The 106,194-nt window shown below is 33.8% G+C and overlaps 9 protein-coding genes, 4 non-coding genes and 1 pseudogene across 21 annotated transcripts; 3 read left to right on the forward strand and 11 right to left on the reverse strand.

Annotated features, from left to right (window-relative positions):
• Positions 1–1,101: 1,101 nt before the first annotated feature.
• LOC105162172 (peroxidase 25-like) lies at positions 1,102–3,543 on the reverse strand (annotated as a pseudogene). Its single transcript, XR_016065446.1, has 4 exons — positions 3,320–3,543; positions 3,042–3,221; positions 2,726–2,888; positions 1,102–2,394 (listed from the first exon to the last, which is right to left on the reverse strand). The product of XR_016065446.1 is annotated as a peroxidase 25-like (transcript).
• Positions 3,544–6,036: 2,493 nt separating this feature from the next.
• LOC105162091 (RNA-binding (RRM/RBD/RNP motifs) family protein) lies at positions 6,037–16,091 on the reverse strand. Its single transcript, XM_011080017.3, has 9 exons — positions 15,917–16,091; positions 11,737–11,835; positions 11,112–11,548; positions 9,494–9,560; positions 9,361–9,414; positions 7,886–7,954; positions 7,713–7,778; positions 7,557–7,625; positions 6,037–6,293 (listed from the first exon to the last, which is right to left on the reverse strand). The coding sequence occupies exons 1-9, from the start codon at positions 16,025–16,027 to the stop codon at positions 6,210–6,212; spliced, it is 1,056 nt and encodes a 351-aa protein (XP_011078319.1). The 5' UTR covers positions 16,028–16,091; the 3' UTR covers positions 6,037–6,209.
• A 6,602-nt stretch (positions 16,092–22,693) lies between these two features.
• On the reverse strand, positions 22,694–25,002 carry LOC105162090 (SPX domain-containing protein 1). The gene is made up of 3 exons (XM_011080015.3): positions 24,473–25,002; positions 23,637–23,763; positions 22,694–23,244 (listed from the first exon to the last, which is right to left on the reverse strand). Exons 1-3 carry the CDS (start codon positions 24,761–24,763, stop codon positions 22,811–22,813), a joined length of 852 nt encoding a protein of 283 aa, XP_011078317.1. The 5' UTR covers positions 24,764–25,002; the 3' UTR covers positions 22,694–22,810.
• Positions 25,003–36,827: 11,825 nt separating this feature from the next.
• On the reverse strand, positions 36,828–42,144 carry LOC105162089 (proline-rich receptor-like protein kinase PERK15). The gene is made up of 8 exons (XM_011080014.3): positions 41,209–42,144; positions 39,676–40,248; positions 38,643–38,729; positions 38,482–38,552; positions 38,160–38,236; positions 37,851–37,998; positions 37,511–37,672; positions 36,828–37,328 (listed from the first exon to the last, which is right to left on the reverse strand). Exons 1-8 carry the CDS (start codon positions 41,843–41,845, stop codon positions 36,984–36,986), a joined length of 2,100 nt encoding a protein of 699 aa, XP_011078316.2. The 5' UTR covers positions 41,846–42,144; the 3' UTR covers positions 36,828–36,983.
• A 6,651-nt stretch (positions 42,145–48,795) lies between these two features.
• Positions 48,796–58,294, reverse strand: LOC105162087 (uncharacterized). 7 transcript variants are annotated; one of them, XM_088880777.1, is made up of 8 exons: positions 57,972–58,294; positions 56,341–56,466; positions 54,708–56,091; positions 53,896–54,265; positions 52,239–52,700; positions 51,700–51,885; positions 50,469–50,780; positions 48,796–48,986 (listed from the first exon to the last, which is right to left on the reverse strand). In XM_088880777.1, exons 5-7 carry the CDS (start codon positions 52,653–52,655, stop codon positions 50,502–50,504), a joined length of 882 nt encoding a protein of 293 aa, XP_088736903.1. In that variant the 5' UTR covers positions 52,656–52,700; positions 53,896–54,265; positions 54,708–56,091; positions 56,341–56,466; positions 57,972–58,294; the 3' UTR covers positions 48,796–48,986; positions 50,469–50,501. The 7 variants fall into 7 exon arrangements, with proteins under 7 accessions (XP_088736903.1, XP_088736904.1, XP_088736906.1 ...); XM_088880778.1 differs by lacking the exon at positions 57,972–58,294 and adding an exon at positions 57,285–57,965; XM_088880780.1 differs by lacking the exon at positions 56,341–56,466.
• On the reverse strand, positions 56,223–56,306 carry LOC148788165 (small nucleolar RNA SNORD25). Its single transcript, XR_016065657.1, has one exon. It is a non-coding gene; the product is annotated as a small nucleolar RNA SNORD25 (small nucleolar RNA).
• LOC148788166 (small nucleolar RNA snoR1) lies at positions 56,831–56,928 on the reverse strand. Its single transcript, XR_016065670.1, has one exon. It is a non-coding gene; the product is annotated as a small nucleolar RNA snoR1 (small nucleolar RNA).
• On the reverse strand, positions 57,694–57,786 carry LOC148788167 (small nucleolar RNA snR60/Z15/Z230/Z193/J17). Its single transcript, XR_016065669.1, has one exon. It is a non-coding gene; the product is annotated as a small nucleolar RNA snR60/Z15/Z230/Z193/J17 (small nucleolar RNA).
• LOC148788168 (small nucleolar RNA Z43) lies at positions 58,166–58,262 on the reverse strand. The gene has a single exon (XR_016065668.1). It is a non-coding gene; the product is annotated as a small nucleolar RNA Z43 (small nucleolar RNA).
• A 1,697-nt stretch (positions 58,295–59,991) lies between the features above and the next one.
• On the forward strand, positions 59,992–63,475 carry LOC105162086 (rop guanine nucleotide exchange factor 9). Its single transcript, XM_011080011.3, has 7 exons — positions 59,992–60,624; positions 60,998–61,114; positions 61,266–61,420; positions 61,503–61,577; positions 61,662–61,928; positions 62,016–62,336; positions 62,424–63,475. Exons 1-7 carry the CDS (start codon positions 60,363–60,365, stop codon positions 62,868–62,870), a joined length of 1,644 nt encoding a protein of 547 aa, XP_011078313.1. The 5' UTR covers positions 59,992–60,362; the 3' UTR covers positions 62,871–63,475.
• Positions 63,476–65,806: 2,331 nt separating this feature from the next.
• Positions 65,807–72,424, forward strand: ASP2 (aspartate aminotransferase 2). The gene is made up of 12 exons (XM_011080010.3): positions 65,807–66,028; positions 66,355–66,426; positions 66,577–66,638; positions 66,716–66,799; positions 67,415–67,514; positions 67,604–67,724; positions 67,995–68,158; positions 68,324–68,461; positions 68,990–69,111; positions 69,249–69,343; positions 70,939–71,059; positions 72,161–72,424. Exons 1-12 carry the CDS (start codon positions 65,972–65,974, stop codon positions 72,243–72,245), a joined length of 1,221 nt encoding a protein of 406 aa, XP_011078312.1. The 5' UTR covers positions 65,807–65,971; the 3' UTR covers positions 72,246–72,424.
• A 370-nt stretch (positions 72,425–72,794) lies between these two features.
• Positions 72,795–75,739, reverse strand: LOC105162084 (putative protein ABIL1). 2 transcript variants are annotated; one of them, XM_088880575.1, is made up of 8 exons: positions 75,298–75,739; positions 75,128–75,210; positions 74,209–74,356; positions 74,001–74,100; positions 73,860–73,896; positions 73,374–73,528; positions 73,224–73,288; positions 72,795–73,174 (listed from the first exon to the last, which is right to left on the reverse strand). In XM_088880575.1, the coding sequence occupies exons 1-8, from the start codon at positions 75,379–75,381 to the stop codon at positions 73,058–73,060; spliced, it is 789 nt and encodes a 262-aa protein (XP_088736701.1). In that variant the 5' UTR covers positions 75,382–75,739; the 3' UTR covers positions 72,795–73,057. The 2 variants fall into 2 exon arrangements, with proteins under 2 accessions (XP_088736701.1, XP_011078311.1); XM_011080009.3 differs by having other exon boundaries at positions 72,795–73,156; positions 75,298–75,589.
• Positions 75,740–79,242: 3,503 nt separating this feature from the next.
• AIM1 (Enoyl-CoA hydratase/isomerase family) lies at positions 79,243–89,825 on the forward strand. The gene is made up of 18 exons (XM_011080007.3): positions 79,243–79,586; positions 79,664–79,735; positions 80,330–80,392; positions 80,491–80,547; positions 80,649–80,716; positions 80,822–80,903; positions 81,017–81,072; positions 82,257–82,559; positions 82,961–83,047; positions 84,647–84,821; positions 85,019–85,140; positions 85,857–86,020; positions 86,773–87,027; positions 87,225–87,346; positions 87,433–87,554; positions 87,682–87,830; positions 88,361–88,499; positions 89,478–89,825. Exons 1-18 carry the CDS (start codon positions 79,493–79,495, stop codon positions 89,520–89,522), a joined length of 2,175 nt encoding a protein of 724 aa, XP_011078309.1. The 5' UTR covers positions 79,243–79,492; the 3' UTR covers positions 89,523–89,825.
• Positions 89,826–90,700: 875 nt separating this feature from the next.
• On the reverse strand, positions 90,701–103,148 carry LOC105162171 (protein tesmin/TSO1-like CXC 5). Its single transcript, XM_011080139.3, has 8 exons — positions 102,375–103,148; positions 101,245–101,355; positions 100,190–100,367; positions 98,703–99,059; positions 97,367–97,470; positions 97,197–97,291; positions 92,396–92,812; positions 90,701–91,162 (listed from the first exon to the last, which is right to left on the reverse strand). Exons 1-8 carry the CDS (start codon positions 102,704–102,706, stop codon positions 90,906–90,908), a joined length of 1,851 nt encoding a protein of 616 aa, XP_011078441.2. The 5' UTR covers positions 102,707–103,148; the 3' UTR covers positions 90,701–90,905.
• Positions 103,149–106,194: the final 3,046 nt, after the last annotated feature.

Here is a 106,194-nt window from a genome sequence, read left to right on the forward strand (position 1 = left end):
TCAAATTATCATTAGCTTGGAGTTGTTTGCGAGAACATTCTGAAGTATTGAATATGCAGAATATTGCAAATGAACAAATTATCCCCTTATAAAAAAAATAAATAGTGATTTACCTCTCTATATTTTTTAAAATACAATAGTTTACCTTCTTATGTTTTTTGAAATGAAGTAATCTACCTCCCAGTATAAGGAGGTAAATTGCTTCATTTTAATAAGTATATGAAGATAAATTGTTATATTTTTTTATAAAAGGATAATACACTTATTTTCAATATCACATGGGGTAAATTATTATTCATCCTTTTTTAATGTGTGGTATTGCAACATCACAAGCTCAAAGCAATAATAAATAATGTGTTCTATTTCTTTCTCTTTATTAGAAAAGAAAAGGAAAAGATGAACATTCTATTAGTCATGGAATACTTATTTCTAACTTTTCTTGGATATACCAATTAAAATTTGAAGCAAAATACCATTGAATAAAATTTAGGGATTTGAAATTTTGAGCACCAATGATTTTAGATAGGAACGTACCCGAGACATAAATTCTTGAACAATTTTTCAGTTGTCTATTGTAAGTTTATTAATCTCAATATTTTGAATATAGGTCTTGACATTTTCATAAAAATGTGTATTTTTGTTGATGATATATATATTAGATGACCATCAAAATATGGCTCTTTTGTTTGAATAGGTGACCAAAAATTAATTGAATTGTCAATTATTCATTAATTTTTATCAAAGTAATATATTAATGAATAAAGTAAGTATCTATCAATAGCTTAAGTGTTTGTTATGCTTACAACTAACAGTGAACGATGTTTCAACGTCACAAACAAATACCTACAAATTAAATGGTTAAACCTATGGTGCCGGGTTGCACATGGGTTGGTAGGTGTGAAACTAACTTTTGATGGTCGATTTGAAATATTCCAAGTCAATGACTTTTCGAGCATTTTGCTTTTATTAAGGAGGACCGCTTTTAATTTCCAAGATAGGCAAAATTACAAAATTAGTCTTGTATGCATGGGGAGTGACAAAATTGGCTCTGTAATTAGAAGACTGCTAATTTTAGTTCTTTATGTTTTAAATTTATAGCAATTTTGGTCTTTCCAGCCAAAAGTGGCAGAAAATTAACAACCTAAATTGAGGTTTAGAGTTTCGGCATCCAAAAGGACATTAATTACAGAGTCAGCGTACTAAATAGATGCTGGCGTGGTAAATAACAGTTAACCACCACCTCCTCACTACTAGTTGCCGAAAATTTTCTCCGATGAGTCTCCAACAATGTGCACCATCACCGAACTCGTTATCCTTCCAGTCCTACAACATGTACTCCAATCAGAATTCAAACGCAGTTTTGCCTTAAAATCTAGATCTATTTCCTCTCTCTCAATTCGCAGACATCCGACCTACCCACTGCTCGAGACCACCACCACCAATAGACTCCCCATCCTCCAGCGAGTCGATTGCAACCAGGCCTATCCATTTTCGTCCACTATCTAGCTAATTCTCTTTGTTTTCATTTCCGTCATTTTTTTGTCGCTCTCTACCACTATTTTTCCATCATATCCCCACCGCTAGCAAGTATCTCGCTTGCAGACCACCACTCATTTTTCACCTCCACTCTATTCAGTTTCCATCAACGGCACCATCCACGATATGGCCTCCCATCAATTGACTTCTCGTGTTTCTTCTTTGTTTGCCACATCTACATCATGTAGGATGCTGACAGTATGCCAAAACCCTAAACCCCTAATTGATTTGTTAATTTCTGACCAAAAGGACAAAAATTGCTACAAATTTAAAAAATTAAAATCATCAGTTCCATAATTTCAGGGCTAATCTTGTCACCCTCGGAACTAAATTTGCAATTTTGCCTTCCGGGATATAAATATACATTACAGTGCACATCATCCTTGTCAATGGCATTGATGGGTAGAGAGGCATATATAGACACAATACTTTGACGTCAATTGAACTTGGAGCATATCTTTCTGATCTCGCCTTGCGCACCAGTCTTCACCTCAATGCTACTCATTTTGATCATAGCTTTCCGAAACTCAAAATCAAACCGAAACCCAAGCAAGCCTCTTACATTTCCGGCATATTTATCAACAATCCGACTTGTGGAGGAGTCGCCCCAAAGCCTCTGGTCCGACTCAAGAATGCCATTTCCATCCCTCACATTCTTGAAGAAGCTTACGTCGAACTTCAACGGGCTGTCTTTGTCGAGATCAACCCTTTTTGAACCGTCACGATCTTTAGGACAGAGGGATTGTAACTGGGATAGAAATGCTTGGTTTATGCTTGGATCCGCATTTCCAGTTGCAGTGAAGTTGTAGAGACGATATCGAAAGAAAAGACAGTCTGTCTGGCCTATGGTATGTGCTCCTGCGTATATGTCCCATTATTTTACAACAAAACATATTTTAGTCCCACAAATTCAAAAAAATTATAATTTACGGATCGTTAACTATTTTTGTTAAATTGCAACTTAAAGAACGCATGTGTATTACACGTACTCCTTCCGTTAACAATTTAACAGAAATGGTTAAGGATCTGTAAATTCTAAATTTTTTGAATTTGTGAGACTAAATCTGTTACGTCGTAGAACCAAAATAAAAATAAGATAAATTATGGGACGTAACTTGTAATTTTCCTAACATGGACCATAGTTAATTTCTATTATACTTGCGAAAGTAACTAAAGTAATTTTGTTTACCAACTAGGGTGACAAGATCATGGTCATTAAGGCCTTTAGCAGCAAATTTCTGCCTCTGGATGGCAACGGAGTCCAAAGGGCTAGGTAAGGTGGAGGCTTCAGAAGACGAAGAAATCCGACCATCTCTTCTGCCGATAGGCACTCCCCAACTTGGACCGCCGCTCTGGAGGCATACAAGTATCAAATGAAAGAATCAGTATGGCCCGAACGTAACGGAAGCATGAAAATAAGCATAAGAACTCAAACCACCGTATACAAATATACGTTACACAGGTACATAACACATACGAATCATGGAAAACAACTGGTCAAATACCAAATCGACAGCATCCCGAGCAGCCAGCGCCAGTATGTCAGCACACGAGACGACACCAACGCACGTCGCCTCAAGCTGCGATTTCGCATCATCAATCACTTGGAACCCTCTTAGTCCGAGATTAGACAGTGCTTTTCTTTCAGCCGAAGCTGTGTCTATCAAAACCGAGCCATCGCAGCCCTGTGCATGAAGTAGAGATCAAACCATTCGTTATTTATAGATCAAAAGGTAGAAGGAGCTAACATTTCAAGAAAGTCTTTGTTTGATTGAAATTTTACTTGAACAAAACAATCATGAAAATGGAGCCTAAGCAAGGCAGCAGCCAGTGTGGGTCTTTGTTGAAATGGGCTTCTACTGTTGATCGTACGATGGACTCTGCATTTGGACATGAAGAAGACTAGAAACCTGTCTTAAGTGCTCCCTGCCCTAAGGAAGGAAATGTCATCAAATTCATGACCACTAGAGAAAATAAGATTTGAGCTTCCATTGCTAGAGATGTGAGTTAAGTGTTACGGATTCTGGCCAATGTTATATATATGAAGTTCACGGAAAATTTTTGTCGAGATCAGATTTGATACACTTATTTTGTGATTGGTCTTTTTTCTTAAAATATATATCAATCACACAATAAATATATTGTACTTATCGTACAATTGATTTATATTTAGCCAAAGTAAAGTCCGATGCTCGAACTTTTTTTAAAGATTAGATATGTTGTTTGCACAATTATCGAGTAATTGGGATTAACTTAGTGGAGCATAGACGTGTGGGACATTAGTGGTCATTGCTTTGCTTTGTATTGCTTTTTGTGCATGGGATTAGTGGTGCATTTTGTAGCTTATCCGTACTCTTTTACTACTTTTGTATATTTTTACCGGCCGTTGATTCTTACGTGCATATAATAAATAATTTCTTATAATTTAAAATATATTATAGAAATAAGATATAATTATATAAACCAAACACATCACATTTTAAAAATAAAGAAATAAAACACAAGCAATGTAAGGATATTATCAACATAATAAAAAAAATTAATATTGTGGTGTCACAAATCATTATTTTTAATAAAAAATATATTTGTTTTTTATATTAGTACACATTATTCGATTTTTAAAAAAATAACAATCATGTTTTTCAAAAATATAATTAACCGTGTACACACTTCTTTATTTCCTTTCTAACTGTTTTTATCTTTTACCTTTTTGGAACAATTTGCCTTTGCATCAAATATTTCTCACGATTCGCGTTTGCTTTTTGTTTCATTCGAATTTGTTCAATTACTTTGCTTTTTTTTAAAGAAAAAGAAAGAGAAAAAAGACAACTTAGGGGCAATAATTGTATGAATTTAATTACTAGTGAATTATTGATTTATAAACCTCTTTCGGTTAGTTTTGTGAAAAAAATAATATTGCATTTTTGTTTGGCGGAAGTGTAAGATAATGTAAGTCATGTGCATTTTAATATTTAAATTATACAACTTGTAATGGCCCTTCATATTCCTTGGTTAATGCTCAAGTTAGTGGATATCTTATGGTCATAAATTTGTATGGTTTTTTCTTTAACATCCCCTTCCCACTACATCACCATATTCATGCCTATTTTTTAATATTGAAAAGGATTTTGAGGAGTGTGAGAGCTATAGTAAAGTCAAGATCATGAAAAGCTACATTCAAGTGTAAAACAGCTTGGAGGCGCTGAAAGTCCGAATCAGGGATTTGAGCGGTGGAGAAAGAGATGGAAATGAAAGTACTAAATGATACAGTATATAATTAAGATTGATGTTTTTTGTATTCCAACTAAGAAGAGGTCCCGAAAATTAGGGAAAGAAGAGGAATGTTTGTGCAAATTTGTTCTCTGTTTATTTCCTATCTTCAGCCCTCCATTTTAACAAACAGTTGTTATTGGACGAGTACTAATTTATCTATCAAAGCAATTCTATTCCATTACATATCAAGTGAAGCGAATTGGTATATTTCTTTTTTTTGGCCTAACACAATATTTCCTTCCTATCATTCCTATCAATATTTCAGCTTTAAACTTGAATATATTCCTATCATTCCTATCGATATTTTAGTGTAAAACTTGAAAATAAACATACATACATGTTTCCTCTTCACATACATTTGGTTCCCAAGAAAGCAATTCATTGAGAGGGGGAAGTCCGAATCCAGAAAGAAATTAGTTCAAATATATCTAATTCAACAATTTCAGCTCTAATTTGTATTACACAAACTATCATTAATGCCCTTAATCAATATTTTCTTTTTTCTTTTTTTTTTTTTTGATCAAATCGTTTTTCCCCTTCCTTCTCACGCCCACTCCACCAAACCAAGTCAAATACCACCCGCCCGCCGGCCCTTGCCACTGCCTAATACCTACTCACAGCCAGGCGACACCTCTGGCCACTCACCCACCATCAACAAACCAGCTTCACCTACAATTCCTCAACTCAGCCATATTTCTTATCTTTCTCCTTCCAGTGTCGTGCTTCTTCCCCATCTCTGGTGATCAGAGAAGGTAAGAAAATAGCTCAGAGGAGAGTTTGACATGGGGAGGAGGGGGAAGATAGAATATGAGCCATATTGCTAAGGCGCCTCAAGTACACGAGACAATCAAGTTAAGATGGGCTGCCAGGGCAATGACATGATTTAAAGAGCTTTGTGCTGCCTTTTGCAGTAGCCACAGATCTTCCATTATCATAGGCCAATTTGGAAATCAAACGGTCATTGACCTATATATGTTCCTACATGACGAATCTCACCACACCAAAAGACATGAAGCCGAAAGCCAACCGACACGGTTGACAGTTTACATGTTGGGGGTTGAGGAATTGGGGAGACATTTAAAGATACCGTGTAACAGAAGCAAATGTAACTTCAAAAACGGTAATGTTCTTGTTTTGCAACATCAAGTGTGAGAATATGTTCTACCCTTTGACACTTGTTCACCTTTGACTTTATCCTTTCTGAGAAGGAGAAAGAAGGTATGGATCTGATAAAAGGAGGACCAATATGGTAAAAATTGATTCACAAACACATATTTTTCAATTGTAATTTTCTGCATATGTAAGCTTAACAACAAGAAGGTACGTCTTGAATAAAAGGAAAGAAAAACAAGAGGGGACTAATAGGTAACGTTACAATGGCAGAAACTTCCAACATTATGTCAAGCTCTCCCATTTGTCAGTATCCCATCACTTATGCCTCCACCATCATTTCCCAGCTCAATCATGGTAGAATCTACCAGCCACTGCAACAAAAAAGTTTTAGTATCTAATTATATAACCCTCTGAAGGGTTAGGAGGTTATATAAGAGGTATACTTATGATCCTTCTTATATCTTTTTCCTTGAACAAATTCCAACAAGAACTGAAATTTGTTTCTCTGAAGAACAACATAGTTTCATCAAAAGACATCCAAGTAGAGGTTGCTTCTTTTAAATTTATAATGCTCTAATATCATAATGATCAAATAGAACGATTTAACACATTCTTCAGCCACTCCCTATCCACCCCACTGCACATCTCCACACATTACACAGAACTGAGCCACAGGAGGTGCATTTCCAGATAGCAAAACCACTCTCTCACTTTCTCACCCCTACTCTGACCTCCTAAGCTAGACACCTTTTTCCACAATTCTGAAGTCACATACAACTGTCCCAAACTTTTCTAGCAATTGCTTCCTCTCTGCATTTAACATCTTATTCAAGTTTTCCTACAATTTTCTGGAAGCATATTTTTGTCATTTCCATCCAGGAATCCTGCATCAGCTGCTAAAAGCCCCACGCTAACAGTCACAATGGAGACGGTTCTCATCTCTAGGCATTTCTTTTGCAGGGTTGGTGAAACAATTGCAACTTAAAATTTTCACATCTCAAACTTTTATTTGGTTAAGTATTCAACAATATATTTTCATATAAGAATTATGTAATTGATGAAAAAGGAGAGGAACAACTTCTTTTGCTCTTCTAACAGTAACATGTAGTGAAAAAAGTTTAATCATAAAACGGTAGGCCCATAGTTGTTAAAGGCGCATGATGCGAAGGTGCTTTGGAGCCATGGCACAAAAAAGGGTCCAAAGCCATGCCACCCAGAGCAAGGTGCGTATTTGCATAAATAATTTATATTTTATACCATTAATATTTTTACCAAAATCAGCATGTTCAAGATTAGGTTTTAATTTGATAGCCAAAAGGTTAAAGAAAAAAGCAAATTTCTTAATGTTCAGCCTTTAAGCCCAGCATTTTAAGGCTTGGCTTCATCCAGGTGCGCCTGGCACCAGAAAAAAAGCAACCTGGTGCGTGCCAGGTGAAAGCACCGCGCCATTTTTTGAAAATGGCGCAGGGCTCTCGCCTTTTGCACCATGTGGCATAGTGCACCATTTATAACTATGGGTAAGCACTTAGAAAGAACTATATAGTAGTATATATCAGAGACTAAAAACCAGCTTAGAATTGCCTACAGAAACAGGTAGACAGTAAATGAAAACACAGATTCTTGAACAGGCTAACCTGGAGTTCTTGTTCCGATTTTTTGGATCTCTCATCATAGTCTCTTATTTGCAGATAACATTTATGTAACTGCACAGGTCACAACATTCGGAGTGAACAATTGCCAAATTTAAGGATTTCTACTTTGAAAGGTGATAGTAACATATAATACAGTACCTTGGCTAATTGTATGTGTCGATGAGAAGTAAGCTTTTTAGCTGAGATTAATGAATCCTCCAATTTCTAAGATCACAAAATTATTCTTAGAGAAGGAAAGCAGAAATAACAATGCAGATGGACACTATATTAGAAAACTCTCAATATGCAATCTTATCCGTGAGATGAAATACCTGGTATTTTTCCTGTAATTTAGAAACAACTTCTTGTTTGTCTGCAACCAATTCTTCCATCCGAGATATCTGATCAAGAAGTAAAATATTATTTTCTATAACCATCTGGACTGTGACTAAAGGTTCCCAAACAACAGGAATAGATGACCCACCAACCAGTCAGAATTTTCTTTTGATGAAGTTCCCTATTACCATAGATACCAATAAGTAGACACAAAAAATTGCCTCCCAGAAATTAATGCCTCCTACAACTATATATTAGAGGTAACAAAGTTCATCCTTCCTTCATAATTTCACAGGTAACATGAAAATGCATGGTAATGTTATGTATGCATTGATGGTGTTTCTGAGTAAAGCAAAGGTTGATAGTATTTAGAAAGGAAAGGAATATTTAGAAGTTTGTTTTCTGTAACTCCAAGCAACTAATACTGAAATTCGTGACATTAGTATGACGTTCTAATCGTGAATATGCTTTCATCTTTCTTCCTTATGAGTAAAAAGGCAGGGAGGAGTGAGAAATCATTCTCCAGCATAACCATAAGAATTCCGCATACTGCTGAATGTTGTAGCAACAAGCACGGGAGGTTACTTGGTCAAATTTGTGGACCAAGCCATCAATGTCACCAAGTCCACCTATCCCACACCCCTGACCACACTGCACATGCCATCCCCCACAGGCGCTACTGCAACACCTGTATTCCAACAATCCCTCTTTGTTTCTCCTTCTGTCTATGGCTTAAAACTACCTTCACCCATGCCACCCCCTCTGTCTTTGTTCCACAAATAGCACTGTCACCACAGAACAGCTTCTCAAGCTTATCCATTCCCCTCTGCTCTTGCTGCAATCAATGTCCTCTGCCAAACAACTACATAATCCCTCCACCATAACAAGACAAGTTTGACATTGAAAAATGTCTAGGACAAAGATATATGAAAGTCAAAGGGAATACATTTTTCCTTTTTCATTATTTCCTTTGCCTAAATAGACGAGTCATAGAGAATGTAGAGGAGCAACAAATTAACTCATGACTCCAAGAAAATTTATATCCTGCAGGGTGCAGACTGCTGTCAAGTTTCCAAAACGCACCACATAATTATAGAGGTATCTTCTCAAATATTAATCAAGTATACTGTATTCGAGCATTCTATCCCAGAGGTGTCAATAATTTAACAAGAAAAACTTTTAAAATTTAAAACGGATATTTAGTGAATCTGGTCTCAGTTTTCTTATTAGAATAGTAAAGACATTGGGTCAGAATCCAAGGCGAGACTGGGAAAGGAGGGTCACAGCAACCCAGTCTGAAAAACCTGTCTGCGTTTAGGCGAAACCTGAGTTTACAGGGTGAAATCTTTCACATCTTCCATTAGTCTACATTCAAACAAACTCTCCTAACTTTTAGAGCCTGAGCTACAGCACAGCCTGAAGCATGCTACAGCATATTGTTTAGTTTTGACTCCAAAAATAAAATGCCTACCTCTTTACGAAGTTCTTCAAGCTTTTGACTTGAAACTGCTAATTTGCTTTCACCCTGTTGATGCAGACAAGAAAAAAGTTTTGTAGTCAAACAGAGGTACACATATACATCTAAGAAAAAACAAGAGAGCTACCTGATCCTGGTCATCATTGAATGACTCCAACGAAAGCTCTCTGCTCCCACCTTCGTCAAATCTGGACCTGCTCAGGCATATACAGCTCTTCGCAATTAAATAAACAAGAAAGCATAACTAAATGCAGCAACTACAAGTTGAAGTTATAGAACTAACTCCACAAGTATTGTCAACAAGAGTAGCTACACCATAGCTGGTCACCGTTACTACCAAATTACACTGCTGATATAATCAATCCTCCAACTAGTAAAGCAAGTCGGGCGACTCAGGCGTTATATGCATCAAGGTCACAGATAAACAATGACAACTCAAAACCTAACATTAGGTGATATCTAAAACATCTTCAGGGCTTAAGTAATTTGTATGGTATTACTGGGAGTAACAATTTACTTTCACACTAAGAACCTTGAATGTAATGGGAATCATATAAACCCACCAACTGTCAGCAAAATGATTCTCCTACGCAACAAAAATGACAGAAAAACAGGGTTGAAGATATTATCAGCACGACCATACCATCTCAACCTAGGTGTAGGGTCAGGTGCCCAAAACATGTAATGTCTGCTGTAATTCAGCTAGACAAAAATACTCTGGGATGGGTTTTCCATATTAGCTAAGCCAATGACCTAAAGATTAGAGATCCAATCTAGACAAGCATATTTCAGTTTTTAATTTACTTTACGTGGTGCACAGAGAGAATCAAAGAATCTAATCAGCACATTGCACAACTAAGAGAAAGAAAAAGAACAAGAAAGAAAGAAAAAGGTGAACATAAATTAGCAATTAATCTTCCTTGGTACTCAGCACGTAACACAAGAAAAATTAAACTGTAACAGTAATCACTGTCTTCCGTTATCATTTTCTCATTGTCAATACACTCTTGCAGCTCTGGGCTCCTGACATTCTCCAAAAATGCTAACCAAGTACAACGGTGGGGAAGGCGCAGCAATCTTCATATCACGGTGCTGACATTTTGACAGGATTCCTTTCTGGTATCCCGCCAGATGATTAGACATCATCCTCCCTCCCCCCCCCCCCCTTTTTTTCTATAGATGAGACTGTGAACAAGTGCTTTTACCAATAAACATTACAAAAACAAAAAACTCAGTTGCTATTTTCTTTCATCTCACATCAGCGGATTTTGCTCGAAGGCATTTAGATAAATACAAGTGTGACTTGATGGCTTTTGCATCTTTGATCTTTGACATTTGACAACAATACAAAAGGGTGCAAGTGTTCAGTTGATGGCTTTTGCATCTTTGACATTTGCAACAATATAAAGAGTGTTGTCTTCAAGAACTTTGGTGGTGCATTGACACAAGCCCTCTAAATTAGAGATACATCGACTGTCTATGTCCATAACTAAGCAATTTGCACTAGAAATCACTGCTGAATACAAATACACAGAAACAAAACAGCTTGATCAACTTTCTTTAGAGGGAAGAGCAGAAAAAGAAGATGTAGATAACTTCATGCCAGAAATTTTTGCAACACTAGCAATATTATTCATTACTAGCATCTTGTGAAGATTCCAGAACAGCCATAGGATATCATGAATTAAATAGAAATTTCCTGCAGTGCTTAACATCAGTAATAAGTATAAAGCCCAGGGTAATACCTATTCAGTAAGTGGAGCTGTTGATGTTTATCCTTATCTCCACTTTTATGATGACTGTTGTTCCTCTGTTGCTCGATTTGTTTATCACTGTCTCTTTCCCATTCACGCTCACGCTTTCTCCCATGCTCCTGCTCAACATCATCCAGATGTCTATTATAATACCGAAACCTATCTGCATCCACGTATCGATCCCTTGTACGATCATGACCACGTCTACGTTCATGACCTCTCTCTCTGTTTTGGTCATGGTCCTGAGGCCTTTCCCAGTGTCCCTCCTGATGGCGTTGCCTATCATAACTATCATCTCTTCCTCGATCTCTACCACTCTCACCATCAATACTCCTCTCCAAGTCATGTCGAGAACTCTCCTGGTTAAAGTTAGGTCTTCCACCCCTAGTTCTCACTTCATTCACCTTAACGACTCGTCCATCAATGGTCTGAATTGAAGCATTATTTTGTCAAATATTTTGAAGTTTCAAAGTTCAAAGTTATACAACAAAATAAAGGAAAGAAATCTATCTCCATAGGAGTGTGAACAAAAACACATGTAAGTATGATACCACTGATCAGGTAGACATAAGACACATAGAGAGAGAGAGAGAGAGAGAGAGAGAGCATTGAGCACCTTGCCATCCATTTCTTTGATGGCTTGCATTGCTGATCTAGGATTAGCAAATGTGACAAATCCATAGCATTTTCCCCCAACCGAACGGTCATTGATTATCTGGGAATCAGATTTAACACCTTTTACTTACTTAATATTCCATGGAATAAAGTTAATACAGAGGTACAGGATGAGACAACTTGCAAAAGATATAAATAAACTCTAGAAAAGTACCAAATAAAGATACCAAAAAAAAGAAATAATGCAACATGTTTACTGCAATAATGGTAATAAAACTGATCCAGACAATAAATGTGCCAGAAAAAGCACAGAGAGAACTTTATCGTTACTAAATTACTTGTGTCTCCGGCCTTCTCATTAAATGCCTAGCTTCTAAGTACATAGGTACAATGGATTTACAATCTTTATTGTTAATCCATGATTTTATGCATTTAAAGAATAACCTATATTGTCATGATTAAGATAAATTCTTCTTACAGTACAGAAGATTTTAATGCAGAATCTTTCTACATTTCCATACAAAGTCTAGTAATGCTTCTAGAATATTAAGGAGTAGGAGAGATAGAGTACTACAAACTGGGATGTCAAGAAAGCCTGACATAATGTAAAATGAGGGTTTCAGATGGACACTCTGAGTGTGAAGTGTCACAAGAGAATTTAGAGGACCAACCAAACTCTGTTTCTTATCATGTAGACCTAGCTATGGTGAATGGGCACCTAGTCAAGTTTCTCTCTACCACATCCACATGAGGACAGGATTAATATAACTCTCCTTTTCCCTTATTCTTGTAGAGAAGTGACTAGGCTGACTGGTGAACAGGGTTAAAGCTGTGTGGGATTTTTATGTAGAAACATCGAAATTAGGCATTTATTATTAGTTTATGTTACCCTATTTGCTGTTATCTTATGAAACTTAAATCTGGCACATCAAGATGCCTGCTAGTCATCTTACAGTCCGTCTTGGCAGTAAAGATTAATTTGATTAAAAGTGGATGTTTGCAATGGGCAAAGCAAAAGATTATAATTAGTGGCCTCAAATATAAGATGCACGCGTGCAACTTTACATAAAATGTTTCAGGGACATCCTCAAAGTAGCAAGTCACAAGCACAAGGACACGACTCTGTTCTATTGATATGCAAATAAATAGCTATCAGCATTAAGTAAACACATATAAAATGCTTAGATGTCATAAATCTTCTGTTTCTAATCTCCAATCTATTTTCTGCCACCATTTGAAATCCCAGAATCTGCTAGATTGGAGGTATAGATCAGGTAAATGTGAGATACATTCAAGAATCATCTGGTTATTATGGAACAATGTCTGTGACTCAATACAGGGTCAACAAATGTGTATTACAAGTTTGGATGACTTCAACAAAGCATTGTTAGGCAAACAGCCCTGGCAACTTTTCAAATAAGTAAATCATGGACATAAAAATCCTCCATATCTGATAATGAGAAGGGAGAACAAAATTTTAAAGATTTATATTACATAGGATGTCTGGAGGAGTGTTAGACCAGCACAAGAAGACATAACAAATTGGTGTATGTCATAAAGGCGAAGTTTGTAACTGACATTTAGTTTCTATATAAGAATCTTAAAGACTCGTACAACACTCTTTTGGCAAATATGATAATACAAAAAGTATAGATTGTGACATCACAAGATTAAACAAAACACAGGTATACCATGAGATCCAACTGGTCAGAGTACTCTGTGATTGGAAGTCAAATAGTGGTTGGTGTGTTGGAAAGCAGGGAGAGAACATGACGCACAGTGGAGAAAGAAAGAAGACTAATAATTGTTTGTTACATCTTACTATCAAGCTCAAAGAAATGTAAGTTGCAGTTTTTAACATGGAAGGAAGCTCGAGGCAGCACCTAAATAGGAGGTAACTTAAGGAGAGCAAATTCTAGGAGATGAGAAAACCACAAATTGGATGCTGGTAGAGTTTAGTAAATAGAGATTTTGAAGTCTGTGGTTGTCTTTTGTAGTCTTCACCGCACAGTGCCACAAGCAGCACAAAGTTGGGAAAGAGAAGAACTAAAGGGCCTTCCAGAGGAAGAGAAGCACATTCAGATGCTAAAAAGGAAACTTAAGCCCATTACTCAATCCACCTTGCTACCAGTATTTTTCACTTCTCTATACATATCCAGAATGCTCCAAACTTGGAATTTTCATCTTTCAAACTCCATAATAGAGCATTAGTTCAGCAGATATTTTATCATAACACATTAGACTTGGTTTAACAACTATCTAACTAGATGCCCATAGATGTATAAACGACTGGATCAATTATATTTTGTTGCTAAGACATTCTAGTCTATAAAATCTACTTGAGCAGCAAATATTATCAAGGGTAGATGGGCATGGAGCAGCTAATTAGGTTTTCGTTAATGTCTCCTTCAAAAACTAGAAACAATCCCCAAATATAAACTCCCTTCTCTTACAACAAATGAACCCACTTTTTCATAAAAACTCTTACCTTATTTCAAGGAACTACTGATTTTTCTTGTTCCACATTTACCTCACAGCCGTAGACTAATAAACACTGCATCGTCATCATTCACATACCCTCTCCCACTTAATAATGAAACCAAAAAATCATTCACATACTTAGGCACACACATGAGTTTGCAAAGTAGCTTGAGTTTACGCAATAAAAATTAGGGATAAGTACCCAAATCAAGTATGGTCAAAGTATAGAAACTACCTTTATTATTTGCAGGATTAGTTGCCACATACAAAATCAGACTCTTCCCTCAATTTTCCAGCCCAAAAATCTGCGGTCATAACCCAAAAGAATGGTATTGGAATCCAATTTTGCACCTAAATTTATAGTCATTAGCTAGACCAACTTTTCAACCAAAATACCCTCCATTCAAGGGGGGTGGTTGTTCATATTACCAAATAACTCAGGGTCTCTATGTAATATTTCGCAAGATTTAAAATTCCAATTTAGACAATCTTCCACTCCAACCCCTATCATTAGCCACCCATCCTCAACTCCCCAACACCAGGTCACCGTGCACCCAATCATCTATCATAATCCTTCCACCAGAAACCTTCCCCTCTATCGTCATTCTACCACCCACCGCATCTCCACATCCAAGCATGACCTTAGTCCCACTCTTAACCCTCTAGCATCTATTCAACCCTCTCACCCAAATACGCAACACCTACGATCCTCAAATTCACCAACCCGAGCTGCCATCCTGCCAACCAACCAGATCCAACCCCTCGACCTCACACCCAAACCCCACACCCCGAATAGTGCCCAAGAGCTCCAGCCCGTTTCTCACCCATTGCTAAAGCTCCTGTATATATGGGTACATGTATGTCCTTAATATACACATATATATTCTTTTAGCTTTTCATTAGTTCTATAATATATATACATATGTATAACATACAGATGTTCTTTTCCTTTTTCTTTCGGCATTGGTTCTCAAATTTATCTTCAAAAAGTAGTTAAATGATAAAATGATCGAGAGATAATTCTATAATATTGTGTCTATTCCAATTTTTCCTTCTTGGGCTAGCTTCCGGGGTTTTAATCTTCATGCAGTATTCCCATTTACTTTTTTCTGCCGGCTACTCCTGAAAAGGAGTGTCATTGTAATTAAGTTAACAATAAGGATGGTTTCTAGTGACCAGAATTGAGGGATTGTGTAGGTAATTATCCCATAAAGATATTTGTGGATGGTGTTTTCCCGAGTCTCAGATTCACTATCATCCCAGAGTCCATGAACTATCCAGCTTCCAGGTCACCTGGAAAATATTTTTGCTACTGACTTGCTCATTAAACCCAAGAAACTATTATACCTACTAAGGATACATATTACCGTAGCTTCAATGAGAGAATAAACTTCCACAAGGTACAAATGAGAATTCGTAGACAGAAACATGGGATTAGATTTCATAAAAGAACAAAAAAGAAAAAAGAAACGAAGAGAAAGCACAATTTAGATTTCAGGTAAAAAAAACAAAAGAATAGAGAAATAAAAAACCAGAAGCAAAGTTGAGAGGCGTAGTCTCCGTAGTCTCAAATCTTCAAACTCAATAAGGCATTAAATTAACAACTTGGAATTGGAAGGCATGAAACCATGAACCCCACAAAATACACATCCATGTGTGTAAGCCGAAGAGAAATAGGTGAAAATCAGAGGAGAAGAAACCTTGACGGCAAGAACAGCGCCGTATATGTCGAATACTCTGCGAAGGTTCTCCTCGGTGATGTCGTACGGGAGGCCGCCCACGTATATGGAGCTGTTGTCGTCGATTGTCATTGTCTCCTCTCACCAAAGCAAGAATTACACGACAGTTGCGCCCAATTTATTACTAGTGATATAGTCTCAATTAACGCCCCTCTTCTTTTCGTATTTTATTTTTCAACCCCCACACTATTTCCTAGCATACAGAATGACACCATATAGAAATCACGTCTAAGGGTGGCAGTGGGAGTTAGGGGCGAGTTGGGTTGGACCCAAGACTAGTCCCGCCAACTCTGGCAAGGACCAGGTACAAAACTCGCAAGGGACGGTTTGACCAAGTTAGTTGCTCCTTTTTCTGTTTAATGTTATATATTGTAATAAGATATGAAGTAATTGATCTCTTAATTTATCTATCTATTTATTTAGCAATTGTTGTATCGTCTGCATTCAGAAAAAAAAAATAGAGAAATTGACAACCAAATAAATTCAAATGCACTTTTGTAAGATAAGTTAGAGGATTCTACTGCAGTATTATTTCGTGCTGCAGCTAATTATGTTACACAGAACTCTAAAACATTTGTACATTTAAAAAAAACTCCAACTTTGTAACAGGTATGAAGAATCCCCAATATGACAATAACGCAATATTTCAACTTATAAATGAAACAACAGCAGTAACATAGGTAATCCAACCAAGTTGCTAACATCACCAACTACTAAGAAATTGGTTATATATAATTGGTACAAGACTGCATCTCGGAATGAGTATGCAAGAACTCGAGACCTGCCCCAACTCCGAGCAAGTCCTATTTTTAAGACTTGCTACCCAACACGGGGTTCGAGTCGGGGACTTGGATGGACTCCAAGCCTAATCGCATTAGGATATAAATCAAGTGATCTATCTAATAGATGAATCAAATTCACAAATTTCAAGAGCATGTCTAAGTACTTCAAAGACATGTTTGATACATTCTAAGGTCCCGTCAAAATTATTTTTTTACGCAACGTAATATTCTTTGGCAATATATATGGATGCATTCAAAAAATGCACGGGTCCAATGGATTTGGGTTATGCTCAAAGCTTAGGCCAAAGCGAATGCAAATCCTGAAGGGATGACCTGCAAAAAAGGCGTTAGCACTCTGACATCTAAATTAGTATCAGATTTAGGAGAAAAATAATCGTACAAAATAAAATGTAATGAGAAATCGTGATAGAGTAAGCAATTTCATGAGAGAAATCGTGCTAAGAGTGCAATTCGATTGCTAAAGCAAGAATAGAGAGTGGTTTTTCAAATTCTAGAGGGTGTCCCTGTAGAGGGATTGAATATGTCCTTGTTAGTGGATTGAAGGTGTCCCTGTTGGGGGACTGAAGACGTCCCTGTTGGAGGATTGAAGCTATCCCTAGTGGGGCTTGAAGGTGTCCTCTTGAGAGGTGCTAAAATGAAATACTGAAATAAAAATAAGAATTTTGAAGTAAAATATGGCAAAAGTATGAGTTAAGAGTTGCAGCAAAATAGTAAGATAATTTTCAGCTTCTTGAAGTTTTGTCTGTTGGAGGGTTGTTGCCTGTATTTATAGAGAAAGAATCCCTCTTCATAGTGACTCTGTTTGTGAGCTGCATTTCCGAAAAATAAGGCAAAAATATGAGAATAAGGCACGATCTTATCTCTTCTTGGACTTGAGCAACACGTCTTTAGTTGCGGGATGACTCCTTTTACATGAGGACTCCTACTTTTGCAAGGAGTCCAGCTTTTTGGGAGCGCTTCTCTTTTCCTAGGCTGGGCTTGAAAGGTGGGTTTGAAGTTCGATATGCCTTGTACCAGGCCGAATTGGGCTTCCCTTTTGGACTGAGCCTAGTGTACTGGGCTTCCCTCTTGGGTTGAGTCTAGTGTACTGGACTTTTCGTCTCTTTCTTCTTTTTAGGTCATTTGGGCCTCTTTAAGCCAATCTATTTCTATGCACATTATATATATATCCTAAAAATTATATACAATGAATTCTAACATAAAATAAAAAATTTCTAAAACTATTGGAAAATAAGTAAACAGCATCTAAAATTTTCTTCTCTCTTTAAAATACTTTATACTATTTTTATATAAATCTATTTGTACTACATATATGTGTTGCTAAATACATACATATTCATATACTAGTTGGATATGACACATTCAATGCATATGCTAATAATACTTAAGTAAGTATTATTTAATTAAAAAAATTATAGGAATAATAATAATATAAAAATAATTATGATAAAAAAATAAATATTTTAAAAAACATTTTTAGGAGAAAGAGAAAAAAGTATTGATAAAAATAACTAACTATTTGAACAAAAAATAATTTTTACCATTTATAGACAGCGGGGAAAATGTGAAAATTAGTGGACGGAAAAAAAAAAAAAACAGACTAAAAATAAGGGAGACGTCAAAGAGGTGTTTTCCCGTAATATATAGTAAGTATATAGATAAACAACTAAAATAACTACTATTTACTGTTAATTATCAAATTTTGTCTACTTTCCATGATGCGCTATAAATAGTAAATTTTGGTGGTGCTAGCTAACATGCGTATACAACTATTGAAATGATGTTAAAACTATATTATATATGTGGTCTGATTAATCATCAAATAATAATAAGAAATAATTAGCTTTTATTAAAACTTAAAACACCATAAAGGAAAGTTCACCATACTAATTTAAAATTAGAATCACATTAATTCAAGAGTGAATGGAGTAGGATACATCACATTTAGACAGAGGTCGGTAAAAATAAATATTAAGTAAATTAATATTAAATTAGATAAAAGATAATATATTAAAATGAAGCTTATAATTATAACAATTATTTCAAGCATTCAAACATAAACATAATGTTTGGTTCCAAATTTGCTTCATCTCTGAGATGGGCCAAAATATGGACAATATTTGTCTTGATTTGTTTTGGAAGTTTTAATAGTGTTTTGAAATGTTTTGAAACAGTATCTCATTTGTTTTTTGTCAAAATAAGTCTATATTAGTTATAGGTCCTACAACTAAAAAAATTATATACATACTCATACATATATATAAATATATATAAAAGAGACATGATTTGACAATAAATAGTAGTTTTTATCTCCTAGTAAACAACATCAAACATACCATACTTATTTTATATTATCTCCAAAAATAAATCCAAACATACACACTATCTCTAACGCATACTTATTTATCTTTGTTGTTCTCTCTATATTTCCACAAAACACATCAAAACAAGTTAAAAATAAAACCAAACATTGTGAAACAAACTCACTGGCTCTCAACTCAAATAGAGCAGTAATATTTGGTTAAAATAGTTGTTGATTTTTTTGGCCTAAGACCAATTTTTCTCGATAGGCCCAACCCACCACCTGATGTCCCAAAAGCCCGACCCACGACCTACCAACCTGACCCGACCTGACCCAGTCTCATTTAAAACCCCCAAATTGTTTCTTTCCTCCTTCATTGTATCAAGGCAGCAAAAAAAAAAGGTCCTCTCTCTCTCTCTCTCAAAATCGCGGCCGACTCTCTCTATCTCTCTTCTCTTGTTCTTTATTTTCTACCATTTTCAATGCTTTGGAAACACTCACCACCCAAATCTTCATCACTTTCCTTTTGGACCGAAAATGTGAGAGCCAAGAATGAGAAATTGACGAAGGAAATCGAGAACTTCTGATAAGTGGATCTGTGCCTTAGTGGCCATGGTTTCTTGGTGCAACTGGTGGTGGGTTATCGGCAATGAGGCTGTGTGCTTTGCCTTCCCGATCTAGCTCCCTGAGCTTTGATTATGTTATGGTCCTTTTGTGTTTCCACTTTAATTTTATATTACTGTTGATATAACTCTAATTGTTGTTATAGTTGAATGTGGTTGTATAATGTTCAGACTCATCACTTTGGAATGAAATCCCAACAATAATAATTTCATAATTATACCACGACACAATAAAATATCGACATATATATACATTGTTTGTTGTTGATCTTTTGTTATCGATGATATTTGATTCTGGTATAGAAATATTGACGACAGCTGGTATAGAATCTAGAGCATTTTGTAATTACATCCACCTTCAGAATAGATACTTCACCTTATTTTACATATGCATTAATTCATGTAATTACAATATTGTTATATTCATGTATCTTATTAACGCATACGTAAAATAAGATGAATTATCTTTTATAATTTTACTATTAATAATATTGTAAACTGCAATATTCACAACAGATAATTCACCTTATTTTATCGGGTAAATAGCAATTTATTCCCTTGTGATATTGAGAATGAGTACATTATCTCCCTATGAAAAAAATATGGCAATTTAACCCCTAATACTTTTTAGAATGAAGCAATTACCTCTTTATACAAGGAGGTAAATTGCTTCATTTTAAAAATTATAGGGGGGGAGGGGGTAAATTGTTGCATTTTAAAAAATATAGAGAGATAAATTACTATTTATTTTTTCATACGGAGATAATTTGCTTATTTACAATATCAAAAAGAAACTGCTTACATTTTTTCTTTATTTTATCTATGCATTAATTATAGAGGACAGTCTTAATTCTCAGTCAACAATATAGCATTAACACACATTAAGAATAATGGCAGTTTTGGGGTTCAGAAAAGTGGTTTGAGGTTTAGAGGGGTGGGATGGTAGGAAGTTAGTAAATTAATTAACTAACAAATAAATAAATTAAAAAATTAAATTAAATATTAAAAATGACAGACAAAACAATAGGAGACATCAAAAGAGGAGCTCTCCCATAATAAAAAGGTATAGATATATATATGTATGGGAAAATGTAACTTCTTCCTGTGATGTAGGGTATGTCTGCAACACACCTTTTTTAAAAAATTAGCAAAATACCCTCTGTCTTTTAGAATGGAGCAAGAAAACCCCTTATAAGGGTTGTTTTTTTATGATTTTTATGAATGAAATATTATTTTATATATAAGTATATACAATATATTATATATCATATATAATATAAGTAATATATATTTACTTAAAAATAATATATTATTATTATCATATATATATATAATTATACGTAATATCATATTTATTGATGTGGCTCAACTAGGGGCGATAGACAAGTCAAGCCTGCTCAAGAAGCTCTATTTGGAGCTCAACTCGAGCTTGAGCTTAAAGTATTTTGTTTGGCGCTTTTTATTTTTTTATTTTATATTTTAAATATTTTATATATTTAACTGTATAGTCAATATTATATCAACTTTATATTCAAAATTAATTATATATCATAATTATTAAGTAATATCACATATTTTAAATTTAGCTAATGATAAAACATGATTTTTTTTATTTATATATTTGATCTCTATACAAAAATAAGGTTAATCAACACGTTAGTAAATTTATTATTTATTACTATATATTTTTTATATTAATTATTGATTTTTAAATTATCTAATAGTTTAAGAAAATTAGAAATACATTTTTCTTAAAAATAATTTGAACTTGTCAATTTATGATAATAAATAAATGCTCTAATATAAATTTTATTTTAATTATAAATAAAAATATTAAAAAGCTCAAGCCGAGCTCGAAAACTTCTAATAAAAGCAAATGGTGGTGGAAGAGAGAGAGAGGAAGGAAGAAAGATACGCAGCGGGTGGTGGAAGACAAAGAGAGAACGGGTAAGTAGGGGCGAGTATTTTGTAACGAGGAGTAAACATATGTCATGTGTATTTTAAAAAAAATAATTTATTTTATAATATAAATTTTAAAAATTATATCTATACGATACCTATATATTTATTATTTTAAAATTTCAATCCAAATAAATTCTCATTTTTCGTACATATAAAACTAAGTTGGAAACATACAATCGAAGCATATTTTTCATTTTTCTCATGAAAACCATTAAAGTATTTTCATCCTATCAAAAATGTTGAAACTAAAACTAACAATAATAATAAAATCAAATGTTGATGGTTGAGATATTCTCGAAATTCTTGGGATGCTTTGTTAAGCATATATATTAGGTTAACGAAAGAAGATTTTATCTTGGATTTAATAGTTAAAAATGATTATTAACCTTCTACCGAAACAATAAGATAATTTAAAAGTATAAAACAGCAATTAATATTAAATATATATGATTAATTACAATAATAATCTAAATATGTTTATTTTCAAAATGTAAACAAAATAAATGTGCATAAAATTTAAAAATATACTCAGTAGATACATATAAAAATTTATAATTATTTGTTAAAATATATCAAGATTTTAAATTTTATTTACTAAAAGAAGCAATTGTGAATTGAACGATAAAAAGACATAAAAATAGCGGACAAAACTTTTCAATTCACAAAAATTGCAATGAATAGAGAATTGGTATCAAAATAAACCAATAAATTTCATATGCATTCTTTTACATAAAAAATCAATGAAAATGTCATATTATATACCTTACAACATTGAAACATATGAGACACTAATTGAATAAGACTCTATTTTTTTTTTTTACATATATTAACTTGATATTGTATTAAATATATATTTAAACATATAATCTATCATTTATATAAAAGAGAATATTAGAAATAGGAAAGTAAGCAGTAAAGTGTTGCATATATGATTCAAACTCGGAATGCGTACAACTCCAAAAATCTTTACACAAAAAGAATCATTTGCAGCATAATTGGATTGATCCAAAGTGCCTTTGAGATGAAATTTATGCATTTTACACCTGTGTTAGTATAGAAAACATGCATAGCAAATGCATGGGTTAAGACTTAAGAACACAAAAAGACCAGACCAAGTTACATAAGGGGAAAAACAAATGACCTGTTTCCCTCCGCAGTATTCTCGCTACTTAGCAACTTGTTCAAGAACAGGGATCTTATTCCAAGTATCCTCTAGCCCACTAATTTGCAGTGGTGGTAATGAAAAAGCACTAACAGTTGAACTTCCGCTGCGAATTTCTTTAAGAACTCGGAGTGCAGCCAAAGTGCTCTTCATGTAGAGGCTCTTCATGTATTCTATCTCCGCGAGCTCCTTGGATTCTTTGATCAGACCCTCATCGGTTGCAGAACTTGTAGAGGGTTCGATCCGGTCAGCTGCCTCAACAGAAGATGGGGCTTGATTCGCAGGGAACATCTGGTCGAGCATTCTCTCGCACTCTTTCACAAGCTTGTACAGCAGGTCAGTGGTAAAGAAAGGCTGTTGCAGGACCTTCTGAATGAAGGGCAGGCGAAGAAGAGCTCCTGTTCTTTTGTCATATTTCTTAAGTATTTTGACCAATCCTGTTCAGTAATAGCCCGAAACGTTAAGACACAAGAAACTACAACAGAACTGAAGTGTGTATTGAAACGGCAACAGAGACCAGTTTGGGCCTAAATTAGAAGTCAGCATTGTGTTCAGATTATGCGAAGCTCATGCATCTTATATTCATGAGTGACGTCTGTGACTCACTACACCTACTCTTTATCTCTAGAAATTAGCTACCGAGACAATATGCTCGAAACTCTGTGATCATGGAGGTTCAATTGAGGGGCTATCAAAGCAGAAACTCTGATCTAGTACTGCTTTTACAATAACAAAAGAATCATTTCTACAGTCCTAGTAGTAATTCACAGACACGAAAACGAAGCAATCAAAATATGAGCTCAGAGAAGAAAAGGAGTTGAATATTTACCGGTATAGTTAAGAGCACTGTAATTCTCCAACAAAACCATCTCCCCATGGAAGTCAACTATTTCTTTCCGGATCCTAATCATCTCATCTTTCCTATCTTTGGCCTTTGCCACTCTATCCTGCAATTCCTGTATACACAAATTGCACTGTCAAATGTTGAAATCTCCTACCTGTAAGTACTATATGCAGCAAGATTATTTAGTGGAGAAAAAGAATGCCGAGGCGAAACAATTATCTGCCAAACATCCACCGCATCTAAAAACTTATGCGTGAGAAAAGTCATTTAATATTAATATCTTAATGATGTGCAGCAAGAACTAGTTAATGCAGAGCATGAACTTTCCTAACTCAGAGGCATCTACAATCATATTGGTTCAAAGTGGGTCTACTTTTACCAAGATTGAAAGCATGGGTAAATCTAGCCCAGACCCAACTCGACCAAATCTGAATTAAATTAATTATAGGGCAAGTACAATACACTTGTCCGTCTCACATGGCAAGTGTAGTATTTTCCTGAGACATGGGGCAGCTCTATGATGTTGATTCCAATTTACCATTACAATAGGAATTACTCAATATCATGCAATCACCAAATTCATTAGTTTTACCCTCCACAGAAGTAAAGATTTGCTTAAAGTTTACAGCCACAAAATCAGCGGTATAACATTATCAAGTGACAAAACGAAGGAGACAAACAGAAAACCAATAAACAGAAAGAAAAGGTTAAATTAGAGACTAATAAACAAATCTAGCGAATCGGCAAGCAGATGAAGTTGGGAATTGGAAGGTTAAAATTCACTCCGATTAACAACCAATCATCGGGGAAGAATTAATTACCTTTAATCTGATGATGTACTCCTCCTCTTGCTCAACAAAGAAGGCATTGAATTTCTCAAGCTCATCCTCCAAAAGCTTGACGAAATCCACCTCTTCCGCCGTAATCGCCTCCCTCTCTCCGCCACCGTCATCCATTCTCCGCCTCTTCTGAGCCCTCTCCTCGTCACAGGGCTGCTGCTTCGGCTCAATGAGCTTGAGCCGCTTCTTCAACTCCTTGTACGACAAAAACTTGTCTCTCCATTCCGGCAACGTCTCCTCAATCTGATTGCTCAGACTCTTCCCAAACTTCATCTCAAGAAAATGAAAAACAAGAGAATTCAGCGGGATCGAAATCACGGGCTCACACCCAAAACTCCTCCAGGCCGGGGAAATGAGGGAAATCAGGGTGCGGGGGTTGATATATAAGGGAAAACGGAGAGCAGAGAATATGCGGAGGATTGAGGTGGGAATATTCGTTTGTCCGAAGAGGATATCTTGGTTATATTCCTCTAAAAGACGGCGACCTCTTGTAGTTTTTATTCCCACTTTTTGTGAAGGAGAGACCACGTGGCCCTTCAATCTCTGTTAAATACCAGTCTCTCTGTACTACCGACTGCGACATTACTGGGCTGGATTTACTGTGCTTAAATGTAATTATTTATTAAAAATTAGTGTAATTATCACAACCACTCTTTAAATTTGTCATAATTATAAATATCTTTTATTTTATTCAAAAAATTATCGGTACTTTCTCAATTTTAATAAATTTCTAACAATTAGCCCAATTTGCTAATTTTTCATTAGATCTTCATTTATTTCTTATGGTGAACTGATCAAAATACTCTTATAAACTAAAAATTATAATTTTATTTATTTATTATTTTTTATTTTTTATGAACTAATTGAATAATTTTTTTATAATTTTTTTAAAAAAATAATAAATAAATAAGGGTAAAGTTGACAACTCCAAATATTTATTCAATTATTACATAATTCATTAAATATCAAAAGAAATATTTATAATTTTTTAAACTGTAATGATATGTTATTCATAATTATGATAAATTTTAGAAAAATCGTTATAATTATCCTAAAAATTAAGGACCTTAAAGTAATTTTTGTATTCTTGTAATCAAAACCACCGCCATATTGCAGGGCAGGCTTTGAGCAAGTGTGTTGAAAGATTTCGTGAAAAGATCCAAGTTACAATTTTTTTATTAATCATCGTTATAGACAAATATAGATTTGATTAATACTTTATAATTACTTTTTAATTGTATTCCAGTCCCTAACGTTCCCTGTTTACTTTTTTTTTGGGGGGGGGGGGGGAGGGGGGAATTATAATAAAACTTTTGAAGTTATATATAATTATAAATATCTTGTCATTATTTAAAAAAGAGATAATTATATTTCCCTCTTTTGAGTTTTGATATAATTACAAGTAAATTTTCTGTAGTTTAAAAAATTATATTTAGCACCTCTGATGTTTGCTCTTGTCTAACAAATAAGTCTTCAGTTAGTTAAAATTCACTGAATTTATTGATATTCACAAAAAATAAAAAAATAAAAATTATATTTACCTTCGATTGACTTATTACTGACGTATAGCAGGTCAGACAAATCCTTTAATGATCAAATTACCTCATACGTCTTCATACATTAATACATGGGAGGAGGTATATCTTCACCACAAGGACATTTTGATCGGTTTACCATAAAAAATGAATGAAAAGCTAAACAAAGACTAATGGATCGAGCTAATTGTTAGATGACAGTTAAAACAGAGGAGTATCAATAATTTTTCAAACAACGAGCGAGAATTTATAATTAATCTAGATCTCAGGGAATCTCGTTGTAATGTACTCTTTTTTCAAAAGGAGATTTAAAAAGTTGGTTCGTTCACTCTTTTTTAACTCAAACTGGGGACTTAATGGGTGTTGGGGTCAGCTTATAAGGTTTTAAAACATCTTATAAGATGATTGAAAGTTTCTGAAACACTACAAAATATTTGATAATTTTTAGGAAAATAGTTTAAAAGTTCTACAATAAGATGTTACGAGTTTATAAACTCTTTAAAAAAAAACAGAGTTAACTTATTTATAAAACCTTAATAATTAAATACTTTGAACGTAATTACTAATTTATTATTACTAACATTTTATAAGCTTCATAATCTTATTTATTGCAGATATTTAATTAATTCCTTATAAGATGTATGAGCTCACAAGATCTTTTAAATAAGTTTAGCTAAACACCCTCTTATACGCTTCTCAAAATATCTTGTAAGATTTTTTAGAGTTTATAAGCTCTTGAAAATTGCTCGATAATTTTTTTTAAAAAATTAGCTTATAAAATCCTAAAATAAGATGTTTGGATCTTATATTATTTTTGTAAAAAAAAGTTAACTTTATTTTTTTAAAATCATCTTATAAGCTCTATATAATTAATATTTCATAAGATAAAAATATCTTCATTATTTTGGTTATATTTCAATTCGACATTCACATATTTTACACTATTTTTGAATTTTTATTTGGAGTTAAACTAATATATTATATGTACGAAAGTATTTTTAAAAAGTTGGATATCAAATATGTCAAGAAATAGCTGCTTACTTGATTTTAATGATATCATATCTTTTTTGGTTATTTTACTAATAAAAAGATATTATTATGCCAAACATCATAGCATCTTATAAGATTGAAAAGTATCTTATAAGTTTTAATATATTGTTTTGGTACCTTTTTGGTCCTATAACTTTAGGTCATTAGTGTTTTTGGTCCTGTAACTTACTCCATTCACACATTTAATCTTTTTTTGATAAATTTAATCCTGAACATCTAATATTTGATCCTTTTTTTAGAGTTTAGTCATGTGTTGATAATTTTGGTCTACAATAGATATCATATTTGGTCCTATAACTATAGGTCTTTAGGACTAAAATTATCAATAAAGAACTAAATTGTTCTTTTTTATTTCAAAGTCAAAATTGCAAAAAAGCCCTTGCATGTTAAAATTCAGTTAAAAACTTCACACTGTTTAAAAAATAGGAAAAAAAATCTTATCCATTTTATTAAATGTAGCTCATTTGCTCCTGTTCGTTGAATACACCTAACGGCATTAATTATTTACTAATTGACCGTAATGCCTTTGTTTATTATATATTATTTTATATTTTAATAACTGTTAGATCTTTTTTTAGTGTATAAAAGTAGTAGGATTTAATCAAGTAATCTCAACCATTAAATCTTAAATTAATAAAGGATTAAGGGTCTAAATTTAACAATTTTGAATATATATTATATGTATAACTATAAAATATTATTTTTTAAACAATAAAATTAATCCCCTCCCCTACGCCCTGCCTCCGAGATATTCTGACTTCTCCACACTTCCAATAGCACAGCCGAGAACATATTCAAACCTAACAATTTTCCACAAAATGGTGACGACACGTATAACTTGTATAGATCTTTATCTTTTTTCTAGTGGATACGATTCATCTGTTCGTAAAACTATTTACTCAATCTTAGAGTCTGCCCTAGGTGGCCGCCACTGTCATCTAGGTCATCTATGGACGATGTGGCCGTTGATCAGGGCGGTTCGTCTTCACCCATATTTGAAAAATATTAAAATATTTAAAATTTTATTTTTATATTTTTTGTACTAAGAATGCGATGAAACTAACTCTCCCATAATCCTCAAGGGCTAACATAAAAATGTGCTGGCCCGAAAAGGCCCAAGCAGTCCAAAAGGAGATTGCAAATCCTAGTGTAAAACAAAGCCTAAGGTGACTCTCAGGAGACTCAACTTGAGTAAGCCCAATACAAGTAGAGCCCCCAAGGAGTCCAGTAGTGCCGCCCCATAAAAAATGCAACCGACTAGAGCGAGGAATGCTCCAGGCACCAGCGGCATCTGAATGTATCCTGTTGAGGTATCAACATCCTTTTTTTTTTCTATTCCGCTATCCGATGCTTCCATTATCTCACATCTTAGTTTTATAATTTCAAAAAATACTCCATACACATTTCTCATATCACACAGAATTGCTCATATTTTTGCTTAATATATATATACAACTAGTTTTAGTAGGAAACAATTTAATGATGGGATTGAACTTCCCTCTTCCTGGTCTTGTGCAAATTATTGACTTCCGGTTTGGGATATCCCACAGGCAGATCCGAATCTCGTCTTTGGGTATCATCATTGGGAAGTCAGTCGCCCTACATCTTCTCCTTATTATAAGCCAACCCCCAAAGCATAGTACAGTACGCGGAAATTGGGGATATAAAACTGTCCACATATGTCATTTCACGCCCGTTACAAAAGGTCATAAGTAAAACCCGCATATTCCACAGGCATAATTATTATGCCTATCTTCTTCCACAATTTCTTTTCTATTAAAAATTGAAATACCACAATTCAGCTAATCAATGTCAATTGGCTTGGCTCCACCCAAAGCTGACAAGCGTCTGCCAAAGATTTTTTATTTATTTATTTTTAGTTTTTTAAATATTTATATACGAAAAAAATATAAACAACTCCTTTGTATTGTAAATGGGCAAATTATTCTCATATAAAATAAAGAATAATAAGTTACATTCCTATACTTTTTAAAATATAGCAATTTGCCCCATGTAATTTTTAAAACGAAGAAAATTTACCTCCTTAGACAGAGAGGTAAATTGGTTCATTTTAAAAAGGTATGGAGAGATAAATTGCTGCTTTTTATCAAAAAGAGGTGATCTGCTCATTTGTAATATTATAAGGGAATAAACTGCATTAAGCCCATTTATATACTTTTGAAATTCATGAATAGTCCTATTTTTCTGTTAACACTATGTAGTGTTATTATTAATATAGCTTGATCAAATAATTCAAGTTATCCATAGAAAGGGTTAAAACTTTGCATTTACTCAAAAAGGAAGCCATTGTCCTTCCAACTGTGAACTCAGAACCTCTGAAGATAACGCAATCTTCCAAAAAAATTGGGACTCTTCTCTTTTCCTTTTGCAATCATTATCATTTGTACTCTCTTCTCTAAATTTGAAATTTTGAATTTCACAAATTTTTGTGGAAAAAGGAGGGAATAACGATATTTTTTGTAGGAGTATTCTCTAGTTAGAGCGTGGCACCCAATCTTATTTCGGAAGCTTGGCAAGAACCGTCCTGCTGATGAGCATGAATTTCCTTCTATTTTTTGCAGGATATCTTATTTACTCCAACAGTCCAACTTTGCAACTTGCACCCCTGAAGTGGGGGAAGTGATGATGCCCCCTAAAATCAATGGGTCAAGCTCACAAGTTAGATCTACTAGTCCAGCCGATTAAGAGCCTAACTGGCTCACCATCCGGTTGGATAAGGCCACAAGCAGCACGGATAAAGCCCATCAATAGAGAAGAAAGGTCCACAGACTTACCTGCTGCTTTACTGAACTGGTAGGCCCCAGAGATAAACCCATGTCAATCGACAGCTTGGATGACATATATGCAGCTTGCCAACATATTGTATGCGTCATTTTAAAATATCTCCAGGTGGTTCCCTGTAAATTAGGCATAAATGAGCTGGAAAGTTTGTAAATAACCAATTCTCAAAAAATTAGGCAAATTTGGCAGGGTTTCATCGAGTTTACATACCTCAGTCAATACTTATCCAAATCACTAACGGTTTGTTGGGTATGATAGCGAACTCAAAGAGCTTTTCAATGTCGTATGACACTCAACAATCCCCCTCATATCCAACTTTGTAGAAGCCTGAAAATAGAGATTTATTGCAGATTTCTGGTAACATCAAACAACATCGCACTTATTCTCAAACTCTCACTTTCTTACACCATTATCTCTTGATTTTAGGATATTTCAAGCTTATATTTTGCAGTTCATAAGAATATATACACCTCATCACTAATTTATACCATTATTCTCACTTTATTTCAGATTTTCTCTTTTATTTCTTCTTAATCCGTTAGTGACTTGAGCATCGGAGTGCTAACCTCTATTGTGTAGGGCCAGTTCTTCGATAATATTAAAATTCTCTTGAAGATCCTTCTACCCTTGTGGTGTAGCCAAATTTCTGGTATACATAAAAAATAATATATTAGTATTCGTATTGCATGTATATATGTACATCGTTATCAATATAATATATATTGTACAAAGTTCTCGTTTTTAATTTAATTCAAGTAAAATAAGCATTTATAATGCATTAGATGAAATTATTAGGCAGTTTTTTGCATGTGTTAGGCAATGGCAATTTTTAATATATAGAAAAATATTACGAGCTTCACTAAAATAATTACATTAGTCTAATTATGCGGCACATATATTGCATGTCAGGGTAACAAATAACACGAAAGAGGACCAAATACAACGTCAGAGAGCTACATACAACCATGAAATCATAGGCTAGACAAAAAGCCCAAGAGGTAGGCAATTACCCCGGAAACAACCCACCCCAAGCCCAACATCCATGATCAAAGGTTCCAAGGGGAGGCCCAGTGAGAAACCAGAGCAGATCCACAGTGGGGATTTGTGGCCCAGACTGGGGCCCAAAATCAATTTCTATCACTTTTTTTTTTCTTAAAAAAATTTTTAGATACAAAAAGATTGTGGCAGTAGATATATATACAATTGTTTGCTGAGATGTTTCTCTACTGAAAAATAATTAAAAGTTCTATATAGTGCCACCAAGAAGTTGAATGGTATAAAATGATTCAAAAAGGGCATTGATGGCAATGAAAATACTCATCTACAGTCTATGGATGGCAATAGATTTGGCTTGGATCTGGACTCAGATCCGGACCGAGTTTTCAAGTCAAATAGGTTGGGTAGTAACATTTTTCGTTCTGTAATTTAGAATTTTTTTATTTTTGGTCTTATTGGTTATGGGCTTCTAATTTTTTATTACCTAACTTCTAAAAAGTGACACTTTTGGTCCCATGACACATTTTCTTTATATATTATAACGAAGAATGTCATGTTTTTAGCATATGGTTGTTAGAGAGTTTACACTTTTGATTCTATATATTACAGGATTCTTTCACTTTTAGTCCTGTAACTTTTAAAAAGTAGTAATTTTGGTCTCATGCACTTAATGATCACGTTGCATTTTCCTTTAAACGTATAATGAAAAGGTGTAGTGGGACCCAAAACTACTGCTTTTTTAAAGTTACGAAACCAAAGTAAGAATCCTGTAATCAATGGGATCGAAAATGAAGAACCCCCCGAAAAATGCTATTTTTTTCGTTAAAGTACCTTAATTTTGGGGTCTAAAGTGTAATATATGATGCATGGACATGGACTTGGACTCAGCGACACGAAAAACTTAAAAAAAATTAGAATACGGCACGACATTGACACAACTAATATAATATATTTTTTAATTATATATATGCTCAATTTCTCATAAAATTAAAATAAAACATATGAAAAAATTTGAGATAAAATATAATATAAGCATATCTTACGTTAAAATTCTTAATCAAATGTGGCACAAAAAAATATGCAAATCAGCTTATTGCAAAAAGTATGTAATGGAAAAGATTTTAATCATCCAAATTAATTATATCATCATGACTATATCTCAATTTTTTTCATCCCAAAACTTTTAATTTGAAATGAGTGAATTAATTTTCTTTTTCTTTTTTATTAAATCCAAACTTTTTTTTTCTTAAGATAGTCCAAATCTCTTTGAAATTATTTAAAAAATTTGAAAACGTGTTGAATACGCCTCCTAAATGCGTCGGACACCAACAAGTATGTCCAACACTGTGTCCTTTTTTTTATTTTATTTTATAAATTTGAACACGCCGACACTTATTAGAGCCGTGTCTGAACTTTGTTCGTATTCAAAACTATATTAGATAATTTTTTAGAGTATATGTGTATTACAGAGTGTGAACAATGATATAATTGAGGATGTATATTTTATTGCGTAAATTGCATAATACCCCCCGTATTTTGGTGAAATAGTAAACAATTCCTCTGTGTTTTATAGGCAAAAAGCCCCCTGTATTTTATAAAATATAGCAAAAAATTCTATCTCTATTAGAAACTAACGGGGAGTGTGCGACACTAGCCTATTGTACGAGTGAACCTCATTTCTTGTCCTTTTTGGAATTACTTTAAGTGTATAATGTCCGTTTTACTCCTTTCTTTCATATTTAAATATATTTTGAATTAAATTATTTATATTATTATTTTATTTAAAACTATCTAATTAATTTAAATTATTTATTAAGTCCAAATATACTACAATAGATTACATTTATTTATGAAATATATTAATTTAATATAAAAATACCTAGAAAGAATATAATTTTTTTAAAAATTAAAACTTTGAATTTAAAAAAAGGATACAAATTTAATATACTAAAATTCAGTTTTCAAATTAAAAATTTATATGAAATATAATAGCCACTTATAAAATTATACATTATTAACTCAATTAAAATATTATTAATTTAAATATATTTTAAATTAAATTAATTGTATTATTATTTTATTTAAATATATTAATTTAAATTATTTATTGAGTTCAAATATATTACAATAAATTATATTTATTTATGAAATATATTAATTTAATATAAGAATACCTAAAAAGTATATAATTTTTTAAAAACTAAAATTTCAAATTTAAAAAACGCAATACAAATTTAATATACTAAAATTCACTTTTCAAATTAGAAACTTATATGAAATAATACTAATTAAATATCAAAATACCAAAAAATTAATATTAATTATTTAAGTTATATTATTAATTATAAATAATAATTAAATTAAATATTTTAAATTATTTATTATTTAAAATTTGAAAAACTTAAATTATTTTTACTTTATTTTTTTTAAAAAAAATTCTACCTTCTTCTCCGTCGTCAGCATGTAGTGGTCGGTAACGACACCTGAGCGATGGAGGCAACCCTTCTTCTCTGGGCAATCAGCATCGCCCAAGTCCTAAACTATGGGTGCGATGTTGCCCCAAATCTAGCCTCGGCGGTAGCGGCTAAAAGGCGCGACATTGTCGCCCAAGGTCGCCCCCACGACACCGTCGTCCTTTTTGTTAGTGGTCGGTGACGGCACTACAAATACATATATATTATATTATATATAACAAAAAATCATATTTTAAATTATTTGAGATGTGGACCGTTTATTTTTTATAATTGAAAATAAATGACTATATAAATAGAATAATTGGGCAATTCAGCAAAAAATTAACGCCTTTAGATTTTACATAACAGAAAGGGAGAGTACACCATATCTTAAAAAATACCGAAAATCTTTTACCTATTTTTTTAATACATAAGACTTTTTAGCTAAATTTTGAAAATAAAAAAAGATTTTATGCAATATATTCTATTTTATTTTAGGCAATTAATAATCCCCTTCAATTACTGTGCTACGCGCGCCTTGAGGAGACGCGCTGGCACGCCAACGCATACATCATTCGTTATGATTCTTTGTCCACAACGCTATGTCTGAAATGGTAACTATTTTTTATTTGACTTTTAATGTATGCTATTTAACTTTACCAATTTCAAATTCTCATTACTTAATTGCATAATTTCATGATAAGAAGGATTTCAAATAATTGCAATTCTTAAAATATTGATAAAGTTTATATCTATATATAATGTTTGTTTCTGTTCAATAAATGGGTTCGTTTGTTAGTAAATTTTACCGACATCAGCAAAAAAAAAAAAAGAATGAATGAAAATTCATATTGAACTTTGATTCACTTACCGACTTATTGCAATAAATAAATCTTCTATGACTAAATTATCTTTATAAGGATGAAGATGTACCTCCTCACAACATTAGCCTGTTAAGAAGTATAAGAGTAGCTTGGTTAGAAAAGATTCATTCGACTTGCAGTAAATTGATAATAACTCGATTGTGAGTAAATATGAATTTTCATTCAATTTTTTTTACTAATATCAATAATTTTTTTTGAATATTTGACTGCCTGATAAATTTATTTATTAAACAGAACAAATATTAAAAATAATTTATGTAATTTTTCAAATAAAAAATAGAGGGGGGGGGGGGGGGACCCAAAATCTTGAAAGAAAGAGTGTGAAAAGCGAAGGGAGGAAGGCATGTGCGAGAATCATTGATATTTGGTGGCACATGTGGGTTGAGTTTGTCGCATGTGGGGATTCGATTACCCACTGCCCAACCATCCAAATTTCTTCCTACTCAATTCTCTCCTCTCTACCTTTTTCATCAACCCTAAATTATAACGTTCTCTCTTAAAATTTATTATAATTATAAATACTTTTTTATTATTTGAAAAATTATAATATCTTATGATATTAACAATCGTTTAATAATTAGTTCAATTCGTTATGTTTCATCTATTTTTTATAGTTACTGACCATGCCATTAGGGATTAAAAATTTTAATTTTATTTATTTTTTTATGAATTAAGTGGATAATTTTTAGAAATTTTTCATCCATCCTATTCGATTTTTTATAAGTTTTTAATTTAAAAAAAAAACAGTAAAGACAAAGTTGACAATTTCATACCTCCATCCAAAGATAACATAATTTCATCAAACATTATGGAGGTATTTTTAATTTTTCAAATAATGAGAGGTCTTCGTAGTTATGTCAAATTTCAAGGAAGGTTTTTTTTTTATGTATCCTAAAATAAAATTAATGGTGATATTTATTGTCGCAACACACCAATTTTAACGAGGGTAAATTATAATAATTTTTTTTAATACTTGTTATATTATAAATATTTTTTTGTTATTTAAAAATTTATAACTATTTTCTTAAAATTATAAATACCTTAACAATTATCCTCTTGTGACAGCTTATTATAGGAGATGTTTGTTAGGGTATTCGTAATTTTTCAGAGGGTATTTGTAATTCTTAAAATACCAATGTGGTATTTATAATTAAAATAAAAATTTCAAGAGAACCCCTTATAATTTATCATAATTAAATAGTTATATTGTTTAAAAGAAATTTCTTATAAATATAAATATTAAATTGATGGATAATTTATAAAATCTTCAATAAGTCACCTACGGTTCCAAGAACATGTCGAGGCCCATAATATTGATTACTACAGGACCCCATAGTAACAATAAAGAATGCGCTAAACTATTAGCAGGAATAGAAACTGCGGCCGTTAAGAAATTACAGCCGAAACTATCCATTTTTTTTAAAGTAAAATAAAATTGGTCAAGATTTCTGGTAAGAAAATAACACAAGAGAGTGACAGCAAAAGCAAAATATAATTTAATAAGTTATTAATCCAGTTGTCAGCGAGTTGGATTTTAAGATAAATTATTAGCGATGAACAAAATTTGAAATCTCAAAATCATATTTATTTAAAAAAAAATAATAATCTTTTGCTCCCGAAACAAAATTAATTTTATATTTAATATGAAACAGAGACAGCTCAGATAAAGACTCCAAAAAAAATAATAATAAAGAAAGAAATGCAAAATTTAACTATTTGCTATAATTATGAATGTCCTCTTTTTATTTGAATAACTATAAATATCCCTTTAAAATTATAAATTTTCTAACAAATATCTCTCTTTAATGGGCTGTCATAAAGAGGTATTTGTTATAATATTTGTAATTTTTTTAAAAATAAAAAAATATTTATAATTATAACAAATTTCAAGAAAATCGATCGTAAACGACCGGCTGAATAAAAATAGTTAAAGTGTAAGATGAACTTTGACCAAATCCAATTTGACCAATTTCTAACGATACATTACAGGACATTATGAATTGATAAAGAAATGGTAATCCAGCTGGATGCACCAACTCTCAACCATATCCACTCATCAAATCAGCTATATATATGTGTGTAAAATACTAAAATTATGTATTTGAATTGCGGATAAATTATATTGATATTTCTGGATATTAAATTTAATTATATGAATATTTTTATTTATTATAAAATTATAAATGAATTTTTTCATATTTAATTTTAATTACAGATGCATTTGACAAAAAATTAAATTAAAATATCTTAAGATATATCACACTGACACGAACACCTCTTGAAAGTTTATTTTTATTTATGAGAAAGTCATTTTTTCATTTTAGATGTCTTGTCCAAAGGTATGATGCTAAACTTTTAAATGATGTTTGAATTGATAAATTTGGATCTAAAGAAAAAAATTAAAACTTTAAAGTTGATCAATATTTAATGAAATATAATTTACATCATTATATTATATCATTTTGATAGTACAATTGGCAAAAATTGTACAAATTAGAAAAAATGAAACCAATATTGCAACACCTTTAACATTAAAAGCCTATCAATGTTCTAAGGTTCAAAATACAAAAGAATTGGAGTAGTGTTTAGTAGTGTATAAGTCAAATAATAAATACAATTTTGAAAAATAATTTCAAGAATTAAGAAATGAAAACAGAGTAACAAATAAACAACTTTTGTGTAAGAAATCAACTCCAAAAAAGAAAAAAAAAAGGAGGGCCAATCTTTGAAATTGCTGAAAATACAGTTGATGTTAAAAAGAATTAGGTGGTGTTTAAAATTTATACACAGAAGCAGATGATTGTTGTTGGCCTTCGCTGCTGAAACCGCGACTGTCCTTCGTCCTCCTCGACATCTCCATCTCTCTCGATTGTTGTTGGCCTTCGCTACTTGAGCCGGACGGATTTAACCCGTATTCGCTCGTTGGATTGCTGTACTGGCCGCTGCTGCCGTATTCTTGGCTTCCAAGTGCCATTTTCCTGAACTTCTTCATATCCTCATTGTATTGGAAAGTGTCGTAGTCAGAGCTTCCATGAGAACTGTACACGGTGCTGTGACCCGGTCTGATTCCTTCGTTGAGGTCGGATAATGAGACGTCTCCTTCTAAGGCCCTCACGACCTGTGCCCAGATTTGCAATTTTATTGATACATAAGAACATAGCTCATTTGGATAATGTTTAACTCAAACATCCGTACAACAAAGAGGGTGCTGGGGCGAAGTTGGGAGTATTTGAAAACAAAAGTGATAAATGCAAAAAAAATAAAAATGAAGTGAGAGTGTAGTGTTATTAATGAATCTACCTGGCTCATCCGCGGGCGGCGCCTTGCTGAATGACGCACACAAGCAGCAGCACAGGCCACCATGCGAGCCATCTCATTGTGATTGTGATCATTTCGGAGACGTTGATCAACAAGGGCATCAAAGTTTCCATCTTCAAGAGCTCGTGTGAGCACTGGCCTTGCCTGTATTACAAATGCACTTGTTAAATAAACATCTTATCTTACGGGTACAAAATTACAGATGCTCGTGCAAGGATCAGTACAAATTGACAAGAACGGTGGGGATAGAACCGCTGACCAAAGTTGAGAGAAAATGAATTTTACGAAAACCAGTCGTATCACTATTTGAGTAAATACTCACCCAATCCACCAAACTATCATCCATGAAAGATTGATTTGTGTCGACGGGTCTTCGACCAGTAATCAACTCCAGAAGCATAACACCAAAGGAAAATACATCTGACTTGTCAGTAAGTTTTCCAGATGAAGCATACTCTGGTGCCAAATACCTATATTATAGGTGAATGTCAGCTTGATTCATGAAGAAAACATGTGTTATGCTTACAAACAGGATATATTTCATAGAAAAGCAAAAACTTGACAAGTATACTTAAAGATAGTCTAAAGCGTATAGCAAAGCAGTAAGGAAATGGAAAGGAATTGTTCGTACCCAAAAGTTCCCATCACCCTTGTAGAGACGTGGGTATTAGCATCTGAAGAAAACTTTGCGAGACCGAAATCAGCAACCTGAGAAAATAAATGGTTTTCATCAACGCCGAGTACCAAACTAACAACCTCATGCTACTTTATAACATTTAGCTTGACATATTGAATTAAGTTGCTTGTTTCATCAAAACCAGGATAATCTCAAATGAGTTACTTAGATTTAATCTACATATTCTTGAAATCCTGTCATTACCCCTTACTTAAAACACTGAGGAACTCAGCTGCCAACCTTTTGACAAAAAGATAATTAAAGTTGAAGATATTACCTTTGCTTCAAAGTTAAAGTCCAAGAGAATATTAGCAGCCTTGATGTCCCTGTGAATAATCTTTGGATGACCTGATGTAGAAATATCACCATTATAATTAGGATCAAATGAATGTTACTGCTACTGTTAAATGATGACTGCTATACATCAAGAAAACTCACAATCCTCATGCAGATATGCAAGTCCTTTTGCAGCACCCAGAGCAATCTTCAGCCGTGTCGGCCAATCCATAACAGGCCTTCCCTTTCCTGAAATATGCTAGGCTATAAGTCTTTCCACGGAACAATCACATACATATGACAGCACAATAGCATACAAAGAAGGGTTAAATACACTTTGCATCCCTGAACTATGTATAAAGTGCATTTACATCCCTGAACTATAAAATGTAACAAAATGGCCCCTCATGATATACACTAATTTTTTTATGATGAAAATACCTTTATTATTTACACCCCTAAAATATCTCTATTACAATCATTCTCCTAAATATAATCTGAATTATTATAATTTTTTTATTTAAGATAAACACTATCCAAAATTTATAATTTTTATATACTGAATATAGAATCTGTATGAACTCCATAATTTTACAATTCTTATATTTTTTACACAACTGGTAAAAATTTACATAATTTATGCCTGTGTTGTTATATATATTGAACTTTTTTTAAAAGTAAATTATCAATATAAATTTAAAACATTACATCAAACATATATATACTGTAAAATATGCAAATCTATAATATAATTAATATATAATATTCTATATTTTTTTAAGTAATTGATATGATATATTTTTATTTTGTGGACATGTAATTAAATAAAAATTTTATGTAACATACTTTTTTCATAATATTATATGCACTATATATTGACACATATTTACATGTACTTTTTAACATAATTTATTTATTTTGTAAAATATATTTGCATATATTGAGCTTATAAATACTTTTTTTTGTTCCATAATTTATAAAAAATTATAAATTAAAAATATTATTTTTAAAATAAAATGTAAGTAAATTTTAAATCACTTAAAATAGTTTGGGAGAGATACTTTAATAAAACATATTTTAGGAGAGATACTTTAAATCACTTAAATCACTTTCTCTTTGTTTCCTAACAGTTCAATTCTTTTTATTTTCAGCCCATTTACCATTCAAAAAGACAAGTACTTTAGAGTGAACTAACCATGCAAGTGGAATTCCAAGGTATTGTTTGGAACAAACTCGTATACAAGCATTCTCTGAGTCCCAGTGCTGCAGTATCCAACCAATGACACAAGATGCTTGTGATGCACTCTGCTAATGATCTCAACCTCAGCCTGGAATTCGCGCTCCCCTTGTCCGCTTCCGGCTTTCAGCTGCTTAACTGCAACCTCTTTACCATTTGGAAGGACTCCTCTATGCACATAACCAAAACCACCTTGCCCAAGAAGGTTGGCATCTGAGAAGCCATCTGTTGCCATTGCAAGTTCTTCATATGTGAACGTGCTTTTAGAAAATCCTAAAGCCATCCCAGGCGAAGGAGGTGGAAGTGGAGTTCCAGAGCCTGAATAATTGGAACCAGAACCTCCACTGCTGCTAATGTAAGCAGGAGGAGGTGGTGGTGGAGGTTGAGGTGAAGGAGCACGTACTGGTGAGTGTGGAGGCCTCGATGCACCGGCTGGTGGAGGAGAAGGTTTAGGAGGGATCGTGACCACATGATCCCCAGGAGGGGGAGCATTATGTTGCCAATGCTGTACTGGTCCGCCATATGGATCAGCTGGAAAGACCAAAATGATATAAAAGGTTAGGCAACTAAAGACATACTCGACTATAAGAGGTAAACTGGATATGAACTGTTGACCAAGCTAGTAGTCATGAACGACACGTTATGAGACTGAACATCAAGGTAATTGAGCTCCAATTTTTTTAATATTCTCACACTCCAAGCAGCTAACTGAAAATATATCATATTGGTTCTATAACTTTTCATTCTTTTTCATTTTATCATCTTTATTTGCAACTTTTGTTCAGATAAAACTTTCAACTAAAGGATATCTAATACAACTTTTATCTTTATTGACTATAGATATCAAACAATGCCCACAAATTGAGAGTCATAAATCAGTGGCACATATTTCATTCCTACAAGTTTCCCAAAAATATAATTTGATATGAATCCACGGAAACCATTCAAAGACAAAATAAGCTTCTGCGACTGAAAAATAAAACAAAAATTTTGATTCCTAGACTTCTTCGTCAATGTCAGCCGTGTTCACAATTAAGCATCTTATTCCAATAATCCGTGAATTTCATCAGTTTTGCCTGCAATTGCTATTGCCTCATTCAGGAGCACATATGCCGTCTCCAAGAAGCAAAAAGGCTCAATTTCTCTAACGAAAACTGAATATAGAAGAAGTATTGTTGAGAATCAATCTACATTCACATATAGAATGCTTTTATCACCATTCATGATGACAAACAAACCAAAGGATGATGCAATAAAACGAAAGGCACACCTCAGTGCCACAAGAATTCTCTCACTCAGATCAAAAGACATCACCAACTCTCGCTTTTCTCTGGGTTATATAAAGGCATAACCAATTACAGGATAGAAAACACATCCAAACGTGAAACACATGAAGTAAAATCTCTGACCTTCTAATAAAGAGAATGAATTGCCGTAGAATTTGAGGAAAAAAATCAAATCTTGGGTAGAGTTTGTGTAAGAATTGATCACCTTTATATCCAGGCGGTGGGGGTGGAGGTACGTAGTAATCCGGCTGTGATCTTCTCTTCTTCTTCTTGCAGAAAATAAACAGCAGACTGAGGATTGCTAGTATAAGAACTCCTCCTACAGCTATCCCGACAACAAGCCCCGTGGATATTCCCGACGACCCGCCACCAGAAGACGGCGGAGATCCCGCTGTACCAGTTGGAGCCGGCGGAGAACCCTTACCCGTGGGCGGGGAGCCCCTACCTGAAGGCGTCTGAGGAGAACTACTGCCCGACGGCGCTGGAGGAGAACTACTGCCCGATGGCGCCGGAGGAGAACCACCGCCCGTCGGAGCCGGCGGGGACGGAGTAACTGGGGATCCAGATGGAGGGGAGGACGACGGCGGCGATGGAGGGGCGGTGGTCGGAGGTGGGGTTGAAGACGGCGGCGAAGGTGTCGATGATGGAGGAGTGGCAGGAACTGGGGGAGGCGGAGAGGACGCTGGAGGGGGGGAAGTGGCTGGGGGAGTGGGGCTCGCCGGTGGGGGAGATGTCACTGGTGCAGGCGGCGGGGGTGAGGCCGCGGCGGCGGGTGGCGGAGAGGTGGTGTTAGATGGAGGTGATGTGGGAGGAGGTGCGGCTCCCGGCGCCGGCGACGACATCTTCGGAAGCCCTCTTGCAAGATTAAGTAAACTAACTTCACACCAAGAAATCAACCAGCGCCCAGATGCAAAGACTGCAAAATCAGTGGCCGGACTTAAATCTTTTGAATTGATTAACGACAACTACAACATTCTCTCTGTCCAAAATTTAAGAGAGAGAGAGATAGAGAATGTAAGAGAGAGAGAATGTAGTCGTTGGAAATAATGAAGAGGAAGAAAGTGGGTCTTGATTTTGCTTTTTGGTAAAAATGGAAAGGTTCCGTTCAAGTCAAGTGGGATGGCCAACCCACCATTTTTCTTATTTTCTCCTCTGTTTTGGAGGCAAATAAGAGAGAAAAGTTCGCCTCCAAAATTACAATTTAAGTCCTACACAATACATAATATTATACTTTCAATCCTATAATTTATGAACTTAATATATTTAACCTCATAAAATATACATCATGTCATATTCGATCTTATAGGATAAAAATAATAACAAATCTGATCCTATCCTATCGGATATGAACAATTCTATAAAACCAAACGTGTCATAATATTTATTTTACAGAATATAAAATATTATAACAATTATTTCATTCATGGGACTAAATATATTTAATTAGCAAATTATAAAATTAAAAGTGTCATACATCTTATTATAGGGGGACTAAAAGTGCAATTTCGGGTTGTTTGGCTTTTCCTGAATGTAAAGACACGCAGACACAGCTAATGATTCCAAGAAACGCGTCTTGCATAATTATATATACATATGTTCCGCGATTGGCTCATTCTCTCAATCAGCAACAGCAGGAGTACCTGCTCCAAATTCAACCATATTAATTTATTCTAATTTGATTTAAGTCACCCAATTAGAGGGATACGATATTTAATCATCATTACTACAAGTCTGCAACCCTCTCATCCTAATCCAAAAAAATAAAAAATAAAATCTTAGGCAAGTAAAAAATCTACATATTTGATTTATAAAGCAAAAAAATTAGGACCCTCATTACGATCCCGATTCTTAAGTCAGAAAGATTTTACAAAAAAAGAGAATGAAAATCATTAGAGAATATAAGATAGCAAAAGTTGTATTATGAGCATAGGGAACGAGTATTTATAAATAGATTAAGTCGTACGGTCTCACATAAACCATGAGTTTTGAATTTTTTTTGCAGTGTTGAATTATCCAAAACAAGCTCGGTGAAATTGTTACTGTAAATTTTAAATCCGTCGATCCAAATGCAGCATAAGTGCCCGAGTGATTATCGTAAAATTGTACATACCTGAGTTCAAGTCGGGTTGGATCGAGCCGATGCGAATCGAATATAAATAGTGTGAATCTTGACGTGTTTTTTTTAATTAAAAGAAGAATTGGTAAATTTTTAATTACTCAAGTAAGCCCACATCAAATACAAATTAAAAAATTTGTACAATTACTTATAAAAATATCCAAAATTTACTTTTTAATTCAAACCTCACAACTAAAGAGAATATCAAATTATCAATTATTTGACTAAAAGTAAAGCATTCCTATGTATTAATTTAATGAATATTGATTTTGAGTAATTTTATGATAATATTGCAATTTATTTATTTATTTGTAATTAGTCAATTCTCCATGGGGACCAAACTAAGTATGGTTAGTACAAAAGAAAAAAGAGGTAGGGAGAGAGCGTGGGAGCGCGTGCGTAAATGGAGTGGGGGACAGGTTGGAATAGAAGTGGGACCCACACGCGTGGCCCGCGGCATTTCCGGCTTTTACTCTTCCGCTAATTCGGCACCTAAATTCTCTCTAGGAAGGATTCCATGCTACCAAATGGACTCGTCCAACAATTTATTATTATTTTGTAAATTTATTAATTTGAAAAAGTAAAGTGAAATTTAAAAAAATTTAGTACCAATATTGCAAAATACTGTTAAATTATTATATGAAAATATAATATTTTTCATAAATTTATTTGAAAATTTGTAACAAGAAAAAAGTTGGCTTAGACAGAAGGCTAACAAGAAATAAAATATATCAACATTTGATAGGAAAATAAAATGCCAGCAAGAGGAGGGAACCAACATTTTTCCTTCCTTCCCCTTTGTTTTTTTCTTTGCTTTTATTTTTTTTAATCTAATTTAAGAATTTAAATGCACCACTTATTTGACTCAGTTCATATAATAACTTAAATGTTTAAATTTAAAATTTTAATGCAAAAAAAATTAGGATAATAATATGCTCAATTACAACACAAAAATTTATATTGTATATTTATTATTAATAAATTTTACAATAATATTTTTTTAAAAAAAATACAAAAAATTTGTCACGTGTCAATTTCTGCACCCACCGGAGCACAACCCAAGTGGGTAGCGTCGAATGAGCCCAGTTCGGTGGCCGTCCTTAGTCATGTTTGGTTTGCTATTATTATCCCAAATAGAGACAACCCACATCCACTCGCCCCTATTTCATTTTGGGTACTTATACCTTTTTTTTTTTAATTTAATATAATTATACATAATTTTTTCAACTACAGAAAATTTACGTGTAATAATACCAAAGATCATAGAAGAGGAATATAATTATCTATCTGTCTTTAATTTATATTTACCAATCGTACTTTCTTTATGTTTAAATTCCATGTTGCTTCAATTTTCCATTATTTAGTACTTTGGCCATATCTATGGAGTGGAAGAGGATGACATGCGATAGTCAATAAGTTTTGCCGGCGGATAATAGTCTCATTAATTGTGAAGGAGAAAATGACCAAAAACCACATGGACAAAATCGTCCTTTGTGACTTTCTTTCTATAAAAGAAAAAAATATTTTAACAAAATAATTGAGAATCAAAATATGCAATAGACTGGGTTGGGCTAGTCTCGTTGAGGACCAAGTTCACGTACTAAAAAATTTAGTTGGAATTAGGAACATACTAGGGGGTTTTTAGAGTTATTTAATTTTTTATTATTAAAAAAAATTATATTATTATAATTATATTTAATATATTAATAAAAATATGACGAGCAATGGTTAATAATTTAAACCGAAAAAATGAAAAGAGGCCAAGTCGCGATCCAGAATCACGACTTGGCATTTTTTCTTTTTTTTTAAATAATTTTGTATAATTTAATTATATATAATTAATTTTTAACAACATATTAAAATTTAAAAATTTACAATTAAGGGTACAAATGCAATAGTGTATTTATTTTGTATAATTGTAAAAACTTACAATTTTGCACTCACTCACATTTTGCACTCGCTTTATTTGCAGCTCATTTTCATTACCACCTAACCAACAGTTCGCTTACCAGGATACACAAAACCATCAACTGCAACAGGAGTAACGGAAAACGAATTGGGCGAGCACTATAAGTTCTTTCTTTAGGATGGCCTATCCATCGATCACTTGAGGCCCTAAAACCGTATCCATGGATAGGGCTTGGAGCATGTGCCTGGCCATCATACTTGGACGAGTTTCCGCATCGTTGAAATTGTACTCCTGATATTCAAGAGTACAAGATATTCAAATGCGTTAGGCACTCCCAAAATACACAAAAACTTCCTGATATTCAAGAGTACAAGATATTCAAATAATATGGACACTCTCAAAATATACAAAAACTTCAATGCTATAAGAGACCATCCATCCGCTGCATAATTCACCACTAAAATGCAAAAAAAAATTGAATTCGAGAAAATGAAGTAGATATAGTTAGCAAGAAACTGAGAAATAATGCATGACTGAATTTGGCAAAGAGTGAATGGGTTGATGCCTGCTATTAATACACGAAGGGATCAACTTTTTTATTTAAAAAAAAATTAAAGAAGGCTGGCAGCAGCCTTTAATCAAGATTTGTTGCACCAGCCTTGTCATCACTAAAAAAGCTTACCACACTAGTATACATATATATGCATATGTATATATATACATATCTTGTAATTTATATATATGTATATATAATTTATATATGTATATTTATATAATATATATATATATTGTAACTTATATATATGTATATATGTATATATACATTATATATATATTGTAATTTATATATAGGTCTATATATATTATATATTTAAATAAATTTGTATAATTTAATTATATATAATTAATTTTTAACAAATATTAAAATTCAAAAAATTATAAAATTAACATTGTATTAATTTAAAAAATTACAATTAAGTGTACAAGTATAATAGCTAATATTTTTGTACAATTGTAAAAAATACAAGAAGTATATAGTTATTCTTGGCAACCCGGTACCGGCATATCTAATTGTGTTGAAGAATTTCTTTGTTGTGCTTGTTGTCGTACACGCGTTTGGGCCCAATCCATCTCGTTGTGAATACGTGTTGTTTTATTTCGACCAGGGCGCGAAGAGATGCGAATAGTAGGATCGTGGACCAACTTAAATTCCAGTACATCCCAATAATCTTCAGAATGCATAGGTTCAAATGACTTAGAATATGTATTCTTATAAGCCATTATATCGTAATAATCCTTCACCATTGATGCAACATTAATCATGTATGCAGCACATACCTTTTGAGCGTGACTGCAAGGAATACCAAATTGAGTCCACTTGCCGCAAGAACATTCTCGATTCGCAATTTTGACAACATGGGTGTTAACTCCATGTCCACTGTGACGTCTTGTAACAACCGAGACGGACTGTTGGAACTGATGGTATTTGGTGATAGTATGCTCAACAGAATTTTAATGCTAACGTGTGAACATCTTATGTGCAAAATCCATCCACATTTAGTTGTTGGCCAACATTACAGAACTTCTCGCTAACCTCTCACGGAAATAATGGACACTTCACTGAAACATCATCTCAGCAATTGTTGTCAACGATAGGCGACAAGCGCCTTTCAATACTCCATTTATGCATTCCGACATATTTGTCGTCTGAATTCCGCATCACCATCCACCGTCATGAGATGCTGTCCATTTTTTCTTGTCGATCCTATCTAACCACTAAAACGCCTCTAGTTTCTGGCTCTTTATCTCCTCCATAATGCGATTGAATTTTCTGATATGATATTCAGAGCCAGCTTTTCAACAAAGATCATTCAACACAACATTTTTGTATTTACTGTTGAAATTGGAACACACATGCCGCAAGCAATATCGGTGCACGCCGTTAGGTGGCACAAAATCTGGACATTCACGTATAGCTCTAGTGATACCAGCATAGCGGTCAGAAATAAGGCAGATACCCCATCGTCCTCGTATAATGTGTTTGCTCAACTGTCTAAGAAACCACTTCCAAGATAAATGTGATTCTTCATCGACAATTGCAAAAGCAAGAGGGAGACTCACACTTTTCATTTTCGTGTAGGGAAAGCCACAATTACCCTACAAGATATTCAAGTAATATGGGCACTCCCAATAGATAGCGAGCCGGTGACTGGAGTTGATCTCGACCGCACAATACAACAACGACAAGAGTATTACCTTACTTATTTAGGCTTTAGCCCGGATGCAAATGCGTTGAAGGGCTCAAGACTACAACATCCGCAATTACATCTCATTTGGCGGAGGTCGATATCACTTATAACACTCTCCACGACTTCGTCGTCCAGTACGCTCGTGCTGTTCCATTACTTCTATTGGGGGGATTGATGTACCCAGATTCCTCAGGTAACTATGTATCATTAGTATATCTCTCAAAGTTAGAATATATAGAAACAACGAGAAACTATAGTTGGGGGAGTGCTGTGTTGGCATATTTATATCGCGAATTATGCAATGCCAGCACAAAAGGCAAAGCGGCAATTGGTGGCGCTCTGCAATTGCTACATGTAAAATTTACTTAATAACTCTTACACAATTTTTTTGCTATTAATAACACATATTTGTATTGTTCGTGCAGATTTGGGCATGGTCACGGATTACTCCACTTTGCCCTAGACTTGGTGCCCAGCGACTATTTATGGATCAAGTCCAAATAGACAACAATCGTTGGTTCCCAGCAGCACCATAAGGTGCTTCTAGCAGCATATCGTGACAATGTGGAGTCAAGTTCCGCAACAATATCAAGTCGGTTCGGTGGTGATGAAAATGAGGCGCAAAATGAGCCAGTGCAAAATGTGGGCGAGAAAATAAGAAGACCTCGGCGTCAACGCTACAGACGGAATTGTGGAACGGGTGGACATTTTTTACATTTGTAATTATATAGTTCATTGTAATTTTTTACAATTGTACAAAATAAATACACTATTACATTTGTACCCTTAATTGTAATTTTTTAAATTAATACAATATTAATTTTGTAATTTTTTGAATTTTGATATGTTGTTAAAAATTAATTATATATAATTAAATTATACAAAATTATTTAAAAGGAAAAAAAAATGCCAAGTCGTGATTTAAAATCACGACTCGTCATGTTTTTATTAATATATTAAATATAATTATAATAATATAATTTTTTTAATAATACAAAAATTAAATAACTCGGGATTTTTAGGTATCAATATTTAAGATCGATCCAACTCATTGGTCCAAGACTGTCTGATCTTGGACTGAGCTAGTGGGCTGGTTCAAGTTGGCCATCTTGTTTTTTTAAGGTTTGGAATAATTATGAATATCCTACGTTGTTTGAAAAATTATAAATACCCTTCTCAAATGAAAAATAATTATGTAGCTCGTAAACAGTGAAGTGGTGTTACTATTTTACTTTTGATGATTTTTTTAAAAAAAAATACAAAAAAGATGAAAGGTGGATAAAATAAATAATCTAAAGAGCATATTAGTTCACAAAAATATTTTAGAAAATTTAAAATATATATATAAAATTATAATTTATAATTCAAAATACCATTTTGGTTAGTTCACTACAAAATTGATGGAAACCTAATGAAATGGACTCGTTATCAGACAAACGTCAAAATCAGGTGGTATTTGTAATTTTTCAAACAACAAAGAGGTATTTGTAATTATGTCAAAACTTAGCAGAGGTGGTTGTACGTGACACCCCCTCCATAATCACATTCAATTATCTTAACAAAACCATATTTATCCCGACAAGACACCTGTTATAATCAACACTTGACAACACCTCAAATATTCTTTTGTCCATATAACTAGAGCTCCCGACTTAAGATGACATTGCTAACCCACCTATACGACTGGCAATTGGTTTACGATCTATCTCCTGAAAAAAATAATACACGACAAATTGATGAGTTGCCAACTCAATAAGTATTAGCTAATTATTATATATATATACACATATAGGTACGTGTAACAGATAACCAATTTTTCCACGACCACAATCATGTTTTTCTAAAATGATATTGACAGTTCCTAAAACTGCTACTAGTGATTGTTCCAAACAAAAAATTAACTGTTCCTAATACTATTTCAAAAATTGACCACCAAATAATTTTAATGATCATTCCTAAATATATCACCAATACAAAAAATCCAATTCCAAAATTCAGGTATTAGTATTACAAATATCGTTCCAAAAATAACTCTGAAATAAATTATATAACTGTTTCGAATATTATCCAATACGTTCCAATTAAAAAGATAAACTTTTATAATACATACAATTTTAGGAATAACCACCATCAATGTGTTACAGCGACCGTGCCAAATTGAAATGGTTCTTTACCAACCATTCCTAAATATTATTAATGCTGTTTGCAGTGATGGTTCCTAAACCGTTCCAAAATTCAATCCAAAATATTTTTTTTCAATTTCTAACTGTTCCAAATAACAAAAAAAAATCGTTCCAAAAATTGCCTAAATACCGCATTTTTTTTGTAGTGACAAGAAAATGACTCAATAATTATGAAAATAAATCAACATTAAACTCATTAGAAAGTAAAATTCTCATTACTAAAAAATATTATTTAATATAAAAAATTTACTTGCTAATAAATTTAACAATAAACTGTTCAAAATATATTAAATATTATCAATTATGAACGAAAATTGAAAAAAATCGTCAATTTTTTTCTTTTTTTGGGTGCTATTGAGCTTTTGTCATAGTGTTTTAGATGAAGTGATAAGCTTAACACAGCATTCAAAAACTAATTAAGTAAAATGCAGAAGAAATCATGATAGTCTTAAACTTGAGATAAAATTGCTAGCCTTTGATTGCAGCACCAGCAAAGGAGACAAAGTTGTAATAGATAACTCAAAATAGAGGAATTCATCAAAGAAAGTACTGTTCCATGGATAAAATATGCTCCATTTCTTCATGATAAAGTTATAAAATAATCCTGTAATATTTTAATATTTCGTGAGTCCTTTCGATCACGAACGAATTTTGCAAAAGTCACCGAAATAAATTATGTACCAATCTCAAAATTTTGACATTTTTATCCTCTCTTTTTAGGAGTTGCAAAGAGTCCTGTAACTTTTTTAGATTTTGTGGTTTTGATCCTTCTGGTTTCGAATTTTGCAAAAGTTACTGAAATAAATTTCATGGCTCGTCATATTTTCTTTTTTAATTTTTCGGCCATATTGGCAAAAGTGAACCAATTAGAACAAAAATCTCGATCTAAATGAACCACGCATTTAATCACCATAAAAACCAAAATTACGAAATGTCAAAAACGATAAAGAAAAAAAATACCAAAATGTCAAATTACATAGACAAATGAAATATTAAAACCGGATTTACCCAAGTGTAGGTAGAAGTGTGCGTCGGCAGTTGTCATGTGTATTTGCATGAGTTCGTCTCAAAAATGATGTCTTGGGTGTGTTGAGAATTGATGACTAAGGAACAGGAGACACGTCTTGTGTGCTTTGTCTTCACCAACCTGCCCACCAGATACCCTCTCGACTCAATCCCCAACTCCAATTTGAATGGGATGCCTCCGCTGGCATCAGAGGCTGCCAGGGCCATCCCCGACCCGTACAGAGGTATCCTTTGCCCTACCAGACTCACCTGCATAATCCTTCTGCTCTTTTTTGGTTGGTAATATTTCTTCAGCTGCAATCATTATACCATGCTTAGCTGAAATCTGAGGAGTTAAATGTAAATTCTCGTACGAAATATTTATCGGAGAAAATGCAAGCAACCCCTTGTGACCATGTAAATGAGCAAATTATCCTCTATAAAAAAAATTAGCAATTTACTTCCCTTTGTTTTTTAAAATACATCAATTTACTTCCCTAAATTTTTTAAAATAAAGTAATGAAGTAAATTGCTTCATTTTAAAAAATATCATAAAAAAAAAGAAAAGGAATTTTCTTTGTATTAGCGATATTTTGTGTTATCACATAATTTTTTATGTTTTGAATATTTAACTATACACTTTATTAATAAAGAGATATTTAATAAAAATGGAATGTGGTAACAATTTTGGCTATCATAATATTCATCAACTAAAATATTATCAAATATACCATTTAATATTCCATAATTGATTTAATCTCCAATATTCATCACATTTGATGGTAATTCATTTATTATTTTGGATCAATTATTCATTTTTATTTTTCTTATATTTATTTAATTAAATAATGTAATACAAGAATAGATGACACACATGCACGTACGTGTTTCAACTACTAATGTGTGTGTGTATATATATATTTATAAAATTATTATTTTAGTCCTGTAAATATAGAGGGTGTGGGGTAATTTTAGTCCGGTACAAATTCATCTGATAATTTTGTCTTGTGATTTAAAAAATTTCTCACACTGAAAATAAAAATCATAAAAAATTGCTAAAATAACCAAAATTTGCACATGTTCAACTTAACTCAGTAAATTTTTTCGACTATTTTAACAAATTCGTCAAATTTTTAAAATTACAAAAATAAATTCGTACGGACTAAAATTGCTACCATCTATATATACGACTAAACTCACAATGTCGTCACTGGGGAATGTTGTGAGTTCTGACCTGAGCAGTTGCAACAGTGATTTGGGAGTAGATGAGATTAGCAGCGCGGAAGCTGACATGAATGCCAAAAAGTCTTGCAGGATTATAGATGACAATAGTGGCAGAACAATTCAGTGATAGGAACTTGGTCGGAACACCAGTCCTGTCCGACCCTTCCCCGTAGTACAGATTGTGAACTCTTAAGCTCTATGCATCAAATCATCACTCATGTCAGTAGTAGATATAACAAAATCAATCTACCTACCATTTCAATTAATACCACAAAAATGGAGATGATAAAACATGTTCATATTAATTGCACAAGCAAACATAATTAAGGATTCCTAACTATAAATTTAGGCTCCACGATGAAGAAAGAATAACACTAATTATATGCAAGAATTAGATCAAAAACTCGTTGCAGTCTACAAGTGTTAAAAGTGCAATTTACCCCATGTATGATACGTGAAATGTGTGGAAAATTCTCATTTGAAAAAAGAATTAGTAAATTATATCCGGTGTTTTGGAAATGAAGACGTTTGTGCGGGTGGAGGGTCTACCTTGACGCGAACTTGAGCTTTGTAAGGCCTGCTGGCTCCCCAAATGACCAAACAAATCCCAGAAAAAAGCAGCCCAAAAGCCAAGACAACCATCAACCACTTGCATTGCCTGGAATAGGCTCTATCGCCATAGTAATCCTCATCAAGAGCGCCGTCCTCCTCAGCCACAACATCGCAGTAGTGCTTGTTCCACCTCCGCCGATTTCCAGAAATGCGGCTGGCGGCTGTGGATGACGAGGACGCCATTGAGTGCCTCGGAAAAGAAGGCGAGTCCAAAGGGCTGCGGCTATTAGAGGACGAGCACTTATCCGTCTCATCATTGGAGTCGCGAGACGGGCTTTGCACGTAGTAGGCGTTGGGAGAGGAGGACGACGGGCCAATGCTTGTGAAATCCGACTCGGACGCATCGTGCAACATCTTCTGCTTAACCCAAAACCCTTTGTTCGTTGTTCGACTCTGTATCTGCCGGACTCAATGCAAAAACTTATCAGTTTCATGCACTTTCTGTTGTGGAACAACACAAGCGTATTTCATCAGTACAATGGGTAGAAAAACCGGGGGAGAGAAAGTTGATTCAAGAAGGATGTCCGTTTCTTAGCGTTGAGGAAATTAGGTGGTGTGAATCTTGTTTAGATGGGCAACACAACTTTAGTTGTCATCACAAGAAGTGTGTTTGAATGAGGCAATAGATTCGTGTAATCAGCAGAAATTTAGGAGAGAAAGTTTGCAGTGATTATGGTTAGTTACTTTTGTGTCTCATCACACGCATATACATATACATATACAGATACAGATACAGTGGAGGAGAGAAAGCTGAAAACAGAAAGGAGAAAATTGCGTATGATAAGAAGCATGATTTGAACAAGACAGTTTCAAAGAGTAGAGAGAGTTTCAGCCGTGCTTTTAGAAAATTGAATTCTAAGGAAGAAATAGTTCTCGTAGAATATACCTTTTTTGGAAGAAATGATATTTACAAAATTGATTCAGCAAATTTAGATTCATGCAAAGATATTTTTCACAAGTTGTTATTTTTACGAAATTGATTTAGCAAATTATGATTTGCCATAATTTGGTTAGTTTTTTGGGGTTTGTAGACATGCAACGTTAGCGTGAATTATATATTGATCTGTGTAATATAATTTTTTATTAAATTTATATTTTTTAATAAAAGTAAAAAAAAATATTAATTGATGAATAAAGCAAAAATATTGTCGTGTTTGGTATATATTGAAGTGTTCAAAGCAATTTAAATATTGTTTTACCAACAAAAAAAGTAAATATCAACAATTTAATAATTCTAAATCACACCTCGTGATTAAGGAAATAAGTCTGAATTGAATAATAAAGGATCAATCAAATTGCACCCACATTATCATCGGATAATGATGACGAGTTTCCTCTCTACAACTATAAATAGGAGTAATACACACAGGACATAAGTGAAGGTACAAACTACAAAAATTTTTAAGAATTTTCAAGATTATCTTTAGCATAATTCATAGCGTTCAACGCAAAAGTCAAGACGTTTGTTCCGCAAATAAAAAAAATTCAATGTTTAATTCATGTTTATGGTGTAAATTAGATTCATGGATTTACATTATTAAAAAATAAATCAACCTTGACAGAAAATCAAAATGTTGATTCCACCAACAAGTACCTAAGTTCCCCAGCAAGGGAGGAGTCTCGCCTCCAAGGAGTTGGGGAGATAGTTGCTAACGGATAGGTCTCCTCAACATTCTAGTTTTGGTTGGAGAGATTCAAGGGAATCCACATTGTATGAGAATCCCGACTAAGAACCATTCGGGGATCCCGTCATGTGGATATTCTGATCAATTCCTGAACGAGTAACTTTTTTGACCATCTCGACAACTACTCTTCTAGCTAACAAGTTGGCATTGAAACCCCTGAACTTTCAGGTCAGCAGTTTCCTTCCTGAGCCATGTCCCCCTTGGGCCCAGCTGGGAGAAAGCTTTTGAGGACCTTCCCAATGCCTCTTGCTCCATTGGGCCGTTGTGGTGTTATGTCAGCTGCAAATTGAATTGCCCATTTACAATCACATAAAATATAATTTACAAAATATTTTGTTCTAAAAATTTTAAAAACAGACATATATAAAATGTGCCATACTTGCTTTAGAATTGGGCTTATTTACTTTTTGATTTAAAAAAAGTTACAGTAAAAATTCCTAAAAATTGTATAATATATTATTACAAATCGTGGACAAAAAAACCAATTTTTAAAATTTCCGAGTGGAGGCTAACTTACTTTTTTTTTTAAAAAGTATCACATGTATATGTATTTTTCTACGTCATGATTATATTATTATAAATTTAAATATCTTTAAATTATAACTAGTAGTAAAAATTTATTAATTAAAAAAATATGATTAATTATTATAATAAATAAAAATATTAAAAATATCAACCGCGCTGAAATATACAACTTCTCATCAACCCAAAACCATCTCACCTTCCTATTCCTCACAGTACTAGCAATAGCCACCACCCGGCATCATGTCATAATAATGTATAGTTGAATGGGCTGAACTATATTTCATCGTTTAAAATATGGTCAACCACCACATCATCGTTGGTTAAGGCATTATAGCAGGAATGGATTGGAGGAATATGGATAAGAATAAAAACAATGGAGCAAATGTCTAACGTGCACAAGTTTCTGTTGTCAAATATTCATCATTTACCTTATAGGCTAGATCATACAACTGCACCCTCCAGGTGTTATATTGAAATTGTACAAGCCAAAGAAAAGCAAAAGACTATACTTCTTAAGGCCTTTCCAATTCCATCACCAGAATGTACCTGCCCTCATCGTAGCACCATTTGCCTTGTTTGATTCATATTATAAAATTTAATGGGATGGAAATAAAACGCCAACTAAACCCCATCAATTATTTCAGTGTTTAAATTGAAATATCGTACATGTAGTATGCTATGAGACAGTAAAACAGTGATTGATGAAAAGATTTACAGAATATCATTAAATGCAAAAGATCCATCTTTTTTAAATTATTTCATTTTACCATAATAGCTTTTGAATAATTAGAAAATCAAGACTTTTCAATGTTTAATGAATTTAATTTTAAAAATAATAATTCTTGCAGACCCAACATAATAAAGAATGGATACTTGGATCACAAAAATTATGTCAACTTTAAGTGGAAGAGCATATGAGAGACAAAAAGAATTCTAGCTTAGACCAATAAAAGATATGGTGTATTCCTCCTCTTAAGAAAGATACATTTTGTTAGTTATTAAGGAAATGCAACTATACCTCAAAACGGGATATAGCTGCAAAATTAAGCTACTAACGGCTCCCCAACTTTTTTAGTTTTTGTTTTCTAAGAAAAAATGCTGTCAACGACACCATGACCTTGGTACATATTTTTTATCCCATAAATCAAGATTGTAGGATTGGACCCAGTATTAATTCAAGCTCTAATAATGACAACCAAACATAACTATGCATGATAAACAATCATATCAAACCTTATCATGCGATATAAGCAATCTTATCCAGCCGCATCACATGAACCAAATGGAACCTTTATGTATTAGAAGACCATTCACTCCTCCTATTGCTTCTTTATTTTCTTTATTCTTTTTCTCATCTCCTTCCTCCTCCCATCTCATATTACCACCTCTCAGTCACAGTTGAACAGCAATCCACCGTTCCAACACCAAAGGATGACCAACAGCACCGACCTTAGTCCACGTGCCCAACATGGGCACGCAGGCAAATCCATTAATGGTGCAAGGAAGATGTAGTTCAGTGTCTAGAAGAACTTTAAATTACAACAGTAAGTGTTGCAAATATCCTAGCTTCACTTGAAATTCTGCCAGAGCAAGCAACAGAACAACATGAAAAACAAAATCAGAAAAGGTAAAGTTGTTATAGATCATTTAAAACACAAGAAAAATGAAATATAACCTAAATCCTCCAGAACACAAGATTTATCTATATATAAACAACTCAGTCCCTTAGATGTTCATAAACAATTGCAATCATATCTGCAATCATTACAGGTCTGTAGAACTCATCATTGTTGTTTAATATATTCTGTAATTCAAGTTGTTCAAATTACCAAAAAAGTACGTCATATAGCTGCCCCAGTGTTCTCCAAACGCAAAGAGACCGCTGGAGTTACATATAAAGAGCAGCACGATTACTTTTGCTTCAAGGGAACGAGTTGACAGAAACCAAATATATCCTGCCAACCAGATTGCGAAGCTTAGACTTTAAAATTTGAGATAATATTTCACTTTGTGACCTAAGACACATTCATCTGCAAAAGAAGATCAAAAGAACAAAATCATGTTCAATATGCAGTTTCCACCTTCAAAAAGCTCAGGGAAACTTTTCCATTGGCTACAAAATATGGATTTTAACAAGCTCCCAACCTCAATGATTCTGCCTTAAAAATGAGAGCAATGCTCCACTACATATTTAGTGCAAGAAAGACTTAAGCTGATATGATTTTACTCAATAAATTGAATTTGCATCATAGACTACAAGAACACTTACCTACAACAAGCAACTAACCTAAAGTAACACAAAGAAAACAACAATGATAAGCCTTCATGTAGTTGCTTTATCTGCTCAAAGAAGAATCTTTGAAGCCTCTTCTCATATTAAAGGTGTGAGAATAAGTAAAGAAACAATCATCCTTGGCCCCTTATTGAAGAGTACAATGCAAAATAGCAACTCTCATTCCAAACACAAGATATACACATATACACTTACACGGTTTCAGATATCAACAAGATTATAGTAATTAAAATTTAAAGAGAGACCTATCACAGATATGCAACTTGAACTTTTAAATGTTAACACTAGAATTCAACAGAACCACACAAAGAAGGAAGATAAACTACAGGTAAGGAATAAAACAGAGATTACAAGAGACTGTAAGTAATATGTCAAGATACTAGAAAAGAACACGAATTTTATGCTTGAAGGAGAAATGAAAGAAAGAGTTTCATATTTTCAAATCTTAAGAGGTTCAGAATCTCTAGTAGATCCACTTACATAATCACCATCTTATTTGATAGCGAAAAGAAAAACATAACACAATCCCAAGGTCCCATCCCTCGTCCATACTATCCAGTATCCACAAAACATTCAATCTGAATAGAAGAAATACAAAGCCACATGCTGAATAAAACTTCAAAAGGAAGACAAATTGCCAAGAGTCCCGGTGAGAAGACTCCAAAATAGCAAATTGAAAAACAAGCATGCATTGGAAAAGAAAAAGAGATCATCATTGACCCACAAGTAAGAAATATCTATTTACCATGAACAAAACTAAATTGCAAATAGAATTACCCAAAGATTCAAAGGGATCCGTGTAACTCAAATTATCCATAAAAAGGTCATGAATAACCAAACGTAAATCTCCAACTTCAATAGTGTATATAACCGCCAATACAAATATATATAGAGTCATCAGTTAGGAGCGAAAGACTCTGAGGTTTTGTAATCACGAAAAATCGATCATTTGAACTATGCTTCTGATCATCACTTGACCCCCTATTCTTATCTTTTGCAGCTAAGAAGAAAAGATGAACTACGAATAACCATAAAAGTTTTATTAAAATTAAGCCCAAAGCTTACTTTTTTAATCTTGGAATTTGAAGCTCAAAGAAAAACAAAACCCTAAATCTGGCAGTCAAAATTGAAAAATCACACAAATCAAACAGAACCAAGAACACTTACAACATCTAGTAATCAAAACCAAAAAGTGGCCTCATAGAGAAGATTAGGTTGATCCACATATGGTACTTCAGACATATGCTTGTCAATAAAATTTGTCTGTAATCATAGGCCAAAACACTAACAAATCAACAGTAAAAAATTCAAAGGATAAAAACCAAAAGAAATTTCAAGAGAAAACGGAATAAACAACTGATGGGCTCGGTTTATGGGTGGTGATATATCAGGATGGTCGGCAAGGCATGGAATGCCATTACGACGAACGAGACCTATCACAATTACTCATCATTGCCCAGATATATAAGTATATAAATAAAATGCGATGTATGAACCATTGTAAATCCGCACTCTCTCCCTCTCTGCTTGTGTGTTCCTGTGGGCAGGGAAACGTTGGATGGAAGTTCTGTACTTATAGAGAGGCGGGATGGAAGCTAGGGTTTTGCATCTTCCCCTTGTTTAAAGTCGGCAGGCGCTACGCCACTAGAACCCCTAAAATTATGAGATAATTATTTAAATTTGGTTAAAGTATTATAAAACATCGTATTTCTTCTCTCATAAAATTCGACATAATTATATATATATTTTTTATATATTTAAAAAATTATATGTAATACTCTCAAACTTAATAAATATTTTTTTTAATAGTCATAATTCACTGAGTTTATTGATATTAAACAAAAAAATTTGGTGAAAATACTAATTAACTTATTATTGATTTATCGCATGTCAAATAAAATTTTATACTGTCAAATCACCTTTATACATCATCATATGTTAATGCATATGAGAACGTATATATTCACCATTATAAGGTAGTTTAGATAAAAAAGAATTATTTGACCTGTAATAAGTAGGTAAGAAGTCAATAGAAAATAATATCAATTTTTATTCAATTTTTTTGTTAATATTAATAAATTTAGTGAGTTTTCACTAATAGAGATACCTATCTTTTAGATGGAAGCAACTATTAAAGGTACCGATATAATTTTTTAAATCATAATAAATTTATGTGTAATTACATCAAACCTTAAGGGAGAAGAGTATAATTATCCCTTTACATAAAAATGTTAAAAGATTAGGCAAAAATGAAAACTTTGTATTGCTACCAAATTAATTTCTTTGAAAAATGTGGTCCTTGTATCTATATATATCTATATTAAAGACATTTTTACTCACAACTAGCGATTTAGGACACGACCATAAAGCATGTAACGTAGAAGGTGGATTCCAATAAAGAATTCAGTATTGTAATAACAATGTCTCTTATACGCTTCGAGACCTATTTAAACTCTTAAATATGTGGCTTTAGTGACTGAATGAATGGGATAGAATTTCTTGTATTGATCAGTAAGGTAAACAAGAAATTGAGTTATAAATATAGATGCCTAGTGTGATTGAAGCGGTAATTTTGCATAATGCGATGATATTTTAGGGGTGTCATTGTAACTACCTCTAATATTGAAAATGATTCTATATTGTATGCGTCGTATATGAAAATTAAAATAAAATGTACAACAAAAGATAATGATTGACTGAATAATTCTTGCCCAAATTAGGTTTGGCCGAATCAACCCAATTACAGAGCAAATGCATCACACTTGTTATGTGATTAGTCACTTTTCCTGAACTGTACACCAATCACACAATAAGTGTATTGCACTTGTCATATGATTGGTTCAAATTCAGCCATATCAGGTCTGAGCTAAAATTTTCCGACTGATTGCATTAAATATCGTTATATTTGAAAAATCTTCGATCGTTACATCTTACTTAATAAAAAAAAATAACTTAAAAAATTCAGGACAATCAATCAAAAAATTTTAACTTAATAAAACACTCAACTTGATATCAAAGTCAAGGTAAGTTTTCTTTGTTTCGCTAAAGTTAAAATTGCCAATCTAGTGGTCTCATAATTCAACTATTTTTCACTTTAATTTATGACCATTGTTGATTTAGAGAGTTCATAATTAGAAGGAAGAGACTCTGTACTCAAATAGAGAGAGATAGAGAGGGAGAGAGAGGCAACCAACCAATAGAAAGAGTTGGTTGGTTGACCTTGTATGCTTTCCCGGGTTTTTTGCCAGTATTGGAAGGTGCAGCCATTCATTCCACTCCCTTTCTCCTTGTTTATTCCTTTCTCTTCTCTTTCCTTGTGCCAACCTGCAGCTTCATCAAACATGCACCCCACTTCCCATTTCAGCTCAACACACGCAAAACTCAAGAAATCAACTGCATCTTTTCAACTTGGAGGGATTGGAAGAAGAGCCCCTTTTCCGTTAGTACTGGTCCCTGGGAGGGGTTTTCCCTTGTGTGCTTTCGCTGTTAATGTTGGACGAAGCCCACCATGATCAATCAAATGTGGTTTTTGTCTCCCCTCTTAGTTAGATTTCTAAGATGATGGTTGAACCAGAACGCTGCGTAGAGAAATCCACGTTTTCAAAGTTACACGAAATGCAGGAAATTGATCAGGCAAGTGGGATGGAGGGAACGGATGAGAATATTCAAGTCCCGCTAAAATCTGTAGACGATGCTGAATTGCAGGCAGCTCCAGAGGTAGTTGCTGTTGCCAATGGATCGATGGATAAAGACCCTGTTCCTCCACCCTCTAATGATGGAGCTAAATCAGGGAGTGCACCAAAGAAAAAGGAGGTTTCAGGTATACATTCTTCATGTTTATGGTAATTGCACTGCTATGTTTATTGGTTTCATTTTATCCTCTTGAAAACACTTATAGACGGAAAATTTTCACCATAAAAATGGAAAGAAATGGCAACGCCACCCTGAACTTTGCGAAGAAGTTCACTGCTTCCGAGGAATCGCGTTGTCTTTTTTCTTCCCTGAGAGGGTTTGTTGGATTTATCTTTAAATTTGAGGGTACATGCCGGTTGATGTATCCAAGGTTTTCTGGTTTTCTCGTACTCCTGCAAGAATTAGGAACGTTGTAGTATCATGATTCGTACCCTCATCATAATTCTAATGTAAGTGCTTTTCTTTTTTGAGTTTCATGTCAATTCTTGTGTCTGGTTTAGAAATGGATATGATGAAGGAAAGATTTGCAAAGCTGCTTTTGGGAGAGGACATGTCAGGTGGTGGAAAGGGCGTTTCTTCTGCTTTAGCCCTGTCAAACGCCATTACGAATCTTGCAGGTGAGCCTGGAAATGAACAAGAAAAACGAATTACTGGGATTCGATTCTTGTCTGCTTATTTTCAGATTGTTGCTAGATTCACAGATGAAATCCAGACAGTGTAATTTGTTTAACTATAGCTAATGTATCCGTTTCTATCAAAACCGTGCAGCTTCGGTTTTTGGAGAGCAGTCGAAGTTGGAGCCCATGTCGCCAGAGAGGAAGGCAAGGTGGAAGAAGGAAATCGGCTGGCTTTTATCAGTCACGGATTATATAGTCGAATTTGTTGCTTCTGAACAGAAATCAAAAGATGGAACAAGCATGGAGGTAACATCCCATTCGTCACTCTTACGCTTTCAGCATTTGTGAGTGATGACAGTTCCAAATATATCTTTTTGTGGCTTGGTAGATAATGACGACACAGCAAAGGAAAGACCTTCTCATGAACATTCCAGCCTTACGCAAGCTTGATGCAATGCTCCTCGTAAGAATCTGCTCAAACGCAATTATTCTCCCAGTGAAATTTCAACTAAACAGTGTGTAATTATGATGTAACGATGATGAACAGGCCACCCTAGATAATTTCACGAATCAGCACGACTTCTGGTACGTGTCGAAAGATGCTGATGAATCTGAAAAAGGAGTCCAAAGAGGTGACAAATGGTGGTTGCCCACAGTGAAGGTTCCACCAAATGGACTGTCTGAAGAGTCGCGTCAGTTTCTGCAAAAACAAAAGGAATCAGTGAATCAAGTGCTCAAAGCATCCATGGCTATAAATGCTCAAATACTCTCTGATATAGACATTCCAGAAAGCTACATTGAATCCCTTCCCAGGGTGTGTGAAAAGTAGACAGACTGTGGGAAAAATCTGTTATTAGAATATTCATACTTCAAACATTTGACATAATCTTTGTTCTTGTAGAATGGCAAAGCGAGCCTGGGAGAATTAATCTATAGAAGCATTACTGTTGAGTTCTTCGATCCTCAGCAATTCCTATCAACTATGGACCTTTCGTCCGAGCACAAAGTTCTTGACCTCAAGAACAGAATTGAGGCTTCTATCGTGATATGGAAACGGAAGATGCACCAAAAGGATGCGAAATCTGGATGGGGTTTAGCTGTGAGCGCTGAGAAGAGAGAGCTTTTTGAAGAAAGAGCAGAGACAATCTTGCTCCTGTTAAAACATCAGTTCCCTGGACTTCCTCAATCCTCACTTGACATAAGCAAAATCCAATTTAACAGAGTAGGAAAAGAGACCAATATTGAGTTTTCCCTTCCAATCCTTCTTAATCTTACAATCGCTCACTGTGTTTTCAATCTGATTCTATAGGATGTAGGTATGTCTGTCCTAGAGAGCTACTCAAGGGTACTGGAAACATTGGCCAACACGGTGATGTCCCGCATAGAAGACGTTCTATATGCTGATTCAGTGGCTCAAAATCCATCACTTGCTGTGGTTAAAGTGGAGCAGCCTACTGACCCCCTGCCTTCACCAACGATAAGCAACCCCCCAAACCCTGAAGAAGAGGCAGAGAAGTTAAGTCCTGCCCCTGAAACACCTACGTCAATGACACTTTCGGATTTCATGGGCTGGAAAGATGAGCCTTCTGAGCCGGAAGTTGTCAAGAGTGCTTCAACGGCTAACGTGGAGGCTCCTCCTCCCAAGGATGAAGAGGACAATGGAGCGTTTAAATATGCTAGTAGTACCCTTAAGAAGTATCTATATATAGATAAGATTGATATGACCGGTCTGAAGAGTCCGATTGCACGACACTAAAGGAGCGAGAGCAACAAATATAGAGATAGATGAAGAGTGAAGACACAAGCTAGAGAGTAGTAGAGAGGAACTCCTGCAACTATATAGACCCTCAGAACCTAATCGGAAATTAGCTCACACATCAACTGCTCTTCCTTCCAGTTGTGTAGGGGGAAGTATGAGTTTACTTGGCCCTTGGTGTTGATCTGGTGAGATGGTTTAACCCTGCATTTCTGTAACTCCACCTGGTAAAGGTTCTTGTCTATGGCGTATCATTACTCTTTCTTTGATCAGATAACTAAATAGAGAAAGATGCTATAATTGTTAACAAGACATACTGAGATGGAGCTCTGAGCTTAGCTGATAAGTATAGATTAATTATGTAAAAAGATGTTTGTAAAAGATATATAGATAGGATTATAGTCTAGAGTCAAAGTTCTAAGGATCATTTAAGGCTATTTAGCATAATTATCATTTCTTGTCTTGTTCTTGTTTGTTTGGAGATTATAGATACCTCCACCCCCCATTCCTTGAGCATAGTTACATTGTATATATATAGCCAATGCATCTTAAGGTGGTTTTGTTCGAGAGGTGTGAATAGTTTGTCATGTTGTATTTTTTTTTTTTTTGTTGTTATGATGTTAATTATATCCTTTTTCATATAATAATAGTTATATTTTGTTTACAAATAAGTAATTTTATAATTAGTTTTTATATAATAGTTGTGAAATTCTTACATAGTTGAATTAAAATAGAATTCTAACGAAAATAAATTATAATAAAACGATGGGTAAGTTACAATGGGCTCTTCTGATATTTGCCAAAATTACAAACACTCTAAACTTACAAATACCATTCTAAGATTACAAATACTTTAACAAATGCCCCTTGTGACAACTCATTATAGGAGGATATTTGTTAGGATATCCGTAATTTTAGGGGGTGTTTGTAATTATTCAGAAAATAAGGTGGTATTTGTTATTAAGGAAATCTTAGGGGAGTCCATTTTAATTTACCCTGAAGAGTTTTATCCATAACTAATAACTAATTATCTATATTCTAAATATATACCTATCTATGTATCTATCTATATCACTACATAAAAAATGGCTATGGGCTATAATTTTAATAACTATGAATTAAATATCGTGGTAAAATAACTTTTATTGATCATGAATAAATAAAATTAATATGTATAGCTCAAACAAAACTTGGCCCGAAAAATATAAAAAAGGTCAATGATGCCCAATACACCAATCCCAATTGAGTCAATTAAGGGTAAACATCAATTTTCATTAAACTTTTTCATTAACATAAGAAAATTTAATAAATTTAGACTAATAAGGGTACTTATTGGTTGGACAGAAGTAAACCTCATGAATGCTAGATGTAATTTCTCAAACCATATGGAGTTTACGTGTAATTACACCTAATCTCAGGGGAGGGTAATGTAGTTATCCCTAATTTTAATATAATACTAATCACACTTGAGAGTTAATTAATTACATACTTAAATGAGGTCATTTTGTTAGACGAATTAAACAAAAAGTAAGTAACAATGCTATCAAAATATTTATATAAATACACATTCATTAATCTCCTTTACCCGCAATTTGCAAATATAATGCTGATAATGTCGCAAGTATTTTTGCCGGAATCTTTATTTAAATTATATTATATTATATTTTATATATTATTAATTTAATATAGTTTAAATTATATAATAAAATATTATAAATGATAAGTAGTTTGAGATGTTTTTAATTTTTATTTATTTTCTGTGATGATTAAAACTTCAAAAAATTGACTGCAAGTTGATATATTTTACATTTCTTATGGTTGGACAAAAATATCCCTCGTACTTTGAGTAATTATATTATTTTCAATACGTTTTAGTAGTTTGCACATTAAATCATCACCAAATTATTTTTTAATTAATTTTTTAATAAGTGAAGAATTTAAATTAAAAATGGAGCATATATTAATATATATATATATATATATAGTAATACACAATAAATATAATATAACCAATAGCTCATATATGTTTTTTGAAAGAAATTGATAAATATATATACTTAACCAAAAAATAAATATTTTTAGGAAAAAAAAAATGAATAGATATATTTTATCGTAATTTTTAAAGAAAATATGTTAAAAAAGCCGAATATGTAATTATTCAATTTTATTTAAAAGAATAAATAGTTAATAACTTAATTTTATTACCAAATTAATAAAATAATTCTATGAAAACTTTTTGTGTATTTATTGTATCTATTCATTACATCTAACACCCCTGAAGTAAGCTCCTCGTTAGTCAAAATTTACTGAATTTGATGATATTAACAAAAAAAAGCAAATGAAAGTTGATATTTACTCTTAATTGATTTCTTAATGATTTATTGCAGGTCAAATAATTTTATTCAGACTAACTTATCCTTATAACTGTGAAGATTTACCTCCTCGCATGAATTAATGCGTGAAGACGTATGAGAATAATTTGATCATAAAAAATTATTTGACTTATTACAATTCAGTGATAAAGTCAATTTGGGATAAACATAGATTCTTTTTTTTTGATATTTTAGGTTAATATCAATAAATTCGATAAATTTGATTAATTTAAAAATTTATTTATTAAACGGAAGCAAACTTCAAGAATGCTGGATACAATTTTTCAAATTATAAAAAATTTGTATAATTATATCAATCTCACAATAGAAGAATGTAATTATTATTATTTTTTTTTTTAATACAATGATAATTTACTTATTTATGATTTCACAAATGATAAATTGCATTCAACATTTTCAACCCGTAGACTAAAACATGATCCGTAACTTTTGAAACAATTGGAGTGTGGTAAAATAGTGGAGAGCCCACAGATCGCCGCGTCAGCTCCTTGTAATTGCGGACAAACGGTCAGTCAAATTATGCTCCGGTTTCGGTTCCAACCGCCCACTGTTTCCTTTCCCCTCGGTCACGCTTTTAAGTTTTTAACATTCTTGTTCTTCCCTCACTTCCCCACGCATTACCTTGATACAGAAGTTCAACAGTAACCAGAAGCCAGCCTCACTGTGACACAAAAACCCTCTTTTCTCAAGTTTCTGAGAATCCGAAGAATGTCTGATTCTGTTTTCGCCAGCGTTGTCCAAGCCCCTGAAGATCCCATCTTAGGGGTAACGTAACATTAACATCTTTTTGCTGGTTTTGTTCTTATGGTTTTTGTGGATTGTAGTTTTTGGAAACATTTGAAGGAACATCCGGGATCCCTTGTTTTTGTGTTTCCCCCTTCTCTCGTTCCTTTTTTTTATTCTTTGCTGATTTTTAACTGTGGTTTCGGTATTGGAGTCAGAAATGATTCCAGATCAATTTGAATGAAGTTTTGTTCTTTTGTAATTTCTGCTTTCTATGTCATGCAAATAATCTATGACGCTGATTTTGTTTTAATTTTAGCTTTTTATTTGAGCTGATATGTTTGGATCTTGGATCATAAATGAAACAGGTTACTGTTGCATACAACAAAGATCAGAGCCCAGTTAAGTTGAATTTGGGTGTTGGTGCTTATCGAACCGAGGTCTGTTCGTTATTCCTCTGAAGGATAGAATGTATTTTATCAAAGAAATGGAATGTGGCGGAAAAACTTTATGTACAATTTATCATGCTTGATGATCCGATGTTTTAATCTAAAAACAAAACTGGTTTCTCTGTATTTGGTAAATGCCAGGAAGGAAAACCTCTTGTTCTCAATGTAGTAAGAAAGGCAGAGCAAATGCTTGTGAATGATCAGTAAGTTTGTCAATGCGCATAAATTTTGAATTGGGTGGTGACATATAAATTGTAATTTTCAATTTCTTGTTGTACAGGTCCCGTGTGAAAGAATATCTTCCAATTACTGGATTGGCGGATTTTAACAAATTGAGTGCCAAGCTTATTTTTGGAGCTAACAGGTAACAGAACCTGTAACTGAGTTGGACTTGCACCTGGTTGGAACTGAAAGTGGATCTTAGATTTTGGTTTACTGAATGAAGCAATTGCTTTATGGTCTATCGGACTTTTTAATTGTTCGACAAGTTCCTTGTTAAGCGGAATTAGGGTCATCTTTCGACGAAATCATTTGGCCGGAAGAAATGTTAAGGATTATCATGGAATTCTTTCTTTTGAGGTGATCTTGAAGTACAGGCTGAATCATCTCATACTAACATAGAGATGCTCAATGAATTGTATCAAAGTTGTTGAAGTTTTATACTGTTGTCTTTGAATAAAATATTTTCAACTCGTGGAAGGTGAGAAGCAAACAAGAGTGGAGCTATAACAGCTGCGTTATTCTGGAGCTGTGGAAAACTATGTATTGTGGTTATTTGAAGTAGATTCATATTTTTGCATATTTAAAACTTTTTCTTGATTAATAACTTATATTTGTTCTGTTGCTTTTTTTGAACTTTATAATGAGCAAAAATCTTAGTGTACTAATATTATTTTGTTTATTCCCAGTTGTCATCTTTATGAAGTTATATTTATATCAACTCTAGATTAATTGATTGTCTTTTGAACTGTGAATACAGCCCCGCCATTCAGGAGAATAGGGTGACTACTGTCCAGTGCTTGTCTGGTACAGGCTCTTTGAGGGTTGGAGCTGAGTTTCTGGCCAGACATTATCATGAAGTAAGTCACTGGCCTTCACTTTATTCTGTCAGTAAAAATTCCAAGATCTTGAAGGCATGTTGATAAAATGCGTATAATTCTATTGCCAGAAAACCATATATATCCCCCAGCCTACATGGGGAAATCATCCAAAGGTTTTCACTTTAGCAGGATTGTCAGTAAAGTCTTATCGATATTATGACCCAAGTACACGAGGCCTGGACTTTTCAGGTATTAGACTCTCATTTTCATTGTGGCATTTTTTCCCCTCCTTTTTATGTTAGACTGCTACTTTTTCTCTCTCCTTTTCTTTCTTACTCTCTAATGGGTCCATCTGGATTTTCGAATTAGTCTCAAAATAAGTCATCTAAGCTGCAGTAACTTATTCAAAGATTTTGAATGAAGTGCTGAATAAAATTTTGTTTCTGAAGTTAGCTCACTTCTGCTGAAATGATTGTTACAATTGTTATAATCTATACCCTACCGTACCTCTGTATATAGGGCTCTTGGAAGATCTTGGGAGTGCACCATCTGGGGCAATAGTTCTTCTTCATGCATGTGCACATAACCCAACAGGGGTAGACCCAACTTCTGATCAGTGGGAGCAAATCAGGCAATTGATGCGATCAAAAGGATTGCTGCCATTTTTTGACAGTGCATATCAGGTAGGTGGTAATGATGTAACTAGATGTTAGAACTGTTTCTGTAACAATAGAGTTACAAATTACTGCAATTCTGATAGATCTTCTTTACTTGGCAAATCTGATTTTGAATTCAACAACCTGCCCAATTGCGTCATGTAATTGATGTAATGAGTTTCTAATTTGTAGGGCTTTGCTAGCGGGAATCTTGATGCGGATGCAGAGTCTATTAGATTGTTTGTTGCTGATGGAGGAGAATGCCTTGCAGCGCAAAGTTATGCTAAGAACATGGGCCTATATGGTGAAAGAGTTGGTGCTCTTAGCATTGTGAGTCTCACACCTGCAATTCCAGGCGTTTTATTGATCATTCCTTTGGTTTTAAATGCAATTGTATTTATAAGAATAGTATTTTGGTGAAAACTTGAAAATTTTTATGCTTTAAAGTTTACAGACAGCATTTCTTTCCAAAGAGGTGCTCACACACACCAATGAGGAAGTTGAATATGTGGTTCTTCTTGGGTGGTTGGTGACGGTGAGGGTTTAGGCAATAGTCAAGGAAAGGGAAATAATCAAGAAAAAGGGATCTATGCATTGCTGGTTGTGATAGACAACCTATCAAATTCAAAAAGTATGCAAGTGTCATGAATCAAATCAAGTTTGTAGTTATTAAAAGATCATTAATTATTGTTTAATAGCTCTGCTGAAAAGATCCATGTAGAGATATAGCATTAATGAACTAGTGTAGAGCATTAAGAGAGATAAAGTCAATCGAAATGCTAAGAATTTACTTATCCTGATATTTATATTGCCTCCTAAATCACCAATGTCATACCAGAGGCTAACTTTGATTCACAGGTATGCAAAACTGCAGACGTTGCGACCAGGGTTGAAAGCCAATTGAAATTGGTCATCAGGCCAATGTTCTCTAATCCACCTATTCACGGTGCATCTATTGTGGCTACCATATTGAAGGACGGGTACAGATTATCTGAATCATATTAGTACAAGGAAATTGCATTCTTTTCTTTACTTGCTGACCAAGTGATGACTATTCACTTTTGCTTCCTAATGACATTGTATTGCTGGCCTCTTAAACGTCATGGTCGACATACAGGGACATGTATACAGAATGGTCCGTTGAGCTGAAAGCCATGGCTGATAGGATTATCAGCATGCGCCAGCAACTTTACGATGCTTTATGTGCTAGAGGTAAGATGATTTGGGTTGCTTATATATATGTCACAATCCAATGAATTTATAATTGTTTTTTTACTTTGTTATTGGGTCGAACTAAAAATAAACATATATCTATCGACCTGTCTTTTTCATTTTTTTTTTCATGGGGGCATGAATTTGATCCATGCCTTAGAACAAGAAGGCTAATGAAAATATTGACTAAGGGTCAATGTCTTAGAGATCCATGAAAACAAATCTGTAATTAAGGTTTTTACTGGTGACTCTTCAAAAATGTGCCGAAGTGAGCAATGAACCATGAAAAGAAGGAAGGACTTGTATATGAAGAGTATGTGGAACTTAAGATAATCCAGCATCGCACTTGTAAAGAGTCTCTCTCTGATATATGTAAGCATGAATTGCATATATTGCATAACAAGACCCCAATAGAAATGTTACCCATTAAATTATAAACTAGATTACATGCCAAAAGATATGATATCACTATAGATAACATGAAATCCGGATCATATTACATGCATATCTTGATTTACGTTCCCTATGCAGAGCTTAATTTACATTTCCTGAATGTATACATGTTTTAGTTGAATCCCTGGCTTTTGTTATACAAAAAAATCACAAACTTTGACGTCTAGACTTGTCTTCCTACCAAATACTACTCATTTCCATGTAAGGTAACATTATAAAAAATAATTTTAGCCTCAAATGCTTTAGCATTACTTATGTCGTCTTTCCACCAAGAGAGCTAAATTATCCCCCAAAGTACATTAGCCCAACGAGTCACTTGGATTATTAGTAACAAACATCGAATGACGATGACTATTATGACCCAAGCTTGAGAAAGGTTGTGCATCTTTAATTTCTCAACTTTGAGGCATGAAACTGGATCTAAGACTTAAGAAGTTGGCAAACAAAAGAATTGAGACAATGAGAGCATTTTGAAAGTAATATTGATTTGTTATGACTATAAGATTGCTGTTGACTTGCTCTAGATAGTTAGTCATTCATGTTTGTAAGTTTGTTGCACAAATTACTTGTAGTTACACAAGGTTCATTAATACAAACATTACAATTTTGATAAACTTAATAATTTTACTATAGTTGGGCATTCTCCATAATTCTTTCTTACTGCACTCGTCAGCTTACTCCTGAAGCTTCATTCTTTCCCAGTGTCGCCCATGCATCTATCTTCTCTTTTGCCTTGACGGAATCAACTCTAAGTGCTTCCAATCTTGACTTATTGCGCTCAGAATATTAATGGATTCCAATGATCCAGTTTTCTTTGTTACTTGTGCTTCCAATTCACAACTCTTAAAACAGTCAGAAAGAGAGGTGACAGTAAAAAGAGAAAAAAAAAAGAGAGAGAGAAGAGAAGGAAAGTGAATAGTGTATTTTGACTTATCCTAATATGGGAACCTTATTGTTGTATGTATATGGCTGTTATAGAATAGTTGGACATGTTCTATTGTTGATAATTTATGCTTGTAGCACAGGTCAAAATCTGATTACCACTGCACTTTGTTTACCTTTTCTCATTATAATCTCATTGGTGGTTTGTCGGTTGTTATATATATTGTGTTCGTCTTTCAAATTTGCTAATGTATTGACAGGGACACCGGGCGACTGGAGTCATATTATAAAGCAAATAGGGATGTTCACATTTACAGGGTTGAATACCAATCAAGTTGCATTCATGACGAAGGAGTACCATATATACATGACATCTGATGGGTAAGAAATTTAATTGTTGATTTGCACCTGATAACTAGTAGTACTTAAATGTTGAACTTGGCATAGATAATTTGCATCTGAGAATTCGGTGTGCTACAAGGCTAAATGGTGTGAGAGTAGTTTGCTTTTGTCTAGAGCAACTTATTTGGTGTTAATGAATCCTTAACAGATTACAGAAGTTACGAGATGCTTCTATCTGTTAAAGTAGGCTATCATAGTCTTTCCATACTGATAAACCTATTCTGCAGAAGTTTCAGTTTCCTTCCTCACGTCCTCTCTCTCTCTATATATATGTATGTACATATAAATATATTAGCACATATATGTATATGTGTGTGACTTATTGCTCTGATTACCATCTATGGAGTCAGAGTAGCAACTCATCTTCATTGTATGCTTCACCATCTGATAACATGCATAAACAACCTCCATTCATTGAACATTTGATCATCTTCAATTATGTTTTTATATCTCATTGTTCTAAAGTATTAATATAACCCAAAGTTAATAACCAAGTTCAGGCATGAAAGAATGAGATTTCGTTTTCTCCACAGGAAAATCATGTCATGCATTCTATTGTTGAAAAATTGTACATGTGCCTGGGTTTCTGGGTTAATGTGGTTTGCTGAGAGGCACAAACCCGTCAACAATTTATTCTCTTGAAAGCTTTTGACTCATCTTGTGGTCATTGGCTCCCATAGTGAACTGTGTTTACACAAATGAAGAAGCACAAATCATGGAAGATGGGTTGTGTGGGTCAACCATAAATGACTCAACCTTCTATAAAACCACAGCATAAAAGAACCCACTTGGTTGCTGCGCATTTTGTGTTGGCCATACTGAAACTCCAGCTACACTGGTATAACTTTGCGGCCCGTCACTTACCTTTTAGTTATGTATAATTAAATGGTCGAATGCTCATAGTAAGCAGAGAAATGGAAGACTAGAAGGCGTGGAGCATCTAGATAACTAGACCAACTAAAGTAGTGCAGCACCATCCTTATTTGATTCTCAACATTTTCTTTGAAATTCTTCTCTACAATCTCTTACATGAAGCATGCGCCTAAATTCTTTGTTCTTCTCCCGCCCCTTTCTTTGCAGGAGGATCAGCATGGCAGGTCTTAGTTCAAAAACAGTTCCTCATCTTGCAGATGCCATACATGCTGCCGTTACCAGTGCTGCATAGATCAGCCATTTTCGTAATGAGCAATTTTGGATCACTCTTCACATGATTTAACTTCTTCAATAAAATGAAACGGGATTTTAAAGAGACCATCATACTCGGTCTGACACTTTCTCTGCTTGAATTGGAGACTCCTAACGAATTTATGCTTTTGCTAAATAAATACTGTCTGTGGTTGCGTACTGGCGGAATAGTCCTCCATAGTTACTCGGTTTTTCCCAGTTCAGGTTGGTCATGCCCTTTATGTGAATTACATCAGAAGTGATATATACACATCAATTTGGGAGATGGAGCATTTCATAAAGGACTATTGAACTAAGAGGGTGTTTGGTTAAGCTTATAAGCTCCTCAAAACATTTTATAAGATGTTTGAGAGTTTATAAATTTTAAATATTTATTCCGCTAATTTTTTTTTAAAGAGTTTATAACATCTCAAAATAAGATATATTGGACCTTATAAATTTTTAAAAAAAAGTTATTTTTTCTAATTTTTTTTATAAGATCTTATAAGTTATATAAAATTAATATGTTATAAAACAAAAATATAATATATACATAACAGGATCCGCCCATCCCAATCCGATAAAAATCACCAGAAACATGAATTCAAATAGAGGATCAAAATCATCCCGGGCGAAAGTAGGATTCATCTCCCCAAATGCCGTCTTTTTGGGGTCATTAATCCAGTCTATCAAACTCCAGAGAATCCACCAGGAGAACCATAATCTTTTCAAAGCAGAAACTAACTATGGTTACAGTTAAACTCCACCACCTCAAACTAACTAGAACCTAGATATAATGTTCCATAGTTGTAATTAAGTAAGAATTTGTTTGCGACGCCGAATAAGCGATGTGATGTCTTTGTTCTGCATCACTTTCCAACTGATCATGTTGGGTTTCTGCCTGTGCGCTCCCTGCATCCACAAGGTTCGCTGTCATTGTTATGGTATCACGCAACACTTAACAAACAAGGAATCCTACCTGAAACTGGAATCTGGATTGCTCAGCTTTTGGCAATATCGCTAGGCGATCATGCACCGGAACCACTGCCAGAACAAAAAATGTAGAAATATTAGAGAATGTTGATTTTGGAACTATTTCATTAAGCGAATTTCTGATTCTATTACGTACCTGCAGGTAAAAATTCCTTGTTTTTCACCCTATCCATTTTTGAGTTCTCAACTTGCGAAGATGGCTTGCAGTTATAGGTGTGCAAAAATAGTGGCTCCTCCGTCTCGAATTCATTTCTTTTTTCATTCTCCGCCTCAACCTCGTCTTTAGTACACCTGCATTATTATGTCGAGTTACCTCTTGTTTTTTTCAAAATAAAGCAATTTACCTCATTATTAGAGAACTAAAATTTCCTTCAATCCATTTTCTCGAATATTTACAATCCAATTGCCAAACCGAAACTTTTAAGGGAAAAAATGCATTTACACACACTTCGTTATGTGATAAATGAGCAAAAAATTCCATGTGAAAAAATTTGCAAATTATCTCTTATCTAAATCATTGATAGGGGGTAATTTGCTAATTCTTTTTTCATAATAATTTTTTTTACTCATTTTGCATATCACAGAAAGTAAATTGCATTTATCGCGGACTAAAGCTGATCACCTTGATTCCACATTCTTCGTCTCAGAATCTTTTGAAGCTGGTCACAAACAAAAGAAACATAAAAAAAAAAACACATGTAAATGTATGCAGAATATCATAAATAATCTATTGAGTGAAACACGATTTCAAGTTATTCCGCACGCGGCAATATATAGCGACAGTGGTGTCTGGAGAAATCGGCAGTCAGGTAAAATCTTTCCAGGGCAAGTTTGTGTGACTGTTGCTGCCATGTACCAATTCTCTGTCGACAATACGATGAGAAAAACTCATTAGTGAGCGGTCGTTCTTTCAGAGAATTGAGAAGGATATACATTACTGAAAAGGGTTTGGAGGGTCGTCTGGTTCTGACCAATTTCAACATGTCAATTTTGTGTTCTGTTTGAGGAATTGAATCGCTATTACGAAGAGAGTATTCAAGATTAGCTGAGATGCCGCCTAAATGATCAACCACTGTGGCAACAGCCCTGGAAATGTACTCCTTTGTTGTCTCTACCACACTGCATGCTTACATACAAATTAGAATTCAAGGTAAATGTGGGTGCAACACTATAATGACAAAATTAATACTCGTTCGATGGTTTAGGACCGATGTGGACCAGTTTAGAAAAGACTGACCGAGTAAATACTCTTAATTGGGTTCATTTTTAAACTCAGAATGGATGCATGGACCAGCATAGCTGAGGCCTAGTCCGGGTCTGGACCTACCTCGATTGGGCTTGTTTTATTTATTTATGAAATTGTATTATTCTTTTGAACAGTTACTTAAATTTATAGTTGTCTTATGAAATAATAAATAAAGAAAATAAGTAATCAAAATTACATAATGAATTTCAATAATAACTTGAATGACAAGCTTGTAGTATAATTAAGTTAGATAATAATAAGCCCAAAATCCAATCGCGCCAGGGCCAAATCAGCCCGCTTTTCTTTTATTATGCTAATACAGTCTTGGGCCGACCTAATTCAGTCTGCCCACCGTACATCTTGAGTTTCAATTAAACTTAGTCATAAATTAGTTTTAAATACAACGGAATCTTTTGCAAAAATAATAATGTGTAAAAAACTCTGAATGGAAAAAAAATAAGATAAAATTTAGATTTCTCGTATTTGGATTGAAATTATGATTCGTCCTACTTCGTAGTCAATGTTAAGATATAAATAACAAAATAAGAAAATTATAGAACCAAAAATATATTTAAGCCTACGCAGAAGTAGAGTAGAGATGATGAAAGTGAACAAGATTTGAGACCCGAGATAAAAGCACTTACATTGTCTTGTCTTGTGTGTTTAAGAAACTTGTTTCACAGTAATCAGCAGCATGGTAGAGTTGAGAGCTGAAATTCCTCAGCTCCTGCAACCAAATTATTCACACCCCTCAAATCAGTATTTATTATAAAAGAAGCTGAACAAAAGACTGATGTGCAAAAACATGACTGACTTGCACACATTTCTCCAACTCTTTTGCATTATCAACCAAACAAATGCTGGAGTCCTCCTGCTGTATTCTTCTCGTCTTTTCCATAGTGTTTTTTCAACACATTCAAACTTAAACTCTCTCTCTCTCTCTCTCTCTCTCTATATATATATATATATATATATCATGTGTATGGAGAAGTCGGTGATTAATGGAGTCTCGTGATTCTTGATATTTAACTTTTTCCTGTGTCTGTTTGTGCTCAAGTGAATATTTGATGGCAGAAGTGAGAGAGGGAGAAGCAGCCAACGACACATTTAACAGAGATTCTATCTGTTTGCATGCAGTTAATTCGAGGATTTTGTCAGGTCAGGAGAAACAACATCGCAAACCTAAGTCCTTCGGTGGCCCGTGATCTTCTGTTTCTCTCCTTTTATAACTTGCATCAACGAATTTTGCTTTTTGGGAAACCTCGTGGACTGACGACAACCCAAGTAGGACGGCTTTTTGGTGTTTGAGAAAATATTTGGAGGAAAATTATGTGTACGGTTAATAGAATAAATAAAAATAAAATATGTATTTTTTGTTTTGTCTTTTTGGCCTTATATATTTATATTTTTGCCCAATTTTTGACGAAAAACAAAATTGAACCGCAAATGAGTTTCATATACTTTAAGTTTTATTTATCCTTCATCTATTTTTTCGAACCAAACATCAAACTTATTCTTATACATTTGATCAAGCTCGAAACATGTGACCACGACTGTAGATCGTTCTCAGCCACATATCCTCCCAAGATCGAGTGATTGGGTCCTGAGAATTGAAACACGAACGTGGGGCTCGTCGGGTGTGTCCCCGACTACGACTCTCCGACGCTCAAGTTAGAGTTGATTGAGGTAGAACTGTGCGAGCTAAGATTGTAGGTCGAAAATAATAGACAACAGTTACCTCAATAAATGACGTCTCAGAGTATTTATAGTTTCAGATATATACGGTGGTTTGAGCCACGTGTCACCATCTAGAAGATAGCGTCTCAGATCAAACGGCTTTTATTACTCGGGTCTTCAGTTGTTGGAGCGGGTTCTTTCCGACCCGTCTTAGTGGTATGCGGATCTTATACCGAAAATTTACAAAAATGCCCTTCATTAAGGGTATTTTTGCCAAATCAGGATTTTTCCCATCATTAACATTCATTTTTAATTCTACTCTTCTTACGCACCCACTTTTCGCCCAACCATACAAACCCTTAGAATAGGAAAAGACTCTACAGTCGAAAAGGAATGTGTTGAAGAAGAAAATATTGATATTCGTGAAAACAAATGAAGGTGCTGAAGAAAGAAATGAATCAAAGAAAAAAAGAGAGGTCAACTTACCAAATCGACGCAGATGTAGCGAATTACTGAAATGGTTCTGACCAATTAATCCTAACCATGTAATAAAGGTAGGTGCGGAATAAAGTAGTACTTTATCCTTTTCTACCTTAATTATCATAAGATTGTATCAGTATAAATATCACAGTCATCATTGAGAAAAGAAGCGGGGAAATAAAACAGACTTATACTATATTCTAATATTATCATATTAAAATTACACCCCAAACTAATAAAAATTTAGTCGATCTCATTTTTATACCATCGATTTCAAAAACTGAAAATAAAAACATAAACAAATAGGCAGAGAGTGGCATGAGCCAGGAGTGCGACACGAGTAACATGGGGACCATATTCAAAACATTAAGGCCTCTCCCAGTTAATTATTTCTTTTCTGTTGTTTACAATTCTGCCCCGAGGACGACTGATTAGTTTAGTAATAATATAATTAGTAAAATATACCCAAAAAATCAATACTGAACAATTTAAAATTATAGAAAAGTATCAATTATCTGGAATAATACAATTGAAATACATAAAAATACTTTATAGTTGAAATTAATATATACTCACAATCCGAAATAAATTTGTATATTTATAAATATTAGTATTGCATTAATTTAATTATCATCGTACATTATTAAACAATATGTATTAATTGGGCCATAAAATTCAAATTAAACTGTTAGATATGGTCAAACTTATAGAAAATACATTTGGTAAAGTTGTAGATTTATTGGATATACGGATGTTGAGATATCGTACTCAAAACATAAGAGTAATCTTTCAAGATGTTATATCGTTGAATTAGGTCATGTGATTTTAAATCTTATCGTGTGATTTGATGTAATGGACATAATCTTATATATATTTGAATTTGGGATGAATCGGGTGCCCGAATTTGAAGATATCGTAATTGTTTATTAAACTTTTTGATCTCATTATACATATAATAAAATAATTAAATTATTCAACCATCATTAGTATTTTTATTATCATTATTTTTAGATTACTTCATAGAAATCACTAAATTTCAACATAAATTTATAAATAATAAAATAGATTGCATAACGCATAATATGTATCTTGATATAAATATAAAATTTAAAAACAGATAAAAAAAACTCATAAGTAAATAACTTGTCAATTTAAAAAAAAGTATATATTAAATATAACATAAAATTTACATGTGTTATATTAAATAATTATTTTATAAAAGATAATATAATTTACCAAGCTGTTGATTAAATTAATTTTGTATAAACATTAAATGTATAAATAAAAGTACAATAATTTATTATTATCCAAAATAAAATGTATGATATCAATTAACAATTATAACATATGGTCAATTTTGAGTATAAACTTAATAAAGTATTGAATATGAAATCAAATATATAAAAATTTCAAAAATAAAAATATATATAAAAAAATAAAAAAAGCTCGCGAGTTGAGGTAATTGTGCTTGAGCTCAAAATCGAGCAGGCTCGACTCATCTGCCAGTCCTAATCGTAGAGATCTTGGCCGGTGCACACGCAAGTACAATCTTTCAAAGGGGTTGTGGATAGTCAATTTTGCTTTCTCATTTTTCGGAATAGTACGCATATATAAATAATAGAAATATTAAACATATGGTCGAAAGTCGTGTATTCTTAGTTATGAGCGTATCTATATCTATGCTATTTACATACGAAAATAGCTAATTATTAACATCATCCCCATAAGTACTGAAACTTACCAACCCTTATTTAATTTGAATAATTTTCATTTAATATCCTTCAATTTTAGTAATATTTCCACTTTTATTCAACGTTGGATCAACAAAATTGCATAACAAAATATAAAAAATAAATATATAATTTAAATAATACGTTTTTCTTCACAATAGCAATAATTATAACCCACCGACCATAAATATTATTTTTTTGGTTATATTTTATACACTTATTTATTTCATTTATATTTTATATTATATAAATTTTTAATTTTACCACTCATTTTATATTTTTTCCTTGTAAGGAAAAAATGTAATAATTTTAATCTCACTCCACATATGTGTATTACAGTTTGTAAGTACAAAAAATATATACATAAAATGTTAAATGAGCGACAAAATTAAAAATTTATGTAATTTTTTTTAGCGCTAGCATTTTTCGTCCAAATTCCAAGGGAGTGGTGTTAGGTGCAAAAAAAGAACTTTCAGAGAGGATGTAAGTGTAATTTAAAAAAATATTAAGAAAAAATATAGTTTTATATTTTCAGAGGAGATTTAAGTGTAATTAATTCTAATTGTTATATACATAATATGTATATTTATACTAATATAAAAAAGAAAAAAATCTCTCGTACTCACAAATAGCGGTTAATAATATCACTGGATTAATTTTTTATGAAGTTAAAAATGCCTTTTAATTAATAAGATAATTAACTTATTAAATTTTTAAAATTTTAGATTAACTAATGAATTAATTTTTTATTTTTTAATATAATCTATTAATTTATAATATATTTTAAAATATAAAAAAATTATTTATTATATGCAACAAAGGAGGAGCAGAGAATTGATGAAAGTAAAAGAGGCATCCGACCCGAAATAGAAAATCCAAACCCAGTCTTTGCTACCTGAAACAGGAGTGGAACTCCGGGGCCACCACGTTTTTGGCGATGCCCACACTGCATCAACTCGTCGGTCAACTACGAAATTGCCTTGTCATTGTGGCTGCGTTTTCCTCTTAATTTCGCCCACTCTACTCTACTTATAATTTCTTATTCAAGCTTGAATGCTAGTACTACTATTATTTTGTCTCTGCATTTTCTGATCCAGAGGAAAGAAGAGAGGAGGAGGAAAAATGAAGCAGGCTAGAGTAACTATGGAGGTCGGAAGCGACGGCGTTGCAATAATCACCTTCTCTAACCCTCCCGTCAATGCTCTTGCCCTTACCGGTAAGTTTTGGGGAAGTTGTGGTGTGGTTGGAATTATGGTGACTATCTTTTCACTAGGCTTTGTTTTTTCTTTGTAGTTTTCGATGGTCTGAAGGAGAAGTTTAGTGAGGCCATGAGAAGGGATGATGTTAAAGCTATTGTTGTTACTGGTATATCTCCTTTTTTGGACTTATTATTATTATTTTCTTTTTTGGATTTTCCAGTTTTGGATTGTCGTATATTGTTGAGTGATTGGTGATTGTTGATATCGCTATCAACTGTTCCACTCGATGTATGTTGTGTGGAAAAAGTTACTTTCTGATAGTATTACTGCTTTTGGTTTTGATTTTAGTCAGGAATCTCCAATCAACTATATATTTGATTGTATTTTTTTCAGTTGTCTTGCTTTTTCTAGTATTTTTAGTTATGTTGGTTTTTCATAGAGGATCTAGTGGAATAGTATAATTATAGCAACAACTAAAAACTTAACTGAAGATTCATGTTCATCTGCATGTTCCTGAATTTGGTTACTAGCTGAAGACCTTGTTCAATATGCTATGACCTCTCAGCTAATATGTAAATGGTAGAGAACTATCTCTCAACTCAAGGCACTTGTTATTCATCATAAGTTACCAGGTTTAATTATAGTATCAACATCATCTCTGCGATTCTGTCCCTTAAGTGGACTAATGGTCACGATCATACTGATCTCTTTTATCTGGAGAGATTTGACAACTGATTTTTTAATTTTACTCAACTCTTAGGCAATGGTGGAAGATTCTCTGGCGGCTTCGACATCAATGTGTTTGAGATGGTACATAAAACAGGTACGTGCATAGTCTAATGTCTTTCTTTGTGTTTACTTTAACGATCAAGCTAGAACCTGTACTACGTGCTTGGGAATTAATGATTTTTGTATGTGCAGGAGATATTTCTATCTTACCTGATGCATCTGTTGATATCTTCACGAACGTGGTAGAAGGTCCTTGACTAATTCAATATTCCATGCTTTCTCAGATTTAAGATTTAGTACTCCTGAATTTTCTCCTAAATCTCTTTGCTGCTTAATATTGTCTTAATCAGATGGAAAGAAACCTACTGTTGCTGCTATCGAGGGGCTCGCACTTGGAGGTGGCTTGGAACTGGCTTTGGTTTGTGATTTTCTCCGCATACACTTAAAAATGTCTGGTAGTTTACACTTATTTGATCATATCTGGTAAAGTATACCATCATCATATTTCTAAGTGTTATTGCAGGTATGCCATGCTCGCATTGCTGCACCCAGAACACAACTTGGTCTGCCAGAACTCACTCTAGGAGTTCTTCCTGGCTCAGGAGGTAAGATTGCCTGCTAAGTAACATTTTTTGGTCAATTAGTCAGTAGCTCATTGTAGAGAAATTCATTCATTTCTACTAACTGATTGACATTCTTTTCATGGCTGTTATTCAAGGCACACAACGTCTGCCAAGGCTTATAGGGTTGCCAAAAGCTCTTGAAATTATGCTGGTAAATTTCCTCCCTGTAACTCATCACAAAGCAGAAAGGATAAAGAGATTAAATTTTGGTTCTAAACATGTAAACTCATAAGATGTGCTTTTGTGGAAGAGTTTATTATATGACTGTTTCAGCATACTCTTTTAGTTTCTCTTTATACTTTTGTTGTTTGGTGATTATTATGTGTGTCATGTGTATTATAGGGAATTTATATATCAGTTTATATGACTGTGCTATATATTGAAAAGGAGAAGTACACTTCATTTGCAACCATCTCACGTGATTCAAATACTTAGTCCAAGCATGCATCTTTCTGCCTGATTTCACTTTCTATCATTTGTTAGTGCTCGGCGATTGTAGCCTATGCTGTGTTCCTCATAGTAAGTGTGTCTCTCGTCCAAATTTATTCTGCAACCTTTAAAAGCCTCAATGCTATGTGCATGTAAAGCTTTTCAAGTAGAAAAGAGAGATGTCAAAAATACTTATTCCTTTTCAGTCCCTGTGGATATAACATGGCATTGAGGTGCTTGTACCATGTGTGGGATAATTGAATGTGCATGAATGAGAAAATCTAATCTCAACATAATCGACATTCAATTATTGAAAGCAATATGACTTTTAATTATGTAGTGAAATTGGTAATTGGGATTTTGATAAGTCAGATGGAACCCACAAGTTATTTGGTCGATGTTGAAGTTGCTGATGGTGAAGTTGAGAAAGAAATTATACGATCTATTGGCTGCCTATTCAATTTTTTGCATTGCTTGATATTACTTATGTTTGAAGCGTCACTTCTCCCATTTATCAGGTCTAAGGAACTACTGATCAAACTTCTAAATGGTCGCTTAACTGCCGTTTTTCCTTTCCATGCATTGGTTGCAAAAATCATTCATGTAACTCCTGTGCTCATTCTGTCTGTTTTGGTCAACTTTGAAATAGAAAAACGTTATTTTTCTGTCATGTGATTGAAATCTCTTTGTGAAAGGGAAACATGCGGTCTAGTGTATGCACCATTGGTCAAAGTTTCACAGCATTTAAATTATACCTCCTTTTCATCTTGTCTGAAAGTTTATCTCCCAGAGTGATAGGTTTTTAATCTGCTACTAATTGATGTGAGTATTATGCATGTTTTGTTGTCATTCTGTTTGCAAATGCTGGCTTTGCTTTATGTTGACTCAACGACCATACTTTCACAGTTATCTAAATCGATAACATCAGAAGAAGGAAAGAAGCTTGGCCTTGTTGATGCTGTTGTGCCTTCAGATGAATTACTGAAAGTATCTCGACAATGGGCATTAGACATTGCAGGACGACGCAAACCGTGGGTGCGTTCTCTTCATAGGACAGACAAACTTGGTTCCCTGCCTGAAGTGCATGATATAATAAACACCGCGAGACAACAGGCCAAACAGACTGCTAAAAACATGCCTCAACACCAGGCATGTCTTGATGTGATTGAAGAAGGAATCATTCATGGTGGATATCATGGGCTTTTGAAGGTAATTTCATTTCTAAGACATGGTTTATCAAAGTTATCTGAAACTGTTTTGTTGGGGAGAAACATCTGCAAAATCTTCTTCTTGTTTCAGAATAAATTTATATAGTTGGCAATTGGTTCTTGAAGGATAAATGAACTGCATATTTGGCGGTCTCTTTTTGAACATCTTTCGGAAAGTAAAGGTTATTATGTGAAACTGCGATTTGTTCTTAGGAAACTCTATGTAACAATTTGTCGAGTCAATTCCCAAAAAGAATGGAATGGTGACTCAAGCTTACTATTTTTATACTGCCAAATTTAAAATGCAAAGAAAACAAGGTTGTCTGGATCTTTAGTTATAATTTCTGGAAAGAAGTTTCCCTGAAATTTAGCAACTCACTAGCATATATTTGTTTACTGCAGGAGTCAAAGGTATTTAAAGAGCTAGTCTCAACAGACACATCGAAAGGCCTAGTGCATGCATTTTTCGCTCAAAGGGCAACAACAAAGGTACAAATTACACCACCGACCACTTAACAGTTTTGCCCAGTCATATTAGCAAGGATTTTCTGAACAATGTCAACCAATTAACTGCATACTTGATTAAGGTTCACTAGAAAAATTATTCAAATAAGTTCTGAGCCAATACATTGAATATGGATCTTGAGTTCTAACTTAAGAGGCATGTACACTCTCTGGAACGCTTTTGTCAATGTTGGACTGATCATATTATATTTACTCTCTCATGATCGTGTCAAAAGAAGTATATATTATTATGGTTCAGAGTTTTGCTAGATACTACTCATTAGATTTATTCCATGTTAGGATTTGAGATTTTACTTGAATGATGGATAACTTTCCTGTCTCAAATATGGCTAGCCTGATGTACCTAAATTATTACAACTTATATATGTATAAATGTGTGTGTGTGTGTGTGTTTATTATATTTGGCTGTTTTCAACCTTGACGGTTCTCCACTTTCTACCTTGACACCAAATGAGAATTGTGTTACATGTTCTGAGTTGACTTATATAATTTATGCATAATTCACCATCTCTATCAAACTGCTTCGTAGGTGCTTTCCAATTGGAAAAATACTTGTGTTACTTCAGATGCAACTCCAGCAGTCTTTTCTGTTCGTTTCTTTATTAGGCCCTCAATACATTATACTTAAAGTGTGATAACACCTTGTCCAAGCATTTATCCATGTTGTATCCATGTGCAGTTTCCATATCTTTGGCTCTTCAAGGCCTATTATCTTTGTTTTCATGTTTTTCAAGAATTATATATTAGTCTTATCTCATGTTTGTCTGATTACGATCAGTACCAGACTTGCATGCAATTTTCATACTTTCTCATTCAAATATGTGCACATCTTTTCTTTTAAAGAAAAGAACTTACAACTTGTTCTTTTTCTGTATGCATAGTTCCCTGAGCTGCTCTACTTTAAGCATACAGTAGAGAACTTAGGATGAAACATCAGCCTACTGGCATCCTGATGAGACCACAATCACGTAAATTTGGGTTTCTGGTTCTTGTTTTGTTCTCGTTATTGTTCTTCTTCTTCGTCAATTATCCATCTTCTCAAAAATTTAAGACAGTCATGCAGAAGTGCGTTTGATTCTTTTCTTTCGGGCAGAGAGAATAGATCAAATGCCTCAGGTAAGCAGAGGATTTTTTAAGGCTCTTCAAGTTTCTATAAAGATGATATTAACGTCAGCACTAGTCATAGTGTAAGTAAGGTATCTTGGCTGTTTTGATACCATAATTCTTGTCCGTAAAGAGAGTATTCCGGTTATTGCATCAGGCTCATGACTTTTATTTGTGAGAATTGGACTCCAAAATCTTACTGTTACATGATAATGTGGTGCCCCAGTTCTGTGCCTCCATAGTTTGTCTATTACGGATTAATATTTTTATGGGAAGCACCTCTCTGCTGCATCTTATTGCTGGTACAGTATTGATGTCCTGAATTCACTTAGAGAATCTATTATTAATAGTAACTAAAATATGCTTTTCCGTTGTCTTTTGCAAAACTTGCTTTTATTATGTCTCATAGAACTTTCCTTTTTCCCTGGATAAAAAATTAAATTAAACTTAATTGTGCAGGTACCTAATATTTCTGATATTGGGCTGAAACCAAGATCCATAAAGAAAGTTGCTGTTATTGGTGGAGGACTAATGGGTTCTGGCATTGCTACAGCTCTCATTTTGAGTGATATTTATGTTATACTCAAAGAAGTCAATTCTGAGTATCTTCTCAAGGGAATAAAAGCTATAGAAGGTTAGTTTAGATTTGCTTAATGCTACCCATTAAATTCTCATTTCTACTCTAACTCACTCAAGTAGTACTTTGACTTAGCAAATAGAGATAATGGATGTCAGCCTATCTGATGACAAATATGATAAGTTGAAGTTGTTTGGGAGCTTAGATGTCCTTTTACTTCACTAATTACATATATCTCTGTGCTTGTGTGGCAGCAAATGTCCGAGGTCTGGTATCAAAAAGAAAGTTAGCACAGGATAAAGCAGAGAAAGCCCTTTTGATGCTTAAAGGTGTTTTAGACTATGCTGAATTCAGTGATGTGGATATGGTCATTGAGGTAATCAGAGAGAGTGATTTTGATCTTCAAAATATATATAGCAACAAATTCAGTTTTTGGAAGCATGAAAATTGTAACTTCTTTCCAACTAAGAAATGCTAAGTACTTGTGATCCTTTACCCATCGACTTTTCTTGATCATGAACTTGAATTGTTTTATAATCCACATACATATTCTTTGTAAAAAGGTAAACCTAATGATCAGTTCCTTGACTATATTTTGCAAAAAGAATGTTCTGCAAAATATAGGCCACTTTAGCAGACAATGTATTTCATCAAGTCTTTACTGGTCATGGATATGGCCTTGTGAACCGTTTAACCTGAAATTCCTTACACCTCTCCATGGAGTTGTAGATATTGTCTTTAACTTGCCAATGCATTCAACTTAAACCAAAGGGGTATGGACCCAAACTTATCGACATTTATTAATGATGTTATTGAACCAACGGTCTTTCTTTCCCTATTTCACACACATTACCCTTTCTGTACATCTATCAATTTTCAGATCCATTAGGCCTCTAGAAGAAAAATGCTCCATAATCCAGTGTAGTCCATTAACTTAAACCTGTGACAACTGAATAACAAATCTAATTACATGCGACAAAGATAACCCCCAAAGTTCTCTTATATCAGAGTATTGATGATCTCTGGCTTAATAATGTTATTTTTGCTGTCGAGTGTTGTGATTTTTCTGATACATTTATGTTTTCATTGCAGGCTGTTATTGAAAATATTTCCCTGAAGCAGCAAATTTTTGGTGATATTGAGAAGGCGTGCCCTCCTCACTGTATTTTGGCTTCAAATACCTCCACTATTGATCTCAATATAGTTGGAGCAAAGACCAAATCACAAGATCGAATTGTGGGTGCACATTTTTTCAGGTTAATGCTCCTTGATAAATTTTGAACTTATTTTGTAAAAATTTTGCACGAGACATAGGCAAAAAAATAATAACAAATTGAAAACCATTATTCTCCCTCTTCCTGGAGTAGATCAGAAGTTTAACTAACAATGCAACTAATTTCACTTTATGATCAATTCCTTGGATTTGTATGGATGAGAAGGGAAGGAGGAAAACAATATTATATTCAGTGAACTTCCCTGAAATTGGAATAGGATGCTTTATCTTATATCATTACTTTGGATCTACCTGTAACTTATATCGAATGATGTAGGACAGAAGATTTCCATATGTGGTAACACAATATTAGAATGAGTTCTTTGCAATATGATAAACAAATTTCCTTACTATTTCTAGGACTCACCAAGTGTTCATAATTTTGAATTTCAGAAAAGGCTACACGCGGCCTGAAATGAAATTATTCATCTTCCTTGACAAACTGTCCATCTTCATATTCAACACCCCTTGTTGAACCATTTAATTCTGTCCGGCTGGAAAAAAAATTGTGGTCTTACTAAAAGCATGTATTACCAATGATTCTTGCATCTACATATGTATACTCGTCATTATGGCTGCAGTGTTATGAGAGGTTCCATTTAGATGCATCAATTCTGTATGTCCACAGGAGAAGTTATTTTGGACATTTTGGACCGTGTGTTCTAAGATACTGGAAGCTGTTTCTGTTTGGGAATTATTATAATTTTTTGCTAATTGAGTTGTAATTGTTGACAGTCCTGCCCATGTGATGCCTCTCCTGGAGATTATACGGACGGAGAAGACTTCTCCTCAAGTAATTCTTGATCTAATGACTGTTGGGAAAACCATAAAGAAAGTTCCTGTTGTAGTTGGAAACTGCACTGGCTTTGCAGTCAATAGGACCTTCTTCCCGTACTCCCAAAGTGCGCATCTTTTGGTTAACTTGGGGGTTGATGTCTTCAGAATTGATCAGCTTATTAGCAACTTCGGCCTGCCTATGGGTCCATTCCAGTAATTTCCTTTTAATTTTTTTATAATATTTGTATCCATCCAAGTCTTCACTTCTCTTTCTGTGACCAAGGTTGTTTTCTCTTCCAGATTATCCCATAAACTGAATGAGAATTTGAATAAGCTTTTCATGGACTCTATGATAGTTCAAGGTAGCAATTAGCAAATAGTTTATGATTGTGATTCCTGGTCTTCTACAGGCTTCAGGATCTTGCAGGATATGGAGTAGCTGTTGCAACAACAAAAGAATTTTCTATGTCATTCCCGGAGCGAACCTTTGAGTCTCCGTTGGTTAAGCTTCTCATAAAGAATGGGAGAAATGGTAGAGATGAATTTTTTTTACTGCTTAATTTCAAAATTTTTGATTTTATCTTCACATGATACTTACAAGTATTACTCTTTTTGTAGGTAAAAGTAATGGAAAAGGATACTATATCTATGAGAGAGGAAGCAAGCCGAAACCTGATCCTTCTGTGCTTCCCATAATAGAGGAATCAAGGAGGCTTACCAATATTATGCCTGGTGGGAAGGTATAAGTAGATTTTTTTATTCCACAAACAAGATTAACACATAGACGTGTTTAACTGTCTCTGGTGTTAATCTTGCTCTTTTACTTGTACAATGTTGGTAGTTAGTATTTCTGCTGAATCCATGCAGCCTATATCCGTTACTGATGAAGAAATTGTCGAGATGATACTCTTTCCAGTGGTGAATGAGGCATGTCGAGTTTTAGATGATGGTGTCGTTGTCCGAGCATCAGATCTTGATATTGCCTCTGTTCTTGGCATGAGTTTCCCATCTTATCGGTCAGTTGTCAATGATAACCTTCACCTTGTATATTGAAGATTCAGTTTCCCTGTGCTCTGAATGCCATGAATTCTCAAGTACTTAAAAGATTAATTGGCAAAATCAGGACGCATGTTGCAAAGTATAGTTAACTAAATATCAAGCTTTCTTTTCCTGCCAAGGAACCTATAATGGAGAATGGAGAGAGAATTACATTGAACCAAGGAATATGCATTTAAACTTGAACTGGATGGCACAAAAAGCAGGAAAACTATCAGTGTAATAACAAAATGATAGAGATGGAAAAACTGATGTAATAACAGGTGCGAGATTTGGCAGTCGAGAATCAGTGGGCAGGGAGGTGTACAAAGGGGAAGAAAGCGATATATTTCTATATTGTTACCTCAATATTTGTGATGCATATAATTGCAAAGATACTAAGTATAATTTTGCCATTTAATTATCCTCTGTTACATTATGTTTAAAAATGGTTCTACTACTATTGTTTATTTAGAAAAATTTCCATTGAGAAATTTGTCTGTTGTGGCAGTGGTGGTATTATTTTCTGGGCAGACACCATTGGAGCAAATCGCGTGTATAGAAGTCTCCAAAAGTGGTCTGAATTATATGGTAATTTCTTCAGACCATCAAGATTTTTGGAAGAACGAGCAACCAGAGGGATCCCATTGGTAAATATTCTTTTAAAGCTTTAGATAACATCATTCCACTTTCCTTCATGCGCTTATCATTCTATAGCTGGCATTGATGAAACTTTATCCTAGATATTACTGAACAAACAAAAATTATAGTGGCATATTTGATTATTATACATCTCCAAATTGACAGCATGAGAGAAATGCTGTGGTTGAGAGCAGAACGAAACCAAAGATCATCTTAAGATATGAGTGCTAATTTATAACTGAGTTTGGTTCATTCTTTTAGTTGTTTGGTTTTGGTTGTTTCATAAAATGGTAATAAAAACATATAGGAAAATATGTGGTGTTTCGTTTGTTGTTGTGCATTGTCTTTGATAATTAGTGCAAATTAGTGGTGGCGCATTATATCTTTTAATAATTTTAAGATGTCAAAACTTATATATTAAATTGATATATTAGTTTAAAATTATAAAAAATATATAATAATTGGAGAATATATATGTATGTACATGTATAGTAATGATTATGATTCTTTTTGTTGTAATATTTGGGGAACGATGCTTGGTAAATGAGAAAGATATATTTAAAATGGGATTTGTTCTTTACTTTTGGAAATATTTTGGGGCTTTTCGAAATGGAAAAAAAGAATTTAATTAATCATAGACTTGAGCCTGATGCATTTAATAGTCAGAATGCAGTAACTGGATCTGAGGATTCCAGGAGATTGATGCGCCAGTGCATATCAATTGCAGGGGATGACGGAAATTAGTCAAATACAGTCCTTGAATGCAACTGTTGAAAATGCTTATGCCAGATAAATAAATGCTTTTTTCTCGTTTCTCTTAGTCTTCAGACAAGGAAAAAAGTAACCGGTGATAACTAATTGATGACGTCCCAGGGGCTCTGTCTGTCCTGTATTCTAGTGTGTTTATGTGGCGTCATGCATGCCCCTGAACGAAGTTTGTCAAAGGTTGACAATGTATACTGATTCGATGTTGCTGTTTTATGCAGAGTGCACCTGCTTCGACATCTTCAGGAGCGCGGCCGCGGCTATGATACTACTGCTCAATATTCGGGAGTAATGGGAAAAATAAATTTATTTGCCATCAATCAAGTGAAATAATGTTGTTTAGTGACATTTGCAGCCCGGCTAGAATAAATGGGGTCAGCGTTATATTGTTCGTTCTATTCTGTGACAAGAAATCATATAGAGCATTTTACCGAATGGTGGCGAAAATTTCTTTTGCTTCCATTTTCATTGTGGGTGGACTTGAAAGTTGAATGCGAATTGGAATAAACAAGAAATGTAAGCAAAAAATTAGATATATTATCATACTTGACTTTATTTATTTTTAGCAATTCTTTTGTTCTTATTTTGAACTTGTATCGCCTTCATAATCAATTAATCATTTTTCCATCATTCAGACAAGTTTGTAAACACTATTTAAATTGCTGGTTAGTTAATATCTATTCGTTATTTAGACCAATTAAGAAAATTATTATTTAAATTTTGAAAATAATCAATTTGCACCTACTAAAAATTTAAAGAATTAATTTTATTTGATTGATTGGTAGGCCGTGAAATGCTACTAATAAATTAATGGAATAAATACATTTTGCACTCCTAAATTATGCATATTGTCTCATTACACCTTTAAAGAGTAATAAAAACAATCCTAACAAAATAATTTAGCACCAATAGGACAAAAATGCTCTTTTTACTTACTCATATACCTTTTTACTCTACTTATTTTAATAAGGGTATTTTTATCATAAAAGAATTAATATATATCATTAAAGGCCATTTTGTTACATTTTACGGTTTGGGGGTGTAAATGCACTTTATCCATAATTCAAGAGTGCAAAATATATTTAACCATAAATTAATTTATCAACATATTCTTGTAATATTATTGCAGAAAAGACAGAAATTGCATCATCCGTGTAAAAAAATTCTATTGTTTGACTTTAATTTATATTTATAATAGAAAAACATATTGTAAATAAATAAATGGTGAGGATCCAAACCTTTAGTAATTACTTGGATAAAACCTAATGGGTATTAGACAAGACCCCAATTCTACGTAATTTTTTGGGTATCACTTATATAAAACTCAATCGCTATTTTATTAGGTAGGATATGAACGTATCACTATGAATTATTGATTGGTTATGAATTCAAGTAGGACGATAGCTACCCATTGACAAGCCTAAGGACACCTAATGCCTTGTCGGGGAAGAAAAAAAGAGACTGAAATTTTATATCTTAATTGGTATAATCAATGAATGCACAAATCCAGCATCAGATTAGATTGTAGGAATGGCATCTATATGTAGTGTTTTGCTGCGACACCGAAGAAAAGCCAACTCGACAATGGCCTAATATTACAAGAGGTGCAGCAGCATAACTTCAGGCAAATAGACAGTCCTAAAAACATATCACAACTCTCCTTCAGGTTTTGTTCTTACATCCCCGTTTTCAGCAGGAGTTATTTTCACATTGGGGCCATTATTGACTGCACCGTGTGCAAGAGTAATCTCTGGAGACGTCCTCCGTGGAGGAGCAGCAGATCTGGCAACACCATTGTTTACAGGCTGTTGATTCCTAGATCCAGTTTTCACATTTGAACTGCTCCTACTAGTTAGATCATTTTTGTTACCTGATTGCATTCGTGCCAACGAAGAATACCTTGTTTCTGTAGAGTGGAAGAGATGGGTCAGTAGTTCTCAGAAAAAATAGGCGAATATTGATTCTCAGTTGGGAAGTGCCGGAGAGAACTTTGAATGCTTAAATAACAAGGAAGTTTTTAATGTAAATCAGTGCCAATTATGCCCGATAGATATAGTTTGGATCCTAGCAGCATGCTTATGCAAGAAACATAACCAACATGATGAAAGGCCAGACAACCCAGTATATCAAGTACAGGAAAAGATGGAATGATTATATTCATAATAATTCAGTTTTTGAAAGAAACTGCCACCTTAGCTACAGTACATAGAAGTTTATTACCACACAACCAAGCTCTTCATACCTGTGTATGTTTTGCCCCTTTTCTCTGGATAATCATAAGATTAGTATTGAAAGTTGAAGATTTCATGGCTGCATCCTTAGAAGTCAAGACCTAGCTGGGATCTTTTGATACGTAGAAATCCCAAAGTTTTTTGGCAATTTAGTGAGCTATGAAGTGCTGACTATCTTGAACCTAGAGGTTAATCTTAGCATAAGAGTACATCAAAAGTGGGTGAAAGGTTCCGTACACTTTTGTGTTCCTAAATCTGTACAATCATGGTTTATCAAACAACAGAGGCAATGGGCACCATTGCTTTCTAATTCTTGCTTTCCCTTGACCTATCTTTAATTTTTTGCTATGTTTCATGTTGATGGGAGCATGCAACTCCTGTAGAAGCAGAGCAGGATACTTAAAAGTCTCATTTGTTTCCACATATTGTATTATTGCTTTCTGTTTCCCTACTTGCAGATGCAAAACCGAGTATAAAGTACGATACATTCTACCTTGGGAGTGGCCTACACAGACAAATCTAAAATGTCTCCGTGGGTTCCTGCAATGATTCTCCCAATTACAGTAGCCAAGTTCTTAAAATTATGCCATCAAAAATAAGTTAAGCAGTAAACCTAATTCACATGGTACCAGAATAACTATACGGTCTTATTACAGGATCTATATAACTTCTTTCTTCAGAAATATGGAGTAAACCAAACTCTTTAAATATCTAGAGACAATTGAATTCTTGACTACAAACATGAGAACAGGATATCATAAAATAATAGAGAAGCTACACAATTTCCATGGTTTTCCCATGGTATTTTATATTCTCATAAAAATTTTATGGTTTTCCACAGAAATGAAGCAAACCCAACAGATTTAAAATAAGCTACGTAACAGAAAGCAGGGACAATGAAAACTTGCCTTTTATTTCTCCTAGCGTGATTAACCTGTTAAGGCAATCCCGGAACTTAGTTAAAACAATTCTTTCTTGCTCAACGTAGGCCTCAGTCAGTCCTTGCTCATCTGGCAACTGGGAAGACACATTACTATGGACCACTGATCCAATAGAAGCAGTTGTACTAAAAATTGTGTCTGCTTCGTCACACATTAGAGCTAATGTACTGGGAGACATTGGCCTTCCTTTTGATACGTCAGCTCCATCTGAACCAGACTCGTCAGGGTTGGCCTTCTCTGTCTGGTTTTCAAGTGAAGGTTTATCATCAGGCCGAATCTTCTCAGCTGCAAAATGCTGCTGGCTTTGAGACAGATGTTGAGTTGATGAAACCAGTGAGGTTTCTCTAGAATCTTCTGCTTGCTTTTCCACTGCGTTTCTTTCCTCTGAAACCATTACAAGTTAGAGATTCAATTCATAAACTGACAGAGGGAACATCAGATTTATCTCTTAAGTCATCCTCAACATAGTGTCTAGCAAACACTATCAACTTGGTGTTCTTTAGCAGTGCTTTATGGAACGCTAAGACTACCTGTTTCGGCATGCATTTGAAGTGTCATAATACACACTTCCAGTTATAGTTAAACTTAACTCATCTTTACAGTAAATATGACTTCTAAATGCTTTTAATAGTCTATCAGAGACCTGACACTTGGACAAGGCTATTGGATGTATAAAATTGTGAAGCTTGCAACAACTTACAAGTGTTCTCTAGTGATATCAGGAGCGTCCAATTATTTAGATAGTTTCTATTACATTTAACTCCATTTCACCACCAAAATAAGAAAATGATTAACACATATTATCTAAAGTATATATGTAACTCAGATTATGAGGAATGAAATTCCTGACAATTAACACAAAATAATACTGAACATGCATACTTGAATGCAATTGACCTTTCTCAAAATCTTAGGAGTGAAAAATTGATAATTCCACAATCTTATTGTGAACTTCTGCTTGATAATAATGCGTTTTTACACTTCCACAACCCTTGGTCAAAGTTCAAAGTGAAATCCAGGTAAAGTATTAAAAGAGAATCCTTAAAGCTGACTTTGATTGAATGTGTTACAAATTATCGAGTACTCGACTCCAATGACCAGATCTCATTCTGAAACATACAGCCTTGGGTAGCAATTTTTTGGCCTTTCTCTTTCTCTATTACATGTTAGATGCTTCTCACAATGCTATAGTGCAGTGGGGATGAAATACTAATAATTTCTCTGTTCATCTTGAACCAAATTTTCGGGCATAGGCCGTTCAAAGATCACCCTTTCCTTTGGCTTCCTCAACTCCAAATCCTTGTATTTACTCATTCCTCACCTCAGGTTGGGGTTGCCCCTCACACGCTACAGAATTAGATAGCCTTAGGATAAGCTACAGACTAGAAAATGGCAATAAATATAGACCACCAAAACAAGTTTCTGGATAGGATTTATTAAACTTAGACGTCCTCTGAAAATACGAAATTACACCTTTTCCCTAAAAAGTTTCAGAATTACACTTACACCCCTCCAAAGATTTACTGTTTACACGTGACTCTCTTCCGTTAGGGTTTGGACCAAAAAATATTAATGTTATCAAAAAGAAAAAAACATAAATTTTCAATTTTATTCCTCATCTAATATTTCCATGTAATAATTTTGTATTTACAAGAAAAAAAATATAATGATATTAACCTCACTCCATAAGTAAATCTTATATTTGTCCCTTTATAAATACAAAAAATATATATGAGAATGTCAAATAGGGGGCAAAATTAAAAATTAATGTAATTTTTTTGCTAACATCACCATTTTCCGTCCAAGTCCTAACTGAAGGAGGTCAGCCGAGAACTTTTTTGCTAACATGAGCAATTTCCATCCAAACTCACCCCTTGATCTTACTTCTCATGCTCCGGTTGGAACTACTATAAAATTAAGTGGTGATAATTATTTGTTGTGGACCCGTGCTTTTGGCTCTTTCGTTGTATTTCAGAAAAAGTTGGAAATAACTGATGGTCCTCTCGCGGAACACGAAACATATTACTGATGGTCCTCCTGCTATGACTGAGTAGCTATGACACATTGGAATCAGATGACAGTAACATGAGGACTTTGTTATTAAATAGCATGGAGGGCCTCAAATTAGTAATCTACTATCTTCTTACCAACAACTAAAGATATTTGGATGCATAGGTTGAGATGTTTCTCCTCAGAACAATATCTCTCAGTTGATCCAAAAATATGAGGGTTCCTTACAATAAAACAAGTTTCAAGGTGATCAATCCATAAATGATTTAATATACTGAATTTAAGTAAGAGTTGGACAAATAAAATGTACGTCAACTTATTACTTGTGATATACCACCCAAAAACGACAATGAGAGGAAATGGCAGTTGTACAATTTTGCCTGATCAGAATTCTTTTTTAATCAATATCGCCGAGGCTTCCGTTTCAACTCAAGCAAGTATATTATCTCGTTCCAGATCAGTTGGTGCTTTGCCTACCTCTGTCCTATCAACCATCACCAATAGCTGCGGCTGTGGACAAGATGGTGGTCGTGGTTGAGGACATGATTCAGGGAAAGTCATTCTTCCGGACAATGCATTCATTGTGCACGTACTAATCATATAATGGGCAACTGCAACAATTACTGAGAGTGTACCTACCCTTACTCCACCCATAACTGTTCCTAATCAGGTTACACTTACTCATGCCAAGTATTAACAGCTGTACCAATGTCAACATTTTCATGCCTCTGGTTCCTAGATACGTCGTGGTTGCTAGATTGAGGGGCTACACCTACATCTCTTACGACAGGTGACAATTGACAGGTTGAAATTTTCCACTCTTAATCTCACTACCCACATTGCTCTTGCATTGATTGTGAATTGTTCTTACCTCTAGTGCTTCTGGAGTCCTTCATCATGTCCTATACACACCACTATTTCCTGTTAGCCTTACATCTATTAGCCAAATTACAAATGACTGTGTTGAGAATCATGAATTGATTCTCCAAATAACTGTAAAATCACAAGAAAATCTTAGTGATTCTTGTGATATCTATATGATTTGATTTGGAAATATTTCCTTATTTTTATGTTATACACATATGTAATTCACCTATATAAATAGGTGGAGGTTCATCAAACTAAGAGATAATAATATGATTTAGCCTTTTGGGCATTTGTCTCGTGGACATAGGTCATGATCGAATCACGTAAATATTCGTCTTCTATTTCTCTCTTCACTTATCTAGAACTCTGACATGGTATCAGAGCAGGTTAAAAAAAAAAAAAAAAAAGCCTGCTGAAACCCAACTGCACGCCTCCACCACTGCTTAGAACCTTAACTGCTGCGCCTACACTGCTTGTGCTATGTAGGCAACACTTCCTCCACCAAGCCTTTAGTGTGGGTGTTCTACATCTAAACTGTTTGTTTGTCGGTCTCATTCTGTAACCGACTTTTCTACTCCTTACAGTGTTCTACACCTAATTTGTCTATCTGTGTAATCGACCTTGCTTTTATGGGCTACGTGCCTTTCTACTGGTGTTTTGCACCTAAAACTGGCTGTCTGACATGATGTCTCTATTTATGCTACTGTGGAAGTGTGTGCATGACATGACGAAGCCTTGCCCTTCGGTGACCTCCCCCGGCGTCACACTGAAAGAAAAGTTTTGACTTATGTTGTCCAAGTTGAACATTACAATCAACATCTCCATGTCCAACTTGAGGTGGAGTGTTGAGAATCATGAATTGATTCTCCAAATAACTGTAAAATCACAAGATAATCACAACAAAGTTGTTGAGAATCAATTCATGATTCTCAACAAAAATCTTAGTGATTCTTGTGATATCTATATGATTTGATTTTGGAAATACTTCCTTATTTTTATGTTATACACATGTAATTCACCTATACAAATAGGTGGGGGTTATATTATCAGACCAAGAGAGAATAATATGATTTAGCCCTTTGGGCATTTGTCTCGTAGACGTAGATATGACCAAACCACGTAAATGTTCGTCTTCTGTTTCTCTCTTCACTTATCTAGAACTCTGACAGACAGCATTGCAATTTAACCTTTCCTAAGTCCTAAACATTGTAATTTTTTTTCAGGGTCTGAGACTCTGAAACTAGGATGATGATTGGTGGAGGCTATGAACATGAGGGTTTATATTATCTGAATGCTGACTCGTGCATCATGGTCTCACCAATGGTACTACATCTCATTATCTTTGGCATTGTTGTCATGGTCATCTAGGATTACACAATCTTAAAACTACCATTTTATGTATTTCTAAATCTGAGCCTGTATCTGTCTGGGAATGCAAAGCTCCTCAGTAAGGTGAGCATCACCAGACGTTGCAAAGTTTAAGAAATTCACTTTTATTTTGACTCCTCATACGTAGTTCCAAGTATAAATCAACTCTTAACTATCTAACCTAAGTTCAGTATGGTTTTAATAGGAAGAGACACTTCCCCTTTTAATGGATTATTCTGGAATCTAGAAAAGGAATGTTGTCATCATTACTGGGGACAATTTTCATGAGATCCACAAAAATGAAAATATGTGAAAGAGCATCAGCTGGTTAGGCACATATTTATCCAAACATCAGTTCTTGTTATTGATATGGTTGACAATTTTCTAAAATATTTCCTATGCTAAAAATGATACTGTTTATGGGAGGTGCATAACAAAAACATGCATATAATAGGAGATCATGATATTCAGATAAATTAGATAAAACCACCAAGCTTGTAAAGATTTACAAACCCATCTATACCTGCAAGCATCTTTGCTGCTTCTGCTGAATATACCACAAGAACAGAGCAGAGTTCCTTCAAATCCTGGGGCTGAATGATGTCAGCTAATAGAGACCTTTAATTGCAATACACTAGTTAGTTTTCAGAAAAATAGTGATAAAGTAATTCTTCAAACGAAAGGTATGTGTACCTATAAGTAAACTTTGAGGGGCTCAAGACTGACGTATTACCAGGGCGAGCCCCAGGAATTGAAGATAATGAAGCGGAAGGTACAGAAGCGTTAATTTGGTTAGCCTGTTATACGAGAAACTACTCTATTAGAAATACAACAATGTAAAACTAAAGCAAAACCACGGGCTGTCCCTCCAGCCATTAAACAGAAAAAAGGGAAAAGATTGACTTAAGTAAATAAGTTGTTATCAAACCAGGACACAAACAAATTTTTAACCAATTTACCACATTCTAAGTAGTCAACTTCTTGTTGAAATAAGTAGCTAGTCCACATTTATTCTTTTGGCTAACAAATATAAAGAGTCAAAACTATCCATCAATATTCGACCTAGCAGAAATTACAGTCCAGCTTTATCACCTGAGCATAGGGTGGATCAAGCTGGTACACCTCGATGTTTGAACTTATTCCTGAGCTCACACTTATGTGAGGAAGTGGGGGCCTACTGTGCTCAAATTCGGAACACTAAAATTAAACACTAAGTGAAGCTTTTGCAATCCCTCAAATATCTATCTAAGTTTCTTGTGTTGTCAAAAATGCCTCAAAAGTATGTCATTTTTCAAGTTTCAATGATTAAAAGTACACCAACCATTCTGCCTGACATATATTGACTGACTACCATAAATTGTATCACTCTATCCTGATTCCTTCTGCCTTTTGTATACTTTTGTATAGCATTATGAGCATATACGTTTTACGGTTTCCTCATGCAATAGCCCTTCATTAACTTCAAGTTTCAAAAACATCATAATGTACTAATAGCTTTTATTTCAGTTCATTCATTTGGTGGTGCAAGCATATGGAACCGTAAATTTGATTTATTTGAAAGGATATATTGGGGCAAGCCAAAATGGAGACATCTAGCAATAAGAATGGAGATTGTCACTTATGAATTATGATCCGGTAAATGAAGATGTGTAAGAAAAACATGTTTTCTGGACGTAGATGATTTCTTTCCCCTTCTTCACATCATTATTGAATGGATTAATATCAATCTTTTGTCAGTAAATGTTAGATCTTGGTGAGAGCAATACAATTTCCACAAAATTTAAATGTCAAACATCTTACTACAATAAAGATCTTATGAATATAACATTAGTTCTGATTTAGCAGGCTAATCCTGATTCAGGCAAAACCAACTAAAGCTCAACTTGGATTCGCTACCTATCTCAAAATCAACCCATAGCTTTAAACAGAATGGATAATGCATGAAAGTTTTCAGCAGAGAACCACTCTACTGAGAGAGACTATTATGTGACTGAAAGTTACCACCTTTCAAGGAAAGAACGAAATTTACCTGTTGCAACTGTCCAGGCTTGTGACCAGGATCTTTCACTGCTGATGCAAAGAAGAGCTCTTGACCTTTCCGCTTTTTATTCAATGGGGGAGACCCATAGCCAGAAGATCCAATAGCACCTGTGATGGCAGCATTTGCTGCCTGCTGGATATACATCATGTTGTTGGCATGATCTCCATGAAAAAGAGCCTGTCTCTCTTCACTTCCTTCATAATTTTTGCAGTCCATGCATTTACAATTTTCGGAACAAAGAATATTTGCTTGGAAGCACTCACAGTACTTCTTGAGACATCCTGATTTCTTGCAGTGGCATCCTTTGTTATGCTTCCCTGAAACTAAAACTTCACCAGCCTCTTCCTGCGTATTTATAAGATCAATTAAGATGCTGTAATAGGCGAAAAATAGATTCAAAAAATTGCATTTTTATCATTTGTCTTTAATGGAATAATTGTGTATAAAAGAGCTGATATTTTTAGAAAGTAGTGGTAAAAGATTTCTTCTTCAATAAATATGCAACATATCATGTTGAGAAGGCTGCCACAAATATATGAAACCCATCCAGATAACATACAGCAAGAATGTGGTAAATCATCCAAACAAGTACGAAAGATAAGAAACCAACTAAAGGGAACACTCTCTATGAAAACACATTTTCTTCTGATTTTAAGTGCCTCCTGTGATTCACGAAAGACATCACTGGAAGAATGGTTTCAACCAAAGCACCCTGCTATTTTCTGGTTGTAACACCCTCAAGATTGAACAACTGCACAACACAAATAATGATCCTGAAGAAGGTCAATACGTTAACACTTAACAGTAAGTAAGGTGCTCATGACTCCCAGCCACAGATATCCATTCCCATGCAAGAGCCGGAAACTAATTTAGAGAAGATAGTATCTCCTCCTGGAAATGAACTGTTACAGAAACAAAAGTGGAAATTCAGATTAAATGCCCACGATGTTGCAGTAACATTTAAACATTGCCAGGAAAGATGATATCCCAATGGTCAATACTGATTTGAATCTGGTGAGCCACTTATTCAGCCTCTCGATTGTCTGGCATCATCAAGAACTTTTAGAATTGTAGTTATAAGGACTTTTAGGTTTCAATATTTTGTTGCCAACAAGGTCTAAATTCCTAAAAGATTGCTGTTCTGTGAGGATAAGTGAAATTGCAGGCATTATGTGTCCGGAATACAACTTACGACAGTTTATAAATTCTCAACAAATCATCAGGCCATCTATGACAGGAAAGAAGCTCAAATATGCACTTCTGTTTAGAGGAATTGCCAACCAGAAGTATCTAGAGCAGCATATAACTGTATTTGAGAGGATGCCAAGTATGAAAAGCCCAAGCAAATTAGTCAACTAACACAAATAAAATAAAAGGCTACGATGCTTAAAAAAGACAATAATCCCCATGAAATGCTTGCAAGTAGGATCTGTAAATGTACTAATGTAAGATCGCATTTTGTGTTCTGACAGTACCCTGCTATCCCTGGCTGCATGTGGGCTGCTAGCAATTTTTGGCCTGAAAGCATTTGGATTGCGCTCCAGTGTAGCCTCAACTGCTTCTCGTCTGGCAGCTTCGTTTTCTACATTGTTGTGACAATTCACACAGTTGCAACCATCACAATAGATACCGGATGCAAAACATTCACAATACCTGATTATAAAATTGACCAAATATACATTAGACTCCACTTTTGGAAAAGTAGAATACAGTCCAGATATACGATAATAAAGGGACAGGCCCTGGAATGTGCACTAACTTATCAGTCTGGTATAAAGATCCAAGTGGTCCAAATGATAAACAAATAAACAACAATTACTGAGGCACTTCAAAAACTACAACTGTCCACCAGCAAAGGAAATTATCAGTTGCAAAATGCACACTGTGATGTGTCATTATATCAGAAAAGACCTGGCATGGTTAACAAATATGTTTTGAAGAATTACACAATTGTTTTCTCCACTTCCCATATTCACTTTGTGTAAATTATTGTCAATGGATGAGCTACAACTAATTCGTCTTTGATACATGTTGCTCTATTAGCTGCAGTACTATTTGACTAGGGATTGTTTCCAAATAATAAGAAGGAAGATCGACTATAATGCTTGAACTAACTCTGAACAGTGTATAACCAATCTTTCTTATTGCCAGTAATCTGCAAGCATATTAGGATATTTCATGCCAGCAACTCCACAGGAATGGAAATATCAAGGCGGTGCAGACCAACCATGAAGTGAATGTACCAGGAGAAAATTGAAGAATGACAGACCGCCTGAAAATTTTGAAAGTCCCCCATCCAAACCCCATCAAGGATAAGAAAATAAAATCTGGCGAGTGAAGCAGCACACATGCTTCTAGGATATGGATTGGACGTATGCATTTTCCATATACTATAAGGGTAAGTGCTCTAATACTCAATCCTTTGCTTTCATGATTCCACTAGTTTTTGTCATTTGATTAAGATTCAGAAATTGCTATACAAAATTACATTTGTCATATAATGAACAAATGAAAATCAGTAGCTGCTTACAACTTCAAACAACGTGAATGTTTGCAATTGCACTGCTTTTGCTTCTTTGGGGTACCATCTTTTACTTCATTCACATTTTGTCTCGGACGCGCTCTGGGGGATTCAGGTTTCCTGAGGAAGGAGGAGTGTTAATTACAGTACAAAAGCAAGAGAACTATCCTTTTGAACAATATTTTGCCCATGGGAAATGTATCACTAAAACAATTATATTATAATAAAAACAATTGAAGAATCATAGATCAAGGAGTCCCATAATAGCATGGGACATCTGTTTCCGTAAAAAAAAAAAATGAACAAATAAATATAGAAAAGTATTCAAATAGATCTTTGTATGATGCAGCCTTCAGAAAGTAATATCTTATGTATATTTGTGCAAGCCAATTAAGCAAACAACATGAGTACATGGAAACATTCTCGCTAGCATGACCTGATAATTTTCTTTTTTTAGATGACCCAGAAAATCCAAGAAAGCGATTCGAGAAGCTAAACTTATCAAATAAAACTTCCACAAACTTATTTTTAAATACATAGTCAAGGGAGGTGAGTTCTAAAGAACTAAAAGCAGCCCAAATAGAAGATGCTAGAGAAACAAACCAAATAAACCTCAAGATGATATAGTCCTTAGAAGTGACAAACTCATCCACTGCCAAACAATAACACACCTCAAACTTTATAAGCCTCGTGCAAAATTTTCTCACCATCCAAGCTATGTCAAAATTACAAGCTGACAAAATTTGGAAAAAAACTTAATGGGACATGGCTCAGACTATAATAGCTTAATTCTTCAGACAAATCATTTTATTAATTTGTCCATCCAGATTCAGAGCTTTCAAAAGCCCCTAACTAACCTCCAACATCCCCTTTGAGAAAAGTAAAGAGGGTGCAGGGGTTCTTAAAATCTCATGAAAATAAAATGTAGTCCTAATGTTTCTAATTTGGAATGCCCAAAAATAACCAACAAATATCAAAGATCAAAAATTAGTATGACAACACAAATAATAACCAAAAAGCCTAAAAATTGCCATGAATCAGTGTCATTCAGCTCTCAAGAGTAAGATTTCCCACAATAAAGTTCCAGCCTTTACAAGAATAAATAATAAATATTAAATACAACTGCAAAAGGGACTCACACAAGAGGGCGTACGGAAGGATGAGCGGATGGCGCAGCCGACGGTGGAGGCTGCTGCATCGTCATAAACATCATCTGCGGCGGCTGAAGGTGTGCCGGCCTCGGCAGCTGGCCTGGTTTCACTAAGTGTGGCTGATGCGGCACCGGCGGGCTCGGTTTCGCTAACAGTGGTTGTTCCACATTTGATGCGGATGCGGCACCACTGAAGCCAGTAAAATCCAGCTGCCTCACAAGCTTCCTAGCCGGAAAATCCACTGGCGCCGTAGAAGAAGCTCCCGACTGTGGCGGCGGCTGCTTTTTTGGAGGGAAGTCTCCTCCCTCTTTTTGGTCCATTCAGGAACCAAAATCAAATTTTATGGAACAATTCCACAAGCCGAAGCGCCAAAACATTCACCAAACAAGAACTTTCTTCAAAAATTCCAAACAAATAAAACTCGAATTCCACTTATTTTCCGCCCCAGAAATCATCCAAAATCCAAGAATCTCACCTTTCAATTTCAAAGAAAAGAATCAAACAATTCGAAACTCAAAACTCTGATTAATCACTCACACGAGCTCAGATTCAAACAAAACAAAAAATTCCAAGAAGACCAAAAATCTGGCAGCAATTCAGCCTAAATCAGAAAGACACTCGATCCCTCTATACGCATACAGATAAAAATGCATGTATGTCATGAATGAATTGATAGAGAGGCAAAAGAAGGAATTTTTCGAAAAAGAATGGAGGATGGGGGCTTTGAGTCCTCTTCCTCCCTCTCTAGCTTAGCTTTTGAAATTCAATTTTGTCAATTTTGAACGGCATGATTAGCATGGCAATCTCATCCAACGGTTGCTATTCAGAGTTTTGATCTCACGGCTAAAATTCATAGAAGCCTCGGAGGTGCACTTTACGCCGTGGATCTTAAGCGCCCTGTTCTTTGTCACGGAGCGAGTGATGCTGTAAGCTGAGCTGTTGTTATATGTGAGCAAGCGCAGGGCATAAATTAGGGGTGACGAAAATAAATAAATAAATAAATATCAGCTAAACTCTATTTCACTCCTTATATCTTTTTATATAGTTAAAAGATTTATCTGTGTTTTAAAAATAGATTAATTTTTTTTTTATATTTTGATAAATTCAACACAAAATTTCTATTTTCTTAAAAATTAACGAAAAATGGGGTACACGCGATTGAAGTGCGTTTGGATTTAATTTTACGTATTTTAATATTTTTGTGCCTTTATCTAAAATTACTATAAATAAATGACTTTTTTTTAAAATATAAACTCTTATATTCTTAAACATATTTATATTAAATATCAAAATACAAAAAATAAAAAATAAAAAAATTACATTACAAAAACTAATATACTAAATTTTATTTTTTAAATTCAGATATCTAGATTAAATAAATATTAGCAATTATAATATTTATAAGTTATAAATTAATCTAAATATAATAATTATTATAACTATCTAAAATTATTTTTAATTAACTAAAATATATATTTAATTATTATAATTATTTAAAATTATTAAAAAAAAATAGGGGCGGTTGTCGTCACAAAAGCACCGTCGCCCTCTTTCCCTGCACAGCATCGTCGCCCTCTTTCATTATCTAATCTGTGTCGTTGCCCATCTGGGGGGCAGCCTGGTGGAGGTGATGGTCATTGCCCACTGGGGAGGGGGTAAGGCAGCGGGATGGGTGAGTGGAGTTAATTTTGTTTATATTTTTTTCAAATAATATTTTTTTATATTATGTATTTTTAATTAGTTGAATTTCAACCCTTGATTTCTTAAAATCCAACAATCAAGATTATTTAATTAGATCGGATGGCTCTAGTGTAATCAATACATATTCAATGATTATCAAAATAAGAAATAATATATATTAAGTAAGGGTGTAACAGTTATTTTGTAAAAAAATTAACCCGTTGGTTGATTTAGCAGGGATGAACAATTGAACTACATTTAAGAAAATAGATATAGTTTTTTGCCTATTTTAAAAATAAAAGAGAATTTTTAAAACTTTTTAAAATATAGAGGGGTTTTATGTATTTAAATTAAAAAATTAAAATAACTCAAATCGCTTGAATCAATTGAATTGAATTATTTTTTATGATTTATCTTTCAAATTATAGTTCTAAAATTTTAAAAACATCGTGCCCTATTTATCAATTTGTTTTGGTTTATAACTAAAAAAACGATTAAAATTGAACCACACCATTAAATATATAATTTATTTTTAAATTATATGTAATAATTTGATAAAATTAAATAATTATTTAAAAAATTATATTCTAATTATTAAAACTCAAAGTTCATATATATGTGGGAAAAAATTTAGAGACCCCCTGTGTGATAATAGAAATGTTCAAAAAAATTATATGAAAATTAAAGTATCAAATACCCCCATATGATATAAAATAATGCTAAAAAAACCCTCTCCGTACAAAAATTGAGCCACACTCGCTTTGACTGCGATTTTCCTATGAAAGCACCTTTTTTTTTATATTTTTTTCCTTCTCTCACATTTAATATATATAATATTATATATATGTATTTAATAATTAAATATTATTTTATATAATAATTATTTAATTAAAATATTATGTATTTTTATTACTAATAAAATACTCTTTTATATAATAATTACTTAATTATTTATATAATAAAATACTATTTTAATTAAATTAAAATTAATTATATATATAAAAAAAAGACAGCAGCGACGTTGAAGACGCCGCTGCTGCTGAAGAGGAGGGCCGACGCCCTCTCACCCCTGGGCGACAAATGGATGGTGGGGGAGGAAAGGGGAGGGGTGAGGGAAGGATGGGTTTGTAGGCGAGAGGGGTGGGAGGTGGGGTGTTATAATTATTATTTTGATTTTTTTTATTTATAATTATATATATTATAAATATATTTTAATAATTATAAATTATATATAATATAAATTAAAATAATTATATATTAATAAGTCTAGTTTGACCGGTTGACTAGAAATGGGTATTTTAGTCATTGTTTTTAAAAAATAGACTAAAATTAATCAGGAGACAGTGTGATTATTTATTCGTAACATAAGAGTGATTTTTAATATTAAAATTTTTATAAGTGGATTTTTAATATTTTATTATATCACGGGGGTTAAAATGAATTTAACCCTATCTTCAATGGTTCACATTGTAAAAGCTTATTTTTATAAAATTTAAATTTGGACTCTGAACAACAAAATATATTTAAGTTTTAAAATAATAGACAGGTCCATTAGAGTTACTCATTTCCTTATCTTTCTCTTTGATTTTTCCTCATGTTCTCTCTCTTTATTTTCTTTTATGTTTTGTCTTTTCTCTCTTCTATCGCCCCTTATTCTGTATTCTCTCCTCCGCCGCCTCAATCGATGTATAAAATTAATTTAAAATAAATTTTTATTAGTTTTGAATTTGTAAAATTAATTAAATATATTATTGTGATTTTTTTTTTTTGCTAACATTATGTTTTTAAACATGTTTATAAATTTTTTAGTTATATTATATATTGAACTATTGTGTATTTAACTTTAGTTATTTCGAAACTTGTTAGATTTTGTTACTAAAGACTTCACCTGCATGTTTTTCAAATTATTGTGTGTTGATTTTAATTATTTATATTATTTTTTTTTGTTAATCTCAATATCTTGTTTTTGTTATAAGTATTAATATCATCAAATCGTCTAAACCGCACTTTTGATTTTAGTTTCAAAATAAAAAATTTTAAAAATTATTTATAAAATCCTAAATAGCAGTTTGATATTGAAAATAGTTTTAAAAAAATCAAAATTGAACACATATCACCCCTAGCATAA

The sequence above is a fragment of the Sesamum indicum genome, linkage group LG5, assembly GCF_026168435.1.
Source record: "Sesamum indicum cultivar Baizhima isolate 11 linkage group LG5, ASM2616843v1, whole genome shotgun sequence".
NCBI lineage: Eukaryota > Viridiplantae > Streptophyta > Magnoliopsida > Lamiales > Pedaliaceae > Sesamum > Sesamum indicum.

Coding starts and splice junctions, on each gene's coding strand:
- LOC105162084 (XM_088880575.1), bottom strand. CDS start 75,381: ATGGAAAAGACGAGAAGAATACAGCAGGAGGACTCCAGCATTTGTTTG. Junction 75,211..75,297: donor AGTTGGAGAAATGTGTGCAA/GTCAGTCATGTT, acceptor ATTTGGTTGCAG/GAGCTGAGGAATTTCAGCTC. Junction 74,357..75,127: donor AACACACAAGACAAGACAAT/GTAAGTGCTTTT, acceptor GTAAGCATGCAG/TGTGGTAGAGACAACAAAGG.
- LOC105162091 (XM_011080017.3), bottom strand. CDS start 16,027: ATGACAATCGACGACAACAGCTCCATATACGTGGGCGGCCTCCCGTAC. Junction 7,779..7,885: donor AATTACAGGAAAAATACCAG/GTATTTCATCTC, acceptor TTGTGATCTTAG/AAATTGGAGGATTCATTAAT. Junction 6,294..7,556: donor AATCGGAACAAGAACTCCAG/GTTAGCCTGTTC, acceptor TTTTTGTTGCAG/TGGCTGGTAGATTCTACCAT.
- LOC105162089 (XM_011080014.3), bottom strand. CDS start 41,845: ATGTCGTCGCCGGCGCCGGGAGCCGCACCTCCTCCCACATCACCTCCA. Junction 37,673..37,850: donor ATGATAGTTTGGTGGATTGG/GTGAGTATTTAC, acceptor TTTGTAATACAG/GCAAGGCCAGTGCTCACACG. Junction 37,329..37,510: donor GCCGCCCGCGGATGAGCCAG/GTAGATTCATTA, acceptor ATCTGGGCACAG/GTCGTGAGGGCCTTAGAAGG.
- LOC105162090 (XM_011080015.3), bottom strand. CDS start 24,763: ATGAAGTTTGGGAAGAGTCTGAGCAATCAGATTGAGGAGACGTTGCCG. Junction 23,764..24,472: donor AGTACATCATCAGATTAAAG/GTAATTAATTCT, acceptor TTGTGTATACAG/GAATTGCAGGATAGAGTGGC. Junction 23,245..23,636: donor CAGTGCTCTTAACTATACCG/GTAAATATTCAA, acceptor ATTACTGAACAG/GATTGGTCAAAATACTTAAG.
- LOC105162086 (XM_011080011.3), top strand. CDS start 60,363: ATGATGGTTGAACCAGAACGCTGCGTAGAGAAATCCACGTTTTCAAAG. Junction 61,421..61,502: donor AAGATGGAACAAGCATGGAG/GTAACATCCCAT, acceptor GTGGCTTGGTAG/ATAATGACGACACAGCAAAG. Junction 61,578..61,661: donor AGCTTGATGCAATGCTCCTC/GTAAGAATCTGC, acceptor GATGATGAACAG/GCCACCCTAGATAATTTCAC.
- LOC105162087 (XM_088880780.1), bottom strand. CDS start 52,655: ATGTTGCACGATGCGTCCGAGTCGGATTTCACAAGCATTGGCCCGTCG. Junction 51,886..52,238: donor AAGCTCAAGTTCGCGTCAAG/GTAGACCCTCCA, acceptor TTTGATGCATAG/AGCTTAAGAGTTCACAATCT. Junction 50,781..51,699: donor TCACTGTTGCAACTGCTCAG/GTCAGAACTCAC, acceptor TAATGATTGCAG/CTGAAGAAATATTACCAACC.
- ASP2 (XM_011080010.3), top strand. CDS start 65,972: ATGTCTGATTCTGTTTTCGCCAGCGTTGTCCAAGCCCCTGAAGATCCC. Junction 67,515..67,603: donor TGGCCAGACATTATCATGAA/GTAAGTCACTGG, acceptor TTCTATTGCCAG/AAAACCATATATATCCCCCA. Junction 71,060..72,160: donor ATATACATGACATCTGATGG/GTAAGAAATTTA, acceptor CTTTCTTTGCAG/GAGGATCAGCATGGCAGGTC.
- LOC105162171 (XM_011080139.3), bottom strand. CDS start 102,706: ATGGACCAAAAAGAGGGAGGAGACTTCCCTCCAAAAAAGCAGCCGCCG. Junction 99,060..100,189: donor ATGCAGCCAGGGATAGCAGG/GTACTGTCAGAA, acceptor ATAAATACGCAG/GAAGAGGCTGGTGAAGTTTT. Junction 97,292..97,366: donor CCCTCAAAGTTTACTTATAG/GTACACATACCT, acceptor TTGCAATTAAAG/GTCTCTATTAGCTGACATCA.
- AIM1 (XM_011080007.3), top strand. CDS start 79,493: ATGAAGCAGGCTAGAGTAACTATGGAGGTCGGAAGCGACGGCGTTGCA. Junction 84,822..85,018: donor GGGAATAAAAGCTATAGAAG/GTTAGTTTAGAT, acceptor CTTGTGTGGCAG/CAAATGTCCGAGGTCTGGTA. Junction 87,028..87,224: donor CTGCCTATGGGTCCATTCCA/GTAATTTCCTTT, acceptor GGTCTTCTACAG/GCTTCAGGATCTTGCAGGAT.